This window comes from Gnatocerus cornutus, chromosome 3, assembly GCF_029298725.1.
Source record: "Gnatocerus cornutus isolate USDA-ARS CGAHR chromosome 3, icGnaCorn1.1, whole genome shotgun sequence".
Lineage (NCBI taxonomy): Eukaryota > Metazoa > Arthropoda > Insecta > Coleoptera > Tenebrionidae > Gnatocerus > Gnatocerus cornutus.
Window position 1 is genome coordinate 18,093,958 of NC_142235.1, and position 135,605 is coordinate 18,229,562.

Consider the following 135,605-nt stretch of genomic DNA (forward strand, 5'->3'; position numbering starts at 1 on the left):
TGCCAAGTCATAAATTTGTAGAGTTAAAAAGACAAATTTTGGAGATTCAATTTTTTTGAACTTTTTCCAATAAATAAATGACATATTTCTATTCAACGCGATGCATTGACTTTGTGGAAAGTCAGCCTTTGAAATTTGAAGAACTTCTTCAAAAATTTCGAAAAAGGTTTTTTTTATCTTTCTAATTTCGACCATTTTAGCACTAGTCCAATGAAATTTGGTAAAGCCGCTACCTAAGACCTGCTGAATAACTGTTTCAAATTACAAAAATTTTCAGTAAAAAGTACGAATTTTAGAAATTTTTATTAGAAAGAACCAAAGTATTCGAATATTTTTTATTAAAACGAATAATTTCGACACTCCTCAAGTTCAGCAATAAAATTTGGAGAGATCATCGCTTAGCGCTTACTTATAACTGTGTCAAGTCGTAAATTTGTAGAGTAAAAAAGACAAATTTTCGAATTTTTTTCTCCTTAAATGTACCAAAATTTTTGGATTTTTGAAATTTTTTGAAAATCTGTTGGAATTCGCAGATACATTTTAGAATTCACTGAAACACTAAAATTCTCTTAGGTCTGTGGGACTCCAAAAAGGTTTCTATGATTTTATGAAATTTTTCTTGGTCCTCTAAGATTTTTCCGGTTTTCTGGATTCGATGAGTGTTTCTAGGAATCTCTAGAATTCTTCAAAATTTTTGAGTTTTCTCAAAATTCTTCTCGTTTTTTGTGACATTTCTGTGATTCTATAGAATTTTTCAAGATTTCTTGCGATTTATCGAGCCGTAAGTTTTCTAGAATTCTTTCGATTCCCCAACACGAAACTGGCGGATTCTCTGCGACTTTTCAGGACGTTTCAGAATTCTATAAAATCTTTTAAATGACTTCTAGTCCGTTAAAATACAGAGTTTCCAGTTTATTTATTACTCTAAAACACGAAAGCAACATGCAACATTTAATTAAAAAAATACAAAATTGTTAAATTCTCACGTAAAATAAACTACTGAAACAAATCAAATCCAACAACCGGATCCGAACGAGTTTGCACACAATTTTTCCAGGAACATATCAAGACTCAAAGTAATGTGTGGTAAGCGTTCACTTTCAACGCCATTAAAAAAAATAATTTTTGCACTTTCCTGGAAAATCGCCGTGCGCGAAGTTATTATAAATTTCCCAACGAGAAACTGAGATTTTGTGCTTAATTCGTGACGTAATTTCCCACAACTTTCAGGTAGTTAATAAATGTTCAATTGATACAAATTTCCTACAAGATTTACAACGGGAAATTATTGAAACAAATTATATAATTAAAAAAATGTGTTTTTTACTACAGGAGTGGCACTCATTAATCATTTAAATTAAGTTCAAATAAATAAATATAAAATCTATAAATGTTTCGGGAGCGGTAATTTTAATTAATTATGCCCAAACTAGTTTTCTCAAATAGGGACAAGACAGTTAATTAAATTAATCGTTTAGTTTATTAGGCAAGTTTTTAAAGAGGAAGAACAATGTTGAAATGTTGTTATTTTAAAAATAAAAATAATTGTGTTTTATAAAAAAAATATTTTGATTTGTATCGAGATCGTATGCAACCAAGAATTCTAGAAAATTATTGAAACGGTTTCTGTTTTATAGTTCCTTTAGTTGACCACAGATGTCAGCATATTCGAATGAGTTTTCAAGAATTTTCTAATATTTTACCATGATCTTCCTAGGGAAAGATTTATTTTAATTTTTCAAAAACGTTTTTTTCAATTTTTCTGAATTTTTAAGGTCATCGATGTGGATATGTTGGCAGCACTGCCTTATTACACGATATGTCTAAAACAGGCACTGAAACGTCAAATTTGATTGGCAGGGCTACCAACCCACCCCAAATAAGCAATCCTCCTCAATAACAAATCGATTTATTGACATTATTACGCAACAAGTGTGCAAATATAAACAGTATCAAAATAAATAGTACTAAAATATACACCCGTACATCCAAGCCAAAATTTTATACGCCACAAACGCCAAAAACGTGAGAAGTGCATAGTGCATCGCCATCAATTTGTAGTACTTGATGGTTCCTTCCTTAAGAGTACTCATGGGGTCTTTAAGAAGGTACGTCCTAGCGCCACGGACGTACGTGTAAAAGTACACGTCCCAATTAAAATTTTCCATGCTGAATTCAAACAGCTCTTGGTCGCGTTTCTTGAGTTTACTCCATAAGCCTTGGGTGTTCTTGTTAGTGAAGAGCCATTCTCGACAACTGAAGTACCCGATGACGTCTGCGAATTTGTTGATTTTCTGGTAGCCTTTGACCAATCTGCAAGACAAAGTTTGAATGAAGAAGTACCGATATTGGTGGTACTTACAAAGGCTTCTTCCCTAGACAAATCGCAACGGAGTCCACCAAGTAAGCCGGAATTGTGTGTAGGAAGAAGACTGCAATCAAGTGTTGGAGTTTGTTAGACCGCAACGCGAAGAAGTAGTGCCAGATGATAAGAGGACTGGGTACTTGTCGAGCGTGGTCCTCCGCCAATTTCGTGTATTCATCTGAAATTCAAGCCTTAGAATTGTGTACAAGGTGGTACTGTCCAATGTCACCATACCCCATGTGATTTTCGCCTCCGGACTGCTAACATAATTGTAAATTGGTACTTCTTCCTCGAATCTCACATCCCGCGCGTAGGCTTCGTTCTGTTCTTTATTTTCGTTGATGGTTTTCATTGTGGCGATGTCCCAAGCTGTCGCCAACGCGCAATTGACTACGTAATCTGCGGGTACCATTTCGGCGATGTTTTCTTTTCTTCCGTGGAGACTCCTGAGGAGACCCACTGCGGCTCCGATGAGGACTCCAGTGGCGCCGTAGAGGTTGTCGATCCATCCAGCTACCGGTTCTTTGACTGATGCTATGACTAAAATTTTCGTTCTTTAGAATATGTATAGTTGGGGTGGTACGGTGGTACTGTACCTATAGAGGGACGAATGATGGCAACTGGGAGGCTTTTTCCTTCGGTTTTGATCACATCTTCGGCTATTGCTTTGGTGTAGACGTAGGTGTTCGGGTAGTCACCTAGAAGTCTAAAATTTTGACTTTAGAATGGGGGTGTGGTGGTGTTGATACTTACATTGGTGTTATTTTATCGAGTTTGTCGTCGTCTAAAGAGTCTAAGAGGGACAGGAGTTTGGCGCCGGTTATGGGGGGTGGGTAGAAGGTCTCGCAGATTTCTTTGCGGACGCAGTTTGAGAAGGCTGTCGACATGTAGACCATTGCCTAAAAATTATTTTTTTGTGAAAATTATTGGTACCACTTTTAAATGGAATTCTATAATTGGGTACAGAAAACAGAAGCCAATGAAACAAATCCGCAACTCGATGATTTAAATATTAGCCAATGAACGAACCGTTGCGACCGAATTGGTTGTTTAGGTGCGTTGTTTGTTATAAAAAACTACTTGATAAAGATATTGTCAGCCAATGACTAAATACTTTTTTGGATGATAATCCGATTTCAACCACATTCTCCATTTTGTTATGGACAATGGGCGGATCTTAAAATAATTAATTTTTAAAAATTTGACTTTTACTTAATTTTCTAAAATCTTTCTGGGATCCTTTTGGATTTTTTAGGATCTTCTGAGGTTCTACAACACGCTAGAAATCTCCATTTATTTTAGATTTTTTCGAGTTTCTACGATTTTATGAGTAAGTTTTTTTCAAGTTTTATGAAATTCGCTGAAATCTTCTGAATTTCATCCTGATTTTCTAAGACCCTCTCTAATTTATTTATCAAATTCATTTATTTTCTAAAAGTTAAAACACCAAAAATGTTGAATATTTTTATTGAAGGCTCTCATTTCGATCAATTTATCACTAGACCACTAAAATTTGGTGACCTGTACAATAGCTGTCCCAAATTACAAACATATTGAGTCAAAAATACGAATTTTAGAAATTTTCGTTTTTTGAACAAACCAAAAATTTCGATTTTTTTTTAATTAAAGCGTTTAATTTCGACAGTTTAAGCACCACAGCAGTAAAATTTGGAGAGGTCACCGCTTAGGGCTTACCTAGTTATGCCACATCATGAATTTTTAGATTTAAAAACGCAAATTTTGGAAATTTCCTCTTTGAGAGCGAACCAACAATTTTGAATATTTTGATAAAAATCCTGCAAGTTTGTTAGTTTAGTAGCAGAACGGTGAAATTTGGTGACGTCATTGCTTAACATTTGCTTACTAACTGTGGTAAGTTACACCATTTTCCAATCAAAAATACAATTTTTTGGAAATTTTCTTTTTTGAACACACTAAAAAAAGTCGAATATTTTTTAATTAAGCCTCTAATTTCGATCATTTTAGCACTAGACCAGTGAAATTTGGTAAAGTTACTGCTTAGCTTAAAGACAGTTTTTGTAACTTTTCTTTTTCCACACATACCAAAAATTTTGAAATCTTTTTATTCAAACCTCTAATTTTGTTAAATTTAACACTAGGTCAGTGAAATTTAGTAAAGCCACTGCTTAAAACTTACTCAATAACTGTCCCAGGTTACATAAATTTGGACAGAAAAATACAAATTTTGGAAATTTTACTTTTTTGAAAATACGAGTATACCAAAAATGTCGAATATTTTTTCTCAAAACTTCTAATTGCGGTAGTTTTAACAGTGGAACACTGAAATTTGGTGAAGTTACTACCTATGGCTTACTAACTGCGCCAAATTAACAATGTAGAATAAAAAACTCAAATTTTGGAAATTTTCTTTTTGTGAACACACCAAAAATGTCGGATATTTTTTATTAGGGCTTTTAATTACGTTCATTTTAGCACTAGACCAGTGAGATTTGGTGAAACCACTGCTTCGGACATATTCAATAGTTGCCTCTATTTACAAAAATTTTGAGTAAAAAATATAAATTTTGGAAATTTTTATTTTTTGAACGAACCAAAAATTTCGAATGTTTTTTTATTAAAACGTATAATTTTGACAGTTTTCGCACCACAGCCATAAAATTTGGACTTCTTTATTAGTTGTGTCAGACCTTAAATTTCTAGAGTTTAAAAACCCAATTTTGAAAATTTTCTTTTTTTAAAACGAACCAAAATTTTTAATAAAACCCTCTAAATTTGGTAGTTTTAGTAGCAGAACAGTGCTTTTTTTTAAAACGAACCAAAAATTTTGAATATTTTAATAAAACCCTCTAAATTTGGTAGTTTTAGTAGCAGAACAGTGCTTAACATTGCTTAAGACTTGCTTACTGACTGTGGCAAGTTAAAAAATTTTAGAGTCAAAAATACAAATTTTGGATTTTTTTTCGAACACCCCAAAAATTTTATTTTTAAAAATTTGTGTCTTTCTCTATTTCAATTTGCGATAATTGTTTAAAATTCTACCGATCTCTCGGTGATCCCTTTGGATTTTCCAGAATGTTCTAGGACTCGTTAGAAATCTTTGTTAGAAAATTCTTTAGATTATTTCGAGTTTATAGGATTTTCTTTTGGACTTTTTTTAAATTTGTTTGAGTTTTTTGGGATCTTCTAAAATTCTTCCGGATTCTCCATGACTCTCTAATTATCCAGGATATCATGGTTTTTTTTAGAATCCTCTGGAATTCCCAGTAAAATGGTTAAAACCTTTTGAAACGATTCTCAAAGTATCTTTTCATTGTCATTGTCTAATATTTGCAATTCTTCTTAGACAGCGATTAATGTTTCAACTCGAAATCTCCGCCACTTGTACTTCGAAGCAAATAATTGTAATTGACTCACACTTCCAAGGTAAATAATAAAGAAGTTACGATAGAACCTCAAGTACATCTGTACGTCATTATGTAATTTTAAATTCAGTGTGTGGATTTTTTCATTACCATTTTCTTAACGAGCAACTTTCTGCAGAATCATCCAGGTGTACTTAATTATACAGGGCGAAAGTATGACTTGCTGATCAATAAATCGAACTGCTTTCCGCACATTGTTCCCCAGTGTCCTTGCCCCCTTGTTACAATGAACGAAATTATGATAATTTCCCGTTTTATTACCAATCGCAGCGTAAATTATTATCAATACAAAGGAATTCCTGTCATTTCGTTTATATTATATACCGCGTGTTCCAAAAAAGTGCTGATAACCTCAACAACATCTTACAGTTACCTGTAATCTGTAATATGCAGACCAAGTTTCATTCGACTTTCACTTTTTTACCACTGTATAAATTTCATCTCCGTAAAAATGGCCTTGGATTAGATAATCGGGACGGCTTTTCTCGTTTTTAATTAGGCATACTTTCACTCGCTATAGCAAGTTATTAATGTAAAATTGTGCCAAACAAACGGAGATTGAAAGTATTGTTTGGAACACTACTGTTTGGGCGAGGTTTATCTGATATTTCCGCGATTATTAATTATATGGAAACTTTCGATGGTTCAATGAAGAAAGTGCATGAGGAAACAAACTTTGTGATTTTCCACACGCGCGAGAGAAAATCTAAGAATTTGAATGAGTTTATTAGCTATAAAATTTCTTTGTAGTTTTTGTGTATGAGTTATGTTTAGTGGTTTTAATGTTTTATGGGCAGTTTTAATGTTCGATTATGGATATTAGCTAATTTTCAATAGCAACGAACTTTTAGTTTGATACCATTAATTTTATGGGTGATAAAAGCTCGATTATGACCAATTAAATTCTTGCTAGGAGTCACAACATTGTAAAATTGTTAATTTTCTTGGAAATTGTTGCAATTCAAACGTAATTTTTTTTTTGAATTTTTAAATTTTTTTATCCTTTTCACTGCGCATTTTTTTTGGAAAATAACTTAACCTTATGACTATGATAATATTAAATTTTGAACATGGGCATAACTGCACTTCATTCAATAAAACGAAAATTTACAAAGCCTAATTTTTTGTTCACTATTTCTTGTTCTTAAATTTTGCACTTTGCCACAGTTATTGAACACTTTAGAAATAGTAGTCTGCCCAACACGAAAAAAAAATCTAAAATTTGTCTTTTATGTCCGAATTATTTAATTTGGCACAATTAATAACTATGTCGAGGCCAGTTTGCTTTCAAAATTTCACTGCCACAGAGCCAAAGTTACAAGAATTACAGATATTCATAAAAAAAGTTCGAAAATTTGCTTCACCACCGAATTGAAAAATTCTAAAATTCGTCTTTTATGCCAGAAATATTTCTAATTTGGCACATTCAATAATTATGCCGAGGACAGTTCGCTCCCAAAATTTCATTGCAATATAGCTAAAATTACAAAAATTACAATTTTTTATAAAACAAAGTTGAAAATTTTGCTTCACCTCAAACTGAAAATTTCTAATATTTGTCTTTTATGTCCAAACTATTTATAATTTAGTACACTCAATAATAGTATCCAGAGTAGTTTGCTCCCAAAATTTCATTGTCATAGAGTCAAAATTACCAGAATTACAAATTTTCATAAAAAAAATCGAAAGTTTGCTTCACCCTCATCTGAAAATTTCTAAAATTTGTCTTTTGTGCTCAAAATATTTGTAATTTGGCAGAATCAATAATTATATTAAGAACAGCTTGCCCCCACAATTTCATTCCCATAAAGCTACAATTATAAAAATTACAAATTTTCATAAATAAAAAGTTCAAAATTTTGTGTCACTCTCAAAGTGAATTTTTTTACAATTTGTCTTTTACCTCTAAACGATTTGTTATTTCTCACACTTATTAATAAAATCAAGGGCAATTCGCTCTCAAAATTTCGTTGCCCTACAGCTAAAAGTACAAAAATTGCAAATTTTCGAATAAAAAGTTCGTAATTTTGCTTCAATACCAAACTGAAATTTAAAATTTGTCTTTTGTGCCCAAAATAGTTGTAATTTGGCGCAATTAATAATTATATTAAGGTCAGCTTGCCCCCAAAATTTCATTGCCATAGAGCTAAAATTACAATAATTACAAATTTTCGTAAAAAAAGTTCAAAATTTTTTGTCACCCTGTGAAAATTTCTAAAATTCATCTTTTATGCCCGAAATTTTTGTAATTTGGCACAATTAATAATTATGTCGAGGCCAGTTTGCTTTAAAAATTTCATTGCCATAGAGCCAAAATACAAGAATTACTTGTTTTGATAAAAAAAATCGAGATTTTGATTCACCATCAAACTGAAACTTTCTAAAATTTGTCTTTTATGCCCGAAATATTTGTAATTTAGTACACTGAATAATAGTATCCAGAATAGTTTGCCCCCAAAATTTGATTGCCATAAAGCCAAAATTACAAAAATTACAAATTTTTATAAAAACAGTTCAAAATTTTGCTTCACCCTCAAAATGAAAATTCCTAAAATTCATCTTTTACGTCCGAAATATTTGTAATTTGGCACACTAAATAATTATGTCGAGGACAGTTCGCTCCCAAAACTTCGTTACTATAGAGCCAAAATGACAAAAATTACAAATTTTTGTAAAAAAAAGTTCAAAATTTTACTTCACTCTCAAAGTGAGTTTTATTAAAAGAACCTTCCAATTGGTTCTCTAAGACAGTTTTAAAAATTTTCACTGGAATTTTTGTATTCTCCCGAACTTTGCATACATAATTATGAGATTGCTATTTTAAAAAAGATTGAGACGGAATTAAACTTCCTTTCCAACGAATTACAATTTCAAAAGGTTTTAGACCTTTCGAATGCTCTAAAAGCGGATAAAAAGTCCTACACTTTGGAATTTGTGTGACGAAACCAATTTTTTTCAAAAAATCTGATCAAACTCCGCTCTAAATATAAATCTAATTAGATACAATACATTTTTCTCGTTTCTTATGAAGGAAACGTGTTCACCTCGCTCCCAATGGGCAAACCAGCCGGTTGCAATTTTCTTAGTTATATTCCACTGGAATCGTGGAAAATTCTATCAATATCGTCGCGAAAGTGTTCCAATTCTCACGCCTTCGCGTCGCAAAGAATGAAATAATTTTTGTTGGTTTATCTCGCTGGCTATTTAAAAAAAATTGAAAGAAAAAAACAACAAAATAAAAGAAGAGGAAGCATGTGAACGTCACTGCAAACAAAACAAATTCTTGTTTAAATTTATGGTAATTGTTCGAACATTACAAAGAATCTCAACACTACTCTAACCTTGTGGCTGAAGAAAACTAAATTACGAGATGATAGTCATCAATAAGTCAACAATTTTTTTTCTCGCGGTTATTTATAAAATCAAAAGAGAATTAATTATCTAACTAACGAAAATTTCCATTTGTTTGGAACTTGACTCCAATGAAACTCCGTAACCTTGACACCCAGAAGAACTGTTTTTTTACCTTTAAATTCTTCATCTGCTTGGCAATTTTGAGTAAGTCGCTGACGGCTCTAACGTTGATATTCGCAGCCATGCGAATTTTCTCGTCGAAACGGACCGTGGCGGCACAATGAAGGATGCAATTTGTTTCGCTGATTAATTTTTCAATGTCTTCTTGGCTGAGGCCCAGATTTGGTAGAGAGCAGTCGCCGTTGACCAGGATGACTTTGGTGTGGTAATGAGGGTGCTTGCGTTTTAGAGGTTCCATGCTCTGCAAAGAGATTTTTTAAAAAGGACGTTCTTCTCGTGGAAGTTTTCGCGAGGGTCAGCTACCAGACGGGTCAATGATAACCGGAAATTTTCACATTTATAAACAAGATGGAATGGAAAGTTTTGGATTAGTTTGTTAGTAAACACAATAAAGGGTTCAAAGTCATGGGCAAAAACCATCGGATAAATAAGTATCACAACGGCATCGGAGTTAATTGTGACAGTTTTTTTTTGTAATTAGATTAATTACAACTTGTCCCGTAATTAAACTGTTGGTCAGGTAATTATATACTTACGTCCAGGCTGAGTTTTAAATAATATGGTAAACTTCAATTGGACACGCAAGTGTTATTACTGTTATTAGCGTGCAAAAATTAGTTAAAGTCTTACATTTTTAGTGTTTTCCCAAATAAAATAAAAGGTACGGAATATAATAGCAAAATATGCTAATTTTTGGATTGTGCTTATAAAAAAATAATTCTAAAATTTGTGTTTCTTGTTCTAAAATTTTGTAAATTAGCACAATTTGTAACCGAATTGAAAGTAGTAACGACTCCAAATTTTAGTGTTTTTCCATAAAAATTAGCAAAGTTACGTCATTTAATGAAAAAAAAGTGTAAAGTTTTGGTCAGCCTCTAAATAAAAAAATTCTAAGATTCGTATTTTTTGTTCTAAAATTTCGTAATTTGGCACAGTTAGTAACCAAGCAGAGTATAGTAACGGCTCTAAATTTTAATGTGTTCCCATTTAAAATAAAAAAGTTACGAAATTTAATAAAAAAGTGCAAAATTTTGGTCACCCTCTAAAATAAAGATTTCTAAAATTCATAATTTTTGTTCTTAAATCTTATAATTTGGCAGAGTTTGTAACATCACTAAAAGTTGTAACGCCTCCAAATTTCAGGGTTTTCCCGTTAAGATCAGTAAAGTTACGAAATTTAATGCAAAAGTACATAATTTTGGTCTCCCTGTAAAACGAAAATTTCTAAAATTTGTAATTCTTGTTCAAAAATTTTGTAAATTGGCACAGTTTGTAACCGTATTGAAAGTGGTAACGCCTCCAAATTTTAGTGTTTTTCCATAAAAATTAGCAAAGTTACGTCATTTAATGAAAAAAAAGTGTAAAGTTTTGGTCAGCCTCTAAATAAAAAAATTCTAAGATTCGTATTTTTTGTTCTAAAATTTCGTAATTTGGCACAGTTAGTAACCAAGCAGAGTATAGTAACGGCTCTAAATTTTAATGTGTTCCCATTTAAAATAAAAAAGTTACGAAATTTAATAAAAAAGTGCAAAATTTTGGTCACCCTCTAAAATAAAGATTTCTAAAATTCATAATTTTTGTTCTTAAATCTTATAATTTGGCAGAGTTTGTAACAGCATTAAAAGTAGTAACGCCTCTAAATTTCAGGGTTTTCCCGTTAAGATCAGTAAAGTTACGAAATTTAATACAAAATACATAATTTTGGTCTCCCTTTAAAACGAAAACTTCTAAAATTCGTAATTATTCTAAAATTTTGTAATTCAGCACAGTTTGTAATCGTATTGAAAATAGTAACGCCTTTAAATTTTAGTGTATTCTCATTAAAATTAGCATAGTTATGGCATTTAAAGTAATATTTTAGTCAGCCTCTAAATTAAAAATTTCTAAGATTTGTAATTCTTGTTCAAAAATTTTGTAAATTGGCACAGTTTGTAACCGTTTTGAAAGTGGTAACGCCTCCAAATTTTAGTGTTTTTCCAGAAAAATTAGCAAAGTTACGTCATTTAATGAAAAAAAAGTGTAAAGTTTTGGTCAGCCTCTAAATAAAAAAATTCTAAGATTCGTATTTTTTGTTCTAAAATTTCGTAATTTGGCACAGTTAGTAACTAAGCAGAGTATAGTAATGGCTCTAAATTTTAATGTGTTCCCATTTAAAATAAAAAAGTTACGAAATTTAATAAAAAAGTGCAAAATTTTGGTCACCCTCTAAAATAAAGATTTCTAAAATTCATAATTTTTGTTCTTAAATCTTATAATTTGGCAGAGTTTGTAACATCATTAAAAGTAGTAACGCCTCCAAATTTCAGGGTTTTTCGGTTAAGATCAGTAAAGTTACGAAATTTAATACAAAATACATAATTTTGGTCTCCCTCTAAAACGAAAATTTCTAAAATTTGTAATTATTGTTCTAAAATTTTGGAATTCAGCACAGTTTGTAATCGTATTGAAAATAGTAACGGCTCTAAATTTTACTGTGTTTCCATATAAAATAAAAAAGTTACGAAATTTATTAAAAAAGTGCAAAATTTTGGTCACCCTCTAAGATAAAGATTTCTAAATTTCATAATTTTTGTTCTAAAATTTTATAATTTGGCAGAGTTTGTAACAGTATTAAAAGTAGTAACGCCTCCAAATTCCAGGGTTTTCCCGTTAAGATCAGTAAAGTTACGAAATTTAATGCAAAAGTACATAATTTTGGTCTCCCTCTAAAACGAAAATTTCTAAAATTTGTAATTATTGTTCTAAAATTTTGGAATTCAGCACAGTTTGTAATCGTATTGAAAATAGTAACGGCTCTAAATTTTACTGTGTTTCCATATAAAATAAAAAAGTTACGAAATTTATTAAAAAAGTGCAAAATTTTGGTCACCCTTTAAGATAAAGATTTCTAAATTTCATAATTTTTGTTCTAAAATTTTATAATTTGGCAGAGTTTGTAACAGTGTTAAAAGTAGTAACGCCTCTAAATTTCAGGGTTTTCCCGTTAAGATCAGTAAAGTTACGAAATTTAGTACAAAAGTACATAATTTTGGTCTCCCTTTAAAACGAAAACTTCTAAAATTCGTAATTATTCTAAAATTTTGTAATTCAACACAGTTTGTAATGGTATTGAAAATAGTAACGCCTTTAAATTTCAGTGTATTCTCATTAAAATTAGCATAGTTATGGCATTTAAAGTAATATTTTAGTCAGCCTCTAAATTAAAAATTTCTAAGATTTGTAATTCTTGTTCAAAAATTTTGTAATGTGGCACAGTTAGTAACCAAAGCTGATAAATAGTAACGCCTCTAAATTTCAATGTGTTTTGATTTAAACTAAAAAAGTTAAGCAAAATTTTGGTCACCCTTTAAAATGAAAATTTCTAAAATTGGTAATTATTGTTCTAAAATTTTGTAATTTAGCACAGTTAATAACCGTGTGAAAAATAGTAACGCCTTCAAATTTCAGTGTCTTTCCAATTTAAACTAGCAAAGTTATGAAATTTAAAAAAAAAACTGCAAAATTTTGGTAACTCTAAATTAAATTTTTTTAAAATTCGTATTGCTTGTTCTAAAATTTTGTAATTTGGTACAGTTAGTAACCGTATTCAAAGTAGTAACGCCTTCAAATTTCAGAGTTTTTCTATTCAAACTAGCAAAGTTACGGATTTGAATAATAAAATGCATAGTTTAAATTAAAAAATTCTAAAATTCTTATTTCTTGTTCTAAAATTTTGTAATTTGGCATAGTTATTAACCGAGCTGATATTTGTAATACCTCCAAATTTCAGGGGTTTTGCCATTCAAATTAGCAATCTTCCGGAGTTACCAAAAAGTGCACCAAAAAGTGCAAAGTTTTGAACAGCCCCTAAAATACAAATTTTTAAAATTCTAATTTCTTATTCTAAAATTTTGTAATTTAGCACAGTTAGTTGACGTGCCAAAACAAGTAGTGCCTCAAATTTTCGTTCATTTGTCGTTTAAATTAACAAAGTTACGAAATTTGATAAAAAATCGTTCTAAAAATAAAAATTTATAAAATTCGTATTTTTGTTCTAAAATTTTGTAATTTTCACAGTTAATTAGCTTGCCTTTTACAGACTTTAATTAGATTCACAAACATTGATTTATATTATTTGTGGTCTTTGCAGTTGGAAACTGCACAATAATCATTTTTTATTTGCTAGGTTATTATTATTAAATTTTTATTTCTGCTGATTTGTGCTTTACGTTGTTTTTGCACAGTTCATCCTTTTTAACATCCTACAATCTGTAAAATGATACTTTGTCAAACCCACTTGAATTCGGAAAATTTCCCTTGAAAAAAAGGTTGATCTCTGACGTGCAAAACATTTTTTCCCGTTTTTTTTTCACTTTTCAGACAAAAAATCGTGACGCAAATGGTGATAGTCAAATCTTTTATTTTATTGTTATAGGTACAGTATTGAGCGTAATTACAATTATTTCATTATAAAACCATGTAAAATTAGCTTTGTTGCGCATCATTTTGATTATGGCCACTAATGACGAGACATGTTGAACGTTAATCGCATATTACTAACAAACCATTAGTGAAATCCAAAATTGTTAAGAGATCAAAAAGATTTTTCATGAAATTCTGCACTTACTTATGTACACTTCTTATAATACTATTGCATTTATACGAGAATGAAATTTTTACGCGCAATGCAAAATCTGACCTTGGCGTCAAGTCCGTTATTATTTCTATTAATACAAAGTAAAGACATTACTAAATCATTCAATGATTTCTCCATAATTATACCGACGAGACTCATGGTCTCCACAGTAATGAATACAGACCGTCAAAAAAACTGAGCCGCACAACGAAAATTATCGTTCAAGTGACTTATATTTTACTTAAGTCACTAGTCAAATCTACTTACCGGTCCATCGAAGATTTCCTCAAACCTCGTCTGCACGTCCTTCCCCTTCTTCGGCCGTACCATCACATATATCCTCTTCAAATCAAAACAATCTCTCAGCAACTTTTCCAAGCACATTTTCCCCAGAAAACCCGTCGCCCCCGTTAAGAAAATCGTCGAATTTGAATAAAATCCGGCGATTTCACTCGGCTCCTCGTTGATGATCATATCGGCGGCGGTAATGTCGCCGCCTTCCCGTGTTGGGTTGTCGTACATCGTACGAGCCTGAAACAAGAAGTTGTTCAACATTCTACTGAACGAATTTTTCGAGGAATGGTTTGGTTTTGGGAATGCCCAATCATTTGATTGTATTCTAATTTGTAACGGAAATTTTTGTATTAATTGAACTGGGGTTCAGAGCGGATTTCGTATTAGTTTTTCCGGTTAGTTTTGCATTATTTATTGAGTTGGGTAATAATGGTAAAACAGCACATGTTTGTTGGTAAGAGTGTAAGTTCGAAATGCAGCATTCCGATGCAGTAATCGATCTCGTTTTCTCCTTTCTTTAATAATGTCGCTGTCTTAAATTAAGGTCACGGTGGCGCAAAAGCAAGTCATGTTGAAGAGCCCAAAATATGACCACTTGAATATTGACTATGCAAACGTGAATATTTGAAATTGTCTTGGATTCTATCGTCATTCACCACACAATGTTAAATATGCAATTGATAGTCCTCAAGTTACAAATGCCTTATTGTACTCAGTTATGTAAAACCTCAAATGACGTTAAGAGGTAATTTGCAGACAAAAGAACGTGGATATATGTATTGAATAATTTTGGGCAAAATGACGTAAAACCAATTCGTGATTTAACTTTCTAAAATCGTTTGTTAAATATCCACTTATTTAACTATTATCCAGGAACGTATTTATTGAAGATGACACGTGTTAACTGCCAGAAAATTTGCAACAGTTAATTGCCCATTAAATGTTTTAATTACCTGTAAATAAATAATAAATAGAATTTAATAGTCCATTGTCTTGAAAATAATGACAATAATAGTTGACATAGTAAGCCGAAACCAAAATTTTGTCAAAATTTACATTCAAAAAGAATTGGCTTCAAACTCGAGGGGCTATAAGTTTGTAAATTCTTTTTGAATCGTTTGAAAATAGCCACATTCAGAGTGCGATCTTTTGGCTTTAAGATGAGTTCTTACTCCTTAAAATTTATCTTTTGGCTTAGGAAATACAAAAAAAATTGCAAATTCCTCATTTTTTATTCGAAATTTGCCAATTTTTAACTTGAAAGTTATAATTTCGCAAACTGCATAAGGAATATATTGAAAGTAGCCACATCTAAAAAGTGATCTTTTAGCTTTAAAATGAGCTTTCATCCCTCTAAATTCAGCGTTAGGCTTTAAAAATCTAAAAAAAAAATGAAAATTTATAGTCTGAAATATTTATAGAATAATCTGAAATTAGCCACATTCAGAACGCAATATTTTTGGTTTAGGATGGGTTTTTACTTCCTAAAATTGAACGTTTGGCGTCGGAAATACAAGACAATTGTAAATCTGTCATTTTTTTACCCCAAATTTGTCAATTTTTAACTTGAATGACTAGAATTCCGTAAACTGTATATGAAATATTTTGAAAATAACCACATCTGGAGACTGATCTTTTAGCTTCAAAATGAGCTTTTATCCCTTAAAATTTAATATTTGGCTTCAGAAATACAAAACAATTGCAAATTTCTTATTATTTTTACTCAAAATTCGCCAATTTTTAATTTGACAGACTATAATTTCTTGTACACTTTAGATGGAGTATTTTGAAAATAGCTACACTTAGAAACTGATCTTTTAGCTTTAAGATGAGCCTTCATCCTGTCAAACTGAACGTTTGGCTTTGAAATTGCAAACAAAAATCTGCAAAATCGTCATTTTTTGACTCCAAATTGGACAATTTTTAGGCTATAATTTTGTTAACGATGGTTGGAATAGGTTGAAAATAACCACATCGAGATTGCAATTTTTTAGCTTTAAAATGAGCCTTCATCCCTGAAGATTGAACGTTTGGCTTCGAGAGTGCAAAGAAAAATTTGCAATTAGTCATTATTTTCTCGAAATTTGACATTATTAAATTCGAAAGGCAATAATTTAGATTAGATTTAGTTAGATTTTGAAGTTAAAACAAAACCCTAAAAATTCGTCAGTTTTTCAATCGGAATTTTTCTACATTAAATTCGAGGGACAATAATTTTGTAAACTATAGTTTTAATTGTTTGAAAATTTCTACATTTACAGAGCGATCTCTTTAGCCTTCACCCCTAAAATTGAACGGTTTTCTTCACAAACACAAAAAAAAATGCAAATTTGTAATTTTTTCCCTCGGAATTGGCCATATTTAAATTCTAAAGTTTATAATTTTATAAACAATAGCGAAAATTGTTTGAAAATAGATTTGATCTAATTGAAAAAAAGAGAAAAGTTGAAAAAATAAAAAAAAACGAAGAAAGTAATTGAATAATCTATCAAGAATTCCAAAGATTTAAACAATTGAAAAAAAAAATAAAATTATCATATCCTCATTTTCAAGCTTCAATAACCTTCCACTGAACCGTTAAATCTAACAGTTAATTGATAATTTAATTTCCAAGGCGATATCGTTTAAATTTTCCAGAACATGTATCTTATCTATTGGAAAAATTTTCTAAACTGCAGGCATTTAAATCACTCCCTTGTTTTCTTCGTTTAGTGACCAACAGATCATCGACTTATTAATCCTAAAATATGTTAATTAGAATTAGAACTGCGATTTGTTATTCCAGAAGAGTCAAAACCCTAAAAATTGACCACAACTCGTTTTTTGTTTTAATCTTTTAAAAATTCAAATTCTTCATAGAAATTCCAATTTTCTTACACAAACCTCATAACATTTGCATAACTTCACAACTATAAATAAAAACAATGAGAAAATTAAATTTCCAACTTAATCTTCGATGGCAATTTTGAAAATTCCGTACTAAAACTACTCGAAACTGGAAGAAATCTGTTGAGCACCTACCTTTAATTTTCCTTCTCTTTACAATTCACAAAGCGTGACCACCGCTGCACGTTCACTTTCCGACTTGTGCGTGTTCTCAGGTGTTGATGTTTATTAACTGACACAGCAACTTAACCCAAGAACCACATCAACGCAACTTTACCCCACTTCGCGTAATCAAAATCCTATTCATTAATGGTCGAATTTTCCCAACGATTCTTAGCCTTGACCGCTCATTTTTTCTTAATTTGATGCCATTGTTGTTGGATTCAATTATCGCACTTGAACTTGAAGGCAAACATTTTCGCGAACCAAATCACTGGTGATATTGATGTATATTGTTTTATAGTAGTTTACCTTTTTATGCAATGTGCTATAATTTCAAGGAGCGCCGAACAGGTTTCGTCTATTATTGTTATTGCAACAACACCTGCAGTTGTCATCTTTTGAACATAAAAAATGTGGGCCAGGTACTACTAGTTATAATTTGAACTTAGAAGTGTTTTATTTTGGGAATTTACCTTGCAAATTAGGTACAACACATTCACTTTCGACGGAAAATGACCGAAGGTAATCACAGTACATGAATATTATGACAGATGAAATTTATATGTTATGAACAAGGATTTACAACTTTGATCTTGAACCGAGGTCTGGAGGCAGTTTTTGAATTCGAAATGGTTGGTAACCCTGTGGTGACATTTTGGAGCTGTCAGGGTTCGTAATGTCAAAATTTCAAAGCAAGGCTACCAATAGATGAATTACGGCCAAATTTTTGTCGGTTGTCTTTTTTTATTCAAGAGTTTTTAATTTTGTCGCGGGCGTTGATGGCATTTCCTTTAAATAAAACAGTTGAATTTGGAAGAGGTACTTCCGTTTTGACTATTGACTGGTCGAAATTACAAAATTTTAAATTAATGGTTACGAATTTTTGAAACTTTTATTTTCAAAGCGAACAAAAAAATTTCAATGTCTACTATTAAATTCTATAATTTTCGTAATTTCATTGGTAAAACACTGGTAAAACAACGAAATTTGGAGGAGGTACTACTTCTAATCCGACTATTGACTGTACTAAATTACAAATTTTTAAATTAAGAGATACGACTTTTTGAAGTTGAACCAAAAATCTTGAATATTTTCTAATAAATTCCAATGTATTGGTACACCTATGAAATTTGGAGGAGGTACTACTTCCAGTTCGATTATTGACAGTACGAAATTACAAAATTTTTAATTATGATACACAAATTTTTGATTTTTTTTTTGAGAGCGAATCAAAAATCTCTAATGTTTCCTATTAAAATCCATAACTCTCGTAATTTTATTGGTAAATCTATAAAATATGGAGGAAGTACGACTATTAACTGTAGAAAATTACAAAATTTTAAATAAAGAGACACAAATGTTTGGATTTTTTTTTTTAGGCAAACCAAAAATCATCAATGTTAACTTCCATAACTCTCGGAATTTTATTTGTTAGTTAATGAAATTTGGATTAGGTACTACTTCCGGTCTGATAATTAACTGTACGAAATTACAAAATTTTACATTTAGAGACATCAATTTTTGTATTTTTTTTTTGAGGGCAAACCAAAAATCTTTAATATCTTCTATGAAATACCATAACTTTCGTAATTTTATCAATACAAAAATTAAACTTACAGGAGGTGCTACTTTCTAAACGACTATTAACTGTTCAAAATTACAAAATTTTACATAAGAGACATTAATTTTTATTTTTTTTTGAAGACGAACCAAAAATCTTCAATATCTTCTTATTAATTTCCACAACTTTCGAAATTTTATTGAAAAAACAATTAAATTTAGAGAAGGTACTATTTCTAATCGGACTATTAACTGCACAAAATTACAAAGTTTTAAATTAAGAGACACGAATTTTTTAAATTATTATTTTGAGGACGAATCAAAAATCTCTAATGTCTTCTATTAAAATCCATAACTCTCGTAATTTTATTGGTAAATCTATAAAATTTGGAGGAAGTACTACTTTTAATCCGACTATTAACTGTAGAAAATTACAAAATTTTAAATAAAGAGACACAAATTTTTGGATTTTTTTTTGAGGCAAACCAAAAATCATCAATGTTTTCTATTAACTTCCATAACTCTCGGAATTTTATTTGTTAGTTAATGAAATTTGGAGGAGGTACTACTTCCGGTCTGATTATTAACTGTACGAAATTACAAAATTTTACATTTAGAGACATCAATTTTTGTATTTTTTTTTTGAGGGCAAACCAAAAATCTTTAATATCTTCTATGAAATACCATAACTTTCGTAATTTTATCAATACAAAAATTAAACTTACAGGAGGTGCTACTTTCTAAACGACTATTAACTGTTCAAAATTACAAAATTTTACATTAAGAGACATTAATTTTTATTTTTTTTTTTTGAAGACGATCCAAATATCTTATTAATTTCCACAACTTTTGAAATTTTATTGGAAAAACAATTAAATTTAGAGAAGGTACTATTTCTAATTGGACTATTAACTGCACAAAATTACAAAATTTTAAATTAAAGGACACGAATTTTTTAAATTATTATTTTGAGGACGAACCAAAAATCTCCAACGTCTTCTATTAAAATTCAAAACTCTCGTAATTTTATTGGTAAATCAATCAATCATACTACTTCTAATTCGACTATTATCTGTACGAAATTACAAAATTTTAAAATAAGAGATAAATTTTTTGGGAATTTTTATTTTGAAGACGAACCAAAAATCTCCAATGTCTTCTTTTATATTCCGTAACTTTCGTAATTTTATTGGTAAAACAATGAAATTTGGAAGAGGTATTATTACTTCCTATCCGACTATTAACTGTGCAAAATTACAAAATTTTTATTTAAGTAACACACATTTTTGAGATTTTTATTTTGAGAACAAATCAAAAATTTTCAATGTCTTCTATTAAATTCCATAACTTTCGTAATTTTATTGGAAAAACGATGAAATTTGAACGAGGTACTACATCTAGTTCAGTTATTAACTTTACAAAATTTTAAACTGAGAGACACAAATTTTTGAAATTTTTATTTTGAGGACGAACCAAAAATCTTCAATATCTTCTATGAATTTCCACAACTTGCGTAATTTTATTAGTAAAACAATGAAATTTGGAGGAGGTACGATTTCCGATTTGACTATTAATTGTACGAAATTACAAAATTTTAAATTTAGAGACACATTTTTGAAATTTTTATTTTGGGAGCGAACCAAAAATCTTCAATGTCTTCTATAAAATTCCACAACTTTTGTAATTTTATCGTCAAAACAATGAAATTTGGAGAAGGTAGTACTTCCAATTCGACCATTAACTGTACGAAATTACAAAATTTTTAATTGAGAGACACGAATTTTTGAAATTTTAATTTTTAGAGCGAACCAAAAATCTTCTGTCTTCTATTAAATTCTATAATTTTTCGATTCGACAAATTCTTGAAATTTTTTTTTTGAGGACTAATCAAAAATCTTTAATGTCTTCTATAAAATTCTACAACATTTGTAATTTCACTGGTAAAACACTGATATTTGGAGGAGGTACTACTTTTAATCTGACTATTAATTGTGCAAAATTACAAAATTTTAAATTAAGAGAGATCAATTTTAGAAAATTTATTTTGAGGACGAGGCAAAAATCTTCAATGTCTCCTATTAAATTCCATAACTTTCGTAATTTCATCGGTGAAACAATGAAATTTTTAAGAGGGACTACTTTCAGTCTAACTATTAACTGTAAAAAATTACAAAATTTCAAATAAAGAGACGAATATTTGAATACTTTTTTTGACGAACTAAAAATTTTCAATTTTTTTTATTAAATTTCATAGATAAAGCAATGAAATTTGGAGGAAGTACTTCTTCCGTTTCGACTATTCACTCTAAAAAATTAAAGCACGCTCTTTATTAATTTCAACTTAAAAAATAAATCCTAACACAAACATAACCAACTTATACACCAAAAACCAAAACAACGCCACAACTGAATAATGAAGAACGAACAAAATTTTAATCTTCCTCCTCCCTTTGTCAAACGTATCAGGAGTATCCTTAAGCAAATGAAGTCTGGCACCAAAAGTACTATTATGACCCCATTCGTCCCAATCGATATCCTCCGTGTCGAAAAAGAACACCTTCTTGTCTTTCGCGTTCATTTTCTTCCACAATTCCTCCACGTTCCTATCATCAAAGTTCCATTCTCTGGTGGTAAAATACGAGATCATCTCCAACGACCTGTTTAATCTCTGGTAGTTCTTCACAGCGCTAAAAAAAAAGAAAAGTTACGTAATCAAAGTGGTACTCTCACATACAGAGTGGGTTTTCCTATACAAAAAAGAACAAAATCGACGATGTACGCCAACACGGTGTGTAAAAAGAACACACAAATCTTGTGCCACGTTTTGTTTTCTCTTAACTTGAAGCAGTAGTACCACAAGACTTTCTCAGTAGCGGCGTCCCAACAGTGCGGTTCTATCATCTCCATGAACCCCTCTAAAAAACAATGAGGATCACGTGTGACCTTCTGTTAACATACTCCAAGTCAATTGAGACTTCCTGTGCCCCACGTAGTTGTAGATGATGGTACTATCAGCAGTACCTCTTTGCCACGCAGCGGCTAGGATAACATTCGCGACGTAGTCCGCCGGTACCAAATTCGACTTGGCGTCTAACTTGGCGTGCAGACTTTTAATCACCCCCAATCCCGCCCCCAGGACTATACCAACCACTCCGTAGATGTTGTCGATCCACCCTGGGAACGGTTCCGCGAAGGTGTTCATTACTGCAATTAACAGATTAGAAGAGGTTGATGACACTGGGGAGAGTTACTGATGGCGGGACGAACCACTGCCACTGGTAGGTCCGCAGAGGCGGATCTCACCAGGTCTTCGGAGATGCTCTTGGAGAAGATGTACGTGTTGGGGTAGTTCTTCAGCAAACTAAAAATAGGGGTGGAGAAGAGGTGTTTTCAACGGACGACTTACTGGGGTGATATGGCTTCTAACGTTTCTGGACTTATTGAGTTTACCACTGCAAGAAGATCCTCGCTTTTCATTGCCGGCTCGTAAAAGTCTTCTTTGACGTGCGAGTGGATGCAGTTAGAGTACGCCGTCGACACGAAGACCAAGACCTGGAGAGTTGGAGTGGAAACAAATGGGAATTAATAAAACCTGAATACCTTCAAACGTTCCATCTTCTTCGCCAACTCCAGAACGTCTTTCGTCCCTCTGACATTCTCCGCCGCCTCTTTGAGACTCTGATCGAATTTAACGTTAGCTGCGGCGTGGATCACACATGTCGTCTCCTTGGTTAAAATCCCAACGTCTTGTTCCCCAAGTCCTAGTTGGGGTTGACAACAATCTCCATTGATCAACTTCACTTTTTTCAAAGCACTCGAATTTTCCGCTTTCAAGCGATGAAAACACTTCACACTTCAGATTAAGTAGATTCGATTTTTTGGTAACTTACAGCAAAATTGAAGACTTCTTCAAAGCGCTCGTTTGGAGTTTTTCCCTTTTTGGGGCGGATTAACAGGTAGACTTTTCCGACTTCTGGACATTCTCGTAAGAGCTTTTCAATGAGGATCTTACCGACGAATCCGGAGCCTCCGGTGATGAAGACTGTTTGGTGTTTGAAGAAGTCTATAATTTCGCTGATTTCTGACATTTTGTGCGGGTTTTAGTTCAAAAATGAATCTTTATATGTGGCGTTTTAATAAAGGAACAATAGAAGAAGGGGAATGTCCGTCTACATTGTTAAAAATTATGCGCTTTTTATTTGATTTCCTATTATCATTAACACTCATGTAACCTTGATCGAGGTTGTTGTGTGGTAATGGAAAACATTTTTGTACTGCTGGGTCATGCTGAGTGGCAATAATGACTTTTTTTTCGCGTTTTAAGCGTCTGAAAAAGTAAAAATCTTGTTGGAGGAATTTTTTTAGTCTGTAAAACGTCAGGTATATTTGTTTGCTCATCTAGAATGAGTACGGAAAAGTGTTCGTCTGAATTGTTGCTGATTTACACACGTGAGGCATGATGGCGTTGACCGCGTTTCCTGCAACTAAAAGAATGAAATTAATTAGAAGTACTCTTTCCGTTGCGGCTATTAGCTGCATGAAATTACAAATTTTTATATAGGAAAACACAAATTTTAGGAATTTTGGTTTTGAGGACGAACCAAAAATTTTCAATATTTTCTATTAAATTGCATAATTTTTGTAATTTCATTAATAAAACAATGAGATTTGGAGGACTATTACCTCCACGGAATTACAAAATTTTAAATTGAGAATAGAATTTTTTGTTAATTTTTATTTTTAGAACGGTCCAAAAATCCTCAATGTTTTTATTAATTAAATTTCGTTGTTTCATCGGTAAAAGCAAAGAAATTTGATGTAGGTACTACTTCTAATCTGACTATTAACTGTACGAAATTACGAAATAAAAATTTTTGAAATTTTGGAGGCGAACCAAAAATCTTTAATATTTTCTGTTAAGTTCTATGACTTTCGTAATTTCAATGATAACAGAATTAAACTTAGAGCAGGTACTACTTTCGTTACGATTATTAGCTGTACGAAATTACAAAAATTTAAATCAAGAGAAAGACATTATGGAAATTTTTATTTTGAACACCGACCAAAATTCTTCAAAATTATTTATTCGGTAAATTCGTGCAATTCAGCCGTTGATTCTTGATAAAAATTGATGGTTTTGTAGATTTCGAGCTTTTCTCTGCGAATTCAAACCAGAAAACAACGAAAATCCGCGAGAAATTGTCGTTTTGCATCGAAATATGCGTATTTTTCTAAGAATTTTGATGATTTCGTGCAAATTTCTGCTGTTTTCTTGCATTCAGACGTTAAATCTTGATAAAAAGTGAAGGTTTTGTAAATTTCGAGCCTTTCTTTGGGAATTCAAGCCAGAAAACAACTAAAATCCGCGAGAAATCGTCGTTTTGCATCGAAATATGCAGATTTCTCTAAGGATTTTGATGATTTCATGCAAATTTCTGCTGTTTCCTTGCATTCAGACATTAAATCTTGCTAAAAAGTGTAGGTTTTGTAAATTTCGAGCCTTTCTTTGGGAATTCAAGCCAGAAAACAACTAAAATCCGCGAAAAATCGTCGTTTTGCATCGAAATATGCAGATTTCTCTAAGGATTTTGATGATTTCATGCAAATTTCTGCTGTTTCCTTGCATTCAGACATTAAATCTTGCTAAAAAGTGAAGGTTTTGTAAATTTCGAGCCTTTCTTTGGGAATTCAAGCCAGAAAACAACTAAAATCCGCGAGAAATCGTCGTTTTGCATCGAAATATGCAGATTTCTCTAAGGATTTTGATGATTTCATGCAAATTTCTGCTGTTTCCTTGCATTCAGACATTAAATCTTGCTAAAAAGTGAAGGTTTTGTAAATTTCGAGCCTTTCTTTGGGAATTCAAGCCAGAAAACAACTAAAATCCGCGAAAAATCGTCGTTTTGAATCGAAATATGCAGATTTCTCTAAGGATTTTGATGATTTCATGCAAATTTCTGCTGTTTCCTTGCATTCAGACATTAAATCTTGCTAAAAAGTGAAGGTTTTGTAAATTTCGAGCCTTTCTTTGGGAATTCAAGCCAGAAAACAACTAAAATCCGCGAAAAATCGTCGTTTTGAATCGAAATATGCAGATTTCTCTAAGGATTTTGATGATTTCATGCAAATTTCTGCTGTTTCCTTGCATTCAGACATTAAATCTTGCTAAAAAGTGAAGGTTTTGTAAATTTCGAGCCTTTCTTTGGGAATTCAAGCCAGAAAACAACTAAAATCCGCGAAAAATCGTCGTTTTGCATCGAAATATGCAGATTTCTCTAAGGATTTTGATGATTTCATGCAAATTTCTGCTGTTTCCTTGCATTCAGACATTAAATCTTGCTAAAAAGTGAAGGTTTTGTAAATTTCGAGCCTTTCTTTGTGAATTCAAGCCAGAAAACAACTAAAATCCGCGAAAAATCGTCGTTTTGCATCGAAATATGCAGATTTCTCCAAGGATTTTGATGATTTCATGCAAATTTCTGCTGTTTCCTTGCATTCAGACATTAAATCTTGCTAAAAAGTGAAGGTTTTGTAAATTTCGAGCCTTTCTTTGGGAATTCAAGCCAGAAAACAACTAAAATCCGCGAAAAATCGTCGTTTTGCATCGAAATATGCAGATTTCTCTAAGGATTTTGATGATTTCATGCAAATTTCTGCTGTTTTCTTGCATTCAGACATTAAATCTTGCTAAGAAGTGAAGGTTTTGTAAATTTCGAGCCTTTCTTTGGGAATTCAAGCCAGAAAACCAAGAAAATCCGCGAGAAATCGTCGTTTTGCATCGAAATATGCGTATTTTTCTAAGAATTTTGATGATTTCGTGCAAATTTCTGCTGTTTTCTTGCATTCAGACGTTAAATCTTGATAAAAAGTGAAGGTTTTGTAAATTTCGAGCCTTTCTTTGGGAATTCAAGCCAGGAAACAACGAAAATCCGCGAAAAATCGTCGTTTTGCATCGAAATATGCGTATTTTTCTAAGAATTTTGATGATTTCGTGCAAATTTCTGCTGTTTTCTTGCATTCAGACGTTAAATCTTGATAAAAAGTGAAGGTTTTGTAAATTTCGAGCCTTTCTTTGGGAATTCAAGCCAGGAAACAACGAAAATCCGCGAAAAATCGTCGTTTTGCATCGAAATATGCGTATTTTTCTAAGAATTTTGATGATTTCGTGCATATTTCTGCTGTTTTCTTGCATTCAGCCGTTGAATTTTGATAAAAAGTGAAGGTTTTGTAAATTTCGAGCCTTTCTTTGCGAATTCAAGCCAGAAAACAACTAAAATCCGCAAAAAATCGTCGTTTTGCATCGAAATATGCGGATTTTTCTAAGAATTTTGATGTTTTCGTGCAGATTTCTGCTGTTTTCTTGCAGTTCAGCCGTTGAATCTTGATAAAAAGTGAAGGTTTTGTAAATTTCGAGCCTTTCTTTGCGAATTCAAGCCAGAAAACAACTAAAATCCGAGAGAAATCGTCGTTTTGCATCGAAATATGCGGATTTTTCTAAGAATTTTGATGATTTCGTGCAAATTTCTGCTGTTTTCTTGCATTCAGACGTTAAATCTTGATAAAAAGTGAAGGTTTTGTAAATTTCGAGCCTTTCTTTGGGAATTCAAGCCAGGAAACAACGAAAATCCGCGAAAAATCGTCGTTTTGCATCGAAATATGCGTATTTTTCTAAGAATTTTGATGATTTCGTGCAAATTTCTGCTGTTTTCTTGCATTCAGACGTTAAATCTTGATAAAAAGTGAAGGTTTTGTAAATTTCGAGCCTTTCTTTGGGAATTCAAGCCAGGAAACAACGAAAATCCGCGAAAAATCGTCGTTTTGCATCGAAATATGCGTATTTTTCTAAGAATTTTGATGATTTCGTGCATATTTCTGCTGTTTTCTTGCATTCAGCCGTTGAATTTTGATAAAAAGTGAAGGTTTTGTAAATTTCGAGCCTTTCTTTGCGAATTCAAGCCAGAAAACAACTAAAATCCGCAAAAAATCGTCGTTTTGCATCGAAATATGCGGATTTTTCTAAGAATTTTGATGTTTTCGTGCAGATTTCTGCTGTTTTCTTGCAGTTCAGCCGTTGAATCTTGATAAAAAGTGAAGGTTTTGTAAATTTCGAGCCTTTCTTTGCGAATTCAAGCCAGAAAACAACTAAAATCCGAGAGAAATCGTCGTTTTGCATCGAAATATGCGGATTTTTCTAAGAATTTTGATGATTTCGTGCAGATTTCTGCTGTTTTCTTGCATTCAGCCGTTGAATTTTGATAAAAAGTGAAGGTTTTGTAAATTTCGAGCCTTTCTTTGCGAATTCAAGCCAGAAAACAACTAAAATCCGCGAGAAATCGTCGTTTTGCATCGAAATATGCAGATTTCTCTAAGAATTTTGATGATTTCGTGCAGATTTCTGCTGTTTTCTTGCATTCAGACGTTAAATCTTGATAAAAAGTGATGGTTTTGTAGTTTTCGAGCCTTTCTTTGCGAATTCAAGCCAGATTCGACTATTTAATCGGGAAATCAATGAAATTTAGAGAAGATACTACTTCCGTTTCGACTAATGACTGTACTGTAATTGAAAAATTTCAAAGCAAGAAATATTTTTTTGGCAATCTTAATTTTGAGGACTGGCCAAAAATCTTCAATATTTTCTATTCAATCTCATAACATTCGTAATTTTACCAATAATAGAATGAAATTTGGAGGAGGTACTTCTTCCGTTTCCACTATTAACTGTACAAAATTGCGAAATTTTAAATCAATAAACATAATTTTTTGAAATTTTTGTTTTGAGGACGGAGCACAAATTTTTAATATTTTCTATTCAATCCCATAACTTTTGTGATTTTATCGGTAAATCAATGAAACTTGGAGGAGGTACTACTTTTCATCCCACTATTACCTGTACGCATTTGCAAAATTTTAAAGCAAGGGATAAATTTTTGAGAAATTTTTATTTTGGAGTCGAACCAAAAAGCTTCAAAATTTTCTGTTAAGTTCCATAACTTCCGTAATTTAATCGATAAAACAAAGAAATTTGAAGAACATACTACTTCTAATCCGATTATCGAATGTCCGAATTGGCAAAATTTTTAAATAGCTAACAAAAATTTTTTAAATAGTATCTCACATTCTATGCATTCCAAAAGTCTTTGGATTCGCTAGCGATGATATTAGAATTGGGAAATATGAATAAATGTACATGTAAAGCTTAAAATTTATTCTTTACACCAATTAACGGACATTAAAATAGGAATCCTAAAACAAATCTTAAAAACTTATACAAGAGAAACCAAAACACCGCCAACAAGCCATAATGAAGAACAAACAAAATCTTCAATTTTCTTTCTCCTCTCTTGATGGTTTCTGGAGGATCCTTCAGCAAGTACCGCCGAGCAGCAAAAATACTCTCGTGCCAATAAACATCCCAATTGATATTCTCCATATTGAATGAAAACAACTTCTTGTCTTCTTCGTTCATCTTACTCCAAAGTTTCGTAACGTTACCATCATCAAACTCCCAAGTTCTGGTCGAGAAGTACGTAACTAACTCGAGCTGCTTGTTGATTTTTTGGTAACTGGACCTCGCTCTACGGATAATAAATATGAAAATAAGACAAAATTATCATTGATGAGGAGATACATGGTCGGCCTTCCTACACACCACAAGACGAAATCGACAACGTACGCCACCACTGTATGCATGAAGAACACGCAGATTTTATGCCAAAGAGCGTTCTCTCGTATCTTGAAGCAGTAGTACCACAAAACCTTTTCCGTCGCGGCCATCCAACAATGAGTTTCTACCGTCTTCATGAACTCTCCTGCAACAAAGATCTCAGTCTTGTGGTAGTTTTAATGGTACTACGGTACTCCAAGTCATTGTGGATTTTCTATGACCCACGAAATTGTAGATTATGGTACCAGGAGACGTGGCGGCTCGCCACGCCGCTGCCAAGACACAATTTGAAACACAGTCTACTGGTACCACGAGGGCGCTAGCATCCAGTTTTGCATGGAAACTCCTGATGACACCCAACGCAGCTCCTGCGACTATTCCAACAACCCCGTAGAAGTTGTCAATCCAACCAGGGATGGGTTCTGCGAGGGCACCGGTGACTAAAAAGAATCGTGAGGTTAGGGGATGGGGCGCAGGGTCGTACCGATAGCCGGGCGGACGATTGTTACTGGTAGTGTTTGACTAGCAGCTCTGACGAGGTCTTCACAGATTGATTTGGTGTAGATATATGTGTTGGGCCACTCGCCTAAGAGTCTGGAGGGTGTTAAGACGAGGAAAACGACGAAACGGTACTTACTTTGGGGTAACCGCGTCAAGAATATCTTCATTAAGCACGTCGACTGTTTGAAGGAGCTTCTCCACAGACATGGGGGGCTCGTAAAACTCTTCTTTGATGTAAGAATGAATACAGTTGGAGTACGCTGTGGACACATAAACAAAAACCTACGATATGACGGTGGTACTGTGGACACTCTCACTTTTAGCTTCTTCATTTCCTTCGCCATGGTCAACAGGTCTCTGGTAGCCCGCACATTCAAAGCCGCCTCTTTGAGACTTTGATTGAACTTCACGCTAGAAGCAGCATGAATGACACAAGTCGTCTCTTGGATCAAAATCTTAACATCTTCATCGCTGATTCCCAGGCGCTCTTCTTGGCAGTCTCCATTGATTAAGTGCACTTTTTGTAAACTTTCAACATTTTTGGATTTGAGAGGATCGAAACACTGAGAGGAAACTTAGAAGTTGAGAGACCAAGAGGTGGTACTTACTGGAAAGTTGAAGAGATCTGTGAAACGCTCCTCGGGAGTTTTGTTCTTTTTGGTGCGAATTAACACGTAGATTTTGTTGATCTCTTCGCATTCTCTGAGGAGTTTTTCGATGAGCACTTTACCTAAAAAACCGGAGCCTCCGGTTAGGAAAAGCGTTTGGTTTTGAAAGAAGTTTTTGATGTTGCTGACTTCTGACATGGTTGAGGCTTACTAAGTGCAGGAGGATTGTGGAAAATATATTATTCGAAAAATTTTAATGAGTGCAGAGAAAGGGAAATTGCGGTTATTGTCTAGGTATTATTTGATTTATTCTTTGTAAATATGTGCATTTTTCAATTGTAGTTTATTCGCATGACAACTTCTTTTTGAGTTTTATGCGAATTATACAAAGTACCTTCTCAACTTGGTTCTATTTTAAGTTTGCCTTGTTAAAATTTAGACTGTGCTAACACAGACTAAAATAAATGCAATTTTATTTTTACAAGCTTAGTTAAAACAGAATGTTTTGATTAAGGTACGAATAAATTAATATGTTTTGTGTTTTTTAAGTAGTGCACTATCCTTATTCTGCAGATGAATCGAAAATTTTCAAAACTGTTTATTAATGCTTGTAACTTTAGTAACTTTAACGCCATAGCAATCAAATTTGGTAAGGTTACTTACTAAACAAGGCTTAGTTACTAACTGTGCCAAATTTCAAAAATATCAGGCTAAACTGTTAGATTTTGGAAATTTGTATTTTTTGGTTAAACTGAAAATTTTCAAAAAAATTTTTTAAGTGTTTACTTTGGTAATTTTTGCCCTTTATTAATCAAATTTAGACAGGTTAAATATTTGAAGTTAGTTGTTAACTGCGCCAACTTTTAAAATTGTGAGTAAAACAAGATAAATTTTAGATTTTTTTTTATTTTGCAAATGAACTGAGAATTTTGAAATCTGTTTATTGAAGCTTGTAGCTTTAGTAATTTTAACGCTATAGCAATCAAATTTAGGTAGGTTACTAATTGGGGTTTAGTTATTAACTTTGCCAAATTTCAAAATTATTCGGCCAAATTGACAGATTTTGGAAATTTTTATATTTTGGCTGAACTGGAATTTTCCAAAAAAAAATAAGAGTAACTTTGGTAGATTTAACGCCTCAGCAAGCGATTTTGGGCATATTAGTTATTTTATTAATTGTGTCAACTTGCAAAATTGTAAATAAAACAAGATGAATTTTGTTTTTTTTTTATTTTGCAAAAGAACTGAACATTTTTTAACTGTTTATTAAAGCTTGTAAAACTTTCGTAATTTTAACGCTACAGTAACCAAAATTAGAGAAGTTGTTAATCAGAACTTACTAACTGCACCAAATTTCAAAATTATGAAGCAGAAGCCACAGATTTTCGAAAATTTTATTTTTTGAGTGAGGTGAAAGTTTTTGATTTTTTTTATTAAGGATTATAATTTTGGTAATCTTGACTCCACGACAATTAAGAACTGAAAATTTGGGTTTTTTAAGATCATTTTGAATTTTATTTTGAAAATAAACCAAAAATCTACTGTCACATTCTCTAAATTTTTAATTTTTTTAGATTTCGAAATATGAAAACATACAAAATTATTCTCTGCACCAATTAAACAAAATTAAAATAAAAACCCTAAAAAGAACATTAAAAACTTATACAAAAGAAACCACAACACCGCCATCAAGCCATAATGAAGAACAAACAAAATCTTCACTTTTCGTTCCCCTCTCTCAAGAGTTTCCAGTGGATCCTTCAGCAAATACTGTCGAGCACCAAAAGTACTATCATGCCCATAAGCATCCCAGTCGATATTCTCCATGTCGAAAGAAAACAACTTCTTGTCTTCTTCGCTCATCCCAGTCCAAAGTTTCGTTACATTACCATCATCAAACTCCCAACTTCTGGTCGAAAAGTACGTAACCAACTCGAGCTGCTTGTTGATTTTTTCGTAACTTGACCTCGCTCTACGAACGATAATAATTCTTATAAATAAAAAATATTAGCAATGACAAGGAGGTACATACATGGTCGGTCTTCCAACACACCACAAGACGAAATCGACAACGTACGCCACCACTGTATGCATGAAGAACACGCAGATTTTATGCCAAAGAGCGTTCTCTCGTACCTTGAAGCAATAGTACCACAAAACCTTCTCCGTCGCGGCCGTCCAACAATGAGTTTCTACCATCTCCATGAACTCCCCTGCAACAAAGATCTCAGTCTTATGGTAGTTTTGATACTACTACGGTACTCCAAGTCATTGTGGATTTTCTATGACCCACGAAATTGTAGATTTTGGTACCAGGAGACGTGACAGTTCGCCACGCCGCCGCCAAGACACAATTTGAAACACAGTCTACTGGTACCACAAAGGCACTAGCATCCAGTTTTGCATGAAAACTCCTGATGACACCCAACGCAGCTCCTGCGACTATCCCAACAACCCCGTAGAAGTTGTCAATCCAACCAGGCATGGGTTCTGCGAGGGCACCGGTGACTAAAAAGAATCGTAAGGTCAGGGGATGGGGCGCAGGGTCGTACCGATAGCCGGGCGAACGATGGTTACTGGTAGTGTTTGACTAGCAGCTCTGACGAGGTCTTCACAGATTGATTTGGTGTAGATATAAGTGTTGGGCCACTCGCCTAAGAGTCTGGAGGGTGTTAAGATGAGGAAAACGACGAAACGGTACTTACTTTGGGGTAACCGCGTCAAGAATATCTTCATTAAGCACGTCGACTGTTTGAAGGAGCTTCTCCACAGACATGGGGGGCTCGTAAAACTCTTCTTTGATGTAAGAATGAATACAGTTGGAGTACGCTGTGGACACATAAACAAAAACCTACGATATGACGGTGGTACTGTGGACACTCTCACTTTTAGCTTCTTCATTTCCTTCGCCATGGTCAACAGGTCTCTGGTAGCCCGCACATTCAAAGCCGCCTCTTTGAGACTCTGATTGAACTTCACGCTAGAAGCAGCATGAATGACACAAGTCGTCTCTTGGATCAAAATTTTAACATCTTCATCGCTGATTCCCAGGCGCTCTTTTTGGCAGTCTCCATTGATCAAGTGCACTTTTTGTAAACTCTCGACATTTTTTGATTTGAGACGATCAAAACACTGTGAGGAAACTTAGAAGTTGAGAGACCAAGAGGTGGTACTTACTGGAAAGTTGAAGAGATCTGTGAAACGCTCCTCGGGAGTTTTGGTCTTTTTGGTGCGAATTAACACGTAGATTTTGTTGATCTCTTCGCATTCTCTGAGGAGTTTTTCGATGAGGACTTTACCCAAAAAACCGGAGCCTCCGGTTATAAAAAGCGTTTGGTTTCGGAAGAAGTTTTTGATGTTGCTGATTTCTGACATGGTTGAGGCCGTACTAAGCGTAGGAGGATTGTGGAAAGAAAAATTCCGAAATATTTTAATGAGTGTAGAGAAGGGGAACTTGCAGCTATTGTCTAGGTATTTGATTTATTATTATTTATTCTTTGTGAATATGTCCATTTTTTAATTCTTATTTATTCGCATGAAAACTTTCTTTTGAGTTTTTCTCAAGTCAAAATTCAAAAAGATTCAATAAATGAACTCAAATAACGCCCGCAGATTATTATAATCGGATTTAGTAAGAGTTAATTGCTTAGATTCAAAGAAGTTCAAGTTGAAGGACTGAATATTTATACAAAGCACCTTCTGAACTCGGTTTCTATTTTATGTTTGTCGTTATAAAACTTAGACTGTGTTAACACAGACTAAAAAAAATGTGCAATGTTAACACAGACTAAAAAAAATGTGCAATTTGATTTTTACATTTTCATTCAAATTATGGTAATTTTTTACAAGCTTAGTAAAAACAGGATGTTTTCATTAAGGATCGAATAAATGAATATGTTTTGTGTTCTTTAGGTACTGCTTTACTTCACAAAAACATATTTGAAAATGACTTAATTAATTTATTTCAAACCATTTTTGAAATGTGTATTGTATTTATTCCGCAGATTAGTCGAAAAATTTTAAAGCTTTCATTAAAGCTTGTAACTTTGGTAATTTTAACGCCATAGCAATTAAATTTGGTGAGGTTGCTAACCATGGCTTAGTTACCATCTGTGTCAAATTTCAAAGTGATCGGGCTGAAATGACAGATTTTGGAAATTTTTATTTTTTAGACAAACAGAATTTTTTTTACGGGTGTAACTCTGGTAATTTTAACGCCTCAATAATCAAATTTGAACAAGTTAGTTATTTGGAGTTGCTTATTAACTGTGCCAAATTTCAAAATTATGAGACTAAAAGTGACATATTTTGAAAATTTTATTTTTTGAATAAACCGAAAATTTTCAAAACTGTTTATTAAAGCTTATAACTTTCGTAATTTTAACGCCACAGTAACCAAAATTGGAGAGGTTGCTGATCAAGACTTATTTACTAACTGTGCCAAATTTCAAAGTTATAGAGCAGAAATGACAGATTTGGTATTTTTTTTTTTGGGTGAACAGAATTTTTTTTTATTAAGGGTTGTAACTCTGGTAATTTTGACGCCACAGCATTTAAAGTTGGGGAGGTTACTACTTAAAACTAAGTTACCAACTAAACCAAATTTTAAAATTATAGAGCAGAAGCCACAGATTTTGAAAATTTTAATTTTTTGGGTGAACTGAAAATTCGGGTTTTTTTATTAAGGGTCGTAACTATGGTAATTTTGACGCCACAGTACTTAAATTTAGGGAGGTTACTAGTCAAGTCTTAGTTACCAACTGTACCAAATTCAAAAATTATAGAGCAGAAGCCACAGATTTTGAAAATTTTTATTTTTTGGGTATACGGATAATTTGGATTTTTTTTATTAAGGGTTGTAACTCTGATAATTTTGACGCCTCAATAATCAAATTTGAACAAGTTAGTTATTTGGAGCTGCTTATTAACTGTGCCAAATTTCAAAATTATGAGACTAAAAGTGACATATTTTGAAAATTTTATTTTTTGAATAAACCGAAAATTTTCAAAACTTGTTATTAAAGCTTATAACATTCGTAATTTTAACGCCACAGTAACCAAAATTGGAGAGGTTGCTGATCAAGACTTATTTACTAACTGTGCCAAATTTCAAAGTTATAGAGCAGAAATGACAGATTTGGTAATTTTTTTTTTGGGTGAACAGAATTTTTTTTTTTATTAAGGGTTGTAACTCTGGTAATTTTGACGCCACAGCATTTAAAGTTGGGGAGGTTACTACTTAAAACTAAGTTACCAACTAAACCAAATTTTAAAATTATAGAGCAGAAGCCACAGATTTTGAAAATTTTAATTTTTTGGGTGAACTGAAAATTCGGGTTTTTTTATTAAGGGTCGTAACTATGGTAATTTTGACGCCACAGTACTTAAATTAAGGGAGGTTACTAGTCAAGTCTTAGTTACCAACTGTACCAAATTCAAAAATTATAGAGCAGAAGCCACAGATTTTGAAAATTTTTATTTTTCGGGTAAACGGATAATTTGGATTTTTTTTATTAAGGGTTGTTACTCTGATAATTTTGACGCCACAGCAATTACATTTGGGGGAGTTACTACTCAAGTCTTAGTTACCAACTAAACCAAATTTCGAAATTATACAGGGTCCGGCAACACTTGTGTCCACCCCCAAAATCGTCCTTAATTTTAAAGACAAAATTTTGAAAATTTGCATACGCTCACAGTTGACGAAGCTTTAGAAGCTGACAAAAAAAATTGTTTTTTATCACGGTTTGTTTAGCGTCGCGACGCCCAAGAAGTCTAATTTTTAGCGATTTTTGAGTTTTTGCAGAAATATTCGCGAATTCAAATTTTTTTCGACATAACTGTAACAAAAATATTTGAATTTTTGTTTTAAATCAAATACAAATTGTGTTTAAAATTTGCGAAAAAAACGCTGCTTTATCGAGTTAGTTTTCAAAATTATGACGGCGCAGTGGCAAACTACGTTTACACCAAAATTTCACAAGTCACTTCATTCACTTTTATAAAGGTTAATTTTGATTAACACGGGCATGTTGCACTTTATGGACACCAGAAATCGTTAATTAACATCGACAAAGCGACAATTTCACCAAGTAAGACTTTTGTTACAATCTAAAGCGAGCCAAAGAATAGATGTCATTTGTGACACAAGATGTTGACAGATGGGTGTAAACGTAGTTCCCAATTTTGACGTAATGAAATTGGAAACTAACTTGATAAAACAGCATTTTTTTCTCAAATTTTGAAGACAATTTACATTGAATCTAAAATATCAACTGAGATATTTTAAACATATTTATATTAAAAAAAAATTAAATTAGGGGCTGATATCACAAACTTTCACAATTACCTAAAAATTACATTTTCAAAGCGTCGCGACGCCAAAACTATCAGTGATAAAAAACAAATTTTTGCGTCAGCTTCTAGAGCTTTATTAACTGTGAGCGTATGCAAATTTTAAAAGTTTTATCTTTAAAATTAAAGACGATTTTGGGGGTGGACACAAGTGTTGCCGGACCCTGTATAGCAGAAGCACAAATTTTGAAAATTTTTATTTTTGAATGGATGAACCGAAAGTTTTTAAAAGTTTTTAGTATATCTCTAACTTCTAAAATATTTGACTTGTACGTCAGATTTGGTCCTCTTAGAGATTTTGAGTTGCCCTTTCGACTGGTATAACCACATTCTCCTTACAACTCACCTTGTAAATGCCGTCCGAAATATCTAAATACAATCAATATCTCGTTTATTTTAGAACTGAACATAAACTCATTTCAAGCAGAATTTCACGGTAAATCCAAAACTGTGCTTGAAATCCTACTACGTCGAAAAAGAACGGAATTTAAGGTGACTAACATTACAAGTGGTTGCCAATCTTTGTTTGAAATAAATTATAATAATTCAGTGGAAAACTTAAAATTAATAGAGGTCTGTATGGTAGATAATGAATGCTTTATTGTCAAAAATCCCTTATTTAAAAGTAAAATTCCTAAACCACATAATAGCTCAGTAACAGCCGGAATAATTAGCCCTATTTTCAACATCATCAACACTGGAATTTTTTAATTTTTAACATAGAATTATTAATCCAGTCGCCTTGGCCTCACGTGAGTCGGAACTCGACATTACAACGTCAAATAATCGACACATGTCAGGAAATGACAGATATCCAGACATACGTCCACACGATTCCCCACTTGATTTCAAGTTTTATTTATTCTGACGTGCGAAAATCAACATCCCCATAGCAACCCCTGTCACTCACGTCATCCCCAAAAATGCAAATCGACGAAAAGCGAGAACTCGAAACAAGCAAACCGGCCGACTTTTCCTTCAAAAAATTAAAAATCCTTGAAGGTACGTTCACATCCCTCCATCCCAGTCATTCCCTGTTCTTCCAGCCACAGGGGTGGAACAAGCCCGGGCTTCCCGACTAGGCGGTGTTCCCGAACGCGGCACGCAACACAAGAAGTTCCTAACTCGATCAGTGTGGCTCAACAACAACCGATTAAAATCCCTGAAAAATTTAGATGTTTTCGTCGATTCTATTTTGGAATTCCCGGATCGACTCGGGTGGATCGACTTCTCGTTTAATCAGATTTCGGAAATACATGAAGTGAGTTGGGGTGGGGGTGGGGGTGGTTAGTTTTAATGTTTTAAAGTCGATTTTGAAATTCCCGGACTTGAAGATTGTGTACTTTCATGGGAACTGTGTTGAGCAGTTGGATCAGATTCTGAAGTTGAAGAATTTGAAGATGTTGAAAACTGTGACGTTTCATGGGAATCCCATATCGAATTTGACGTATTATAGAAGCTACATCATTGCGGCTTTGCCGCAGGTTACTTAATTCAGGCTTTTGTTCTTACTTACTTATCATACACTTCTAGATTGACAATTTAGATTTTACTCCAGTTTTGAAAAATGAAAAAATGGCGCCAGCGCCCTACGAATACATAAAAGATGCGAGAGGGAAACCCACCAAAGAGGCGGCGAAAAGTGATGACTAGAAATTATTTTGTTGACAGGATAGACAAAAATCCAAATTTCAAATATAAATATTTTATTTAAAACATATAAAAATATAAACTCTGAGTACAAATATTGAAAAATTTAATCACAAATAGATATTTACATACCAAGTGCGGAAACTGACCAATTTCGCACGAGTATGAATGTAGATGCACGAGGCGGCAGCCGAGTGCAAGAAAGGCACTTTCCGACGAGTTATGTACACTATTTTTCCTACGACCTTTCATCATCAGGAAGACAACATAAGTTTCGACAATAATTCATTTCTTATCTATTTTAAATGCCACTTTCATATGGAGCCGTAGAAAAAATCAGTGTATTAATAATTCCTTTCTAACATCATTAACACATTGACCATATCCGGCCGGTTCTTCGCCAACGAATGCACACACCCCTTCCCTATATTAATCATCTTCGTAAAATACTCCTCACCCCCTGGAGCCCTTGGATCCTTCAACTCCAGAATTTGTCCCTCTCCATAATTCACAACATAATCCCTTAAAAACCGATCCTCCCTCTTCCGTGTCACCGAAAAAGCACTCGCCCCCGTGGCCAATTCAAACAGAACAACCCCAAAACTATAAGTGTCAACTTTCGCTGAAAACTTCTTGTAACGCATGAACTCATCGGGAAGATACGGTCTAGTCCCGTGGATTGTAGTAATCGTGATGTAGTCCTGGGAAGGACCCTCCCGGGCTAACCCGAAATCCCCGATCCTAGGGGAGTCATTGGGGTCTAGAAGAATGTTGGCCGATTTGATGTCGCCGTGGACCAAAGGCTTTCCCCGGATTGTGTGGAGGAATTGGAGGCCGCGGGCTGTTCCTGTGGCGATGTTGAGGCGGGTGGGCCAGGGGAGGACGCGGGAGGGGTCCCGGATGTGCAGGCGGGACTCCAGGGAGCCCCCCGGCATGTACTGGTAGACGAGGCAGGGCTGGGGGCCGCCGACGCTAAACCTGAAAAAAGTTGGTGGCTAATTCGGGAAACCAGAATTCGAATCGGACTATAATGCAAGACAAAATGGCGGATCCAAGATGGCGGAAATACTATAAATTGGGGGATTTGTGTAGGAAAAATTGACTAATTCGAAGAACATAAGCCAGACTTCGAAAAGGAAGATAGTACAAGACAAAATGGCGGACCCAACATGGCGGAAACACTAGAAATTGAGGAATTTGTGTAGGAAAAATTGACTAGTTCGAAGTACATAAGACAGACTTCGAATAAAAAGATAGTCCAAGACAAAATGGCGGACCCAAGATAGCGGAAAATCTCAAAAATGATTTTTTTCTCTATCCACTCACCCATACAAAGGTAAAATGTTGTCATGCCGATACGCATTTAAGCAGTGCAGCTCAGTGTTGGACTGCACAATCTGCTCGCAACTCGACTTAGGAGTGTCTTCCTTCTTCTCAATCCTCTTGATGGCCACCTGCGTGAACTTCCACGTCCCCCTGAAGACAATCCCGAATCCTCCTTTCCCCAAAATATTCGCGTTATCCCAATTATTGGTAGACTTCTGTAACTCCTCATAAGGGATCTGTGGGATCAGCCCTGCAGACTCCATCATAACGGAAGCATCGGAAGCCCCCACAAGCCCCGGGAAGGCCGACCTTGTTTTAACCAAATGATTATGGTCAGTGGTGACATTATCATCACGGGTTTGAACAGTTTCCTGCGGAGCCCCATTTAAAATTTTCACAGTTTGGGGTGGAGTTTGAGGGGGTTGCGCAACATCTTTAATGTACCGATGAAACTTTTCATCAACAAATGGTTTTAGTACTTTCATAGCTTCATACTGCTTCATTTTACAAAGAAGAATGAACAGTTCTAGGACTGTGTGTCCAAAAGTGTTCCATTCGCTCAAAAGGGTGTCTATGGGTGTGCGTCTGGACTTCTCACATTCTAAAAGAATAGCCTAAGAACAACAATTGTAGATTGAGAGTGTTTTGGGGGCTTTACCTGGAGTTTTGGGGCTTCAAACTGCATGTATTTGGAACCCAATTCGTGGAAACAGTTCTTGGAGTCTAAGAGGGTGCAAATGGTGCGTCTTTCGTCGTAGGGCAGATCGCTAATTCGCATTTTTGGACTCTTGAAGATATTTTATGGTTTTCAGTTTTAAAGATTTTTTGAGGTTAGGTTATCTGTCAGTGTTAAAATGTCACGATCATCTGATCAGACATTGGAGGTAAAACAAACTCAAAATCCCTAAATTTAGAGTTAGGGACTTTGAAACTTTGAAGACATTGGAGAATTTTTGTTTTTTTAACCGCCACTCGTAAACTATTTGACCTACCGATTTGAGATTCGGCCAGTTGGTAGATCTCGAGCTGCTCTTTCGATTGATGTACAACTCAAAGGAATTAAATGTCGTTTTTTACCGAAAAAGTGGGTTAAAAATGACTTTCTGAAAACCTAATTCGGTCAATATCTTGTTTATTTCTAAAGAAAACTGAAGTTGGTTATGCTCATTTAACGCAGAATTTCACACAGAATCTAAAACTGTGCGAATTTTTCACGTGCGTCAATAAATAACCAAATTAGTAGCGACTGAAGTGTAGAAGGCAAACATTTTAAAGTTCCGAAATACTTAATGTTGGATTTCTCTGAAACTACGCATTAATTGCAAAAAATCTGGTTTTATATAGCCCAAATTCGAAAATTATTTTTTTTTATTGAGGTACCAACCTCAGTAATACAAAAACACTAGACCGCCACATTTCTCTTTGTTTGGACCAAATACGTAAAAATTAACACAAAAATTGAATCTTTTCTACCATATTTCGAGATTTTCCGTCTTTTCGAATTTTATAAACATTCAAAATTTGAATTACATTGCCACTCCAAGGAAGTAAAATTCCCTAGATCTCTGACAGTCCAATGACGTAACCTCACTTTTTTCAAGTACCGAAATCGAAGTTTTTGGTAAAAATGAATTTGATTCTTCTTGTTTTTAGGTCCCATTAAGATGTTTCCTGTCTTCAGAAACCTGGTGAAGCTTGTTCGGGGCTACCAACCCTCTGCAAACTACCACGTAATGCCCCAGGGACATGCCCCCCTTCAAAATCGAATTCTGGCCCCCTTGGGGGTGAGTGTCACTCCAAACTGCGGCTTCAAAGTGAAGGGAAAAGTGAAACGAAGATGTAAAGACTGTTATATGGTAATGCGGGAGCAACGCCTCTTTGTGCTGTGCCGCACACACCCGCGCCACAAACAGATGTCGATGGTCAAGGACGTGAAGAACACGTGGATTTTAACCCACGCAACACAGAGTAAAGTGCGACCTTGGTGAAGTTAGTTATTTATTTTATTAAACGCGTTCTATGGAGTCCAAACTTAGTCTTTCCTTCACTCTTTTAGTTTTGTTATAAATATTGTATAACATGAAGAATAAGTAAACATAGGAAACCACCCCAAAAACATTGATTATAAAGAAAAACCGATCAACCCTTTCTTCCTTTTTGTTGTCCCGGTGAATCCCATACAGGTGGTCCAACATCGCAAAGTGAAAAATCAAATCCCCAAACGACAAATACACGCAGATTGTAATGTACTGAGGTTGGGTATAAAGCACCGACCACATCAACAACACCGCCGCCACTGAAGTCAATACTAAGAGCACCGTAACGAATTTCAAACAATGCGGACACCGCGCGTACACAGCAAAAGGAGTCAAACTCGCCAGTTGCAAGGCGAACAAGAAGGAAACTCCAATCCGCAGAGGCACGAAGAAACAACACTTCTTAAACACTAGCACGTGGATGCGTTCCTCCACTCTCAAATGCCTGAAATTCGCCCACTTCTTGCGGATGTGCTCCAACGTGCAGAAGTCCATTTGAAATCCGCGCCAAGATGGCCCCCTCGGAGGGTCGGTAAAACAGTCAACTGTCAAAGTTTTTGAAAGTTGCGAAATGGGAAAACCGTGAAAACCATTTCAGTTTGTTGAATACGAAACTGTTTTTACTCCCACCGACAGAATGTGAAGTAGTAATGTCGGGGAATAACACGGACTTTGAATTTGGCGAAGTAAGTAAAAAAAATCGTAAAAGTGAGGTTATGTTGTTTTTTCCCACAGGCATTCTCCTTCGATTTTGAGCTTGAAACGCGGAATAACAAGAAACGTGCAACTGAGCCGCCTCGAAACGACCAAACGAAGCGACAGAGACTGTTCAAAGTCCCGAAAAATGTCGTCAAACGGAAATTTCCAGGACCTGCAGGTATCCTTCCAGATCGCAAGGATTCCAGTTCGATTCTTAGTGAAACGGGCGAAAAAGACCCCGAGGTACGGTCACGTGTCTCTCTTCCCCTTTTTCATTGGGTGGTTTTCAGGCAATTCCCTGCTCCCAGATGTCAGTGAGCGTTTTCCACAGCAGCCCCTGGTTGGACTTGACCCGCGACTACGAGCACCTCCTGGAAAAGTACGACATCAATTGGATAAAACTGAACGCGGCGTTGAATAAACTCCCCAATCACCGAGCGCCGTTCCTGGGGGCTGTCGTCCACAATATTGAATGCTCAGAAGGGAAAAATGCGCTGGTGAAAGTTGTACTGAAGGATGTGAGTGGGGAGATTCATGGGACTGTAACTCCGAGTTTGTATGAGGAATACTCGAGTTGTTTAGTGGCGGGGGCTGCAATAGTTCTGAGGGAGTGTGGTGTTTTGACTACTAGAGAAAATGGGAATCATTATTTGGTGATTATCCCGAGGAATTTGGTGGCTGTTTATCACAAGGGGGCTCAGGGGACTTCTGTGGTGAAAGTGCAAGATTTGGGGAAAGGAGCCGAGGTGGAAAGTACAGAGCATTTGCTATTGGTGCAGGATGCTTTGGAAGGGATTGATCCAGATTCATTTTTAGAAGATTTTTAAGAGTACTTTTAGAGGTATAAAAATACAAACAATTTAGTAATTTTTAATTTATCATTAAAAGAGAAGAGTAATTAATTAGTTAGCTTGATCAATTCCGAAATCCACTCCAAACAAAAGATAAATCGGTTTTTTTCTGAGATGTGAGAACAGAAATGTATGTTTTGCTAGCATATTTACGTGATAACGTATCCCTAATGAGATTATGTATAAATCATATTCCATATTTTGATCTTCTGATGACACGGATGCGTTTTTTGTTTTTTTTTGTAATAATTCCACCCCCTCGTTCCCACAGTTTTCCCTTGGGCGTAAAAATTTTTTTACCTCACTCCTTACGTAATTTACTACAATAACAACTTCAACATTTTTTTTTTAATTTTACATCGAAATGAAAGTTGATAGTTTCGCCAGTACAACGGTATTTCCGTTCAATTTTCAGTTATTAATCAATAATTAAAGTTAATAGTTCATGCAATTTAAATATTCCGCGCTATCAGCGCGCTCTGATTGGTCTCCGCGCAGCTGTCACTTGTCAAACAATTGCCCCATTCCTTCTTTTTGTCGTCTTTTCACCTTTCCTTTCCAAAACTCCTGAATTTTAGGCTATTCAATTTAATAAAAACGTGACAAGTGCACTAAAAATGTCCACTTCCCGGTACAACCGTGACAAGTTTAGTCTTGCCCCAGGGCCCCCATTATTTAACTGCCGGAGCCCCATTGAATCGTACTGTTGCCCCATCTGCCACTTCACAACAGACTTGTCGATGCAGCTGAAGAAACATTCTCAAGAAGTCCACACAATCAAACAACAATTCAAAGAAGTGCAAAGGTACAATTGTCGCCAGTGCAGCTTCCAATCTCATTGTTTCTTATTCTGGTTTTGGAAAAACCAAAAGGAAACCGGAAGTGTTGACTGCAACGACGAATTTAGACAGTTTCTGTACAATTCAACCCGATTTAAACGACACTGGCGCCCAGTGGTTTAAATGTGATAAGTGCGCCTACAAAACCAAATCAAAATCGCATTTGAAACCACACAATCTCCGCAAACACCTCACCGGTGATGACATTCAGTGGTTTCAATGTGACAAGTGCGACTATAAAACGAAATTCAAATCGGATCTCACGATGCACGTCAAACTTAATCATCTCAGCGACGATAAGATTCAATGGTTTGAATGTGGCCAGTGCGCTTTTAAGGCGAAGGTTAAATCGACGCTCAAGACGCACGTGATAAGGAAACATACGAAAGACGACGAAATTGTGTGGTTTCCGTGTGATAAGTGCGATTTTAAGGCGAAATTGAAAAAGGATTTGACGCAGCATCACATTAGGAATCATCGGAGTGAAGATCAAATTCAGTGGTTTAGGTGTGATCAGTGCGGTTTTAAATCAAAGGAAAGGTCGGATTTAAAGAGACACAGGATACGGAAGCATTTGAATGATGACGAGATTCAATGGTTTGAGTGTGATCAGTGCGAGTTTAAGGCGAAGTTGAAGAGGGATTTGGCACAGCATAAAGCGAGGAGACATTTGACTGGGGATGGAGTTCAGTGCTTTGACTGTGATAATTGTCATTTTCGGAATCACATAAAGTTGTGCAAAAAGATTGAATAAAATACAGAAATTCAGTGGTTTGAATGTGATAAGTGCGAGTTATGTACGGTAAAGCTCTACAGTTTGGTCCATCGAGCCGGATTTTAAAAATGCCTGAATAATACAGGTGTAAAAAAAGTACAGGAAACACTTAAATATATATTAAATAGTAAAGCCTTACAAAATCATTTTAATAGAGCTGATAAGGGATCATCGTCGGGCTTCGTATTCTCCAGTTTTTTCACACTGCTCACTTTGGGTATCCTCTTTTCCGTCGCGACTTTAATTTCAGTCTCTGAAAACAAAAATTAGTAGAAACGAGCGTGTTATCTCCACTATAACTCACTTTTTGCGCCGGCGCTACTGAAATCCTTGAAAATATCGTCGTCTTCTTCGTTGTCGTCATCAAAGAGCGACTTCTTGGTCTTCGCCAGCTGAGGGGGTTTTTTGACCGTGAATAAGTCGTCATCGTCGTCGTCATCATCGAAGAGACTTTTGGGCTCCGCTTTCTTGGCGTCGCTTTTCGACGCGAACAAATCGGCGTCTTTCGGGGGGTTCATAGCCGGGGAATCCTCCTCTTTCGGGAGTTTTTCGGCGAACAAATCGGCGTCTTTTGGGGGGTTTATAGCCGGGGAATCCCCGAACTCTTCCTCTTTCTTGGCTGTGAAATTTTTAACTTCCGCCGCAAACAAATCGTCGCTTTTCGGGACCTCTTCGGCGAACAAATCCTCGACTTTCGGAGGATTTATCGTTTGGGAATCCCCGAACAAATCTGATTCTGGTGGACTTCCTGCCGCGAATAAATCGTCAGAGGCCCCAAACAAATCACTTTTTGCCCCCGAAGCAGTGAATATATCTTCCGGGGGCCCAAATAAATCACTTTCTGGCTCAATTCTATTCGTGTGTGTTGGAGCAAACAAATTTTCCTCCGATTTTTCGCGTGGTAACTCTTCCTCTTCATCTTTGAGTTTGAAGTCTGGAATCGTGTTCTTCAATGCAGCCTGACGACCTCTTCTCGTCGAAGGGCGGCGATTCAAAGGAACGCGCGCTCGATCCTAAAAAAAACTCGATAGGCAACTTTGAAAAATTCGAAGTTCGTTACTTTGGTCACGCTGTGAAGAACTTCCACTTTGTCGGTTTCGTCAAACGACGCCGTAGGCGCCGTCGCGACGACAGGAGGTGAAGGGGGGGCATCAGGTACCTCCGTGCGTTTGGGGGGGACGTAACCAGGCCTCAGTGCCCCCACGTTTATATTCAGGTTGTGTTTCAATTTCCCGGGTTTCGGTTTCATTCTGTAAAAATCAATAGTAACGGTTTAATGGTGTGAAGACACTTACGTTTCTGGGGGCAGAGCTGGGGGCTCTTCACTGAAAAGACTCGTTTTACCCCCTGTTACTTCTAAATCATTGCCACCCCCATCATCATCAGAGACGTCCGACTTGGTTTCCCACTCATCATCCGGGGGCGGATTAGGATCAAACAGACTCAAACTAGGGGTAGTCTGAGGGGTTGAACTCTTCGGGGGCGTCCCAACAAACAAATCCGACGCCTCATCGGAGTTCTTCGAGGCGAACAAATCGTCGGGTTCCGGAGGCGGCGAATCAAACAGTGACAGGCGTGGTTGAGGTTTCGGGGGCGGTTCGCTCTTCCTCGGACTCGCACTAGAAGACTTGTTTGTTTCCGGGGGCGGCGGGTCCACATTGATAGAATCGTTATCAGGAATGGGCACTAAATCGTCGAAGAGGTTGCCAGAGGGTTGCGACTCTTTGAAGAGATCTTCTCCGGAGATGTCGTCGAACAGACCCGACGTGAAACTCTTCTTCGTGTTGGACGAGAAGAGATCGTCTTTGAAGAGATCGTCGTCGTCGTCGAATAAACTCACTTTCTGGGGTTTGGGGTCTTCTTTGGTGATGGTGGCGGTGTCGTCGAACAAACTGACTTTCTTAGGTTTGGGGTCTTTGGCGGTGTCGTCAAACAAGCTCGTTTTCGGGGGCGGTTCAGTTTTTTTCTCTTCAGAAAACAAACCATCTTCTTCTTCACTGTCGAACAAATTAATCTTTTGCTTAACTTGGCCTTCATTCTTTTTTTGACCGGAAAACAGATCGTCGTCTCCAAAGAGATCAACTTTCTTGGTCTCTTTTGGTGGCTCGTCGTCTTCATCAGAACTGGGCTGCCTCCTCAACAGCTTCTTATCGAACAAGTTTCCACCCCCAAGAATCGACACTCCCCCGACTGGTTTCTTGACCTGGATTTGGGGAGGTTCTACCGGAAACACCGTTTTTTTCGGTGGAGGAACCTCTTTCTCCTCGTCGCTATCGCCGTCGAACAACCCCCCAGTTTTCCCGGTTCTGGGGGAGGGAATATCGTCGTCGTCAAAGAGACCACCACCCCCGGAGAAGATCCCTTTGGGCTCGTCAAGGGGAGGCGGCTCGTCGAAGAACATATCCCCTTAAAAAAAAGAGAGAGTTACCTACACAACTTTTTCTACGAAACGTACCATAATGGGACTGTGCCGCCGGTTTGACGATGGGCCTGGTGTTCACTTCCGGTTCCTGGTACTCCGTGACGACGTGCCCCAATTTCGCCGCCAACTGCTCCGCGAAATTCGGCTGAGAAATGGGCACAGAATTGTCACTACCACTAGAATTGGGGATGTTGAGTTTCGCCTCGTGTTTTTGCGAAAAGTCGAACTCAGAGCTCGTATCCGAGGTGCCTTTAATCTGGAAAAAGAACCAAACATTCCCCATTTCAGCACACAACTGAGCTCGAACTGCCCAAAATAAATCAAGGCCGCGATTAAGAAAGCGAGAAATGAAATGATAAACGTGTGTTAATAAGAAGCGATGGTTACCTGTGACCGATCTTGGATAATTGGGTGCTCAGACTCCGAGTCGCTTTCACTGAACTTGTCTGAGACTTTCTCGGTTTCGCTGTCGCTAGAGGAGTCTTCCAAGCCGACGTGCCAAGTTTTGTGCCATTCGGAAGACCCGATGACGTAGGGCAGGGGGCGGTGGATGTACAAGTCGCGGGGGCGCAAGACGTAGCTACAAAACAAACGAGTCATGGGGGCCCCAAACAGCGCCGTACATACTTAGGAAGATCAATGTCCTCATCCTCACTGTCGCTCACTGAAACGTCGACTTTCTCAAAGTATTGCTCTAGGACCTGCAGCCCCTTCACCGCCGCTAATCGAACATCCTCAGAGTGATCCTCTGTTTTTTCCTCGACTTTCTTCTCTTCAGTCACTGGTAAGGATTCGTCGTCTTCATACACCCGACTCTCGATGAACTGCGTGTTGCGCAGCCCCTGGAACTCGTTTTGGGCGATATCAAGCTGAAGACTCGTTTGATCGAGACTGTTGGTCAAATTCTGGAGTTTGTTGTCGATGTCGCGGGTCCTCCCCAGGAGGGTCTGAAAAGGTTCGGTACAATAAAGGGGCCCCGGGAAAAGTACGCACCTCTGAAAACGCTTGGAGGGTGTGAAGAAGGGCGACGTCCCCGGCGAGGCTCCAACTGTCCGAACTGTCGATAATCTCGTCGGTGGACCACGGGCGCTCCCAGGGCTTCGACATGGTAATCACAGGCACTTATGTTTATTTTTTGAGGTTAAATGTCAACAAAACGTCAAAACAGGTGATCTGGGGACTTTTGCGTCAGGAGTTGCCGGCACTATCTGAAGAAAATAAACGAAATTTAAACATATTTGAGTCCAAAACCACACATTTGCGTAAAATAACGCGAAATAACAACAGGGTTCGCTTCTGGATTGGTTGTTTTTACACATAACCCCCAATTTATGGAGGGTTGTGGCGGTTGGCAGCACTGCCTGTCACCGCCTTGTTTTTGTTTAAATGTCATCGAACTTTTAGTTATGCATCTCTAGGTCTCATTTCGCCCCCATAAATGTGAATCAAACTTCACCACCTTGCCTTGGCGTGTTTTCTTCATAACCTCAAAATGGCGGATCGGTTGACCCAACTCCAGGACTGCATAAATCAGGTTAGTTTTCGTCCCCCCCGGCTGTCTTCTAATTCCGTTTTTAGCAAGCGGAGCACTTTTGTAACAGCATCGGGATCCTGCAGCAATTTGCCCCTCCGAGCAAATTCCAGAATTTCGATAGAAGCGGCTCCCAGACCCCCCAGCAGCAGAACCAGGAGGACTACGTCCAGTTGTTTACCACACTGATTGCCCGATGCGCCAAAGATATTGATACTTTGATTGAGTCGTTACCTAGTGAGGAGAACTCCACAGAGCTTCAACTGCAAAGTTTGCGGGTGCTGGAGGCGGAGAACCAGGAGGCGGCGGAGCGGTTGGAGGCGATTGTTAGGAAGGGGCAGGAGCTGTTGGAGCAGGTGCAGGCGGCGTTGAGTGATATTGCACAGTCTCAGTTGGATATGCAGCATTTGACTAAACAGCAAACGGCAAACAAGGAGTGACTGGTAAAAGTTAGATTTTGTTACAATAAACCCTCAAATAAGTTAATGAATTTTATTTGTGGTTGTGATGAAAAACAAACACAAATGACCAAGTACTATTTACAGAAACATATATACAAATAAAAAAGATAATTTAAAAGGTAGCAACTAACTCGGTAAAAAGTCTCTTAATTCAACGTTCCTCTACACGTAGCCGCCCCACAAAGACATGGGATCTTCTCATCCTCAATCGGGAACTTATAATCATAAGTGATCTCCTCATTCACTCCTATACTCTGCTTTGAATAAATCACAATCTTCTTCTGTGACTCGATCGTGATGACTTTCGCGTAGCAATTGGGCTGGAACAGAACACATTATCCCTCCACACAGCCCCCTTATCACCACCCAACTTACATTACAACTGTGATTGATAAACCTCGCCAAATTCCCGCACTTCGTGGCGTCGATGATGTTCTCCAGGTCGATCCTAAACAAATACGAGCTCCCAATCCCGGTAGCCTCGTACTTCCGCTCTCGAAGATCAGCCACACTGTGCCTCACCATTTGCCCCACGTACTCGATCACCATCTCGTCGGCGGCGATGGGCTCCATCGCGAACAGCCCCCAATCGTGGATCGCCGACTTGGCGAACTTCAGATGCTTCTTGCGGAACTTGAGCTGGTTGAACTTGAGGAGATCGGAGTCGGTGTCGCCGCCGAACGCTGTGAGGAGGCGGCGCTGGTTCGAGCGCGCCTCGCGGGACAAACCTGAAAAAAACACTTTGGCGGTGCTCTCGAAGGTTTGGGTGCGATTCTTTACCTTGCATTTTGGTGACTGGTACGTTCGGGGAGACGACGGCGTTGCTCTTGGCGTGGTGGTACTTGTACTTGGCCTTCTCATGGGCGGCGATCTTGTAGTACCCTTCCGTTCGCGCGCACCCTGAAGAGTGTAACCTGAGGTCGTCCCGTTTCCGCCTCTTTGGCGGACTCGAGTAGAGATCCGTGACGCAGTGGTCAACCCAATGGGTGTCATTCAACCAGTACCCCATGGAATCGTCCGCCAACATGCATTCATAGCTCTGCTTCATGTACTGGATGTCCTCGTGGTCAATTCCCTTCGTCAAGAACTCGTAGAGGATGCTCATCTGACTCATCACATCCCGTTCTTTATGCTTCACAGAGTGGATGGCGTATGGAACTGCAGGTTTGTGCCGATCGTACGTGTAGCTCATCACATTCTGCAGTTCTTGGAGTTTCTTGTGTTCTTTCCGTTTGCGAGGTCGTGGTGGCTTTTCCTTGGGCTTCTCCTTCTCTTTAGTGGCAGTGTAGCCGTGATCGTGGACCAAATTCTCCTGAGTGGCTTCCGTGCTGATTTCCATCGGCTGCATACAGTAGGAGTGTTCCATCGTCACCTGCGAGCTGGGGCTGCTTCCATCCACCGACGACTCGGAGATGCGAGGTTTCGCCGCCTCCAACACCCCGTTAGCTTCTTCCTTCACTTCTTCTTTCTTTTTCCTCCGTGCTTCCAAGTTCTCATCATCGCTACTGCTCTGAAGAGGTTCCTCCATGGCTTTGGTGGCCTCCACCGGCACTTCTTCAGGAGGTTCGGGGTTCCGAACTTGTCTCAACAACTTCTCCCGCTCGTTCTCGAGCACCTCCAGGGGTTTATCCTCTAAGCTATCCACCACCTCCCCTTCTTCCTCCTCTTCTTCTTTCACAGCTAAACTCTCGATTTTGGGAGTCGGAGGCTTCTTCACCTCTTCTTTCAATTTGCGCTCTTTCTGCTCCTTCTCAATCTGTTCCATCCACTCCGTGTTGCGACGGCGCCGCTCCATGAACTCCAGCTCTCCTTCATCACTATCACTCAGATAGATCTTGGAGTATCTGTTGGGTTTAGGCTCGGCTTTCTTCACCACTTCGACTTCCATGGGCTCCGGAGTCTTCTCCTTCTTAACCTCAGGCTCGAATTCCGATGAGCTTTCGTCCGAACTCGAACTCTCTTCATCTGAGGTCAACGTGGAACTCTCGGAACTACTCGAGGAACTGATGGAGTGTTTCCGGATCCTCCTCAGCGGTCTCGACGTCACTTCCGGATCGGAGTCGTGGACAATCTCATCGTTGTCGCTCAACTTCCGCTCCTCTTCTTCGCCTCGACGCGCTGAGATCTTCTTCCGGCGGAAACTGGGCATTTTTGGTAAGGAAGCCTTCAGACCGAGACCGAAGCCCAGATCGTCCAAGTTCACATTCGAGTAGAGATTCTCCCGGTTTGCCTCCAGCAGCACGTTGATGTTATCCCGACTCGCGATGGGTTTCTCCAACACTTCTTCTTTATTCTTGTTCTCTTTGCTGCTTTCTTCCTCCCACCACGCTTCGAACTTTTTGAAAGCCGTGTTCTCCACCATCTTCTTGTTGAAGTCTTTCTTGAGAATCGCCTTCAGCTCTTGGGTTATTTGTTGAATCACAGCGCTGATTGTGGGGGAGTGCGGATCGTCTTTAGAGTTCTCGGCCCGTTTGGGGGTAATCTGGTAGTTCATGTAACTCTGCATGGGGTGCATGGAAGGATAAGCTGTGTAGGAAGAAGGAGTCAGATACATGGGGTGAGTATAAGGGTACGACTGCCTCCAATCATGTTGACTGTAGGGGTAAGAGTACGGGATGCCTGGGTACCCCGGGTACTGCTGATAGGGGTACTGCGACGGCATGACCAACTTCGACTCTTCAATCTTCTGATCGTTGTCGCTGAGCGGCGAAAGACTCATCCGATCGTCATCTTTATCATTTTTAACACTCCCCCGCCGCTCAAGGGGGCTGTAATTATCGCCGGTGAGCAGCTCATCCTCGCTCGACGAGATGTCGCTGCCAATCTTCGCAATGTCGATCTGTTTGAGAAGCGCCGTCGTCTCCAAAGCCTCTTTTTGGCGAGCCACCACTTCCTGCAACCAAAAGAGGGTGAAAAATGAGACCCGCGCTCCCATAAACGCACCTGTTCCAACGCCAATTTGTGGCACTCCAAGTAGACTTCTTTGGACAAGAAAGGGGAGGGCGGTACCGATAGAGGCGCACTTTCGTCGTTCTTTACTTCGTCGAAATCAGGAGCTGGCGGATTAATCGGCATATCACTAAGCGAAATACTCGATCGGTCTAAAAAACGCAACAAAAAGAAAAAAACTCAAAACGAACACGAAGATATTTACCATCGTCGCTATCGATGGAGGTTGGGATCGGAACGGACTTGGGCATCCGATCAAACGACGATTTCGATTCGTCGTCCGAGTCTCCGCCTAGGAGCAAGAAAGGCGGGGCTTTCTCTCCCGTGCCACGCCCCTTGAGTAGCAACGCTATTCTGGTGTCCAAGTCAAGAGTCTTTCCGTCTTCTTCCTTCTCTTTTTCTTTCTTCTTCGTTGTGGAAGCGACGTTGTTTCTCTTTTTTTCTTTTTCTTTCTCTTTGTTTTCTTTCGGGATGTGTTCCTTCTCTGGCCACTTGGGCGGGATGGGCGTACGATCCCACATATCCGACGGCCACTGCGGTGTCGCCATTGGCCAGACCGTCGGACAATGGTACGTAGGCGTGGCGTACGGGTACTGATGAGCCAATTGAATATTGTGCGTATAATCAAAAGCCAATGGCGTGGTTCCTGCCGAGCCATAACTCGCCGAAAACTCACTGGAGGCGGTGCCGTAGCCCATATCCGAACTACTAGGCGTGGCGTAGTCGTTTCTGTACGCCCTATACCTGTCCCTCTCCCTATCCCGGTCTTTCTTCTTCACTTCTTCTTGTATCAACTCTTTTTCTTTCTCCTCCTTCTTCTTTACCTCCTCCTCGATTTTGAGTTTCTCCGGTTCCACCTTCGGCGCCTCCACCACAGGCGGTGGTTTCTTTTCAACTGTACAATCTTCAAATTTCTTTTTACATTTTTCCCCAAAAGGATCCAGGAAGACTTCGAGGATTTGGCCCATCACACTGGTCTCGTTTAACTTTTCGACGCAGAGTTTGGCACCGGCCACTGATTCAAAGACGGCGCGACCGATACCTAGGTGCTTATTCGTTTGCGGGTGGTAATAGATAAAGAGCTCTTCGACCACACCGTATTTTTGGACCATGTCCCTCAGGAACTGTTTGTCTATGTTGTCGTTCAAGTGGAAAATCGTCACTTCGATCGACGGCGGCTCTCCGACGTAGTTTGAGTCGATTTTGAACCTGAAAAAGTGACAAAATTCAAGTGACCAATCAGGAACAAGCACAGTGACTTAAGTCTCAAGTTGTGCCTACCCAAATGAGTTTAAATCATCATGGAAAAGCCAAATTGAGCTTTGGTGATGACTTTGATTCAATTCTTTGTTTGTTGGTACTCCTTGAAGTCAGCTGCACTTCTTTTTTTACTGGTAGCGCAAACTTCACAGTTATCTTAGTCAAAATTATAAATTAGGAATAAAGTACTGGTAATGAGCTTCTCGGAAAGCCGCTTTGAGCTTTGGTGATGAATTTGATTCATTTTTTTGTTTGTTGGTACTCTGTGAAGTCAGCTCCACTTCTTTTTTTACTGGTAGCGCCAACTTCACGGTTATCTTAGTCAAGATTCTAAATTAGGAAGAAAGTACTCGAAATGAGCTCCTCGACGTAAACAATTACGTTTTCAAACGAGGTTATCTATGACGTCATTTATTTGTAATCATGTACCGAATCGTACCGACCTGTAGTACCGTAAAATTGTATGGAAACTTCTCGAAGGCTTTCTGCAATGATTTTTTAGGTTTTAAGAGGTCCAGTTGAGTACCAAACTGTCTTTTTCTAATTTTGCAAAAGACCCAATTTAAAATGTGAGGTTATGTTTACAAATTTTAGATTTCTTCTTTTAAACGGCGTTCTAACTTGCGTTGTGGCATCTTTCATAACTACAAAGATCAAAATGCAGTAACAAAGTATGCAAACTTGAAGATTGAGGTGTTAATGAGAGAAATTATGAAAGTGAGGTTATGTCAATTTTTAACTAGAAAAATTTAATTTTTGACTTTCAGATTGTACCAAAATGAGGCTAATGCCTAATTAATTACAACAGTTGTCCGAAAATGAGGGTACTGAAACTTGAATTGAGGTTATTGCCAATTTTGCAAAACAAATTTTGGACCCAAAAAAAATCATCTTCAATGAGAAGTTCCCTCAAGTTAAGTCGAGTAACATTGAACACAGTTCGTGGCTGAACTTTTTACGGTCTTTACACGAGTCCTTGAAGACTTCCTATAAAAACTGAGTGTCCTTGATCCCTTGACAAAAGAAAAGGAAATTCATGCTTGGAGCCCCAATTCGGATTCAGAAATTCGTCCATTATGCCCAAAACAGCTTAAGATTCTACTAGTAAATAAGAACAAGCTTGAAACGAGACAAAAATATAAACACAAAAAGTGAGGTTATGTGCAAATTTTATTTATAAAATTTTCAATTGGGGACTATTGTAGTTCAAAATTATTGTCAAGCGGAGCCACTGCCAGTGCTGGCATTTTCAAAATAAACCAAGCGCCAAGATTTCCTCGTTTTTGAGTCTGATTTAAAAAGTGAGGTTATGTCAACTCAGCTTCAGAATTTCCAAAAATTTAGAACAATACTCAAGGTACGTTAATTAAAAGGAGGATATTCAGTCACAAAAAGTAGGTCTTGATCCAGCTCTTACGCTTTTGGGCTTTTAGGAAGTTTTTATTTGGCACATTTCATTCTCACTTTGAGTGTTGAAATAGCTGCCTATGAGAGTTACAGGTGGAAAAATTGATTTAGCTGCACTTTTAGCACACAGGTTGCACCTGTAAAACCTGTCTATCCTGTTTTTTCCCAACAAAAACAAAGTAGAAAAGTGAGGTTATGTTCCCATATAAGGCTTTTTGGGTAATTTGTGACTGTCGTCACGTTTTTGTCGACAAGTCTAGATCTGTCAAAACAGTCAAACCTTGGTACAGGCAAATCCAGAGTTTCCAGCCTGGTCCAGATCCGTGTGAGATGTGACCTAGGATCTCTAGGAACGGGGGGCCTGTACGATGCATCGTTGGGTACAACCCCATCATATCGATACAGTTTCGAAGCCCCCTTGACTAAAAAAGGATCCACCAACAACTTGTAGTTTTTGGGTCCCTTGGTACTATGCCCATGATTGTCGCTCCTCCGCGGTTCCATTGTACCATTCATCCTGAATCAATACAACTTAATCGCACTCTTTCAAGGAGGCTGTACTCACCTTACTTACTAAACCAAAAGATATTAGCAATGGTAAATAATAACAAACAATCACAAATCAGCTTGGATCAAAAATAAAAAATGCGTGCATGGTAAATCGCGGTGGCAATGACAAAAGACCGCGGCCGTTTGTTTTATACAGTTGTCATTCACCAGTTTGGAAATTTCAAGAAAAACACGCGATTTTTGGGAAATTGCACACAACGAAACGCACTCGACTTCTAACCTACCCTCACGTCAAAGTCGCTAGGGAGCAGCACTGCCAACCACGCCGAACTAAAATCACCGGTTACTCGCGCTTTGGAGGTGGATCAAACGCCGGTTTGGGTTGGCAGCACTGTTACGTCACGAATTACTAGTTACGCAAGGTGCTGAATAAAATCCTCAAAAATCAGAATGTGGTTCGATAAATTTCTCCCAAGGTTCCCGAAAGTCAAAGCTGAGGATGCAGAAGAGGATTTGGTTGATCCACAACAGGAATTGAGAGTAAGGATATCGATCTAACCTCAAAAAAAGTGGGCTCAAAGGGGGCTATTTCAGGACAAGTGCAGCGACTCTCCACATTGCAAGGACTTGTATGAGAAGTACCAAACTTGCAACGATCGCGTCAATTCGCGGTCGAAGACCACGGAAACTTGCGTGGAAGAACTCTTTGATTATTTGCACGCTTTGGATCACTGCGTCACCAAAGACTTGTTCAGCAAGTTGAAGTAGGGGGGCCCCCGTAGTAGGTTTTGTTATTTAATGTTAAAATAGTGGAAATCGTCACACATTGTGTCGATTATAGTGGGGGCCCTGGCGCCTCTAACCAATAAATGTCTCTGTTAAATGAGTTCAATTTATTATCAAAACCCCCCAAATTATAAAAGTACGATTCTTAAACTAAAATAGAGAAATTTCCTTCATTCCGTCCAGCGATGAGCGCACATCGGATTTGTACAAACGTAATATAATCTCATTTCTTCCTCGGCTCGGCGGGTCTGAGCTTGAAAAAAAACAGCCTCCCTGTGGTTACATTCAGGGCAATGATGATCCTCAGTCCGTGGAAGAGTAGGGTCTGAGATAACATCCGCCACGATGTGCGTCAACTCACTGAAACAACACTGCAAGGAAAATCGACAAAAAATGAACAACTCACTCAATTTCGTGCATAATTTTGTTGACATAAATGCACTTCGAGTCCGCGTGTTGTTTATAGTCGCAATTCCTGCATGCGTACAACAGCACTTTGTTGTCTTTATCCTCCTTGGGGTACAACATGTTGTTACTGCAAAAAGTGACAGACTTTTGTTAGGTTAGGAAATATTTCGGGGGTTACTCACCATTCCTGGCAAAATCTGATGCCGACAAATCCGGGGCCTTCACTGTGGGAGTCGTAACGAGACATTTTGGGTCACTTTGTTGTTGTTTTAAACTGTGGAAGATCGATTTTTGTTGACAGTTTGACAGATGCACAGTTAGTTTGTTGTACCAACTTGACAATTTGAAAACAATTGTTTTGGGGGAAAACGAGCAACCCTGGCGCGGGTGTTTACAACTGACTCATGCAACAACTTTATAACTTGCGCAATCTGCTGCACACCTGCTGGAAGTTGTGGAGGCATTTTTATGGAGATAGTTGTGGGGGCCGCCCACTGCTCCAACGAGACAAAGCGCGGAGTTTAGAACACAGCGGTTCCCAAACCGTTGCCTAAGTTGCATTTTTTAATTACACTCATCAACACAACTTTTGTCACGCGATTTCTGTAATAAGAGAAAACAACATCCTCTTGTTTCTGTAACCCTCAGTTTTTTTGTGACAATCACAAATACAGACATCCTCGAAATCGCCTTTAATTTTAAAAATAACGGCGGATTCAAAATTTTGAACATCAAATTGATTGATGTTTAAAAATTGTAAATTGTCCTTTGTCTTTATAATCATAATATTTATAAACGGCACAGCAAATGTCAGACATTTACTTTGTATGTCAGTCACAATGACAATAAAGCTTGCTTTACACTGTCATGTGTCAATGTTCGAAATTTTGATTCCGCGATTGTATTTTCAGATTTTATGCAAATTCTGTTAAAAATATAAGCAAAAAATGCTGAATCTTTCATCAAAAATTCTAAAATTGCAAAACATTACATTTCTTAGGCGTCGCGACGCCAAACTAACGGTAATAAGTAACAAATTTTCACGTCAGGTTGTGGTGCTTAATCAACCATAAATGTATGCAAATTTGCAAATTTTTATCTTTACAATTAAAGGCGATTTTTGGTAAAATTATAAAGTTAGTAAATGATTACTTGTTACTGATCCGAAGCCAAGTATACCAGAGCTCATTACTATCGATCCACTCATTAAAAAGTTAAGTTGGCAGCAGCCCCTAGCAATTTTTATCTGTAACAGTTGACAGCAAAAGCATTTGACCTTGACGCAACTGCGGCATGCGTATAGTTTATCCGGTGAGAGATTGGGAGATTTCGACAGTTGACATATAGGTTGATAGCAAATTATGCTACAAAATACACTAAAAACACTAAATTCCTACGCAAAATGGGTTGACAGGGTTGTCAGTAACTAGGGTTATTTTGTTATTTTAAATTTCGCGCGTATGGTACACTTTTTATCGCGTAGATTTAGTGACTTTTCTGTCATTCAATCTCTCACCGTCATTGACTTTAACTAAATAACCTAGATGGTGCAAAGTACCCGCCATGATGTTCCTACTCACCAGCCATATTGGAATAAGTGGATTCAAATTTTTAGGCAACCCGCAATTTTCAAGTGTAATGTTTTACTCTAAGTTTAAATAAACGACTGAAAATAGTCTAAAGAAACATGCAAAATTTGATAAATCATGACTAAAGTTGTATACCAAACGACCAAAATAATAAACAGTAGCTTTAATTAAAAACTAGGTTTTATTTAACCATTTTAAAATTTTTCAAAACTGATCACTCCTACAATTTTTAATTATTTTTATACATTAAAATTATACATTATACATTATAAAAACTACAGACCATTTAGTATTTATACTCATTATCATTGGATTACGATAAAATAGAACTAGTTTATCAAAAATCACTGAGAATTCTACAACAAAGAAAAGACAACAGGCTACCATTGACTTCTTACAAATAAAATTGTTTAAAATTTAAAATTTAAAAATAGAATTTTTTTCAGGCCCCCGCTTTTTGGTGCCGCTGAAGTGTGGAGTAGTTGCGCCGGAGCATCATACCCGACCCCAATTCATTGACAATAACAACAAACGCTCATGCGTTCGGAAATTTTGTCCCCACTTTTGGAGCAATTTTAGGTTGTGTCACTTTCTCTGATGGAAAATGCGCAATTTGATATAAAAATAACGCTACAAATTTTGCATTAATTAAACACGTGATTAACGAAAAACAGGTCATATGGTTAGTCATTGCAACGGTGCCACTTCGCACCTCTCATCAGTGTCAAGGCTGCCAAGAGATGCAAATAGCGTTTCCATGAACCATTTGATCCTTGCGTTTGTTGGTCTTTTCGCCCATGACTGCATTTCGCGCATGGTGCCTTTGGGCCGCCGCCACCGCCTGCTTTCCAGGCCGCTGAACGAGGATGGCAGATGTCCTCGTCGGCGCTTCCGTCATGTTGCCGGTCGTGCATCGCAGCAACCGTCGCTGGCACTTGTTTCTTGGGCGTTTTTGGGGATTTCTGGAGAAAGTGGCAACGCCGCACTCCTTTCACGTACGCTCTTGTCACCGAGCGCAGCCCGTTTGCGCACCACACAAGCTGTGGGCACGCGGCCTCCATCCCCACCCCCGGTCACGGCACGCCAGATAAGTTCTTTCTTCCCTTCGTTTCGGTCACGTCGGCGAGGTCGCGTCCTGCAGAAGTCCAACCGTCGCCGTCGAGGTGCGCCCTGCCCCCGAGGAACCCCCGCGACGCCGCCGCCGCCAAGAGGTCGTGAAATCCACCGTCGCGATCCATCAGAGTCGGCCAGGGAACAATCGAATCACGCGCACTCCCATTGGTCGATACAGCCAAACACGCACGTGATGTGGCTCTTGTAGTGCGAGTGGCGTTTGTTTTTCGTGTGTTGTGCTCCAGTGAGGAGGCTTGGGAGGCACGCGGCGACGGGTAAGTACCGACCTTGAATCGGGGCAGGGGCGGCGGCCCCCGGGGGGCGCCGCCACCGGAGGATGCCGTTCGGGGCATTGTCCGGGCCACCTCGTGACGTTAGCATGTGCGTCGCTCCCATTGGCCAGCGCCCCCCTCTGCCCCGATCGGCCTTTGTTAACAAAACCCAAAACCGCTCACCACCAACCCTTTGAAAAAAACCCCAAAACCTCAATTTCCCAAAATTCTTGGCAAACCCTCGAAAATCCCCGGAACGGACACGTTGTCGCACCGAATGCGACGTTGCCACATCTCCGCCCACCTCGCCCAATCAAGATGCGAATTTTTCCTATCCAGTTGGCTCAGGATCCGGTTTCGATGACGATTTTTTCCGACTTTTCAATGGGATGAAAGCGGTTACGGCGAGTCTGACGTCAACGTGGCGATATTGGGGGCGGCGGACGGGCAATGTGGCAACATCGCGGCGCCGCATGCCACGTGGAGCAGCCAGCTCTGGATGATTTTTAAGGGGCGTATTGGTCTAGGTCAGCCTAGGCTACAGGCGTGCGTCGAGAGCATACCAAAACAAGTGACGGTCTGCGGCGGCGTCTCCCGAACGCCGCCGAACAACACTGGCAACATTGCATCATTTTTTTACAACTGCGAAAATAAATAACCAAAATACCGAAAAAAAACCGTTGTCAAGGCGACGGATTTTTGATATTTGCAACGGTGCGACACCACTGGGCACGGGTCATGTGATCAAAATATTTACTTTTTTTGCGATTAAAAGATCTGTCACAACACACTTCTTTATTTTTTCCATTGAGTTGCTAAAAGAATAAAACTATACGTGATAATTTTGATTCACATCAGTTTTGTGCGATTTACTCTACATGAGTGGAACAAGGATGGAGAAACACTACGTGCAGGAATTTTTCATTAAACTTTAATCAGACAGGTGGTGCAGTAGCTAAATGCTCAGTCACTTTAAAATTCTGACGCCCGTGATTGGTCGAAACTTCAAGGTCATTACCGATGACAGATTCCAACAGTATTGTACAAACGATCGTTTTCAAGAAATCTTAATCGATCTCTAAACATTCCAAAGAAATATTTCTGTAATCTGACAGAAATTTTAGTTAAATTAAAAATAACTAAAAAAATATTAAGTATTCCACCTACTGTCCTACATCGAAAAGGAAGTGGAACTACTGGTAGCTCTAATTTCAGTTCACACACGAATAAATGCGCACTGATACCAACCTGACAACTTCCACTCCGTCAAATTCCTCCCCATATCTCCCCTTCACATTCTTTTATGTTTTTTATGACGTTCCGCTGACATCTCAAAATGTTTCTTTCAGTTTGTCAAAATGAGTTTAAACACGTTGATCGAAGCTGCGAAATTTCTGGAGATGCAAGAACAGAAGGAGCAGCAACAGCGTGCAGCAGAAGCGGGAAATTTAAAAACGCCTTCGCAAAGTCAAAATATCCAAAAAACGACGCATGTTCCGGCCGTTTTGATCACATCGCCAGAGTTGGCCCCCAATTTGTTGACTCTGGCACAGGAAACAGTGAAAAAGCAGCCCCAAGCGGAACAACAACAGGTATTTGAAAATCGCGCTCAAAACTCCCGACGAATCACCGGTGTCGGTTTCAAGGCCGCTCTGTGATTGGTTGGGTACGAAAAAACATGTAATTCAAATTTTGTTTCAGGTGGTGTCGAGTACGGTGTCGCAGCCCCGCCACCGCATCCTCCACAACAGCTTCGACATCATGAACCCCCTAGTTATCGACGAATCGGGCGCCGAAATCAAACGAAAGCAGCCCCCCATGGTCTTCAGAGCGGGGACTCGAGAGGTCCACAATAAACTAGAGAAACATCGTCGCGCGCATCTCAAGGAATGTTTCGACGTGCTAAAAAAGCAACTTCCTCAGACCCAAGATGAGAAAAAGACCTCCAATTTGAGTATTCTCCATTCGGCGCTTCGCTGCATCCAATCACTGAAGCGCAAGGAACGGGAATTGGAGCACGAGATGGAGCGGTTGGCACGAGATAAAATCGCAGCTCAACAAAAGTTGGCAGTACTGAAAAAGGACATTCAGGCACACTATGATAACGTAGATTTTTCGAAGATTTTACCGGATGTGGTTCCGGCTACGCCTGTGGCGCAGTCGGTCACGACGGAAGAGATTAAGGTTGAACCGGTCAGCAGCACCAGCCAGAATGGGGAGAGGATTCAAATCCCACTCCTCCCGAATAAAACGCAAATTTCCATCGCGACCACGCAAGTGGGCGCCATTAAAGAGGTACGCCGCAGCGGCAATAATGTGTCATTTTACGGACTGTGACATTTTTTAGGTGACGCAGCAGCCGGTGCAGACTACGGCGCTGTCGGTGCTTCCTGTTGGGTACTCGGTGCCTCAAGGTCTCGTCCTGCAGAAGCTAATCGTCCCAAAGGGTCTAACCGAACTGACGCCTTTGGTCTCAACTCACTTCATAACTCAGCAACAAATCAACGGAAAAGTGGTTCCATTGGTCAATGCCCAATACGTCGTAAAACCGGTGGTCGTGGTGAGCCGGCCCAGCTAGTGGCCTTGAACGTACTCAAGAAAAGGCCCGAAATATATATTCGTATGATCGAAGGGTGTGACTGTAGGCACGCATGACTATCGTGTGATTTCTTATCATTTACGGTGATTTTTTTTTAATTTATGTTTGATGGTCGATGCATTTTGGCGCTCGGGAGCCCCTTTGACTTCACACATTCCAATAATTTTGTTTTAATGTCGAGATTTGGATTGTTTTTAGAGTCTAGTCATTTTTTTACTTTTATTCTCTATTTTTTAATTAATTTTCGACTAGTCATTCGGGTTGCAAAATTTGTGTGCGACATTTTCGACCTTTTCTTGAAAAGGTTCCACACAGAAGTAGAAATTCGCGAGCGCCAAATGTCATGTACTATCTACAATAAGGGTCCAACCCTGTTCTTAGATCTCTAGCCTTGATGTATTACTTTATTTTATATTATTGTACTGTACATTTAAAAACGTATATGTTCGAGGTTATAGCGCGAATGAGGATATTGTATATAATTAGATTTTAAATTGTACAAAAATAAGGTTTAAGATGAAAGTGTATTCACTCTATTCTATGTTAAGACTAGCGGAGAGGTGTCTCTGCTATAGTACAGTAAACAATAAAGTGTACTGTAGATGCAACAAAGGCAGAAGAGTCCGAAAACGCAAAAAAAATTGATGTAATAAATTACCTATTTAAAACCAAAGAATTTCGCCTGTGTATATCCACCTCCACGCTTACCCAGTGTGTATCCGACGCGCCACTTCTCATTAGCTCAGGCGCAAACCACTCCCACAAAACTGTACTATTAACACACTAATCATTGATTAAAACGGTCTAAACTTAAGTAATTAGTGCGTGTTGGAGTATCACCCCCCAAATCGGTTTAAACACCGCGAAATTCCCATTCAAAATTGTTTTCTTTTAGTGTGGACTCGAACCATTACCGACCGTAAACAAACCCTAACCTCACTTCCCCGCTGACGTTAGTTTTTGTTTCGTGGTGTCCTCGATGGCGTCCCCCATGTTCTCCTCCAGCTCTAAAAAGCACAAGAAGCACAAATCCGAGAAGAGGGAGCGTCTAGGCAGCCCTGCGGACAAGCCCCCCGGTCTGAAACTCATTTTAAAAGTCGGAAACCAAGCGACCCCCGAGCACACCACAGATTTTGGTTACAATTTAAACTCGTCGTACAGTGTCCAAGGGGGCGATGAGCAGATGATCGATCAGAATGACCCATATTTGGCGATTTCCCGGCACCACAAGAAGAGTAAGAAGAAAAAAAAGAAGAAGGATAAGAGTAAGGATCGCGATAGGAAGCACAGGCACCACCATAAAGAGAAGAAGAGGAAGAGAGAAGGGGTGTACTATGACGGTTTGTTTCTGTGTTGTTGTGGTTGTCTTCTTAGGGGGTGTTTTCAGATGAGAACCGAGATTTTTTGGCAGGTAGTCCCAGTCAGCATAGAGAGCCTAGAAGTTGCGTTTTGAGGCAGCGCAAGGAACGCACGCCTTTGCAAAGAATGCTGGATCAGCTCTTAGGGCTGCTGGAGAAGAAGGACCCTCAGCAGTTCTTCGCGTGGCCTGTGACGGATAATATTGCCCCCGGGTACTCCTCCATCATCTCACACCCCATGGATTTTAGCACCATGAGGCAAAAGATCGAGGAGAGCCAATACGACAATTTGCAGGTCATTATAAACGACGTCTGAGCCTTTAACTGTTACAAACGTATATACAGGGTGATTTTTATAAAACGGCAAATTAAATGGCTTTTAATATACTATAAGCTGATGATTTTAGAATTTTTTACAACTTTCTTCTTCAGGATTTCGTCTCCGACTTCAAGCTCGTCTGCACGAACGCGATGAAATACAACCATGTCGACACGATTTACTACAAGGCCAGTAAGAAGCTTTTACATGCGGGCTCCAAGATCATGCAAGCCGACAAACTTGGATGGGTCTTGAACCTCATTCCGGAGCTAACGAGCGAAGATATGGGCTTTGAGATCACTCCAGAGCTCCGCCAGAGTAAAGGAACCCATGAGGACCACGAAGACAGCGACCACGTACCTGAAGGCAAGAAGCGAATGCCCACGTCGAAGTTCGAGGCAATTCAAGACGAACTCACCCCCGAAGAAATACTCTCGAAGTCGCAGATCGCCGCACGCGAGGCCCGAGTCAAACTCAGTGAGTATAATTAGTTAAAACTGTTACTAAAACTCAGCTCGCTTCGCTCGCTTATTGTTCTTAGACTCGGCTTATTTTCCAGTTGCCCGCGGCGGGGGCCCCAACATGGGATTCCTCAAACAGCGCAAAGACGGCACCACCAACATCAACATCTTGGTGGGTGGCGAGGGGGTGATTCCCGGCACCAAAAAGCGCCCAGTTCTCTTAGGGCAGTTGTGTGGGAAGCTCACGGAGGGCACGGGGCAAATCCAAGGGTTCCGTGAAGACCGCCGCAATATTAGTAAGCCGGTGAAACCGCTTTATTATGGGGCTTTCGGGTCGTACGCCCCCAGCTACGACTCCGCGTTCGCGAATCTCAACAAGGAAGAAAGCGACCTGGTGTATCAGACTTATGGCTCTGACACCGCCGTCCAGTACGCGGAAAGTGTCTTGGATTTCGTCAAAGACAGCGACTATGCTAGTCATCTGGTTGATAGTCTTCTGGACTTGTTAACTGGAGGTGATCACACGAAGACTAAGCGGGTGTTGGATGAAAACAAGAAGCTCCGCGAGGAGGAGGAAGCGGTGAAGACTATAATGGAAGTAAAACCAATCGACGCTGTTAAAGTCGACGTGGATGAGCTGAAGACGCTTCAAGACCTCGGGATTGATATTAACTTCCTCGATAACATGGAGGATGAAATTAAACTATCAGAAGAACGCCACGAGTTACAACAGAGACTCGACAGCATGTGCCAATTACTACAAAAGCTTCAACAGAGTCAACACCAGAGGCTTTCGCAACCTCCGCCTGTACATCTTAGTCAGGTAGTACCACCTTCTGAGGAAGAAATGCAAGTTGCGGAGAACATCACCGAGAACCTGGCGGATATTGCCAAAAGGGTGAACCCGGGGGATGTTGCACCCGTTGGAGGAATCCGAAAAGCTTTGGGGGTTGCGGTACCAGACGTGGAGGTTAGCAGCGAAGTTGCTGACCTAGAGAGCGAGTTAAGGCAGTTCTTGGAGAGCGAGCCCGCTCTGACGCAGAGCCCGTTGAGGGATGATAAGACGATCGAGGAGATTTTAATGGAGTGAAAGTACCATATTTTGTATATTAAAGTGTAAGCTAGTTTTAATTTATTGAGGGCCTCGGAAATGGGGGGAAACAATAACAATAAAACACGTTTGAGAGGAAGAGGTTTTTTAAGCTTCTCCTTAAATCCTTTTCCTAGGGACTTTTGTCTTATGGGGCACGACCACTGTGAAATTTGGAAAAAATCGTTTGTGTTTTTTTGCATATTTTGATAGTCTATAACTTTAAAAATAAGATACAAAAATTTCATAGAAATATTTAAATAGATTTTGATTTATATCTATTTGGTGTTTATAAATGTTTCTAGCATCAAGGTGGCTATGAAATGTCAAAAAAAAATGTCGCTTATCACAAATGTGGGTGTTGATTTTTCAACTGACATTTTCAGTTAACCTCAAACATGGAGAAAAGTTAATTTTGAGAAATACACTGTTCTAGTTGTGGTTTAAAACCTGAAAATTAAAAACTTGGACACAAAACTGTAACTGAAACGTCATGGACGTAAATAACATTATAAATAATTTTCAAGATAGTTATATTCACTATGAAACCAAAGCGGCAAAATAGTGCACGGCAAAAATTCCAGAGCCATCCTTGATGCTAGAAACATTTATAAACACCTTGTATAATTATGCCGGAAGTGGCAGTCAACTTGCTTATTTTAAATAGAACATCTTTATTTGATTGCATTTTTGAATTGTATATGCAAATTGAAGATTACTTTCTATATATCGTGCTATACCAAAATTGTATCATTTCTGAAATATTTCGATTTTTCAAAAAAATAAATAAATTTGCATTACAAAAAAAAAATATTTCCATAAACATTTTTGAGAATTTTTTATTTCTATTAGACTACCAATATTGTTAATAAAAGATCCACCAATTGAATTGTCACCATTCCAAAGCTTGCTTAAAAAATTGGAAACAAAACAGTAAAAACATTTCTTTTTTCCGTATTTTTAATAGAGAATATGTGTCCAATATATAAAGTTAACGCAAAATTTTATTGTACGTTTGTATTGTGCTTATTTTCTAATTAACGTGAAATAGATTGATGAGTGATACTTAATAACTTGGGCTCAATTAAATATTTTCATTTGAAAATTTCAACTTTTTTTCATTATTTATGTAAAAATGTACCCTCCAAATTTGAAAACATTTCATGCATTAGTTTTCTTTAAAGAAATTCCCAAAATCACCTTTGTTTAGGGGGTTACAGTGGTTGTGCCCCTTAAGATGGCGGTTAGCGCCGCCCTTTGTTTACAAACAATCGGTTGCCCGGATGTTTTCAACACATTTGAGAGGAAGGGGTTATTTTAACCTCCTAAAATCCTTTTGCTAGGGAGTTTTTGTCTTAAGATGGCGGCTAGTGCCGCCCTTTGTTTACAACCAATCGGTTGCCCGGGCATTTTCAAATGTTTCAAAAGCGGTGGATGAAAATACCTTAAGACCCCCCTGGTTCAGCGACAGATTTAGTGATTTTCTCTTTTCATCCCCCACGCAATGCTCTTTTGGTTGGTTCACCTGCTTCAACTTATTGATTTTCGTGTTTCAAAATGGCAGAGCTGGACGACTGGGAGATCGTGGATCCCGAAGGTAAACTTTAAAATTGTTAATCTTTCGTAATTCCGTGTCTTGTAGAAAGTCCTGTTGCTACCAACCAGAAAAAGTGGAAGCCCCCCATTGTCTACAAATGCATTCCCAGACATCTTAAATTGTATTTGAAATTCAAGAGCCGGAAGTGGCGCAGAAGAAATCACTGCGATATTATGATCCGCAGCAAGTATCTTCTTATTGCCCGGATTTTGTACGCCATTTTCAATATATTGGGTCTCTTCATGATCGTATATTTTTCTATTGGTTCCAAAGAAGACTGAACCTTTTGACTGTGTATCTGTGTTAGTTTCTGTATAAGACTGAAATATATTTGTACTTTTGAGACTTTTGGTTATTTTATGCGGCGGCCTGGGAATTCGGAGTGTGGTGGTACAACTGCCTGTCATTTAACCACAGTACCGCAGTTACCTAGTTTACAGAAACCTGTAATAAGAGACGCGTGTTTCGGAGAACTACCACTAGATGTCGCGCCGATGCAACGGTTGGTGAAAAATCTCTTCCATTATTTACCACTTCGAAAAATCGGAAAGCCATCAGTGACGTCACCCGTGAATCATTCCTCCCCTTTTTGTGCAGGGAATCGTTTAATTCGCGCAATCCCGCGTTAAGATCGCACATTAGTTGCCCAAATGACATTTCTTACCGTTGCCGGTACATTTATCCCAATCGTACCAACCAAATGAAATACTTGCTTAATGTCCTAGAAAAGAATTTATCGACGCGCCGCTTTTCTCAAAACAACCGCTTTTGTTTCGTAACTTAATCGCAGTAGGTGTAGGATGCAGCTAGCGCTACCGATTGTCATTTGTTCGGTTGGCGGCGCGACTTTGATCTCGGGCAATAAAAGCACGGAGACGGTTTTATGTACAGCTAGGTGGTTGCGGTTTATCATTACCGACGCAATAATCAACAGTTTTTTTTTTGTTTTGGTTTTTTTCAAGATGGTCGTCTGACCATAAAGCGCGTTATCTGGGCTCCTTATCGGGACGTCTTCGGCGGGGGAAGGGGCGGCGAACCTGCATCGAAAATATAATTACAAAGTGGGCGGGTTGGGACACGAACCGATTACGCTGTTCGACCGGTATAGAAGGTTGTTATTATGTGGTGGCAACCCTGCGAGCGTGCATACCGCTTCTGCGCTACCGTATGCTTTCTATGGGTTTTGGATTGTGGGCTCCATGGGTACCATCGTGGGAGCGGGCGCCCACGCATCCACCAAAGGTTCTCAGGGTTTCAGATTCCTAGTTTTTGGATTCTTGGATTTGAGGCCCTCAAGTTCTTTCTAAATTTTCTCAGGTTCTTTCCAGATTTTCCTAGTTGTTTTGTATTGTCCTTTCTCCTCAATTCTTTTCATTTTAATATGCTTTAATTCTTCGATTTTTAGATTGTCATCTCTCATTATCCGAGATTCTTGATTCTCAGGCTATTCTTCTAAGATTTTTACGGTATTTTCTTATCCTATCTTTCCTCGTTTTCCCTTTCTTCTCCACATTCTCAGAATTCATATCTTTTTTTTTGTTCGTTTTGATCTTTATTTTGGTGAATTCGTGCCCTTAATAATAAAACAATCATTCGTATAAATTTCCGCGAATTTAGTTTCAGTGGCACTAAAAATGAATTATTTACAGGGTGATCAAAAAAAGGCGCGTTTTTCCCAGCTCTAAAAATAAAAAAAGTCAAAAATTGTATCCTTTGAGGTAAATTTTTGAAATTTGGCGATTTTAACAGGTTTCCCAAGGCCACTAACCTCTAGAAATTTCTCTACTGTTACAGAAAAAATGAAGGAATTACAGTGTGTTCAAAAAAACTGTCAAAGTTTTCAGAGCTGTCGAAATAAAAATTTAAAAAAATTGTACCCTTTAATGTAAATTTTTGAAATTTGATTATTTTAATAGGTCGCCCAGGCCAACCAATTTTCAGGAATCATATTAAAATTGACGAAATTACAGTGTTGAAAAAATTGAGAAATTTTTCAGAGCTCTCGTAATAAAAATTTTCAAAAACTCTACACTTTGATGTTAATTTTGGAAATTTAGTAATTTTAGTAAGTCGGTCAAGGCTAGTGGTTTCCACAAATTTCATTTTAATAACACGAAATATGAAAATTTTACAATGTGTTGAAGAAAAAGTACGAAATTATTTAGACCTTTCAAAAAAAAAACACTCCAAAATTTTATCTTTTGATGTAAATTTTTGAAATTTGGTAGTTCAAATAAGTCGGTCAAAGTTAGAAACTTCCAAAAATTTTATTATTGTAACACCAAAATTGAAGGAATTACAGTGTGTTGAAAAAAACTTAGAAAATTTTCAGAGCACTCAAAATGGAAATTTTCAAAAATTGTACTTTCCGATGTAAATTTTTAAAATCTAGTGGTTTTAATAAGTCACTCAATGTTAGCAAGTTCTAAGAATTTCATTACCGTAACACAAAAAATGAAGAAATTACAGAGTGTTGAAAAAAAAACAGAACATATTCAGACTCCTTAAAATAAAAATTTTCAAAAAATGTACCTTTTGATGCAAATTTTTGAAATTTGATAGTTTTAATAAGTCACTCAATCTTGGCAATTTCCACAAGTTTCATTACTGTAACACAAAAAATGAAGGAATTACAGTGTGTTGAAAAAAAAATGAGAACATTTTCAGTGCTCCCAAAATAAAAATTTCTAAAAGTTGTACCCGTTGATGTAATTTTTTGAAATTTCTTTGTTTCAATAAAGCAGTCAAGACTAGTAACGTCCACAAATTTCATTAATGTAACACAAAAAATGACAAAATTACTGTGTGTTTAAAAAAAAACCAAGTAGGTACATTTTCAGAGCTCTCAAAATAAAAATTTCCAAAAATTGTACTCATTAGAGTAGTTTTTTAAATTTTGCAGTTTTAATAACCCAATCAATACTTGTAACTTCCACTAATTTCATTACTGTAACAAAAGTAAAAAAAAATACAGTGTGTTGGAAAAAATAAGAACATTTTCAGAGCTTTCAAAACCAAAATTTCCAAAAATTGTACCCTTTGATGAACATTTTTGAAATTTGGTGGTTTTAATAAATCGATCAAGACTAGTAACGTCCACAAATTTCATTGCTGTTACTGAAAAAATGAGAAAATCACAGGGTATTAAAAAAAAGCATATTTTCAAGGCTTTCAAATTAAAAATTTTCAAAAATTGTGCTCTTGGATATACATTTTTTAAACCTAGTAGTTTAATAAGCCACATAAAGTTAATAACCTCCATAAATTTTATGACTGTAACACCAAAAATGACAAAATTACAGTGTTGAAAAAAAAATTGAAAAATTTTAAGACCTCACAAAATAAAAATTTCTAAAAACTGTACCTTATGTTATAAATTTTTGAAATTTTGTTGTTTTAATAAATCAGTCAATACTAGCAACTTTCACAAATTTCATTATTGTAACACCAAAAATGACAAAATTGCAGTGTGTTAAAAAAAATAAAAATTTTTGAAAGTTCTCAAAAAACAATCCACAAATTGTACGCTATGTTGTAATTTTTTAAAATTTCATAGTTTTATTAAATTAAATTAAAAAAACAAATTTCATTACTGTAACATAAAAAATAACAAAATTAGAGTGTGCTGAAAAAAAATAAAAATTTTTGAGAGCTTTCAATATAAAAAATGTATAAAAATTGTATTTTATAATTTTTTGATTTTTGAAATTTTTTCTCGTTTTCCCTTACTTCTACACAAGATTCATAGATTCTGCTATTCCCAGAATCCATAACATTTTTTTTACGTTTTTAATAGTTTTTTTGGTAAATTTTGTAACTTTGAAACATTTTATGGTAAATAACTCTTCACATTTTCCTCTCTTTTCGGAAACTTATAACCTCATTTTCTACCCGCTCACGTGCCCAATCCCCTGCCCATCGCCAATTAACCCACCCATACTAATCAATCAGACATACTACACCTCCATTAGCCACAGTTTCTTTTTTCTCCCAACAATTTTCAACACCAAAATGTGTCACATTGTGCTATAAACTCCGGCGGTCACGCAAATAAAATCTCTATTTGCGCCCGTTTAATAACCAATTTTAACGTAGGCGAATGACAATAAAAACCCAATCCAATCACTACCATCCAATTCCGATTTAGACGAATCCATTGGGCAAAATTTTTGATAGGAGTGTCCCATTCGCTAATTAATTTTAGGCGTTTTTTGCGGAACAAATGTGAAGTGTGAAATGAGCAGGTTATGCTCAGTTTGAATCCGTAATTAATGCAACGATAATTGGAGTTGTTTTGGAAAATGGCAGGTAGAAAGAGGCGTGAAAAGTTGTTAAGGTTTTTATGGACGTACCTATAGCCACTCTCATTATAAGAAGATGAAATTCACTTTTTGAGCAAGTTTTACTTACTTAGATTTTTTTTTGGTGTCCCACAAGGCTCCAATCGCGGTCCTCTCCTTACTTCCCGCAGCTATATAAATCGAATTTTTGCGATTCCGGTGATTTATTTCCCCATTTTCCTTCTTTCCATCTCAAGTGATCTCTGTTTACTCTGCACTTGTTCTGATCAATTGAGGTTAACTCGACTGCAGAACAAACAAGAACCGAACATATTGTTAGGTCCTCAACAAAAGATTCGCTTCAGGCATCCATCATCATTCGAATCACTTCGTTAATATTTCATACGTTCCGAGCGCACGTAGGGTATATACAGGGTGTTGCAAAAACTGCCAGGTAATAATGCTAGTATAACTCCTCCCTGGGGAGCCGGATCGCAATTACACCGTGTAATCGTTGTTTAGCGCTATCGTTTTTTGTTCCTCCAAGGAGCGCGAATGTTGCCATATGTGAGGGGGTGCTCCGGTGACCCCTCTTGTTTGTATCTGTGTGCGCCTCGGGGGTGCCATCCGTTCTGTGCGAGGACGTACTTTACACGATCGCTCAACGTCAGCGAACATTCGGTCAACTGGTCCTGAGGGACGATTGGGGTAAATTTAAGGGACGAGTATGGTGATGATGGGGCGCTGACGGGATCCCAACTGTTGGGCTCAGCTGCGGAAAAACCAAACACCCTGTATTGGCGATAGAATCCCTCTTCATCCCTGCGAGATTTGCAGGGACAAAACCATTCCTGGCCGTTCGTCCTTGGCAGGATATTTGAAAGCTCTCAAAATAAAAATTTACAAAATTTGTAGTCCTTGACGTAAATTTTTGATACTTGGTAGGTTTAATAAGTCACTTAAGGTTAGTAACGTCCACAATTTTCAGTATTGTAACACCAAAAATGACGAAATTACAGTGTGTTGAAAAAAATGAAAAATTGTTCAGAGCTTTCATAATAAAAATTTCTAAAAATTGTACCCTTTGATGTAAATTTTTGAAACTCGGTAGGTTTAATAAGTCGCCTAAGGTTACTAATCTCCACAACTTTTATTATTGTAACACTAAAAATGACAAAATTACAGTGTGTTGAAAAAAAAAGTAAAAGTGTTCAGAGCTATAATAATGAAAATTTCTAAAAATTGTACCCTTTGATGTAAATTTTTGAAACTTAGTAGGTTTGATAAGTCACCTCAGGTTGTTAACCTCCACAAATTTTATTATTGTAACGCTAAAAATGATGCAGTTACAGTGTGTTGGAAAAAAATTGAAAGAATTTCAGACATCTCAAAATAAACGTACCTTTTGATGTACATTTTTGAAATTTGGTGGTTTTAATAAGTCACTCAATCTTAGTAATTTCCACAAATTTCATTACTGTAACACAAAAAATGAAGGAATTAAAGTGTGTTGAAAAAAAAGAGAACATTTTCAGACCCCTCAAAATAAAAACTTCCAAAAATGTACCCTTTGATGTAATTTTTTTGAAATTTTGTAATATTATTACATCAGTCAAGACTAGTAACGTTCATAAATTTTATTTCTAAAACACGTAATTGAAGGACGTTCAAAATAATTGAGAAATTTTTAGAGCTCTCAAAATAAATATTTCCAAAAATTGTACCCTTTGATGTAAAATTTTAAAACTTAGTAGTTTTAATAGGTTACTCAAGGTTAATAATTTCCAAAAATTTCATTACTAAAACACCGAAAAATGACGAAATTACAGTGCGTTGAAAAAAATTAGAACATTTTCAGAGCTCTCAAAATACAATTTTCCAAAAATTGTACCGTTTGATTCTTGAAATTCCAATTGAGCCAATTGAGCCAATTCTTGAAATTCCGTAGTTTCAATAAATTAGTCAAGACTAGTAACACCCACAATTTTTATTACTGTAACACGAAGATTGACGAAATTACAGGGTGTTGAAAAAAACGAGAAAATTTTCAAAGCTCTCAAAACAAAAATTTATAAAAATTGTACTCGATGTTGTAAAATTTTTAAATTTTGTAGTTTTAATAGATCAGTTAAGACTAGTAACTTCCACAAATTTCATTGCTGTAACACTAAAAATGACGAAATTGCAGTGTGTTGAGAGAAAAAAATGAAAAAAATTTAAAGCTCTCAAAATAAAAATTTACAAAAATTGTACTCTTTGATGTAAATTTTTGATACTTGGTAGGTTTAATGAGTCACTTAAGGTTAAGTAACCTCGACAATTTTCATTATTGTAACACCAAAAATGACGAAATTACAGTGTGTAGAAAAAAAAAGAAAAATTGTTCAGAGCTCTAATAATGAAAATTTCTAAAAATTGTACCCTTTGATGTAAAGTTTTGAAACTTGGTAGGTTTAATAGGTCACCTAAGGTTAGTAACCTCCACAACTTTTATTATCGTAACACCAAAAATGACAAAATTGCAGTGTGTTGAAAAAAATTGAAAAATTGTTCAGAGCTCTCATAATAAAAATTTCTAAAAATTGTACCTTTTTATGTAAATTTTTGAAACTTTGTGGGTTTAATAAGTCACTTAAGATTAGTAATTTCCACAATTTTCATTATTGTAACACAAAAAAGGACGAAATTGCAGTGTGTTGAAAAAAAATCGAAAAATTTTAAAGCTCTCAAAATACGACCAACTGTTGGGCTCAGCTGTCAAACCAAACACCCTGTATTGCCGATAGGTTCCCCCTTCATCCCTGCGAGATTTCCAGGAACAAAACCATTCCTGCCCGTTCGTTCCAGTGACGCGTGAACATCCCGTCTCTGCCAGGATATCTGCCAGGAACAGGATCACTCGCATGCACACACATGATCCTGTCATACAAAGGGGACGGCGGTGTCGGCGGCGTGTGCGTATTATTGCAAGGGTGGTGCGTGCTCGCTGTAGATAAGAACCCACCCTAAAGAAAATCTCGTTTCTCCGAAAAAAAAAGAAGATCGTCCAATCCTTGGTTATGGCGGGTCGGACAAGAAACACTGTCATCGAGTTCCCTCGGGAGCGGTCGGATGCGATCGGCCGCGACCCTTGTGTTATGCATTTAAATTGGTTCATTAATGATAGCGCGGCCACCTGTGATCTGATGGGCGGCGATTTTTCGCGGAGATGCTTCGTTTTTTTTTACAAGGGATGAAAATCTCGGATTGTGTATAAATCAAATCGGCGTTGGGATGCTATCAGTGGCGGCGATCGGCCGTTAACACAGATGCTATCGCGAGGGGTGGAGGGCGATAGCGAGGGCGGCCGTCTGGGGAGTTGCTGATAAGGACGAACGGATACGAACCGAGTTTTTTTAAATAAGCAAATATTTGCCCCGGGGACAAACTTCCCCGAAATATATAACACGCGAAAATTCCTCCAATCGCGGCCCCCCGCTGCCGTCACGTGCGCCTCTCCGCTAATTAAACGCCGCTGACCGGACCACGTGATCTCAATTAATCACGCCCCCTTTGCAAAAATACATTAGCTTTCGCTTGTTTTTGTCGAGTCGCGGGTAAGTTGATTACGACGGTGATTTGAGGCGGCGAAGATGACGACCGTCTCCAGATTACACATGTACGTACACGTATGTGTATGTGTGTGTTTGAGAGGGGCCGAAGGGGGCGCCTCGGGCCGGTATTGTTGATAGCTATCCCTGGTTGCCGGGGTAACGCAGATTAACGGGCCGTGCGCCCGATGTCTATTTTGTACAGGTCGGGCCATAAGGCGGATTCAATCATTGTACAGTCAGAGGAAGAAGTCGCCGATGAAAGGCGCGCTCACAACCAAACACGCAACCACAAAAACCCCGTGCATCTTTTTTCGAACACACGGTAGGCTCCCCACACCACCCACTTCTTAACCACCGAAATCCAATTAACCATCAACCCCATTAATTTCCCCAAAAAACCGTACAATATTTTATACCGAGTGTTTTACATTTCTTACCCTTCTCAACACGGTGACTTTATTTTGAAGCCCCTGTGAATTAGTCGGGGAAGATGTAAAAAATCCTTCGGTGTGTGATTGTGGTGGATATTCCCCTCGTGTGGTTGTGAACGCGCCACAGCATCTGTGTTTGACGACGCGTCCGCTAGGTGGCCTGCGAGATAGAGCCGTCACGGGGCGGCGGTTTGGGGGGCGAGAGCGGTGGCGCTATGAATATAGATTAGCTGTTTTGCCGCGGCCGTTCGTTCGGCGAGGCGCGAGAGATGCTTGCGCCGCCACCGCCGCCACCAGAAGTCTCCGATGGTCGTTTTTGCTCGACCAAAGGTCTTCCCCCATAATCCGGTACTGACTTTCGCCCGTCATTTCACGGATGCCTGATCGTTTTTGTCGGAGGGGTCGGGAAAGGCCCGAAACGGCATTACCGCATCACAATCGAAGCAAGCCATGATACAGCCCTAAATCCCCAAACACTGGGACAGGTGGGTTAGATCGGTGTGGTTAATCCTGGTGTTGTCGTGAGCTCTGTGCGATCTGTTTTGCTTTTTTCCACAGCTTTTCTTGCTGAATAAGAGATCAACCGGGCGGAAGAATCTGGTTGACACGTGGGACAATGGTGGTGGACCACACGCAGGAGTATGGGTGGTGGGACGCATGGGTTTGAATGGGGGTTGAAAAGAACAGCTCTTTATCTGATGGTTTAATGCGAAAAAAATGGGAATTATATTGCTTGATTTCACCGAAATTATCAATATTTATCAATATATCATTATTTACTGATATTTATCAATTAATGATAATTGAAAATTATTATAAAATATTTTTATCACAATTTATAAAAATTCGCGCTTTTAATAACTGTCAGTCATTAGTATAGCAATCTCCGCAAATTTAGTTTCCAAAGCACTAAAAATTATTAATTTACAAGGAGATCAAAAAAACTGCGAAAACTAAAATTTCTAAAAATTATGATATTTGATGAAAATTTTTGAAATTTGGCACTTTTAATAATTGACTTAAGACATCCACAAATTTCATTTTCCTTACAACAAAAATGAAGGAATTTCAGTGTGTTGAAAAAAATTGAGAAAATTTTCAGAACTCTTAAAATAAACTTTTACAAAAATTTTTATCCTTTGATGTATTTTTTTGTAATTTGGTAGTTTTCATAAGCCGGTCAAGACAAGTGACGTTCACCAATTTCATTATATTTACAACAAAAATGAAGGAATTACAGTGTGTAAAAAAAAGAAAAAATTTTCATAGCTCTCAAAACAAAAATTTCCAAAAATTGTATAATTTGATGAACATTTTTGAAATTTGGTAGCTTTAATAAATCGGTCAACACTAGTAATGTCTTCAAATTTCATTACTGTTACAGCAAAAATAAACAAATTACAGTGTGTTGAAACTTTTCAGAGATCTTAAAATAAAAATTTCCGAAAATTGTTTGCTTTGATCTAAATTTCTGCAAATTCGTATTCTTAATAAGACAGTCATTAGAAGCAATCTTCGCAAATTTAGTTTTCGTAATACCAAAAATCAATAATTTACAAGGTGATCCAAAAATTTGGAGCGTTTTTCAAGGCTCTTAAAAAAAATCCAAAAATTGTATTTTTTGTTGAACAATTTTGAAATTTGGTAGTTTTAATAAATCAATCACGACTAGTAACATCTACAAATTTCATTACTGTTACAAAAAAGAAGAAGAAATTACAGTTTTTTGAAAAAAGTTGACTACATATTTAGAGTTTCCAAAATAAAAATTTCCAAAAATTGTTTGCTTTGATCTTAATTTTTGTAAATTCGTATTCTTAATAAGACAGTTATTAATAGCAGTCTCCGCAAATTTAGTTTTTTTAATACCAAAAATCAATAAAATAAATAAAAAAAAGATGCTTTTTCAGGGTTCTTGAAATAACAATTTTCAAAACTTCTGGTCTTTGATGAAATTTTTCGAAATTTGGTAGTTTTAATAAGTCAGTGAAGGCTAGTAACCTCTAGGAATTTCATTTCAGTAACAGAAATAATCGAGGAATCACAGTGTGTTGAAAAAATTGAGGAAATTTTCAAGCTGTCAAAATAAAATTTTCTAAAAATTGTTCCTTTTGATATACATTTTTGTTAATTTGTGCTCTTAATAAGACAGTCACTAGGAGCAATTTCCACAAATTTAGTATCCATAGCCCCAGAAATCAGTAATTTACAGGGTGATAAAAAACTGGCGTCTTTTTCACGGCTCTTAAAATAAAAATTTCCAAAAATTTTACCTTTTAATGTAATTTTTTTAAACTTGGCAGCTTTAATAAGTCGCTCAGGATTAGTAATCTCCAAAAATTTTGTTTGTGAAAAAACAAAAATAAACAAATTACAGTGTGTTGAAAAAAATGGAGAAAATTTTCAGAGCTCCCAAAATAAAAATTTCCAAAAATTGTACTTTTTGATGTAAATTTCTGAAATTTGGTAGTTTTAATGAGACACTCAAGGTTAGTAACCTCCACAAATTTCATTACTGTAACACGAAAATGAAGAAATTACAATGTGTTGAAACGAAATCAGAAAATTTTCAAAGCTCTCAAAATAAAAATTTCCCAAAAATTGTACCTTTGAGGTAAATTTTTGAAAGTTGTTATTTTTTGTAAGTCAGTCAAAACTCGTAACTTCCGCAAATTTTGTCATAATAACATAAAATATAAAGAAATTACTGGGTGTTGAGAAAACAGATTTTATAGTGCTCCCAGAATAAAATTTAATACCAAAATTATCAATTTATTGATACATTGATAGTTTTGCTATATCAACAAAACAATCATTAACAATTCATCGAAACTAACTTCCGTAAATATTTTCTAAAGCTATCAACACCTTAATTTATGTCTCACTTTCTCACGACACCCACACCTGTCAAATATATTAAACTAAATTGAACGTATCACTTGTAACACTATCCACAGTATAATAATTTCGATTTAATAAAGTTTGATTGGGCGCTCTGAGCCAAGTAGGCTCAAAACCGAAAAATCCGTTAGTGGGAGTTATTGATAAATTAGGATTAATTATTTTGAATCGAAGCGGCAAAACTAAAGAACGATATCAATTTAATTATTTTATTTTATCACGGTTATAAATTAGCGTGGCATTGATTGTCGATATAAATTGCAGCACTTTGGTCGCTATGTATTTTTATTTGGCACTATGTAGTAGTTGTTTGTGGAGCAAGGGGTGAAACGCGTGTTTTCCGCCCGAGACGCGACTTTAATTAAAAATGTGAGCATTTTTTGCACGCTGTGCTCTTCTTTTTCAAGCCAAGGCCGCGACCGTCTAAAAATTAATGGTGTGTTGGCTGGAAAATTAGTAGAGTCATTCTAGACCTATAAATCCAGTAGGCTATGACACGGGCATATGCTCCAATTAAACGGTGCAACGAATTCGAGCCCTCACAGCCAACTATTCTTAAGGTTCACACTCTGTTGAAACTCATTTTACACCTCAAGAATGCAACACATACACGTACACAATTCATTGGTTTTTTTAGTCCGGCCCTGATAGACATCTCGAATCTAGCCATCTATGTATCCGTGGCGACTAGATTTATGCGGTGTTTTTTTTCTCATAAATTGTCGAGAGATGTTATCGACAATTTTTTTTTTTTTGAAGTACGTCGGTGTCTTCTTGGGGGCCACCGAAACGAGAGGCAGGACAGCGTAAGTTAACACCTTTAATATCGTCGACCAATCGCTTGGATGCCAGGTAAATCTAGTGGTTTGTGATGGGGCAGAGCGCACTGCGATCAAAGCGGTTAAAAATCTGCTACTGAAGATAATTGTTGTTGGGGATTTTTTCGCTGGGGAGTTGGGAATGGAAGAAAGGAATTTTGCCTGTTTTTGCAAATTAGATTTCTATAGGTCTTCATTTACGTTTGTAATTAGCATGGAAATAGATAAAGGACTAGGATGGAAAAAAATTAATTGCATTCGTACCAACCATTACTAGTGACTAATTAAAAATTCTAAAAATTATTCGTTTTAATGTAATCTTGTGCTTTTAATAAGACAATCATTAGTAGTAATCTCAGGAAATTTTGTTTGTATAACACCTGAAATCAATAAACTACAGGGTGATCAAAAAAAGGAGCGTATTTTTTACGACTTTTGAACCAAAAAAATCCAAACATTGTTTTTGATATAAATTTATCAAATTTGGTAATTTTTGAACGTTGGTCTACACAAGTAACGTCCATAAATTTCATTACTGATATAGCAAAAATGAAGGAATTACAATGTGATGAAAAAAACTGAGAAAATTTTCAGAGCGGTCAAAATTAAAATTTTCAAAAATTGTTTGCTTCGATCTAAATTTGCTGCAAATTTAGTTTTTGTTGCAACAAAAATCAGAAATTTACAGAGTGATAAAAAAAATGAGCGTATTGTTACGATTTTTGACCAAAAATATTCAAAAAATTGCAGTCTTTGATATAAATTTATCAAGTTTGATGGATTTTAAACGTCTGTCTAGACAAGTAACGTTTATAAATTTAATTGCTGATACAACAAAAATGAAGTAATTACAGTGAGTTGAAAAACACTGACAAAATGTTCAGACCATTTAAAATCAAAATTTTCAATTTTTGACCTACATTTTTGAAAATTCGTGCTCTTAATAAGACAGTCATTAGTAGCAATATCTACAAATTTAGTTTCCGTTACATCAAAAATCAGTAATTTACAGGGTGATCAAAAAAATTTCTTCAAAAACAAACATTTTTATAAATTGTGGTCTTTTGTGTTTTAAAATTTGGTGGTTTTAATCAGTCACTCAAGGTTAGTAACTCTAATAAATTTCATTACTGTAAAACCAAAAATACAGGAATTTAAATAAAAGTTCAAAACATTTTCAAAACTCTCAAAATAAAAATTCCAAAAATTGTAGCCTTTGATAAAAATGTTTGAAATTTGGCACTTTTAATAAGTCGCTCAAGGCTAACAACCTCCACAAGTTAAAAAAAAGTAAAAAAACTACAGAATCAACCTTCTAAATAAAAAAAATTAAATTAAGAAATGTTTAGTGCTCTCAAAATTTAAATTTTTATTTCTTTTTAAAAATGGTTTTACTGAACTTTTGCAAATTTGTGCTCTTAACAGGACAGTTATTAATTTAGTAGCAATCTCTGCAAATTTGGTTTCCATAGCCCTAAAAATCAATATTTTTTACGGGGAGTAAAAAAAATTGGGGTGTTTTTCATCGCTCTTGAAATAAAAATTTCCAAAAATTGCAGCTTTTGATATAAATTTTTGAAATTTGGTAGTTTAAATAAGTCACTCAATCTTAGTAATTTCCACAAATTTCATTACTGTAACACAAAAAATGAAGGAATTAAAGTTTGTTGAACAAAAAGAGAACATTTTCAGACCCGTCAAAATAAAAATTTCCAAAAAATGTACCCTTTGATGTAAATTTTTGAAATTTTGTAGCATTATTACATCAGTCAAGACTTGTAACGTACATAAATTTTATTTCTAAAACACGAAATTGAAGGACTTACGGGATGTTCAAAATAAATATTTCCAAAAATTGTAACTCTTTGATGTAAATTTTTAAAACTTGGTAGTTTTAATAGGTTACTCAAGGTTAATAATTTCCAAAATTTTTATTACTGAAACACCAAAAAATGACGAAATTACAGTGTGTCGAAAAAAAAATAGAAAATTTTCAAAGCTCTTAAAACACAGTTTTCTAAAAATTGTACTCTTTGATGTCAATTTTTGAAATTTCGTAATTTTAATAGATCAGTCAAGACTAGTTACTTCCACAAATTTCATTGCCGTAACACTAAAAATGACGAAATTACAGTGTGATCAGAAAAAAATAATTTTTTTTTAAAGCTCTCAAAATAAAAATTTCCAAAAATTGTGTCCCTAAATTTTTGAAATTTGGTATTTTTTATAAGTTGGTCAAGTTTAATAACCTCCACAAGTTTTGTAATTGCAACACTAAAAATGATAAAAATTACAGAGGGTTAAAAAAAATGAGAAATTTTGTAGACCTTTCAAAATAAAAATGTTCACAAATTGTACCTTTTGATGCAAATTTTGGAAATTTGGTACATTTAATAACTTAGTCAAGACTCGAAACCTCCACAAATTTCGTTACTGTAACACCAAAAATGAAGCAATTACAATGTGTTGAAAAAAGTTGAGAAAATTTTCAGAGCTCTTAAAACGAAAATTTCCAAAAATTGTATCCTTTGTTGTAAATTTGTGAAATTTAATATTCTTTAATATCCAAGCTTAATAACCTCCACAAAGTTTGTTACTGTAGTTCAAAAAATGAAGAAATTACAGTGTGTTGAAAAAAAGGAAAATCTCTAGTTTTTCTGTACATCTCAGTAGACCTTGGAATTTTTTTTTGATTGATTCTTTAAGATTGACGACGATCAAAATGACAGTCCTGAAATGTCAAAAGCTTAAAAATATCAATTTTTTTAGTTGAGTAAAATTCTGAAAATCTGTTGAAACGTTTCTAGCTCTGTTGGTAGTTTTTAGCCCCCCAAAAGTAATTATAAAACAAATTTTGGCAATTTTCCTTGTTTCAGGATCTCCAGCCTTCGTAAAACTTGTATCTTAAATGAATCATCCAATTATTAGAGATAAGAAAAACCTTCATCCATGACATTTTCTCGCGATAAAATGTCGATTTTACCGTCAATAATAAAATCTTTTTTATCTGCAATCGCCGAGAAAGAAGCATGACAATTGCTTCATTTTCTCGGAAGAAATGAAGATTTAACAGCGATGGCGTACTATGTATTATTACCATCGCTAATTACCCGTCATTATTTCTCAAGATAATCTTATCTCTATAAAAACAGAAATTTCTAAACAATGACATAAACACAGTAATCACGTTTTCTTTTTTCTGACGAAATAATCTAATCAAACACGATTTCCTTCACTTTAGCATCGGCGTGGTCGAAAGAAACTTTCCCAAATCGAGCAATTTTCCCGACTTTGTATTTAGACAATAATAAAAGCGTTGGCTACCATTCCCATTCAAGATTTTGCTCGCTTATTTTTGCGAGCAAACAAGGCGGAAAATGAAGATGCTTTAAATTATACCTACCCAGAGCATCGTTATTATCGCAACAATAAAATGCGTCTTTCTGAGGAGTTTTTATGAAGACGACGTGATAATTATCGATTGGGAGCGTGGTTGGCAATTATGGAGGAAAACACTGAAATTATAGCGTTTTGTGGTGTCGTTAATTTTTGGAATTCCAAATTTAATTGAAAGCGCTTTAAGATTCTATTATTTTCACTCCCTTGTGGAAAATGAAAATGATTATCGCCGAACTGGCCAGGGACAAATTGTCTTGGGACGAATTGTGCGGTAGCATATTTCAAACTCGCATTAATTGTCGCGATATCTCAAAAACGAATTAAATAACAATGCGCACTTTACGAGACATTGCATTATTTTGAAATATTGGCTGCACAGCGCTAAAACTAGAGTAGTTACAGATTTTAATAAAAAATTGGCATTACTGCCTCCCAGAATTTGACATTTGTCGATTCATTTTAGAAATTTCGTTAAAGCTCTGATTTTTGAAAATTTGACAATATTTCTTTAGAGTTGGGATAAATAAAAATGAGAATTTTTTGAAGTATCCACACAATTAAAAAAAGCAGCAAATTTTGATTTCACAGTGGTAAAATTTGTGGAGACTACATATCTTGAACAACTTATTTAAAGTATAAAATTTCAAAACTGTACGTTAAAAGGTACAATTTTTGGAAATTTTTATTTCGAGAGTTTTGAAGATTTTTTATTTTTTTTTACCACAATGTAATTCTTTCATTTTTGGTTTTAGAGTAATGAAATTTTTGGAGGTTACTAGTCTTGAACGACTTATTTAAAGTATGAAATTTCAAAACAGTGCGTCAAAAGGTACAATTTTTGTAAATTTTTATTTTGATAGTTTTAAAATTTTTGAAAAAACTTTAAATGACCCTGTTACTTCTTAATTTTTGGCTTTAAAATAATGAAATTTGTGATGATTGGTAGCCTTGACCGACCTATTAAAACTACTAAATTTCAAAAATTTACATCAAAAGGTACAACTTAAAAAAAATATTTTGAGAGTTCTGAAAACGTTTTCATTTTTTTTTTCAACACACTGTAATTCCTTCATTTTTTGTTTTAAAGTAATAAAATTTGTGGAGGTTACTAGTCATGAACGACTTATTTAAAGTGTAAAATTTCAAAACAGTACATACGTCAAAAAATACAATTTTTGGAAATTTTTAATTTAAAAGTTTTCAAAATTTTCTTATTTTTTTTTACCACACTGTAATTCTTTCATTTTTGGTATGAAATTAACAAAATTTTGAGAGATTACTAGTCTTGACTGGGTTATTGTTATTAAAAACACCAAATTTCAAAAATTTACAAGAAAGAGGTCAATTTTTGAAAATTTTTAATTTGCTTCACAAAATTTATCATTTTTTCAACTCTCTGTTTTTTTTTTATTTTTCGTGTTACAATTACAGGATTTGTGGAGTTTACTAGACTTGAGCAACTTATTAAAAGTATTAAATTGCAAAAATTGGAACTGAAGTAAACAATTTAAAAAAAAAAATATTTTAAGAGTTTTAAAATTTCACAATTTTTTTTCAACACACTGCAATTCCTTCAGTTTTGGTTTTAAAGTAATGAAATTTGTAGAGGTTACTAGTCTTGACCGACTTATTTAAAGTATAAAATTTCAAAACAGTACGTCAAAAGGTACAATTTTTGGATTGAGAGTGTTGAAAATGTTCTTATTTTTTGTTCAACACACTGTAGCTCCTTTGTTTTTGGTGTTACACTGATGAATTTTCTGGAAGTTACTAGTCTTAACCGACTTATTAAAACTACAAAATTTCAGAAATTTTCATCAAAAGGTACAATTTTAAAAAAAAATATTTTGAGAGTTCTGAAAACTTTTTCACTTTTTTTCAACACACTGTAATTCCTTCATTTTTTGTTTTAAAGTAATAAAATTTGTGGAGGTTACTACTCTTGAACAACTTATCTAAAGTATAAAATTTCAAATCAGTATGTCAAAAAGTACAATTTTTGGAAATTTTTAATTTGAGTTTTAAAAATGTTTTTATTTTTTGTTCAACACACTGTATTTCTTGAAATTTTGGTTTTAGAGTAATAAAATTTGTGGAGGTTGCTAGCCTTTAGCGACTTATTAAAAGTACCAAATTTCAAAAATTTACAATAACGGGTATAATTTTTTTTTTACTTTTTCACATTTTTTCAATACACTGTAATTTCTTCATTTTTATTGTTATAGTAATAAAATTTGGGGAGATTACTGGCCATGAGTGACTTATTAAAACTACCACATTTCAAAAGTCTGCTAGTAAAATAACATTACAGTCCGTAAAACAGAATAAAATTTCTACTGCTATTTCGATCCGCCGCTGGAGTAATTTAGAATTTCGTTCCTTTTATCAACAAAAAAGAGCGACATTAGTTATTTTAACGCCGTTTCCAGCTCACATTTCTCTTACCACAATTACGCTTTTACGTTCGCCAGTGTTTAAAATATTGTGGTTTTACAGACAGGCTTATAAAATCGCTTTATATACCCCCCAACCCGTTTTTCTTCAAACTAATTCCATTGACAGAAAAATCGTACTTTATCAGACCCGTTCACTCTGTCAAAGCTCTCATCATCGGCAGGCCGAAATTTCCGCCTCCAATGTGAGAATCAGTCATTTGTTTCTGACGTAGTTTCGGGGGCATTATGGCACACACACGAGATCGCAGATAGCTTAGAAACGTGGGCAAGTGTTTCTGACGTGACCAAAGCCTTTCGTTTTTCGATTAACCGGCACGAAAACCAATCTATGTGTGTTTGCATGACAGCTCAGCGAACATCAACCCAAAAACGAAAACTCGAAGAACGAGGAAGAGAGGAAAATCCGGCGCTGCATGCGAATAATAATAACTTTTTAGGGTGGAATGTCAGGCTTCGGCGTTGTGGTGACGTAAAATTCATTACGCGAATACAAGTTTTAAATTGGATAGTTATTAATGTAACGAGGGGGGAAAGTGGTGGCGATTATAGCGTGCTGTGGACTACTGACTGAAGATTTATAACGTGCGGTGTCAAGTTATTATTCTATCGTGAGAGAAGTGACAAGTGACAGATGACAGATGTCGTAAGTAACACCACCGCCGCAGTTTTGACGTAATGACAGTTAAACAGAGATATTAAAATAAAAATTTACATAAATTATATCTTCTGACCTAGTTTTAAAATTTCATACTTAAATAAGTCGTTGAAGACTAGTAACCTCCACAAAACTTTTATTACTGTAAAACCAAAACTGAAAGAATTACAGTGAGTTAAAAAAAGTAAGAACATTTTCCAAACTCTCAAAACAAAAGTTTCCAAAAATTGTACCTTTTTACGTACAGTTTTGAAATTTCATACTTTAAATAAGTCGTTCAATACTAGTATCCTCCACAAATTTCATTACTGTAAAACTAAAAATAAAGAAATTACAGTGTGTTGGAAAAATTGAGAAAATTTTCAAAACCCCCAAAATAAAAAAATTACATCAATTGTACCTGTTGACAAAAATTTTTGAAATTTGGTACTTTAAATAAGTTGCTAAAGGCTACATATCCCTAAAAATTTTATTAATGTAACACCAAACTTGAAGAAATTACTGTGTGTTGAAAAATAATAAGAAATTTTTCAAAGCCCCCAAAATAAAAATTTACAAAAAATGTACCTTTTGACGTACAGTTTTGAAATTTCATACTTTAAATAAGTCGTTCAATACTAGTATCCTTTACAAATTTCATTACTGTAAAACTAAAAATAAAGAAATTACAGTGTGTTGGAAAAGTTGAGAAAATTTTCAAAACCCCCAAAATAAAAAAATTACATCAATTGTACCTGTTGACAAAAATTTTTGAAATTTGGTACTTTAAATAAGTTGCTAAAGGCTACATATCCCTAAAAATTTTATTAATGCAACACCAAACTTGAAGAAATTACTGTGTGTTGAAAAATAATAAGAAATTTTTCAGAGCCCCCAAAATAAAAATTTACAAAAAATGTACCTTTTGACGTACAGTTTTAAAACTTTATACTTTTAATAAGTCGGTTAAGACTAGTAACCTCCACAAATTTCATTACTGTAAAATTAAAAATAAAAGAAATACAATGTGTTGAAAAAATTGTAAAAAAGCTCTCAAAATAAAAAAATTACAAAAATTGTACCTGTTGATGTACATTAGTGAAATTTGGTACTTTTAATAAGTCACTAAAGGCTAGAAACTCCTAAAAATTTCATTACTGTAACACCAAAATTGAAGGAATTACACTGTTGAAAAATAATTAGGCATTTTTCAGAGCCCCTAAAATAAAAATTTCCAAAAATTGTACTATTTGATGTACAGTTTTGAACTCTCATACTATAAATAAGTCAGTCAATACTAGTAACCTCCACAAATTTCATTACTGTAAATCTAAAAATGAAGGAATTACAGAGTGAAACAATTTTCAAAGCCCTCAAAACAAAAACTGTTAAAAATTGTATTTTTACTATTCCTATAAATTTGTGCTTTTAAATTCAATAGATTTTTCAAGTTCCTATGAAAATCGCCCCCCTCACCAACCTTTTATTAGCCTAGTCAGAAACTTAACTAAATCAGTGACAAAACTGTAACAATTCGGCCTCCCTTGAGTTCTTTTCTCTCGATGCCGCCAGCAGGAGGGGTGTCTACTATTGTGCAAATAAATTGGAAACAGCGGTCATGAGTGAGCGCGCTGCAAGGCACCTGATAACAACTCTTGTAAGGGGGTGAAACTCCCCCTATTTTATATAAATAACCATTTACTTGACTAATGTACCCATAAGAATTCCTCTGTGGTTGAGTCTATTGTGTTACGGACGGCTATATGAATCTCAGCGCTTGTGTTATGTTAGGGACATAAACGGTTTTGTTCGAACGAAATTGCTCGATTGATTTGGAGAAAGTGATGAGGAGGAAACAACTAATTTCCAACTGGGAGAGAGGAAATGGTTATATTTGTTCTTACCACCACCAATTTATTTAAACTTCCTCATTGTTCCTTTTTTTATTATTTCTACCGTTGTTGTTATTAAAATTTCCATTTTAGTGCTTCATAAACAATAATGGCTAGGTGAATATGTAAAATCATATTGGTTTGTTTGAGATGGATTGGATTGTCATTAAATTAATACCCTCTTTATTGGCTCGTAAACAATATCTAATGTTCCGATTTGTTTGCTTGAGAGGGAATTACACAATATGGCACTGATAGATAGAAAGGTGCCACTTCAATCAACATAAAGTTGAAGAAATCGTGCCAAAAAAGTGAATTTCAACTCTCCCAAATTCCTATTGCAACATTCACTGCAGTTTTTATAGGAAAAGACAGTTCCTGGCATTCTTGGTCGTAAAAGTCTAATTGCAAAAGAGTGTACTTTGTATTTTTGGTAGCAAAAATTTTACTGCAAAAGACAGTTTTTGGCATTCTTGATCGTAAAAATTTAATTACACAAGACAGTTTTTTGTATTCTTGGTAGCAAAAGACTTACTTCAAAAGACAGTTCTTGGCATTCTTGGTCGTAAAAGTTCAATTACAAAAGACAGTTGTTTGCATTCTTGGTAGCAAAAAATATATTGTAAAAGACAGTTCCTGACATGTTTGGTATCAAAAGACCTACTGCAAAAGACAGTTCCTTGTATTCTTGGTACAAACAGACTTACCACTAAAGACAGCTCTTGAAATTTTTGGTAACAAAAGACCCACTGCAAAAGACTCAAATTACAAAAAAAACAGTTTTTTTGCATTTTTGGTCGTAAAAGTTCAATTACAATACAGTTTTTTGTCTTGTAACTAAAAATATACTGCAAAAGACATTTTCTGGTGTTTCTGGTTGCAAAAAACCTCTTCCAAAAGACAATTTCTGGCATTTTTGGTATTAAAAGCCCTACTGCAAAAACAGTTCCTGACATTCTTGGTAGCAAAAGATAGTTACTGGTATTTATAGTAATAAAGGACCTACAGCAAAAGACAGTTTTGGCTTTCTTGGTTGTACAATTGCAAAAGACAGTTCTGTTCAGTTTTTGTAGCAAAAAATCTACTGCAAAAGTCAGTTCTGGGCATTTTCGTTCAAAAGTTTAATTACAAAAGACAGTTTTTTGCATTCTTAGTAGCATAAGATATATTGGAAAAGATATGTAGTTCCTGACTTTGTGGGTAGTAAAAAACCCATTGCAAAAAAAACAGTTCTGTGTATTCTTGGTAGTAAAAGATTAATTACAAAAGACAGTTCCCTGCATTTCTTGGTCACAAACGCTCAATTACAAAAGACAGTTCTTTGCATTATTGGTAGCAAAAAAATTACTGCAAAAGAGAGTTCCTAGAATTCTTAATAGTAAAATTCCAATTACAAAAGACAGTTCTTTGCATTTTTGGTAGCAAAAAACAGTTCCTAGCATTCTTGATAGCAAAAGACAGTTTTTGTCGTTTTTGGTAGAAAAAAACAATTGCAAAAGACAGTTTCTTGCATTCTTGATTGCAAAAGACCTACTCCAAAAGACAATTCCTGGCATTTTTGGTATTAAAAGACCTACGGTAAAAGACAGTGCCTGGCATTCGTAATAGTAAAATTCTAGTTACAAAAGACAGTTCTATGCGTTCTTAGTGGGAAAAGACAGTTTCTACATTTTTGGTAGCAAAAGACAGTTTTTGGTCTTCTTCGTAGTAAAAGACCAATTACAAAAAACAGTTCTTTGCATTTTTGGTAGTAGCAAAAAATATACCGCAAAAGACAGTTCCAAGGATTCTTAGTAGCAAAAAACCAATTGCAAAAGACAGTTCCTTGCAATTTGGGTAGCAAAAGGCAGTTTCTGGCATTCTTGATTGTACAATTTCAGTTGCAAAAGATAGAACTTTGCATTTTCGTAGCAAAAAGCCTACTGCAAAAGACAGTTCTTGGCAATCTCGATCGTAAAACTTTAAGTTTACTAAAGACAGTTTTTTGCATTCTTGGTACCGTAAGATACAGGGTGTTATGGAAATAAGTACACAAAATTAAACTGGTAAGAGAACTCACCATATGCAACATCTTTTCTTAATAAAAAAAAATCCAAAATGCTTTCGTTTTCGAATTAAAAATCAATGAAAATTTGCTGTGAAAAGCGTTACCCGCCTATGCATTAAGGATACTAACCTTCGTCTATGCGACAAAAACCATTGCTTCATAAAAACGAGTGGTTACATCAGGTTGATACTTTGTCGCTCATTTGTATGTAGGAAAAAAAACAGTAGTAAATTCAAAAAACCCAATTGAACAAATGTGCCGAATTTGTTTTTAAAAATTGCTCAAAATGCCGTCTTTCACTGTTAATGCATGCTTGAATTCTCCGGGCCATTGAAGTTGGTGTTCTCACAATTATCGCTGGGTTTTGGGGAATTGTTCACTTGACACGTTCACTTAAGTTTTCAACTGAATTCATGGGGTTCGCGTACACCAACTCTTTCATATCTTTCATAACTACAAGAAAAAATCGCAGGGATTTAAGTCTGGCAAACGAGGGGGCCACAACACTGGTTCATTTCTACCTAACCACTTGTTTTCAAAGCGCACATTTAGCCATTGGGACACGGGCACTGTACAGACGCTTTGCTCCGACCTTCTCCATAGAGAAGCACCATATCCGTGTATTCCATGTTGGTATAAACCATTCTGTACGCCCTTTTGCACTTTAAGAACGATCTGATAACTTTAACACCTTACAACAAACTGAGCGTTTTTAATTAAATTACAGCTGATCAGTCGTTTTTATGACAAAAAGTTGTGATAAGGTTTAAGTCAAAAAAACCTCCTCGTTGCGGAAATGAAAGTGAATTTGTTTAGAGATATCGAACGGTTGGCCAAATTAAGGGCGGAAAAAGGCGAAAATCAAAATGCGTTTACGGAAAAAATTATCTAGAAAAGTTGTAGATCTTGATGCGTTTTAACCGGTTAAATTTTGTGTATTTTATTTCATAACCTGTTATGATTTGAATAAAATTTTTGTAAATTCCCAAAATGTTTTATTTTATGTTAAACTTAATAGTTCTAAACACCACCCCAAATTAGTTTAGAATGGTCTTTAATTAAGTTTACAAGTTTACAAGTTTACAAACGGACTGATAACGCAGAGTTTTTTTATGCTTTTTTGTTCTTTAATTTTATAACAATGCAATGGTAGGTGGGCGACTCGTCAAAATATAGGGGGAAAAATTTGTTTAAAAACATGCGATTTCAAAAAAAAATTATTAAGAAAAGTTGTTGCAAATGCTTAGTTTTCTTATCAGTTTAATTTTGTGTACTCATTTCCATAACACCCTGTATATTGGAAAAGACAGTTCTTGTCATACTTGGTAGTAAAACACCAATTGCAAAAGACCGTCCTTCATTCTTGATCGTAAAAGTTTAATTACAAAAAACAGTTCTTTGCATCCCTGGTAGCAAAAAATATACTGCAAAAGACAATTCCTGGGATTCTTATTAGTAAAAAACCAATTGCAAAAAACAATTCTTTGTATTCTTGATTGCAAAGGACTTACTGCAAAACACAGTTCTTGGCATTCTTGGTAGTAAAAGATTAATTACAAAAGACATTTCCCTGCATTCTTGGTCACAAACGTTCAATTACAAAAGACAGTTCTTTGCATTATTGGTAGCAAAAAATATACTGCAAAAGACAGTTCCTAGCATTCTTGGTAGCAAAAAACCTACTGCAAAAGACAGTTCCTGGCATTCTCGATCGTGAAACTTTAATTACAAACGACAGTTTTTGGATTCTTGGTAGCAAAAGTCTAACTCAGCAAACAGAAACAATTGCAAATTTCCAATTACAAAAGACAGTTTTTTCGACTATTAGTAGCAAAAAACCTACTGCAAAAGACAGTTCCTGCCATTCCTGTTTGCAAAAGAACCGTACAGCAAAAAACAGTTCTTTGTATTCTTGGTAGCAAAAGATCTACTGCAAAAGACAGTTCCTTCCTGGTAGAAAAAAACTTACCGAAAAAGACAGTTCCTGGCATTTTTGATAGGAAAAAACCTACTGCAAGCGATAGTTTTTAGCATTCTTGGTAGCAAAAGTGTAACTCAGCAAACATAAACAATTGCAAATCGCACACGTGCACATCTACATAACCCCACTTCCTTGACGTATCAGGCAACGTGAATGCATCACCAACGAATTTGACAGTTTTCTTTGATCGCACGTTAGAAAAAAAATCTTTCGCCCCTTTTCTCCGTGGCTTTGAAACGTGATTAGCGTTTGATCAAATCACAGATCCAATAATCGTTGCACGTGTCGGCTGTGTCAACAGTTACGACGCCGTAGCAACGGCAGGAGCGGCATCGGAGACACAACGACAATGGGTAATTGGAGAAACCTGTTAAATATTTAAATAGAGTCGAGTATTTGCGAAACCTTACACTCATGCTTTGTTTTGACAACAAACCAACGACGGGGAGGGGGAAGGAAATTGAGGGTTGTCAGTTGTCAGTGTTAATTTAAATCTTGGCGATTTTTCCCGCCTCGTGTTCCGCAGTTAGGTGGAGTTTGGGAAAAATTCCAATTGCAATGGGTCAAAATCGCAGCTTCGCTCTCACCAATTCCTCATCACGTTGGGGTGGTTTTTAAGAAGGGTGGCTAATCTGTTCGGCTGTCTGTTCCAGACATGTATGCACTTTACAGACGCACACATGGCCGACGTTGATCAAGATACGGTCGTATTGTTCCGGGTAATCTCGAGCACGCACCCTGCATCGTGTACGCATTAGGTCGTTACGCACCCCGAATTATCATATAAATATGTCAAACCGAGAGAACGGAGGACGAAAAGTCGGACGAGATAAGGATTTTCCACAACGAAGCGATGTTAGGTGTGTTTCGACGTTTCGACCCGCATGAGTGAATCTTCCGGGTTTCACGCCTTTTACTTTTTGTCGTAATTATCGATGTTTGCTTTCAACGGCGAGGTGATGCTGGTATTTATAACCCTTATATCGAATTTATCGGATTATGATGAAAATCCGGCGATTGGTGGTGTTCGCACCTGTCAAATTTGATAAGTTAATACGATTTTTATGGTGCGTACTTCTCTCCAGGTGTTTCAATTTTCGTGCTCACTGGTAATTAGGTTGACTGTTCAATTACCGGGCGGTGGAGTGCTTACTCAGACTCCCAGATTCCACCAAAGTGAGAAGAAGCAATTAATAAGTTCCTTATGAAGAACGATCTCCATTAATTTGGTTGGTCTAGGGAAAAAATTGACAGACTTAGAAAATTTGCAAAAATTCTGGTTCGCTCCAGAAATAAAAATTTCTAAAAATTGTCTCTTCTGCTCTATAATTTTCTAATTTGGAGCAATTATTAAGTTGCTTGTGAAGAACGATTTCCATAAATTTGATTAGTCTAAGGAAAAAAATGACAGAGTTAGAAATAAATATTTAAAATTTTCGAAAAGTCTGGTTTGCTCTAAAAAGAAAAATTTCTAAAAATTGTCTCTTCTGCTCTATATTTTTGTAATTTTCTGTAATTAATAAGTCTCTTAAGAAGAACAATCTCCACAAATTTGGTTAGTCTAGGAACAAAATTGACAGAATTAGAAAAAAAAATTCAAAATTTTTGAAATTTTTGATTTGCTCCAAAAAGAAAAAAAAATCTAAAATTTGTTTCTTCTGCTCTGTCATTTTCTAACTTGGTGCAATTAATAGGTCGCTTCAGAAGAACGACTTCCATAAATTTGATTAATCTACGAGCAATATTGAGAGAATTAATTACAAAACAAAATTAAAAAATTTTGAAATTTCTGGTTCGCTCTAAAAATAAAAATTTCTAAAATTTGTTTCTTTTGCTCTATAATTTTGAAGTTCTGTGTAATTAGTAAGTTACTTATAAGGAACGACCTCCATAAATTTGATTGGTGTAGGGGCAAAATTGACAGAATTAGAAAGAAATATTCAAAATTTTCGAAAAGTCTGGTTTGCTCCAATAATAAAAATTTCTAAAAATTGTCTCTTCTGCTCTATATTTTTTTAATTTGGAGCAATTAATAAGTTGCTTATCAAGAACGATCTCCACTAATTTGGTTAGTCTAGGAACAAAATTGACAAAAATCGAAGAAAAAATTCAAAATGCTCGAAATTCTTGGTTTGCTCTAAAAATAACAATCTCTAAAATTTCTCCCTTCACCTCCATAATTTTCTAACTGGGAGCAATTAATAAGTCGCTTAAGAAGATCGACCTCCATAAATATGATTAATTTACGAGCAAAATTGACAAAATTACAGAGCAAAATTCAAAATTTTTGAAGTTTATGATTCGCTTTCTAAATAAAATTTTCTAAAAATTGTCCCTTATGCCTATAATTTTCTAATTTGGTGTAATTAATAGGTTGCTTAAGAAGATCAACCTCCGTAAATTTAGTGAATCTACGAGCAAAATTGACAGAATTAAAGAGCAAAATTCAAAAATTTCGAAATTTCAGGTTTGCTTCAAAAATAAAAATTTCTAAAATTTGTCTCTTCTCCTCTATAATTTTCTAACTCGGTGCAATTAATAGGTCGCTTAAGAAGAACGACCTCCACAAATTTGATTAATTTACGAGCAAAATTGACAAAATTACAGAGCAAAATTCAAAATTTTTGAAGTTTATGATTCGCTTTCTAAATAAAATTTTCTAAAAATTGTCCCTTATGCCTATAATTTTCTAATTTGGTGTAATTAATAGGTTTCTTAAGAAGATCGACCTCCGTAAATTTGGTTAATCTACGAGCAAAATTGACAGAATTAAAGAGCAAAATTCAAAATTTCGAAATTTCAGGATCGCTTCAAAAATAAAAATTTCTAAAATTTGTCTCTTCTGTTCTATAATTTTCTAATTTGGAGCAATTATTAAGTTGTTTATGAAGAACGATCTCCATAAATTTGATTAGTCTAGAGAAAAAAATGACAGAATTAGAAAGAAATATTTAAATTTTTCGAAAAAGTCTGGTTTGCTCCAAAAAGAAAAATTTCTAAAAATTGTCTCTTCTGCTCTATATTTTTGTAATCTTGTGTATTTAATAAGTCTCTTAAGAAGAACAATCTCCACAAATTTGGTTATTCTAGGAACAAAATTGACAGAATTAGAAAAAAAAATTCAAAATTTTTCAAATTTTTGGTTTGCTCCAAAAAGAAAAAAATCTACAATTTGTTTCTTCTGCTCTGACCTTTTCTAACTTGCTGCAATTAATAGGTTGGTTCAGAAGAACGACTTCCATAAATTTGATTAATCTACGAGCAATATTGACAGAATTACAAAACAAAATTTAAAATTTTTGAAATTTCTGGTTTGCCCTAAAAATAAAAATTTCTAAAATTTGTTTCTTTTGCTCTATAATTTTGAAGTTCTGTGTAATTAGTTGTTACTTATGAGAAACAACCTCCATAAATTTTATTGGTGTAGGCGCAAAATTGACAGAATTAGAAAGAAATATTCAAAATTTTCGATATGTCTGGTTTGGTATAAAAAAAATTTCTAAAAAATGTCTCTTTTATGCTATAACTTTTTAATTTGAAGCAATTAATAAGTTGCTTATCAAGAACGATCTCCACAAATTTGGTTAGTCTAGGAAGAAAATTGACAAAAATCGAAGAAAAAAATTCAAAATTTTCGAAATTTTTGGTTTGCTCCAAAAATAACAATTTCTAAAATTTCTCTCTTCTCCTCTATAATTTTCTAACTCGGTGCAATTAATAGGTCGCTTAAGAAGAACGACCTCCACAAATTTGATTAATTTACGAACAAAATTGACAAAATTACAGAGCAAGATTCAAAATTTTTGAAGTTTATGATTCGCTTTCTAAATTGTCCCGTATGTTCTATAATTTTCTAATTTGGTGTAATTAATAGGTTACTTAAGAAGAACGATCTCCGTAAATTTGGTTAATCTACGAGCAAAATTGACAGAATTAAAGAGCAAAATTCAAAAATTTCAAAATTTCAGGTTTGCTTCAAAAATAAAAATTTCTAAAATTTGTCTCTTTTACTCTATAATTTTGAAGTTTTGTGCAATTAGTAAGATACTTATAAAGAGCGATTTTCATAGATTGATTGGTCTAGGGGCAAAATTGGCAAAATTAGAAAGAAATATTCAAAATTTCCGAAAAGTCTGGTTCGCTCCAAAAATAAAAATTTCTAAAAATTGTCTCTTCCGCTCTATTATTTTCTAACTTGGTACAATTAATAGGTTGCTTAAGAAGAACGACCTCCATAAATTTGATTAATTTAAGAGCAAAATTGAAATAATTACAGAGCAAAATTCAAATTTTTCGAAATTTCAGGTACGCTCCAAAAATCAAAATTTCTAAAATTTGTCTCTTTTGCTCTATAATTTTGAAGTTTTGTGCAATTAGTAAGTTACTTATGAAGAACGACCTCCATAAATTTGATTGCTCTAGGAGCAAAATTGACAGAATTAGAAAAAAACTATTCAAAATTTTCAAAATTTCTGGTTCGCTCAAAAAATAATTCAAATAATAAATAAATTAATTCGATTTTTATGGTGACTACTTCTTTTCCGGTGTTTCAATTTTCGTGCTCACTGGTAATTGCTACTTACTCAGACTCCCAGATTCCACTAAAATGAAGAGGACGCAGCGGAATAAATTCCCAAAAAAAATATGGCGGTTTGAAGGCGTGCCACTACAATAATAATTTTAAGGAAGCTAATAATTATAGACTCTAGAAAACGTGTCCAATTGTTTGAGTGTCCTTCTTCAGTTGGCTATCCCAACAGAGAATGATTTACTGTCCGGGTGAACGCCCCTCCGTCCACCACGAAAACGGTCAACACATGTATTTTTAATGACCGCGTATATTTATTAGGTAATTAAAATAATCTGGGGCAGTTAAAGCGTCCGTTAAACGGCCACAATTCTAAATCAACCTTTTATATCATCTGGGCATTAACACCGGGATTTAGGATTTGTCACCGGCGCGTTTTCGACTCCCAAATGGAGACGTTAATAAGTCAATTAAAAAGCATAACGTTGTCGTTATGTTTGTTTCCTTTCTCCTTCTTGAGTTTTTTTCCTTCAGCTTCATTAACGGCGTGATGCTGCAACAGTGAGCTCTTGTTTTATATGGGATTTTATTAATGATGACCGTTGCGCGTTCCATTTATAAAGAAGCGTTATTACTATCCAATTTAAAACGTATTAAGGCGGAATTAAAACGATCGAGATTAAGGAGAATAGATAATAAACGTGCAGAAAAAAAGCGAAGATGCGTTTCCGGCGCGCTCGAAAAATCACCACAGAGGGAACTATTGTTTGGAAACAGAATTAGTAATCCCGCAAATTCATTCCACCCTTGAATCGAATGCCACCCCATGAAGAGGAGGCTTTATCACCGAATGTGGTTGTAAATGTAATGTGATAGTTTTTTTATGTTATCAGTTACCGACGGCTCTTTGTACTTGCAGACATTTATCATTTTTGGGCCGAAGACTGAGAGATGAACACGTGTTTTTTATGGGGTGATGGTACTTGAGATTTATGGGGAAATTTGTTTCAGGTGCCATTTTGTTTTTCACTGTTTTGTATATTTTGTTGCCCAGCCATCAGTCACTTTTAATTACTATTTCTCATTTAGAGCCTTCTCGATACTTTTTTCCTTTGCAAAATCTTATTTTATTTTTTTAGTGAATTCAATTAAACTAATCTCTATCTCTAAAAAAATCAAAACTGCAAATTTGTGTTTTGGTGCTATTAATAAGTTACTTATAAAAAACGATCTCCATAAATTTTATTGGTCTAGAGGCAAAATTGACAGAACTAGAAATAAATATTCAAAATTTTCGAATTTCTGGTTCGCCCAAAAAAATAAAATTTTTAAAACTTGTTTTTTTTGCTCTATAATTTTGCAATTTGATGGAATTAATAAATTACTTAAAAAGAATGATATCCACACATTCGGTTGGTCTAGGAGCAAAATTGTCACTATTAGAAGGCAAAATTCAAAATTTTCAAAATTTCTGGTTCGCTCCAAATATGAAAATTTTTAAACTTTGTCTCATCTGCTCTATAATTTTGTAAATTGGTACAATTCCCAAGTCACTTAAGAAGAACGACCACCATAAATTTCATTGGTCTGGAGGCAAAATTGACAGAATTAGAAAGAAATATTCAAAATTTTCGAAATTACTGGTCCAGTCTTAAAATAAAAATTTCTAAAATTTGTCTCTTTTGCTCTATATTTTTGTAACTTGATACAAACTATTAGTTGCTTAAGAAGAACGAATTTTATAAATTTGATTAATCTACGAGCAAAATTGACATAATTACAGAGCATAATTCAAAATTTTCGAAATTTGTGGTTCGCTCCTAAAATAAAACTTTCTAAAATTCGTCTCTTTTGCTCTATAATTTTGTAGTTTTGTACAATTAGTAAGTTACTTATGAAGAACGATCTCCATAAATTTGATTAATCTACGAGCAAAATTGACATAATTATATAGCAAAATTCAAAATTTTCGAAATTTCTGGTTCGCTCCAAAGATGAAAATTTTTAAAATTTGTCTCATCTGCTCTATAATTTTGTAAATTGGTACAATTAACAAGTCACTTAAGAAGAGCGACCACCATAAATTTCATTGGTCTGGAGGCAAAATTGACAGAATTAGAAAGAAATATTCAAAATTTTCGAAATTACTGGTTCGCTCTTAAAATAAAAATTTCTAAAATTTGTCTCTTTTGCTCTATATTTTTGTAATTTGATACAAACAATTAGTTGCTTAAGAAAAACGAACTTTATAAATTTGATTAATCTACGAGCAAAATTGACATAATTACAGAGCATAATTCAAAATTTTCGAAATTTGTGGTTCGCTCCTAAAATAAAACTTTCTAAAATTTGTCTCTTTTGCTCTATAATTTTGTAGTTTTGTACAATTAATAAGTTACTTATGAAGAACGATCTCCATAAATTTGATTAATCTACGAGCAAAATTGACATAATTATATAGCAAAATTCAAAATTTTCGAAATTTCTGGTTCGCTCCAAAGATGAAAATTTTTAAAATTTGTCTCATCTGCTCTATAATTTTGTAAATTGGTACAACTAACAAGTCACTTAAGAAGAGCGACCACCATAAATTTCATTGGTCTGGAGGCAAAATTGACAGAATTAGAAAGAAATTTTCAAAATTTTCGAAATTACTGGTTCGCTCTTAAAATAAAAATTTCTAAAATTTGTCTCTTTTGCTCTATATTTTTGTAATTTGATACAAACTATTAGTTGCTTAAGAAGAACAAATTTTATAAATTTGATTAATCTACGAGCAAAATTGACATAATTACAGAGCATAATTCAAAATTTTCGAAATTTGTGGTTCGCTTCTAAAATAAAACTTTCTAAAATTTGTCTCTTTTGCTCTATAATTTTGTAGTTTTGTACAATTAGTAAGTTACTTATGAAGAACGATCTCCATAAATTTGATTAATCTACGAGCAAAATTGACATAATTATATAGCAAAATTCAAAATTTTCGAAATTTCTGGTTCGCTCCAAAGATGAAAATTTTTAAAATTTGTCTCATCTGCTCTATAATTTTGTAAATTGGTACAATTAACAAGTCACTTAAGAAGAACGACCACCATAAATTTCATTGGTCTGGAGGCAAAATTGACAGAATTAGAAAGAAATATTCAAAATTTTCGAAATTACTGGTCCAGTCTTAAAATAAAAATTTCTAAAATTTGTCTCTTTTGCTCTATATTTTTGTAATTTAGTACAAACAATTAGTTGCTTAAGAAGAACGAACTTTATAAATTTGATTAATCTACGAGCAAAATTGACATAATTACAGAGCATAATTCAATAATTTCGAAATTTCTGGTTCGCTCCTAAAATAAAACTTTCTAAAATTTGTCTCTTTTGCTCTATAATTCTGTAGTTTTGTACAATTAGTAAGTTACTTATGAAGAACGATCTCCATAAATTTGATTAATCTACGAGCAAAATTGACATAATTATATAGCAAAATACAAAATTTTCGAAATTTCTGGTTTGCTCCAAAGATGAAAATTTTTAAAATTTGTCTCATCTGCTCTATAATTTTGTAAATTGGTACAATTAACAAGTCACTTAAGAAGAACGACCACCATAAATTTCATTGGTCTGGAGGCAAAATTGACAGAATTAGAAAGAAATATTCAAAATTTTCGAAATTACTGGTCCGCTCTTAAAATAAAAATTTCTAAAATTTGTCTCTTTTGGTCTATAATTTTGTAATTTGGTGCAATTAATAAGTTACTTAAGAAGAACGATCTCCACAAATTTAATTGATCTAGGAGCAAAATTGAGAGAATTAGAGGAAAATTTTTGAAATTTTTAGTTTGCTCCAAACATAAAAATTTCTTCCATAATTTTATAATTTGGTAAATTTAGCATGTTATTTAAGTACTTAGGATTTATGGGAAAATTTGTTTCAGGCGCTATTTTCTTTTTCACTGTTTTGCACAGCCACCCGAGTCACTTTTAATTACTATATCTCATTCAGAGCCTTCTCGCACTTTTTTTCTTTTGCAAAATGGCGTCGACCGCATTCCTTACGAAATTGACAAGCTCGTCGTCATGAATTAACAAGTGCCGCCGCGATAGCCCGCAGCCTCCTTCGATATTGTGACATTAGCGGCCGTAACAATGATTTACATCGCGCGGTCCATGGAATGAAATACGCACTGACCTCTGCCCAAAAACAAAAAATCTTGCACCGATGGCTCAATTTTTAATCGAATTCGGCCTTTTGTGACGCGTCCAAATTCAATTCGGCAAGGTGTCTTTGGTCGCAGTAGGCGATTGGCGACGCTCCGTTGTTAACGTAGATTGTCGGATGTTCCACGGCCACCTTGCATGCGGCGATCGTCTGTGTATGACTGTTCGTTTTCTATTGTTCGTGAACATCAAGTGCCCCGTGTTTTCGTGGCGAAGGTGACGAAGCAGAAGAGTACCGAAACGTAATTAATCGTGCTGTTTGGGAGCTTGATGTTTTGACCGTGAAAAATAATGAAAAAGAGCTTTTGTGACGACGATGATGATGAAATCAGAAAGTTTTGGGGGCGAAAATATCGGCCGCCCCGTCGCACGTCGTGTGTGGCTCGCGAAACCGTTCCGCTTCCTCAAAAAAGCAAATATCCAATCTCGCACTGATTTTAATTGAATAATCGTCTACTCGAGATTAGGCGCCAGTTTCACACGATAACTCCAACACAATGGTCGTTTCTAATCGACAAATTAGCCGCGAACTCTTTGTTGTTGAATTTCAGAACGGCGCCAACGCCAAGGCGACACTTTTCTCCCATCTCTTCTCCCATTGTCCGAACGAAATTGATTCCTTCTTGCGCATTTTTTCTCTTCTTCGACCTCTCCTGTCATATTGTTCGTCGATTCAAAAGATGGATTAGATGTGGTCTATACATCGGGAATCGATACGATTCCTTCAAAGAAAGTATATCGCAACGCTGCATAAAAGAACACAATGACTCGCGTGGGAATTTTCTTGCTTCGATTATTACAACAGTTATGTTTTTGCGGTTTTTTACTTATTAGCGTTATTGTTATTAGTGTCGTGCAGCGCGCCATCGCCATCGCGGAAAAATACGCGAAGAGGCACCGATCAACTAATCTAAGACTTACGCTCCAAAAAAACGCAACTTGACATTTTCGAGTCTCACAGGTGCAGCTTTCTTCGTTTCGAAATCCTTAATTTGAATAGATAAGATTCTAGTTTTGAAATATTGTTCTCAATATCGATACTTATCGTCGACGTTTGTGGCCCATTTGTTAGTCAATGTGCTTTCAAAATTGTTATATTTATTATTGATCAATAAACGTCAGAATAAATAGGACCGATAAATCAAGTTTTATCGAAATTTCGGATTGAATAAATTTCGATTTTATAAATCTGTTGATCAAGTCAAGTTGGCGTTGCTTTTTGAGTGGCGAATTAAAAATCAGACATGCGTTTATTGCTCCGTCTTCTTCTATCAAAAACCAAAGCCAACTTGATAATGATATTTTATTATTTTTTCTGATTTTTTGGATTATGGTAGCACTGAATGACCAATCATTTTTTAGTGTGTTCAAATAAACTTATCTTTATCAACAAAATTTTAGAAATTTCTAGTTTGCTCTGAAAATAAAAGTTTCTAAAATTTCGCTCTTGTGGTCTATAAATTTGTAATTTGGTACAATTATTAAGTTACTCAAGAGGAATGACCTCCAAAAACTAGATAAGTCCACAAGCAAAATTAACAGAATTAGAAAAAAAATGCAAAATTTACGAAATTTCTGGATTGCTCTAAAAATTAAAATTTCTAAAGTTTATGCCTTTTGCTCTATAATTTTGTAATTTGGTACAAATAATAAGTTACTTAAGAAGAACGATGTCTACAAATTTGGTTGGTCTAGAAGCAAAATTGACTGAATTAAAGAAAAAAAAATTCAAAATTTTTGAAATTTCTGGTTTGCTCCAAAAACAGAAAATTTTGTTTTTTCTGATCTATATTTTTGTAATTAGGTATAATTAATAAGTTACTTAAGAAGAACGACTTCCACAAATGTGGTTGGTCTAGGAGCAAAATTGACAGAATTAGAAGAAAATATTCCAAAATTTTGAAAATTCTGATTTGCTGTCAAAATATATTTTTTTTAGATTTGTCTCTTCTAGTCAATAATTTTGTAATTTGGTACAATTAATAAGTCATTTAAGAAGAATAATCTCCACAAATTTGGTTGAAATAGGAGCGAGATTGACAGAATTAGAAAAGAAAATTTAAATTTTTTAAAATTTGCAGTTCTCTATAAGAATAAAAATTTCTAATATTTGCCTCATCTGCTCTATAATTTTGGAATTCTGTACAATTAATAAGTTACTTAAGAAAAACGACCTCTACAAATTTGGTTAGTATAAGAGCAAAATTGACAGAATTAGAAGAAAATATTCAAAATTTTCGAAATTTTTGGTTTGCTCCAAAAACAAAAAATTCTAAAATTTGTTTCTTTTGCTCTATAATTTTTGTAGTTGGGTACAGCTAATAAGTTACTTAAGAAAAACGATCTCCACAAATTTAGTTGATCTAGAAGCAAGATTGACAAAATTAGAAAAAAAAAATAAAAAAATTTAAATTTAGGTATAGTTCGCTCCAAGAATCAAAATTTCTAAAATTTGTATTTTCTGCTCTATAATTCTGTAATTGTAAGCAATTAATTAGTTACTTATGATAAAGCATCTCCATAAAATTTATTGGTCTAAGGGCAAAATTGACAAAATTAGAAAAAAACATCAAACTTTTTGAAATTTTTGAAAATTTTTAAAATTTGTCTCATTTGCTCTAAAATTTTGTAATTTGGTACAATTGATAAGACACTTAAGAAGAACGATCTCCACAAATTTGATTGGTTTAGGAGCAAAATTGACAAAATTCGCGAAAAAATTTTCGAAATTTTTGAAATTTGTGGTTCGCTCCTAGGATAAAAATTTCTAAAATCGGCCTTTTTTGCTCTATAATTTTGTAATTTGGGACAACTAATTAGTTGCTTATGAAGAACGATCTCCATAAATTTCATTGGTTTAGGAGTAAAATTGACAAAATAAAAGAAAAAAATTAAAATTTTTCTAAATTTTTGGTTTACTCTAAGAATAAAAATTTCTAAAATTTGTTTTTTTTTGTTCTATAATGTTGTAATTTGGTACAATTAATAATTTTTTTTAAGAAGAATGATCTCCACAAATGTGGTTGGTTTAGGACCAAAACTGATAGAATTATAAAAAAAATCTAAATTTTAAAATTTGTGGATCGCTCCAAAGATAAAAATTTCTAAAATCTGTGTTTTTTGCTCTCTAGATTTGTAATTTAGTACAGTTAATAAGGTACTTAAAAAGAACGACCTCCATAAATTTGATTGATCTAGGGGCAAACTTGACAGAATTAGAAGAAAAAATTCAAAATTCAATTCAATTCAAAGATAAACATGTCTAAGATAGGGAATTGAATATTTTGATTTTAAAAAAAGTTAAGTTGGCCTTGCTTTTTTAGTATCAAATTAAAATTTTTCGTCAAATGAGTTAATAACAGACATACGTCTATTAATGCGACTTCTACTATAAAAAAAAATCAACTTTATAATAAAATTTTTATTAAAAGCCCGGATGGCTTTGACTTTCTTTCGTTTCTTTGAATAGGCAGCTATGAACGTCAATTCATTTCAAAACTCATTAAAATTCATCGAAAGGTCAGGTGTCATTTTCCAACTGTTTTCAAAGTCACAGCCTGCTAATTTCCAGATGCTCGCAAACGGCACCCTGAGTGAAAAACGGGCGTACAATCCCGCATTCCCGAAAACTGAAATATTCAGGGTCGTGTTTCAGTTTCAGGCCGACGCGTGTCGTCATGACTACCAACCGAACCGCGTATCGTCGGTTGCCTGGAAACAGCTGAAACGATAAAATAGTGTGCGAAAGAGGCGACGTCAGGCGTCGTTTCCGTCCCCGGCCTCCCCGATTTTTCCCCAAAAAAATATTAAAAAAAACAATAAAAAAACAATTTTTCCACGTGATTTTCCGCGCCATTTTCGCTTTCCGCGGATATTTTTGACGAGAATGTCGCTCCCTCTTTGTGAAGTTTTGACGTCACGAAAATCAATTTTCGTTGAGAGTTTTCTCGTCCAATCAGACGGCGCGTCTGGAAGAAATCGCTCGAGGAGATGGCCGCACTTTTTATTTCTATTAGACTGCATAAAGAAAATATTCCCAGAGCCCTCTTTACAAGATGGGACGGGGAGAGGGGGGTGGTAATGGCAAGAAAAATATTTCGAGGCGAAACGGGAAGAGAAAAGAGTTCGTTTGCGATGTCATCAAAAATGCAGATTTAAGGGCGAGGGCGCGAGGGGGTTGACAGGGCTCACGCTTTTGAAGAGATAATGTTAAAAGTGAAAAAATAAGTGATTTAGGGGCGGAATTTCGGGAATAATTAAAAAGTTTGAGGTTCGAAGACACTTCTCCTTCTTTTGTGTACCGTTTATAATACCCAGCAGGCCATGATTTTGTTTCATAAGTTGGTGACACTGAAAAACAATTGAAAAGTGACACCTGCAATGACATTTCGTACACGACCTAACCTCTAACTCTAAGTTTTCGGATTTTTCCTCTAAATTCTCTTTAGATTGTCTTTGTTCACTCTAAAACCTCTTTTAGACTGGATCCAGAATATTTAACCTAAGATTAAAAGAGAATCATCATAATATAAAAGAAATTTCTACCGAGCAGGCCGTGATTTTGTTTCGTAAGTTGAGAAACAATTGATGAGTGACATTTAGAATGACACTTGTACACGACATAACCTCTAATGGGTTTAAACGTCAGTTTTCGGATTCTTTTTCTAAATTCTCTTTAGATTGTCTTTGTTTTTCTACCAAGTAGACCATGATTTTGTTTCGTTAGTTGGTAACAATGGGAAACAATTGAAAAGTGACATCAGGAATGACATTTCGTACACGACATAACCTCTAACTCTAAGTTTTCCGATTGTTTCTCAAAATTTCTTTTTTTAAAACTCTTTAGATTTTTTTTTGTTTTCTCTAAAATCTCATTTTAGACTTAATCCAGAATATTTAACCTCAGATTGAAAGAAAAGCGTCATGACATTGAAAACATTTCTGTTTTTACCAAGTAGGCCATGATTTTGTTTCGTAACTTGGTAACACTGAGAAACAATAGAAAGTGACACCTACAATGACATTTTGTACACGACATAACCTCTAATGGGTTTAAACGTCAGTTTTCGGATTTTATTTCTAAATTCTCTTCAAATTGTTCTTGAAAAAGAATCATCATGACATTGAAGACATTTCTGTTTCTACCGAGTAGGCCATGATTTTGTTTCGTACGTTGGTAACACTGAGAAACAATAGAAAAGTGACACCTGGAATGACATTTCGTACACGACATAACCTTGAAGTTGGTGATTTTGACAACAGGATAATCCCGATGATGACTTTCCATTGTCTCCCCGGCCTGCTTGGTCCAGGTTCAAGACACTCCCGATTGTTTCGAGTAGGCCATGGGGTCATCAGTCATCCCGCGATGACTGATGCCTGTCTATTTGTTACACGTCAAGAGTGCCAAGATTGGTTGCGCCCCGCTGCTCAGAAGTCGTCAGGACCTACTGCGATCGCCTCGCCGCGCCCGTCCCCGAAACAAAAGAACGTCGGACTTTTTCCGTGCCCTCGCCGAAAACTTGAATTTTCCCTTCGTTTTTTTTCCCATCAACCCCCGGAATTTTTATTGCCTCCGAGACGAGAGTTAATAACTTCGAGTTCGCCAAGGATCATCATTCATGGGACCACCGACACGCCCACTCCTCTGTTTCAGCGTTCATCTGTTTCACCGAGGCACCTTGATACAGAGATCATAAGCCGGGAGGAGAGGCCGCGATTGGTCGAGGAGCGACGCGGCGATCTTCTTTTGTTCGGTCTGTGGGGTCGGTGGCGATTTTTCCGGTGCCCGGCCGTCTTGATGCGCTGAGATAATGGTCCGAGTCGACGTTCTTCTGTTTTGTACCGGCACCGCCTCTGCTTCTTTATAATAGACGGTTCGATGGCAGACCTGTAATTAGTAGGCTATGAATATTTTCAAAGTTATTAGATTAGGGGTGGGGCGAGTTCTGATTACAAAACACTCTTTCCATCATCGACGAAGGCGTGGGTGGGAAAAAATTTTTGGGGGAAAAATTTTCGCTTTCGCCGGATAATAGCCGGTTGTCAAAGAGGTTGGCATGACTGTGATTATAGTGGTTTCAAGTTGGCACGCGCGCACGCTATGCGATTTCCCGTACAACTGGATCTCCGATTACGTAAACCGGAAGTGGAACGTTGATTTTTACACAGTTTTTGGAGATCGCGTGTTTAAAAAGCTTCTTTACCTGCTGCAACGGCTAAAAAACGCGTCCGACAAAACTATTTACTTTATTTGCCTCGGCAGTGGAACGTTGCTTTTTAAACTACTTTTGAAAATCGTGTGATTCGAAAAAACTACTTTACCTGCCGCAACTGTTTTAAAGATCGCGTCCGACAAAACTACTTTACCTGTCGCAACGGCTAAAGAACGCGTCCGACAAAACTACTTTATCTGCCTCGGCAGTGGAACGTTGATTTTTACACTGTTTTTAAAAATTATGTGATTTGAAAAGACTACTTTACCTGCCGCAACGGTTAAATATCGCGTCCGACAAAACTACTTACCTGTCGCAACGGCTAAAAAACGAGTTCCGACAAAACTACTTTATCTGCCTCGGCAATGGAACATTGATTTTTAGAGTTTTTGAGAACCGCGTAATTCGTAAACTACTTTACCTGCCCCAACGGCTAAAGAACGCGTCCTACAAAACTACTTTATCTGCCTCGGCAGAGAAACGTTGATTTTTACACTGTTTTTATAGATTGTGTGATTCGAAGAAGCTTCTTTACTTGCCGCAACGCAAAGATCGCGTTCCAACTACTTTATCTGCCTCGGCAATGGAACGTTGATTTTTACACTGTTTTTGAAAATTGTGTGATTTGAAAAGACTACTTTACCTGCCGCAACGGTTAAATATCGCGTCCGACAAAACTACTTATCTGCCGCAACGGCTAAAGAACGCGTCCGACAAAACTACTTTATCTGCCTCGGCAGTGAAATGTTGATTTTTACACTGTTTTTGAAGATTGTCTGATTCGAAGAAGCTTCTTTACCTGCCGCAACGCAAAGATCGCGCTCCATAAAACTACTTTATCTGCCTCGGCAATGGAACGTTGATTTTTAGAGTTTTTGAAAACCGCGTAATTCGTAAACTACTTTACCTGCCCCAACGGCTAAAGAACGCGTTCGACAAAACTACTTTATCTGCCTCGGCAGTGAAACGTTGCATTTTACACTGTTTTTTGAAGATTGTGTGATTCGAAAAAACTACTTTACCTGCCTTAACGGTTAAAGATCGCATCCGACAAATTTACTTTACCTGTCGCAACGGCTAAAGAACACGTCCGACAAAACTACTTTATCTGCCTTGGCAGTAAACGTTGATTTTTACAGTTCTTGAAAAGCGCGTGATCCAAAACGACTTTACCAGTCGCAACGGTTAATTAAATACCGCGTCCGACAAAACTACTTTATCTGCCTCGGCAGAAGAACGTTGATTTTTACACAGTTTTTGGAGATTGCGTGATTTAGAAATTAAAAAAGACCTGTAGCAACGGTTAAGGAGCGCGACCGACAAACTACTTTATCTGCCTCGGCTGTTAAAACCCATCCATGGCCTCCTCTGACTCTGTCACCACAGATAAGCTCCGGTAGCCGAAACGATTTAACTCGTCTGTCTTTCTATGAATTTATATGACAACGAACACGTGTTCAACTTTTGGGCTCGTTTTCAATGGGATATTAAGTGTTGAATAGAAGACCTTTCACTATCTTTAGATGGATCAGGTTGACGAGACATCTCGACCGAACGAACTTAACTTTTTGTTTGTTTTTGGAATATTTAAATCCGTTGAGTTTGAAATGAAGCGGAGATTCCAATGCGACACGTAAATTTGTAGCGAGGAAAGGGTCGTAAACCCGATGACAGTCAATAAGCCGGAGCTTAAACCCTTCCCGGGCACTGCACGGACGCTTTACAGTGGAATATCCGTGCGAAAGCTCGGAAATGTGGCCCGGTTGGGAATGAATTGGAGTTTCATATGGTTGGAAGGAATAAGAAGGGGCTGGAAGGAGCGCTCTGAGGAAGATTTTTCTATAAAATCTGCAATTTCTTAGATTCGGGTTTTTAAGAAAAAGAAACAAACGGATTTGACGAGGTTTTGGTGGCGAAGAATCTCAAATAAGTGCTCCCAGAAGAAATCAATTAGATTGAAATTTGGCGTTCTTGCTGGCTGATTAAAAAATCTACAATTTTGTTTTAGTAGTTATTTTTCTGCCTCAGTGGACATTTTTTGATTTATTTCCTCTTTCGTGTAAAATACTTCACCTACCGATTACAAATTTATTATTTACGAAAATTTTGGTTTGCAAAAAAAATCTGAAATTTTTTCCTTTTGATCTGTAATTCTGTAATTAATCACAGACAATGAGTCAACTACAAAGAAACATTTCTGCAAATTGGAATGCTCTGCAGGCAAAAATAACAGAATTAGAAGAAAAATTGTAAAATTTTCAAAATATCCGGTTCGCTTTAAAGACAAATCTTCCAAAATTTGTCTTCTCTGCTCTATAATTTTGATATTTAGTACAATTAATTGGTTACTTAAGTGGAATGATCTCTATAAATTTAGTTAGTCTAGAGGCAAAATTTCCAGAATTACAGGAAAAAATGCAAACTTTTCAAAATTTCTAGTTCGTTCCAAAGACAAAAGTTTCTAAAATTTGTTTCCTTTGTTTTATAATTTTGTAGTTTGGTACAATTAATAAGTTACTTAAGTAGAACGATCTCTATAAATTTGGTTAATCTAGGAGCAAAATTTACAGAATTTAGAAGGAAAATTCTAAAATTTTTGATCATTTCAAAAATAAAAATTTCTAAAGTTTGTCTTTTGTTCTAGAATTTTGTAATTTAGTACAACTAATAAGCTTCCTAAAAAGAAAGACATGCATAAATTTGACTAATATAAGAGCAAAATTGACAAAATTAGAGAACAAAATTCAAAATTTTTGAAATTTTTGGTTCGTTCCAGAAATGAAAATTTCTAAAAAATTATCTCTTCTGCTCTACAATTTTGTAATTTAAAACAAATAAGTTGCTTAAGAAGAACGGTTTCCATAAATTTAATTGGTCTAAGACATTGACAGAATTAGAAAATGAGAGTCAAAATTTTCGATTTTTCAAGTTTGTTACAAATAAAAAAAATCTAAAATTAGTCTTTTTTGCTCCATTATTTGGAATTTTCTACAGTTGATAAGTTACTAAAGAAGAAAAATCTTCATAAATTTGAGAGACAAAACTGACAGAATTAGAAAAAAAATCAAAATTTTCGAGATTTTTGATCGTCCTAATGATAAAAATTTCTAAAATTTGTTTCTTCTGCTTTATAATTTTGTAATTTGGGATAATTAATTAGTTACTTAAAAAGAAAAATCTCTATACATTTTATTAATCTAGGAGAAAAATTGACAAAATTAAAGAAAAAAAATTAAAATTCTCGAAATTTCTGGTTCAATCCAAAAATAAAAATTCCTAAAATTTGTTTTTTCTGCTCTATAATTTTGTAATTTGGTGTAATTAATAAGTTACTTAAGAAGTATGATCTTTATAAATTTGATAAATCTAGCAGAAAAATTGACAGAATAAGAGATAAAAAATTCAAAATTTTTGTAAATTTTTCTGGTTCATTCCAAAAATAAAAATGTCTAAAATTTGTCTTTTTTGCTCTATAATTTTGAAATTTGGTACAATTAATAAGCTACTTAGGAAGAATGATCTCCACAAATTTGATTAATCCAGGAGCAAAATTGGTAGTATTAGAGAGAAAAATTAAAAATTTTCGAAATTTTTGCTTCGCTTTAAAAATAAAAATTTCTAAAATGTCTTTTCTGCTCTACAATTGTGTAATTTGGTATAATTAAGAAGTTACTTAAGAAGAACGATTTCTATAAATTTGATTAAGCTAGCAGAAAAATTGACACAATTAGAGGTAAAAATTTCAAATTTTTGAAACTGGTGCACTCCAAAAATAAAAATGTCTAAAATTTGTCTTTTCTGCTCTATAATTTTGAAATTTGGTACAATTAATAAGTTACTTAAGAAGAACGATTTTTATAAATTCGATTAATCTAGGAGAGGAATTGCTATAATTAGAGGAAAAAATTCAAAATTTTCGAAATTACTGGCTCACTCCAAAAACTAAAATTTCTAAAATTCCTTTTTTTTGCTCTATAATTTTGTTATTTATTACAATTATTCAGACACTTAAGAAGATCAACCTCCACAGATTTGATTAGCTTAGAGGCGAAATTGACAGAATTAGCGAAAAAAATTCTAGTTTGCTCCAAAGAACTCGATTTTCACTCTAAAGCAAGTAACACGAAGCAGTGCTTCTCACCTTTTTTTTAGAGACGATGACCTCGTGTTTAATTGTACCTACCACTACAAAAAAATAATAGTTTCCGCACTAGTGATGTAATAACTAATAACATAGAGTCGACTTTCCCTGCGGTTTTCGCAGCCATCGAAAGAGGCCACAATCGACTTCGCCCCGGAAACTTCCTCAAGACCATCGACCTGCAGAACAAACTAGACAAATTACCTTGTCCCGACCCCGGCTCGCATCCTCGCAGCGAATTTCTCAATTCCCTGACCCTCGACCGGGTGTGGACCTCCTGGAGCGCGATCCTCTCTTCTAGATAAACAGCTATCTATCACGCATCAGACGAAATTATTAATGAGACGACCTTGCCTGGGACTCGCGTGTGGCAGTTTTCCATAAGACATACAGGAAACGACAACAATGGACCGGTGACGTCTTATCGAAATCAAGTAATCCTCTCAATTTCGTCAGCGGGACGCCGGTTAAGCACCCATTGTGTTGGCAGAAGGCCGAAGCGCCCACGCCGAAAAGACACTTCTTCTTCGCTTTGTTTCTCGTCCCATATTTGCATCCCTCGAGTGTCGTGGCGTTTCAATAACCCCATGACTTTGGATTTCGTATGCGTCCCACTAACTCAGGTTTTAACTTAAGCCGGATCTAAAATGAATACTGTAAACCATCCCCGTGACATCAAAACACGGCTCCCCTTTATACTATTTAAGTGAAACTCCAACGCATGTCCCGAATATTTAAGTCTGGGAGATTGTTTTCTTATTGCGTAACGGGTAATGCTGGAAAAAGTGCGTGCGTGTGCGTGTGTTGTGTGAAATTTCGCTTCAATGGTGCTGACGGATATGAGGTTTGCAATGACAGGAGATTAAACAGGAAGCGAGGAATTCTTAGAGGGATTTCACCGGAGTGGGATCCAGATGGATCACAGGTGACGGGGGAAATTGATTTTTTAATGGGAGCACACATTTTCAATCATTTTGTAATTTTCCTACAGTTGCCAACACTGAAAAGGAGAAAAGTACGATTTTCATACAGTCTAGGAGCAAAATTACAACATTTTAGAGCAAAACAGAAGTTTTAGAAATTCTTGTTTTCACACGGCACAAAAATTTCTGCCGTTTTCGATAAAATTGTGTAATTTCGGCAGTTTTCATCTCAAGACTAAAATTTGGACATTTTTTTACTTTTGACTTTTTAATCAATTACAAAATTTTACACCAAAATACCTAAATTTTTGAAATTTGTATTGTCTAAAGAACCAAAATTTCTGCCATTTTCTACAACATTCTGTAAGTTTGTCAGTTTTCATCTCCAGTCAGTCAAATTTGGAAGTGTTAGCATTTTTGACCTGTTTATCAATTCTGCGAAATTAGACAAAATTAGAGCAAGAAACAGAGTTTTTAGAAATGTTTAATTTTTAGTCGACCAAAAAATTCCTGGCATTTTACATAAAATTTTCTAACTTTGACAGTTTTGATATTCAGACTATAAAATTTAGAGGCCTTATTACTTTCAATTCGATCATTAGTTGGAACAAATTACAAATTTTTAGAGCAAGAAATACAATTTAGAATTTTTTTTTATCTTTAGACGACCAAAAATTTTCTGAATTTTGCATAAAATTTGTAATTTTGGCAATCTTTGAGCAGTAAAATTTAAGAGTTTTACCACTTTTGGTTTATTTATCTATCGAAACAAATTAGAAAGTATTAGAACAAGAAATGCGATTTTTAGAAATTGTTTATTTTCAAGCGACTCATTTTACATAAAGTTTTGTAATTTCTGCCGTTTTCGATAAAATTATGACACTTCGGCAGTTTTCATCTCAAGATTAAAATTTGGACATTTTTTTACTTTTGACTTGTTGATCAACTGGGCCAAATTACAAAATTTTGGAGCAAAACACCTAAATTGTTTTAAATTTTTATTGTCTAATAAAGAACCAAAATTTCTGCGATTTTCTATACCATTCTGTAACTATGTCAGTTTTCATCTCCAGTCAGTGAAATTTGGAAGTGTTAGTTTTTTTGACCTGTTTGTCAACTCTGCTAAATTAGAAAAAATTAGAGCAAGAAACAGAGTTTTTAGAAATTTTTATTTTTAGTCGACCAAAAAATTTCTGGCATTTTACATAAAATTTTCTAACTTTGACAGTTTTGATTTTCAGACTATAAAATTTAGAGGCTTTATTACTTTCAATTTGATCATTAGTTGGAACAAATTACAAATTTTTAGAGCAAGAAATACAATTTAGAATTTTTTTTTATCTTTAGACGAACAAAAATTTTCTGAATTTTACATAAAATTTGTAATTTTGGCAATCTTTAAGCAGTAAAATTTAAGGGTTTTACTACTTTTGGTTTGTTTATCTATCGAAACAAATTACAAAGTATTAGAACAGGAAATGCGATTTTTAGAAATTGTTTATTTTCAAGCGACTCATTTTACATAGTTTTGAAATTTCTGCCGTTTTCGATAAAATTATGTAACTTCGGCAGTTTTCATCTCAAGACTGTAAAATTTGGACATTTTTTTACTTTTGACTTGTTGATCAACTGGGCCAAATTACAAAATTTTGGAGCAAAACACCTAAATTTTTTTAAATTTTTATTGTTTAATAAAGAACCAAAGTTTCTGCCATTTTCTATAACATTCTGTAACTATGTCAGTTTTCATCTCCAGTCAGTGAAATTTGGAAGTGTTAGCATTTTTGACCTGTTTATCAATTCTGCTAAATTAGAAAAAATTAGAGCAAGAAACAGAGTTTTTAGAAATTTTTATCTTTAGTCGACCAAAAAATTTCTGGCATTTTACATAAAATTTTCTAACTTTGACAGTTTTGATATTCAGACTATAAAATTTAGAGGCTTTATTACTTTCAATTTGATCATTAGTTGGAACAAATTACAAATTTTTAGAGCAAGAAATACAATTTAGAATTTTTTTTTATCTTTAGACGACCAAAAATTTTCTGAATTTTGCATAAAATTTGTAATTTTGGCAATCTTTGAGCAGTAAAATTTAAGGGTTTTACTACTTTTGGTTTGTTTATCTATCGAAACAAATTACAAAATTTTAGAACAGGAAATGCGATTTTTAGAAATTGTTTATTTTCAGGCGACTCATTTTACATAGTTTTGTAATTTCTGCCGTTTTCGATAAAATTATGACACTTCGGCAGTTTTCATCTCAAGACTAAAATTTGGACATTTTTTTACTTTTGACTTGATCAACTGAGCCAAATTACAAAATTTGGAGCAAAACACCTAAATTTTTTTAAATTTTTATTGTCTAATAAAGAACCAAAATTTCTGCCATTTTCTATAACATTCTGTAACTATGTCAGTTTTCATCTCCAGTCAGTGAAATTTGGAAGTGTTAGTTTTTTTTGACCTGTTTGCTAAATTAGAAAAAATTAGAGCAAGAAATAGAGTTTGTAAATTTTTTTATTTTTAGTCGACCAAAAAATTTCTGGCATTTTACATAAAGTTTTGTAATTTTGGCAGTTTTGATATTCAGACTATAAAATTTAGAGACTTTATTACTTTCAATCTGATCATTAGTTGGAACAAATTACAAATTTTTAGAGCAAGAAATACAATTTAGATTTTTTTTTTATTTTTAGACGACCAAAAATTTTCTGAATTTCGCATAAAATTTGTAATTTTGGCAATCTTTGAGCTGTAAAATTTAAGAGTTTTACTACTTTTGGTTTGTTTATCTACCGAAACAAATTACAAAATTTTAGAACAGGAAATGCGATTTTTAGAAATTGTTTATTTCAGGCGACTCATTTTACATAAAGTTTTGTAACTTTGGCAATTTTAATTTCCAGGCAGTAAAATTTAGAGGCTTTATTACTTTTAATTTGATTATTTGCTGAGCCAAATTACAAAACTTCAGATCAAGAAATAGAATTTTTAGAATTTCTTTATTTTCGAACGACCAAAAATGCCCGTTTCTAAACAATGCTGTAACTTAGGCAGTTTTGATCTTCAGATAGTAAAATTTGGAGGCTTTACTACTTTTCTTTTGTTTATCAATTGGGCTAAATAACAAAATTTTAGATAAAAAAATAAAAATTTTAGAAATTTTAAAAATTTTAGAAATTTTTATTTTCGAACGAACCAAAAATTTTAGACCATTTTTACATTCTTCAAAATGCGACGTTACTAAAAACAGAAACCTGCGATTTCAAAAAATAAAAATGAGTTTTAGAGACTTTATAGACCACAAATTAAAATGAACTAACAATAGAATAAGAAAAGTGCGATAACTTCGACTTTAATTAATTTTCCATAACTTCATTTAAACAGACACTTACTTATGTCACGCCTAATCTACCCATTCCAGTCATTTTTAAATGAAATTTCCACGACGAATGGACATATATATCCTTTAATTATTTCTGATCATCGATTATTTATATCCCCGCGATCTAATTACACCTGTTACCTCCACGAAATGAAATCGATTTACCGCCAGATAATTCTCCCATTTTCGTAGGTGCGAATTGATTCCCTATGAGAATTAGAATACTTTTAAACCCATTTCGGCCCCCACAAGCGCCGATCCGAAAAGACGCAAATTTTACGACGCTTTGTCTTCCTTCACACCCGCATTCTTCAGCGCAACCTCAGCATTTTTACATTCCTCATCAACATTCCGCCGGTGACAATAACTTTCAGAATTTCTCAATTAGCAAAAACGAGCACTCAAAAATTGAAAAAATATTGGAACACCGGCAGCTGCGCTGATGATGATGACGATGATGATGAAGAAGCACGTCGCTCTTCCGAGGTGATTAATGGTGGAATAGTGAAGCAGCATCGAGTTTTTTTCGTTGTGAGGACGTCCATGTTTTAATTGCAAATGGCGTTTCGTGGTACTTAAAGAGATTTCGAAAGCTTCTTCAAGGATGGCTTTAATCGTTTTGACGTTTGTAATCCTCTGGACCGTTAAGCTCTCGGTGATACTTTAAGCCCTTTTTCGGTGTATGACTTTCATCGTCTGAGTGGGTGGCTTTTTTGGTTTTTTCTTTGAATTTAGGGACACCTGTTAGGGTGAGGTATTATGGGATTACTAAAGATTATTGTTTACACGTTGGACAACATTCATTAGGAATTTGAGAGCTCCGGGATAAAACAATTGGATTGAGATCGGGCGTTCTTGCTGGGCCAAAAAAGCTAAAAAAGAAAATATGGGCAAAATGGAAAGAATAAGAAAAAAAAATTTGCTCAAGGAAAATTTTTTATTTGCAAGACGCATTTTTAACACTTATTTAGACAAATTTTCGGAGATTCTTCTTCTTAGACGTCTTATTAAACAGTTGGTACAGACCAAGTTTCAAAAATTTAGAGAAAAAGAAACAAATGCAAAAATTTTAATTTAATTCTTTAATTCTTTTAATTTTGCGTCTAGAGCAAATTTGGAGAGATTGTTTCTCTTAAATAACTCAATTTTTGTGCCAAATTACAAAATTATGGAGCAGAAGAGACAAATTTTAGAAAATTTCGGTTTTAGCGAACCAAAAATTTACCAAATTTGGCTTCTTCTAATTTTGTCAATTTTGGTCCTAAAGCAAATGTCAAATTGGTCGATATATTTTTTAATAACACACTATTTGTACGAAATTACAAAAATTTAGATCAAAAAAAGATAAATTTAGAGATTTTTTTTAGTGAAGCAAATTTTTGCATTTTGACCTCTAATTCAGTCAATTTTGAATCGAGAGCAACTAAATTTGTGGGCGTTTTGCCTCTTTAGTAACTAATTATTTGTGCCAAATTTCGAAATTATAGAGCTACAGAGACAAATTTTTTAATTTTTTTATTTTATGGCAAAACAGATATTGCCAAAATTAGACATTTTTTCTTCCAATTTTGTCAATTTTCTTTCGAGAGCAAACAAATTTGTCGAGGTTATTATTCCTAAATAACAAACTATTTGTACGAAATTACAAAAATATAGATCAAAAAAGACAATTTTTAGAATTTTTTATCTTTGGAGTGAAACAAAAATTTCGAAAAATTTTGCATTTTTTCTTTTAATTCTGTCAATTTTGGCTTGAGAGCAACCAAATTTGTAGATGTTTTGCCTCGTAACTAACTTATTATTTGTGGCAAAATTAAAAATAAAAGTGCAAAAAAGACAAATTTTAGAAATTTTTAACTTTATGGGAAATATGATATTTCAAAAATTTGACATTTGTCCTCTCATGTTGTCAAATTTTGTCCTAAAGCAATCAAATTTGTGGACGTTGTTTTTTATAAATAACTTATTATTTGTACAAAATTTCAAAGTTATAGCGTAAAAGAAACAAATTTTATAATTTTTTATCTCTATAGAGAACCAGAAATAAAAAAAATTCTCTGATTCTGTCAATTTTGCCATTTGATTGTTCAAATTTGTGAGTTGTTTTTTTCCGGAGTCAATTATTAACTGTACTAAATTACACAATTATTGCGCAAAAGGAACAGATTTTAGAATTTTTTATCGTCAAAGCAAACCAATAATTTCGAAAATTTGGCATTTTTTCTTTTATTTCTATCAATTGCACTTTCGTAGTATTAAATTTCTGGAAGATTTTTATCCTGAGCAACTAATTTTCTGTGCCAAATTTCAAAATTATAGACAAAAAAGAACAAATTTTATAATGGTTTTAGAACGATCTAGAGATTTCGAAAATTTTGCATTTTCTTCTATAGTTTTGTCAATTTTGAACTTCGAGCAATCAATTTTGTGGAAATTCTTCTTCTCACATCACTTATTAACTGTACTAAATTATAAAATTATAGCTGTAAGGGAACAAATTTTAGAATGATTTGTCTTTCAAAAGATGCAAAAAATTCAAAAATTTTGAATTTTTTTTCAAAATTTGTCAATTTTGAGCCTCGAGGAATCAAATTTGTAGAAATTCTTCTTCCTAGGTTACTTATTAACTATACTAAATTACACATTTATAGCGCAGAAGAAACAGATTCTAGAAATTTTTATCGTTAGAGCGAACCAATAATTTCGAAAATTTTGCATTTCTACTATAATTTCTATCAATTTTTTGCCTTTATAGTATTTACATTTGTGGAGGCTTTTCCTCTTAGCTAACTAGTTATCTGTGCCAAATTTCAAAATTATAAACGAAAACAGACAAATTTTAGAAATTTTTAGTTTTAGAGCGATCTAGAAGTTTAAAAAATTTTGCATTTTCTTCTATAGTTTTGTCAATTTTAAACTTCGAGCAATCAATTTTGTGGAGATTCTTTTTCTCACGTCACTTATTAACTGTACTCAATTATAAAATTATATCGGTCACGGGACAAATTTTAGAAAGAATTTTCTTTCGAAAGATGCAAAAAATTCAAAAATTTTGCTTTTTTTCTAAATTTGTTAATTTAGGCCCTCAATGAATCAAATTTGTAGAAATTCTTGTTCCTAGGTCACTTAATTACTATTCTGAGTTGCACAATTATTGCACAGAAGGAACAGATTCTAGAAATTTTTATCGTTAGAGCGAACCAATAATTTCGAAAATTTTGCATTTTTTTTTATTCTATTAATTTTGCTTTTATAGTAATTCAATTTGTGGAGGATTTTTCTCTTAAGTGGTTATCTGTGCCCAATTTCAAAATTATAGAAGAAAAAGGACAAATTTTAGAAATTTTTGATTTTAGAGCGAATCAGAAGTTTCGAAAATTTTGCATTTTCTCCTATAATTTTGTCAATTTTGGCCTTAGAAGACTTAATTTTGTAAAGGTTTTTTGTTCTTCGTAACTTATCGACTGTAGTAAATTACAAAATTATAGAGCAGACGGGATAAATTTCGAAAAATTTTGAATGTTTTTCTCTAATTCTCCCAAATTTTAGTCTGGAGATGAAAACTGCCAAAATTCCGCAATTTAATTTAAAACGCCACAAATTTTTGGTTCGTCCGAGACAAATTTTCCCTCTAAAAACCACTTTACCCCGATCAACAAAAAACCGTTTCTTTCCATTATCAACCACTTTCGTTTCCTCCATCTCCAAATCGAATCTCCTTCCCTCCCCATTTCCCTCCAGAGCAGAAAAACTCAATCAAAAAACAATTTCAACTTTACAGTATTGACATTATTGGCGTGCAAACGTGAAGAGAGACCGCCGCCTCCACCTCCGCCCCCAGTGCGACAAAGACAGCCCCACTTTCAGATGATACAGTCGCCGAAACTTCGTTACGATCTCATTCCCGTCAAAATAAAATTATCGAATTAGATTTGAGGGGACAGGACCGGACTAATTGTAATAGACCGCGTGCCATCTGCGTGTGTTTCTATTTCTCCCTCTTCAGGAATCCGTCCCCTGTTAATTGATGTTTTTCGTTTTTGGGGGCGGCTGCTCGCTCCGCCAGGTCATCATATCACCGCGCGACAGACTCACTGAATTGTGAAATTACATCGCTGGAGGGTGGCAGCCCGGTGGCGGTGGCGGCGGAGGCACCGAAATTATTCATGGAAACGTTGCATTTTTATTTAAAAGCGGACACCCGCGGGGCGGCAACTAGCTCTTATTTAGTGGCGGGACTGATTGTCATTCGAAAACTGGCGGATGTCAAAAATTTACTACGTTTTCATGACATACTTATTGTATAATAAACACAGCATTCTAGGTAACAATATCTGATTAATTTTTATGGGGGAAATTTCATTTTTTGTAAATATGTCATTGTTTGTTCGAGATGAGTCGTAAAATTGAAAAAAACAAATTGTTGTTTAACTGTTAAAGTGAGCGGAAAAAACACCATCAAATTAAAATATTCATTTTTGAAAAATATTCGAAAGGCGAATCGCCCGGGACACATTTTCCGGGTACAAATAATTATCATTAGATTTTATTACGTGAACAAATTCTAATTTAATTTATTTTCCATTATAGCTCTTGATGAAATTTTCAACTTCATTTAAACTGACGTTCATGACATGCTGCTACTAGGTAAATTAATTTTACAGCGATTATACTTTTTATCCGACATCTCTATACTTTAATTGTCTTTGATTAGTCATTATTTATTTGCATAAGTTCCGATTGTATTTGCTCAGTCATTATTTATTCGTTTTAGAACGAATTCATTACGTCCGCAGATCATAATATTGGAAATTTTTGAATCGGCGAGCGTAGCGAGCCTTACAAATTTCACTGGACTTAATATTCAGTGTCTAAAAATTATTTGCTGCAATTAATTCCCTGTCAATTACCACTAGTAGTAAATAATGCACTTTTTATTGTCCCAGTAAAAAACTCTTTTTTGGAATATTTTATATAAAATGAATTTTTGGTGGTTTAAAAATAAAAAAATTCTAAAAATTTTATTTCTTTCTTTAAAATTTTGTAATTTGGTCCAATTGATAAACAAATCTTAAGTAATAAACTCTATAAATTTTGATGTCTACAGACGAAAAATGCCAAAGTGACAAAATTTTATAAAAACCTTTATGACATTTTTTGGTGGCTTAAAAATAAAAAATTTCTAAAAATGTTATTTCTTGATCTAAAACTTTGTAATTTGGCTCAGTTGATTAGCAAATCGAAAGTAACAAAGTCTCCAAATTTTGATGTGTGAAGATCAAAACTGTCAAAGTTACAAAATTTTATAAAAAAGTCAGAAAGTTTTTGGTCGCCTGAAAATAAAAAATTTCTAACAATGTTACTTTTTGCTTTAAAATTTTCTAATTTGGCCCAGTTGATAAACAAATCTAAAGAAATAAACTTTATAAAGTTTTGCTGTCCAAAGATCAAAACTGCTAAAGTTACATTTTTTTTATAAAAAAAGTCAGACATTTTTTGGTGGCTTAAAAATAAAAAATTTCTAAAAATGTAATTTTTTTATCTAAAATTTTGTAATTTGACTCAGTTGATTAGCAAATCGAAAGTAACAAAGTCTCCAAATTTTGCTGTCTAGAGATCAAAACTGCCAAAGTTACAATTTTTTTTAAAATAAGCCACAAATTTCTTGATGGCTTACAAATAAAAAATTTCTAAAAATTTTATTTTTGGATGTAAAATTTTGTAATTTAGCTCAATTGATAAACAAATCAAAGGTAATAAAATCTATAAATTTTGATGTGTGAAGATCAAAACTGTCAAAGTTACAAAATTTTTTAAGTCAGAAATTTTTTGGTCGCCTGAAAATAAAAAATCTCTAACAATGTTACTTTTTGCTTTAAAATTTTCTAATTTGGCCCAGTTGATAAACAAATCTAAAGTAATAAACTCTCCAAGTTTTGCTGTCTAAAGATCAAAACTGCTAAAGTTACAAATTTTTTATAAAAAAAGAGTCCAAATTTTTTTGGTGGCTTGAAAATAAAAAAAAATAAAAACTGTTATTTTTTGCTCTAAAATTTTGTAATTTGGCCCAGCTGATAAGAAAATAAAAAATAATAAAGTCCCTAAATTTTGCTGTCTGAAGATCGAAACTGCCAAAGTTACAAAATTTTTTTGGTGGTTTGAAAATAAAAATTTTCTAAAAATGTTATTTTTTGCTCTAAAATTGTGTAATTTCGTCCAGTTAATAAAAAGATCTAAAGTAATAAAGTCTCTAAATTTTGATATATGAAGTTCAAAACTGCCAAAGTTACAAAATTTTATAAAAAATATGAATTTTTTTGGTGGTTTAAAAATAAAAAAATTCTAAAAATGTTATTTTTGCTCTAAAATTATTTAATTGGGCCCAGTTGATAAACTAATCGAAAGTAGTTAAACCTCTAAATTTTACTGTCTGGAGATCAAGAGTGCCAAAGTTACAGAATTTTAATGAAAAAAGTCAAAAAAATTTCTGAAAATAAACATTTCTAAAAATTTTGCCCTAATTTTTTTAATTTAGCCCAATTGATAAACAAGCTAAAAGTAAAAAAACTGCTCAAATTTTACTGTCCCGACATTTAAGCTGACAAAGTTACATAATTTTATCAAAAATGTCAGAAATTTTTGGATCGTCTAAAAAAAAATTCTACGAAATGTTATCTTTTGCTCTAAAATTTTCTAATTTAGTCCAATTAATAAACAACTCAAAAGTAGTAAACCTTCCTAATTTTATTGCCTGAAGATTAAAACTGCCAAAGTTAGAAAATTTAAAAAAAACAAACAAAAAGCATTTTAAAAATTTTAAACCGGCGAGCGCAGCGAGCCTTACAAATTCCACTGAACTTAATATTCACTTTCTACAAATTAATTCCCGCAGCCTACTAAGAGATAAGCGAGCAAAATATTACAACCTGTTTAGTTAATTCCCTGTCAACTACTTGTAGTAGTAAATAATGTCGTTTTTAATGACGCAGTAGATAAAAAAACTGACGCCAAAACTAGTTACGACATACGTTTCAATTTATTTTCGTTCCCTTGTTTGGTTTGGAATATTTTGACCCCACTTTACCTTTCGATTTTACATTTTTCTACCTTCCCCCAATAATAAAACGAAAAACAAATCAATCTATCAACATCTCGATGGGGGGCGCGAACGGTTTAGTTTCAAGCCGACAAAAGCCATGTTATTTCATATTTAATGCGCCACAGGTAAAAAGACCTCGAAAAGGGCGCTAACAGATAGAGGGTGGTCAAAATACCGGCACACCAATTTCTCCTCAAAAACGGCGGAAATTGCTCGGGCAGGTGACCAATTTCGTCAATTTCGTGCAATTTATAATTGAAAAAAAAAAATTGAAAATGACACCTGTCAATGCGCACGGAATAATTTTCGTTGTTTTCCCCGACGCCTACTCTTCGCTTTTTTTGTGGATTCCATTTTCTTACGCCTATCAAGCGATCTATGTGTATAAGCGAGCGATTGATTGAACAAGTGAAGGCACACCATGACAGCCCAAAATCTCGAGCGTCTAATTTCACGGCACGTTGTAAAAAATAACGACGCATAGATTAGCTGTCGATCTTAGTAGCATGGGATCATTCTCAAGTCTATTCTTTTACTACTTTTTTTTCTTCGGAAAGTTATCGTCTCTTGTGTGTTCGCCTTTTACTACTGCTACGAACAAATCGGAATTTAAATTAAAAACACATTCGCTATTTTTTCTGGAAATGACGTTGATTGTGGTCAATGACGTTGAGATGTGGAGTGTGGGATTCCGAATTTTATTCGAATTCGATTATTGGACGGTTCATAAAAAATGCGAGGTCCATAAAAATGTGAGGTCCACCTATTTCAAGGGCCACATTGTTACTCGATTTATTAATTTTTGACGAAATTTAAACGATTCTAAAGTAGAATTGCTCCCTGATTCTGAATCTAAAGCCCGTTTTGCTCCATCAGGTCCGGACTCGGAGATATTTAAAAAATTCGTTTTTTGGTACACCGCGTTCACTTTTCTTTTTTCTCAATTTTGCCTCATAACTTGCAAACTCATGAAAGTCTGTAATACATCATTGAAAAGGTAATTAAATGACCTTTCCAACGAACTGCAGTAGTCATCGAGAGAGTTAGTTTTCGGTAAGACATTTGAGAAAAACTGATGAAAATTTTGAAAAACAAACAATTTTAAAAAAAACTTTTTGATAGTTTTCGCTAGGAACTTTTAAATTTGTACTTTGATTTTTTATTGTGATATGTCGTTTTAAAGGTTGAGATCTCTGCTTTCTAACGCGATGATAAACACGTTATTATCTCTTGTCATTTAGAAGTTACACGACAAAAAAAGTGGAGCAAAAAAATCACGTGTTGCTATTTTTCAAAGATTTTGTAAAAATTTTGATTTGAATGCCCACGAAATTTTGCTTTTTCGATAAATCTCGCGTTTCTAAATAATTTCACTACTTAGAATCGAAGATTATAGACAAAAATTTAGCAGCAACTGTTAAAAAGTTGTTGATAGAGTTTTTTATAATATAAAAATTTGAAGACTTTTTCTTATTAATTTAATTTAATTTCGCATCAGATGAAAGTTTCGAAAATTGATATCTTCATCGGTTACTGCCACCAAATTGTCCGAAAAAAAATCAAATAACAAATGCAAAAAATGTATTTTCAGTGACATCCATCTAACCATTTTTGTGTTAACTTTCCAACAGATCGAGTATTTGTGCTGAATAGTTACCCTTTGAGTTTCCCAGAAAATTCTGAACGATCCCTTTCAAAGATTTCCACACTTTAATTTTTCTGGTCCTTAAGCAAACAAAAAACTTCATACTTAAAAAGTTTTTAAAAATTTGGTATTCTAGGCTGTGTTAGCATTAAAGTCACCTTAAAACTTAAATATGTGCCTTGAAATTACTATTTCATCATCTATCATACTATCATATTTTGTAAGCAATGGCATTGATTTAAATTGACAAAAAATAAAAAAAAAATCTCAATATTTCCTGTCCAAATATAAAAATGTTTACAAATTTTGTTTCTTCTTCTAAAATTTTGTAATTTAGCTGAATTGATAAACAAATCAAAAGGAGTACAGCCTTTAAATTTTACCGTCTATAGATTAAAACTGCAAAAGTTACAGAATTTTAGCAGAAAACGGCAACAATTTTTGAGTTGCCCGAAAATAAAATTAAAAAAATCTTATTTCTGGTTGTAAAATTTTGTAAGTTGGCACTAGTAATAGGCACCTCAAAAGTAGTAAAACCTCTAAATTTAACTATCTAGAGATTAAAACTACCAAAGTTACAGTGTTTTAATATAAAATGGCCGAAATTTTTTGGTTGTCTGAAAATAAAAATTTCTAAAAATTTAGTTTCTTGTTCCAAAATTTCGAAATTTTGCCCAGTTTTTTAATAAATAAAATGTTGTTAAACTTCCAAATTTGACAGTATGGAAATTAAAATTGCCAAAGCTACAAAATTTTATAGAAAACGGCAGAAATTCTAGGACGTTCAAAAATAAAAATGTCTAAAAACTTTGTTTTTTGTTCTAAAAAATTGTAATTTAGCCCATTTGATAAACAAGTCAATAGTAGTAAAGACTTCAAATTTCACCCCTTAGAGATTAACATTGCGAAAGATACATAATTTTATAGAAAACGACAAAAGTTTTTGGATTGTCTAAAAATAGAAGTATCTAAAAATTCTGTTTTTTTTTTCCTATAAAATTTTGTAATTTAGACCAGTTGATAAACAAGTCAAAAGTAGTAGCTTTCAAACTTTACTGTCTAGAGATTAAAATTGAAAAAGTTACAGAATTTTATAGAAAACGAGAATGAAAATTGTGGACTGTAGTGTAATAATTTTTATCAGTTTTTCAAACATACCATGGAAAGTATTATCTCTAGCGATAAGTTTTATGGGTCGTTGGAAAGCTTATTAAAATGCCTTTCCAAAACACTAGCGAGCATTTATAACTTTTTCAAGAAAAACTGAAGAAAATAACTTTTTGCAGTAGCACTTAAAAATTCATTTTTCAAGAATATTTCTGAATCCGGACCTGATGAAGCGAAACGAACTTTAAATTCAGAATCAGAAAACCATTTCACTTTGGAAATAATTTTTTCTTGAAATTTTTGTAATAAGGCGAAAAAAATGAAACTAAAATGAAATAACTAGATTAGTTATTCAATTAATTAAAGTAATTAGATGAATACAAAAACTGATAAAAATATGACAGAACTAGCGCAACTTGCGAGTTTTTTTCCCCTCAAAGATTGCGTTTTAATGAATATAAATGTGTTAATTGCCTTTGTAGATCGCGATAATTGTAATAACAAAGTGAACATAGCCCAAGATAAATTATTTAGCTAATGTAGATTACACATCAGAGGTGCAAACAAAAGGAAACAAGAGCTCTGAAAAGAATTAATTACTGAAACAACAATATAATCAGCGGCATAATTATAGCCTGAAAAACTGTAATCAATAATTAATTACGTAATAAATTATTATCCAAATGAATTATCACGCAATCCTAGTAATGAACACGTCACAATGCACGAAACAAAAAAGGCAATCGAACAAAAATTTAGCTACAAACACACAAAGAAAAAACGAAGAAAGAAAAAGAACGTCGGCGTAATTGAGGCCGTGGCGTGTTTTGTGGCCCCTTGAAAACTTTTCGGGACGTCAAGCTGCGGGGGCCCTGTTTCGGCGAACGTCCTGGCCTGGGGGGGCGCCATTACCCCGACGGGGGGTCTTTCACAAACGTACACTCCACCACGCCCCGTCTAGTGCTGTTTATCCATCATCGAAAGGTGTCCCTCGGTCCGACTTTTTTCCAAAATCCCCCCGCCAAACGGAAGTGTAGTACAAAGTGCAAATAATTGAATGTCAATACCGGAAAACTCAAACACGCGGCCCACTTAGATGGGCAAACACGATCACGACTTGGAAAAACTCGCCCTGGAAAGTGATTATTTTCGTTCGATTGTTGACTTCTCTCGTTAGAAATCTTGTTATATACAGTGTGTTGAAGATGTAGTGCCATTAATAGGGCGCCGTGCTGAGAGCGACGGGGGTTACCCTTCCATGACCAACTGTTACTTCTTGCTCCCTCGAGGACCTAAACACGATTTTTCACACTGTAAACATATCAAGCGGAAAATTTACATGTGCCGGTGCGATAAAACTTGATTACGATTGCGGTGTTTTCGATTTCCCATGATTTATTTTAATGATTGTTGATTTCGTGTAGGTGCAAAAATCTGAGTACTTTCGAGAAAAAATACGAGGCTGCGGTAACAATGTTTCTATTGTTGGACGTTTTACTGTAGGAGCTGAAATGGAAACGTTTTGAGAAACACCCACGCGAGAAGATTAATTTTCTGTTTGTTTTTTTCTGGTTTGCTGACTTGGATAAAGAACCCAACAAGACCAATTTTATGTCGTTTTACCAACCTCTAAGACCTAGAAATTCATTAATTCTAAATTACAACAACAGAAAAGATTGTCATTTCTGAAAAATTTTGAGTCTTAATTAATTAGCTCCAATTAAATGAATTAGACCAAGGCTACTAGACATAAGAATTAAACCTTATAGGACCAAATACTAGTTAGATAACAGAGTCAGAGGTACCAACTTACCCTAAAAGCAGTAGTACCACCTCAACTACAATAATTTAAAATACATAGAATCAATATTTGATATCAAAATTATTATACTTAAACGGATACAAATTGGTTTTGCGTCATTTCAATTTACACCAATAACTAAATTAAACCAATTTCATGTAGTTTTACCAATTAGAATTTGGTGAGGCGACACTTTTTAAAGTAAAGACTAATCTTAATTAGCCCCAATTAAATTAACTAGGCCAAGACTATAAGACTATAAGACTATTAGATATAAGAATTAAAACTTATGGAACCGAATACTAATAAGATAACTCTAAATTGAGTTAGAATTGACAGTCCCAATAATGCCAACTTACTCAAAATGCAGTAGTACCACCTCAACTACAATAATAATTTAAAATCGAATCAATATTTGACGTCGAAATTTACATTAATAATTAAATTAGACTAATTTTATGTAGTTTTACCAACCTCTGAGAACTAGAAACTCATTAATTATGCTAAATTACAAAAACAAAACAGATTCTCAAAGCGAAAAAAGAACCCACACCAAAATAGCGGAGCAAAGTCCGTGAAAAAAGTGAGGTCCATCCATATCCAAGGGCCACCTTATTTTTTTCTGGAAGTTTTAGAGTCTCATCACGTGAGGCGACACTTTTTAAAGTAAAGTCTAGTATTAACTTAAATAATTAGCATCAAATTAATTAATTAGACCAAGGCTACTAGCTTTAAGAATTAAACCTTATGGAATCGAATACTAACTAGATAACTCTAAATTGAGTTAGAATTAACAATCTCAATGTTACCAACTTACCCAAAATGCAGTAGTACCACCTCAACTGCAATAATAATTTAAAATCGAATCATCATCTGACGTCGAAATTTACATTAATAATTAAATTAGATCAATTCTATGTAGTTTTATCAACCTCTGAGAACTAGAAACTCATAAATTATGCTAAATTACAAAAACAGAACAGATTTTCAAAGCGAAAAAAAAATCCCACACCAAAATAGCAGAGCGAGGACCGCGAAAAAAATGAGGTCCAGCCATATCCAAAAGCCACCTTATTTTTTTTTTAACTTTTATAGCCTTATTATTAGAATTTGGTGAGGCGACACTTTTTAAAGAAAAGACTAATCTTAATTAGCCCCAATTAAATTAACTAGGCCAAGGCTACTAGATTAAACCTTATAGAACCGAATACTAATTAGATAACTCTAAATTGAGTTAGAATTGACAGTCCCAATAATACCAACTTACTCAAAATGCCACCTCAACTACAATAATAATTTAAAATCGAATCAATAATTAAATTAGACCAATTTTATGTAGTTTTACCAACCGCTGAGAACTAGAAACTCATTAATTGTGCTAAATTACAAGAACAAAACAGATTCTCAAAGCGAAAAATGAACCTCACACCAAAATAGTGGAGCAAAGTCCGTGAAAAAAGTGAGGTCCATCCATATCCAAGGGCCACCTTATTTGTTTCTGAAAGTTTTAGAGTCTCATCATGTAAGGCGACACTTTTTAAAGTAAAGACTAGTATTAACTTAATTAATTAGCATCAAATTAATTAATTAGACCAAGGCTATAAGCTATAAGCTATAAGAATTAAACCTTATGGAACCGAATAACTAACTAGATAACTCTAAATTGAGTTAGAATTAACAGTATCAATGTTACCAACTTACCTAAAATGCAGTAGTACCACCTCAACTACAATAATAATTTAAAATCGAATCAATATCTGACGTCGAAATTTACATTAATAATTAAATTAGATCAATTTTATGTAGTTTTTGCAACCTCTGAGAACTAGAAACTCATTAATTATGCTAAATTACAAGAACAGAACAGATTTTCAAAGCGAAAAAGAAATCCCACACCAAAATAGCAGAGCGAGGTCCGCGAAAAAAATGAGGTCCAGCCATATCCAAGAGCCACCTTATTTTTTTTTAACTTTTATAGCCTTATTATTAGAATTTGGTGAGGCGACACTTTTTAAAGTAAAGACTAATCTTAATTAGCCCCAATTAAATTAACTAGGCCAAGGCTACTAGTTTAAACCTTATAGAACCGAATACTAATTAGATAACTCTAAATTGAGTTAGAATTGACAGTCCCAATAATACCAACTTACTCAAAATGCCACCTCAACTACAATAATAATTTAAAATCGAATCAATAATTAAATTAGACCAATTTACTGTAGTTTTACCCACCTCTGAGAACTAGAAACTCATTAATTATGTTAAATTACAAAAACAGAACAGATTCTCAAAGCGAAAAAAAAAACACACCAAAATAGCGGAGCGAGGTTCATGAAAAAAGTGAGGTCCATTCATATGCAAGGGCCACCTTTTTTTTCTAGAAGTTTTAGAGTCTCATCATGTAATGCGACACTTTTTAAAATAAAGACTAATATTAACTTAATTAATTAGCACCAAATTAATTAATTAGGCCAAGGCTACTAGATACATATAAGAATTAAACCTTATGGGACCGAATACTAATTAGATAACTCTAAATTAAGTTAGAATTAACAGTCCCAATGGTATTAACTTACCCAAAATGCAGTAGTACCACCTAAACTACAATAATTTAAAATCGAATCAATATCTGACATCGAAATTATTATACTTACGGGTCGATTTCAAGTCACTGCGTTAACGCAAATTTGCAACCGTTGCCAAGGTATGAGCAATGTGATTGGCGTTGCTATGTTGCAAATGGGATTTGCAGTAACGCAAGTCCCACTTGAAATCGACCCCTTAGACGCGAACAAATTGGTTTCGCGTTATTTCAATTTACACCAATAATTAAATTAGACGCCTAGCAGCACAAAGAATTATAGCCCCACTGTTTGATGTAAGATAAATTAATGGTAGTACCTTACTAATTAAACGTTGGTACTATTTTAATGAGCAATTATAACGAGTTTGCGCTTGGATTCTCTTACTATTATAGATTGCCCAATTTTGGTACCATTTTCCGGGTAATAATATTTCAAGTTTCGGTGCGTTAATGAATATTGTCTATTTAAATTTAGACACTCTCGTTATCGCGATCAAAATAAAATTTTTATTTTTTTTAGGTACCACCCCAACCTATCAGTTATGGTAATTAAATTAATGATTCCTCCGACGATGGGAAAAATCATTATGTTCACGTTTAACATATAAATAACGAACGAAATATTTCATAAAAAACGAAATTAATGGTCTCTCCTCGTTCCGAGACACAAAAAAGCGCCGCCAGCCATAAAACTACCTGTAATCGAAAAGAAAAGCAAAATCACCATTCTAATTACCATACTAATTAACTCAACCCCATAAACTCCCATCAAGTGTAGGAAAACATTTTGACTACCGCATCATCTTGACGTTAGAATGTGATAGTTCAAGTTTAGGTGGTGCCGGCGTTAGTCACAGTCTAATTAGTTTTGCGGTTGGATCTTCATTTTTCAACTGTCCGGGGATTGTATGATGTATTACCCTTAGCGGTGGAGTTTTTGCTCGCCGAAAACCCATCGGACGTTTTAATGACACATGACAAATTCGTAATGAGCGGTTGCGTGCCGCAATGTTAGCGGTACCAACGGTAACGAGCGGGTAATTGGTTGGACGCGCCGAAAAATCAGAGTAGGCGACCGCTACTCGAGTTATTGTGCTCATTTGGCGCAGAATTTCACGGAGAATCGAAAACTGACCGAACTTTCGTTGTACGGCAGCTAATTACTGAATTACAAGCGATTGAAGTTTAGGGTAATGAATTTTAACATTTTTGACATTTTTTGCACCAGATTTCCGGATCTGCATATTTGGAATTTTTGTTTTTTTGACCGCAATTCGTAAAGTATTTAACCTAATAATCTTAAATTTGGCTAGTTGATAGATCTTGAGCTGCTCTTTCGAGTGATGTATAACTCAGAAGTACTAAACGTCGTTCTCACATCGAAAAAGTTCGTTTAAAATGACTCCGAAAAAGACCTTCTGAAAACTTAACTCGATCAATATCTCGTTTATTTGGGAAGCAAACTTAAATTATTAATGCTCATTTAACGCAGAATTTCACGCAAAATCCAAAACTGTGCAAATTTTTCAAGTAGGTCAACAAATAACCGAATTAGAAACGATTAAAGTTTCGGATTGTCACCAAAGAGCAATTTTGAAGCTTTGAAATATTTACTGCTCAAAATTTTCAAAACTATGTGTTTTAGAAAGATGCGGTTTTTGCCATCGTTTTTCTCATGCTTATTTGGCTTAGAATTCGCCCTCAAAAATCGAAAATTCGATAGTTAATTTTTCTGGGAGAAAAATCCGACACAAACGATAAAAATTTTTAAATTTTTGTTTTTTTTTTACCGCCACTCGTAAAGTACTATTTGACCTACCAATCTGAGATTTAGCCAGTTGATAGATCAAAAGCTGCTCTTTCGATTGATATATGATTAAAAAATACTAAACGTGGTTTTCACACCGAAAAATTTCGTTAATAATGGCTCCAAAAAAGATCTTTTGAAAACCTAACTCAGTCAATATCTTGCTTATTTGTGAAGCAAACTTAAATTATTAATGCTCATTTAACGCAGAACTTCACGCAAAATCCAAAACTGTGCAAACTTTTTAAGTAGGTCAACAAGTAACCAAATTAAAAACGATTGAAGTTTAGGGTAATGAATTTTAAGTCTCCTGAATTCCGGAACTGCGAATTTTGAATTTTTGTTTTTTTGACCACCATTCGTAAACAGTTTGACCTACTGATCTGACATTTAACCAGTTGATAGACATAGAGCTGCTCTTTCGATTGATGTATAACTTAAAAGTATTAGAATTCGTTTTCACATCGCAAAAGCCGTTAAAAAAAATTTCGAAAAACTTTTTGAAAATCTAATTCAGTCAATATCTGGTTTGTTTTTGGAGCAAATTTGCGTTGTGCGGGCCCATTGTATGCAAAATTTCACGCTGAATTTAAAACTGGCCTTATTTTGTTTGTACTTCAACAAATAACTGAGTTAAAGACGTAAATTTCGGGTAGCCGCCAGAAAACCAAAATTTTGAAGCTTCAGTGTCTAATTCTAATTCTGTCGATATCTCGTTTTTTTTTTAATTTTTATTTGGGCTCATTTAATGTAGAATTTCACGCAGAATGCAAAACTGTGCGAATTTTTCACGTCCGTCAACAAATAATCGAATCAGAAGCGATTGAAGTTTCGGATGTCGCCAAGAGGCAAAAATTTTATGCTCCGGAATATTTACTACTCGAAACTTCGACAGATAGAAAAATACGGTTTTTGCCATCGATTTTCTCGTGCTTTTTTTGTTTAGAAACCGCTGTCAGAAATCCAAAACTCGATAGTCAATTTTTCTCGGAAAAAAATCTGACTCAAACAATAAAATTTTTTGAATTTTTGGTTTTTTGACCGCTACTCGTATACTATTTAACCTACCGATCTGAAATTTTGCCATTCTATAAATTTCAAGCTGCTCTTTCGATTTATGTAGAACTCAAAATTATTAAATGTCGTTTTCACACCAAAAAAGTTTGTTAGAAATGACTTCGAAGAAACCCTTTTAAAAACCTAAATCGGCCAATATCTTGTTTATTTGTGAAGCAAACTGAAGTTATGGATGCTTTTTTAACGCAGAATTTCACGCAAAAACCAAAACTGGAAGAATTTTCCAGGTACGTCACCAAAAAACGGAATTAAAGTAAGAAGTTTTGGATTGTCGCCAAAGACCAAAAATCTGAAGTTTCGAAATATTTACTGCTCAAAATCTCCGGAACTGTGACAGATAAAAAGATGCGGCTTTTGCCATCGTCGGGCTTTTTTTGCTTAGAATACGCTCTCAAAAATCTAAAATTCGATAGTCAATTTTTCTGGGAAAAAACCGACTCAAACGATAATTTTTTTTGAATTTTTGGTTTTTTGATTGCCCCTCGTATACTATTTGACTTACCGATCTAAGATTTAGCCATTTGATAGATCTTGAGCTGCTCTTTCGATTGATGTACAACTCAAAAATATTAATTTCGTTTTCATACCGAAAAATTTTATTTAAATTTACTCCGAAAAAGACCTCTAGAAACATAATTAGATCAATATCTCGTTTATTTGAGAAGCAAGCTTAAGTTATTGATGCTCATTTAACGCAGAATTTCAGGCAGAATCCAAAACTGTGCGAATTTTTTAAGTACGTCAACAAATAACCTAATTAGAAGCGATTGAAGTATCGGGCAAAAATTTTGAAGCTCTGGAGTATTCAGTATTTTTTTTTATTATTTTGGTATGACTTCATCCATCCGCAGCTAACTTCTCCACAAATCGTTCCAAAACAAAGCAACTTCCAGTGGCGTACGTGCATCCAAGGCTCTTTAGATCGTCAGTTATGCCAACGTTTCCATTACCATATCCCTATTTCACGCATATTCCCAACTGCAGATTACAACCGATCCAATTTTTATTGACTGCATCGAAACGACTGAAATTGAAGCAAATACGTCATTACGTGCCACACAAAGCATTGCTACTCCCCGGTACAACGCCACACCGAGCAGCATTTTTTAATCAATTCTATTTTCAGTTCCCCTCGACGAAATTCGGTTAACGCCAACGAAAACATAATCACGTCTTGAAATTGATGTTTTGATTTGGCAATTTGCTTTCGAATTGACGACCGGAAATACCGAACCGACATTTTCGCGCGGCGGAAAAATTCACGTGTGTGTGTGAATTTTGAGGGTGTTTTGACGTGTCAACACCCCTGAAGTGTGTGTGGAGATGTGTGTTTTGGCAGGGCTACAAATTAGCGGCAATTTTTCAGAGATAATTAGGTACAAAGTTGACGATGCGTTCAGAGTTACGTCACATCAAAAAAGCCGGCTTATTTCCGCTGACTTATGGCGGGGGAGGGGGTGGGCGATTCCTCCCTTAGGGAACGGACACAAAAGCGCGATAGAGAAATGTTCGTCTTTACTTTATTTTACTAGATTTTACCAAATTTGCAAATTAGTGGAAAGGCCTAATAATTCCACATTTGAAGTCAGTTTAATGTACAAAATTTTTCTTATTTTCTTCAGTTTTTCTTAGAATCTTGCAAAGTCATAGAATTCCTTGATAGTGTTTTGTATTTTCAACGACCTATTAAATTTGTGGCTAGGATTACTACTTCCCATAAAATTTTGAAAAACTGATAACAATTAGGAGAATATTTTCCTTTTCTATAAAATTCTGTAGCTTTGGCAATTTTAACCTCCAGAGAGTCAAATTTGGAAGTTTAATAGCATTTATTTTAACAATTATTAGGCTAAATTGCGAAATTTTGGAAAATTTTCATTTTCAAACAACCAAAAAATTTCTGCCATTTTCTAAAAGACTAACTTTAGCAGTTTGAATCTGTGACCAGTAAAATTTGGAGACTCTCCTACTTTTGATTTGTTTATCAAATGGGCCAAATTATTATTTAAAAAAAAACAAAATTTTTTAAACATTTTTATTTTCAAACGTCCCAGAAATTTCTGCCGTTTTCTATAAAATTCTGTAGCTTTGACAATTTTAATTTTCAGACAGTCAAATTTGGAAGTTTTACGACATTTCCTTTATTTAACATTTGGGCTAAATTTCGAAATTTTGGAACATGAAACATAATTTTTAGAATTTTTTTTTTCAGACAACCAAAAAAAATTCTGTCAATTTCTATAAGACTTTTTAACTTCGGTAGTTTTAATCTATAGACAGTAAAATTTGGAGGCTCTACCACTTTTAATTTGTTTATTAATTGGGCTAAATTACAAATTTTTAAAACAAAAAACAAAATTTTTAGACATTTTTATTTTAGAACGTCCCAGAAATATCTGCTGTTTTCTATAAAATTCTGTAGCTTTGGCAATTTTAATCTCCAGACTGTCAAATTTGGAAGTTTTACAGCATTTCCTTTATTTAACAATTGTGCAAAATTTCAAAATTTTGGAACAAGAAACATAATTTTTAAAAATCTTTTTTTCAGACAACCAAAAAAAATCTGGCATTTTTTATAAGACTTTGGTAGTTTTAATCTCTAAGCAGTAAAATTTGGAGGTTTTACTACTTTTGACGTGCTTACTAACTGTGCCAAATTACAAACTTTTAGAACCAAAAATACGATTTTGAAAATTTTTTCTTTTCGAACAACTCAAAAAAATTTTATAAAATTCAGTAACTTTCGAAGTTTTAATCTCTAGACGGTAAAATTTAAAGAATGTACTGCTTGTGATTTGTTTATCAACTGGGCCAAATTACAAAATTTTAGAATAAGAAACAAAATTTTTAAATATTTTTTTTTCGGGCACAAATCATTGAGAAGTGTTTCAAAAAATTTCAAACTTTTTTATTTTTGATTTATTTTATAAAAAATCAATGCCATTACTTACAAAATGATAATTTCAAGGCACATAATATTATATTGAAAAGTGACTTTAATGCTAACACAGCCCAGAATAACACATTTTAGAAAACTTCTTAAAGTTAAAAAGTTCTTAATTTGCTAAAGGACCGGAACAATTAGAGTGGAAATCTTTGATTTTTCAGAATTTTCTGGGAAACCCAATGGGTAACTATTACTCGCCAATCTTTTAAAAGTTAGCACAAAAATGGGAATATGAATGTCAGTGAAAATATATTTTTTGCATCTTTATTTGAACTTTTTTCCGGACAGTCTGATGGCAGTAACCAATGAAGATATTATCAGTTTTACAAAACTTTCATCTGGGGCGAAGAAATTATCTAAATTAATAAGAAAAACTCCTCAATTTTATTTTAAATCGTAAAAACTCAACAGTTGCTGCAGAGTTTTTATCCATAATCTTCCATTATTACCAGTGAAATCATCATGAGATATATTGAAAAAGTACATTTTCGTGGGCATCCAAATCAAAATTTTTACAAAATCAACGAGAGTTAACAACACGTGAGTTTTTTTCTAAAAAACGCTCCAGATTCTTTGTCATGTAACTTCTAAATGGCTAGAGATAATATCGAGTTTAACACCGTGTTAGAAAGCAAAGATCTCAATCTTCATAACGATGTGTCACAATAAAAAATCAAAGTACCAGTTTAGAAGTTCTTAGAAAAAACTATCAAAAAGATGTTAAAAATAGTTCGTTTTTCGAAATTTTTGTCAGTTTTTCTCAAATATCTTGGCGAAAACTAACTTCTCGACTTCTACAGTTCGTTGGAAAGCTCATTTAATTACCTTTTCAATGATGTATTAAAGAAATTCATGAGTTTGCAAGTTGTTAAGCAAAACTAAAAAAAAAAAGTGAACGCGGTGTACCAAAAAACTATTTTTTTAAATATCTCTGAGTCCTGACCTGATGGAGCAAAACAGGCTTCAGAATCAGGAAGCAGTTATGATTTAGAGTCGTACAAATTTTGTCAAAAATTAATAAATTAAATAATTTGTGGCCCTCGGAAATTGGTGGACCTCACTTTTTTTATGGCCCTCGCTTTTCGGTTAATAGATAGCCCACAAACAATCGAGAAAATCAAATCGAATTGCAAATTGTTTGACAAAACTGAAAAAAAACAAAAGTAAACGTAATTAGACTAATTCGACCAAAATTTAAACTAATTGGGAGTAAATTTAATTAATGTAGGAAAACCTCAGTTATGTCAAGTCATCCTCGAGACTAGTTAATCTGATTAATCCAATTACTACTTCGTCTAAATTAAGTCTTAATTAGTCCAACCATAATTGTGACAAATTTATCAATCGAATGAGAGTCTAATTCCATTCAATTAATCAATTATTCGTTTAGCAAGCCAACTTTGATAAAAACTGCGGTGTTTGACTAATTAACAATTTTTACTAG

At 35.0% G+C, this 135,605-nt stretch overlaps 14 protein-coding genes, 1 long non-coding RNA gene and 1 pseudogene across 17 annotated transcripts; 8 read left to right on the forward strand and 8 right to left on the reverse strand.

The window, feature by feature from the left end:
- Positions 1-1,893: 1,893 nt before the first annotated feature.
- LOC148177716 (fatty acyl-CoA reductase wat-like) lies at positions 1,894-17,524 on the reverse strand. The gene is made up of 8 exons (XM_088033016.1): positions 17,234-17,524; positions 14,186-14,449; positions 9,296-9,544; positions 3,119-3,264; positions 2,962-3,071; positions 2,600-2,905; positions 2,363-2,543; positions 1,894-2,313 (listed from the first exon to the last, which is right to left on the reverse strand). Exons 2-8 carry the CDS (start codon positions 14,438-14,440, stop codon positions 1,968-1,970), a joined length of 1,593 nt encoding a protein of 530 aa, XP_087889142.1. The 5' UTR covers positions 14,441-14,449; positions 17,234-17,524; the 3' UTR covers positions 1,894-1,967.
- A 3,637-nt stretch (positions 17,525-21,161) lies between these two features.
- Positions 21,162-22,908, reverse strand: LOC148177717 (fatty acyl-CoA reductase wat-like). Its single transcript, XM_088033020.1, has 7 exons — positions 22,711-22,908; positions 22,421-22,666; positions 22,227-22,372; positions 22,072-22,181; positions 21,779-22,024; positions 21,555-21,735; positions 21,162-21,507 (listed from the first exon to the last, which is right to left on the reverse strand). The coding sequence occupies exons 1-7, from the start codon at positions 22,906-22,908 to the stop codon at positions 21,162-21,164; spliced, it is 1,473 nt and encodes a 490-aa protein (XP_087889146.1).
- Positions 22,909-28,049: 5,141 nt separating this feature from the next.
- LOC148177718 (fatty acyl-CoA reductase wat-like) lies at positions 28,050-29,791 on the reverse strand. Its single transcript, XM_088033395.1, has 7 exons — positions 29,594-29,791; positions 29,303-29,548; positions 29,122-29,267; positions 28,969-29,078; positions 28,679-28,924; positions 28,449-28,629; positions 28,050-28,395 (listed from the first exon to the last, which is right to left on the reverse strand). The coding sequence occupies exons 1-7, from the start codon at positions 29,789-29,791 to the stop codon at positions 28,050-28,052; spliced, it is 1,473 nt and encodes a 490-aa protein (XP_087889521.1).
- A 1,413-nt stretch (positions 29,792-31,204) lies between these two features.
- On the reverse strand, positions 31,205-32,977 carry LOC148177719 (putative fatty acyl-CoA reductase CG5065). The gene is made up of 7 exons (XM_088033021.1): positions 32,771-32,977; positions 32,480-32,725; positions 32,299-32,444; positions 32,146-32,255; positions 31,856-32,101; positions 31,626-31,806; positions 31,205-31,565 (listed from the first exon to the last, which is right to left on the reverse strand). The coding sequence occupies exons 1-7, from the start codon at positions 32,966-32,968 to the stop codon at positions 31,220-31,222; spliced, it is 1,473 nt and encodes a 490-aa protein (XP_087889147.1). The 5' UTR covers positions 32,969-32,977; the 3' UTR covers positions 31,205-31,219.
- A 3,893-nt stretch (positions 32,978-36,870) lies between these two features.
- On the forward strand, positions 36,871-37,600 carry LOC148177720 (leucine-rich repeat-containing protein 51-like). Its single transcript, XM_088033027.1, has 4 exons — positions 36,871-36,949; positions 36,994-37,208; positions 37,255-37,431; positions 37,481-37,600. Exons 1-4 carry the CDS (start codon positions 36,871-36,873, stop codon positions 37,598-37,600), a joined length of 591 nt encoding a protein of 196 aa, XP_087889153.1.
- A 36-nt stretch (positions 37,601-37,636) lies between these two features.
- LOC148177721 (serine/threonine-protein kinase pelle-like) lies at positions 37,637-39,797 on the reverse strand. Its single transcript, XM_088033022.1, has 3 exons — positions 39,582-39,797; positions 38,924-39,537; positions 37,637-38,575 (listed from the first exon to the last, which is right to left on the reverse strand). The coding sequence occupies exons 1-3, from the start codon at positions 39,699-39,701 to the stop codon at positions 37,942-37,944; spliced, it is 1,368 nt and encodes a 455-aa protein (XP_087889148.1). The 5' UTR covers positions 39,702-39,797; the 3' UTR covers positions 37,637-37,941.
- A 1,763-nt stretch (positions 39,798-41,560) lies between these two features.
- LOC148177722 (homologous recombination OB-fold protein-like) lies at positions 41,561-42,560 on the forward strand. The gene is made up of 3 exons (XM_088033025.1): positions 41,561-41,645; positions 41,695-41,901; positions 41,949-42,560. Exons 1-3 carry the CDS (start codon positions 41,610-41,612, stop codon positions 42,483-42,485), a joined length of 780 nt encoding a protein of 259 aa, XP_087889151.1. The 5' UTR covers positions 41,561-41,609; the 3' UTR covers positions 42,486-42,560.
- Positions 42,561-42,911: 351 nt separating this feature from the next.
- On the forward strand, positions 42,912-44,116 carry LOC148177723 (uncharacterized; annotated as a pseudogene).
- A 113-nt stretch (positions 44,117-44,229) lies between these two features.
- LOC148177724 (uncharacterized) lies at positions 44,230-47,737 on the reverse strand. Its single transcript, XM_088033015.1, has 8 exons — positions 47,539-47,737; positions 47,173-47,492; positions 46,933-47,125; positions 46,579-46,801; positions 45,419-46,529; positions 45,184-45,373; positions 44,428-45,136; positions 44,230-44,376 (listed from the first exon to the last, which is right to left on the reverse strand). The coding sequence occupies exons 1-8, from the start codon at positions 47,650-47,652 to the stop codon at positions 44,267-44,269; spliced, it is 2,970 nt and encodes a 989-aa protein (XP_087889141.1). The 5' UTR covers positions 47,653-47,737; the 3' UTR covers positions 44,230-44,266.
- Positions 47,738-47,868: 131 nt separating this feature from the next.
- Positions 47,869-48,558, forward strand: MED21 (mediator complex subunit 21). Its single transcript, XM_088033033.1, has 2 exons — positions 47,869-48,079; positions 48,124-48,558. The coding sequence occupies exons 1-2, from the start codon at positions 48,038-48,040 to the stop codon at positions 48,514-48,516; spliced, it is 435 nt and encodes a 144-aa protein (XP_087889159.1). The 5' UTR covers positions 47,869-48,037; the 3' UTR covers positions 48,517-48,558.
- On the reverse strand, positions 48,555-54,810 carry Set1 (SET domain containing 1). The gene is made up of 7 exons (XM_088033028.1): positions 54,719-54,810; positions 54,434-54,670; positions 51,692-52,695; positions 51,481-51,638; positions 49,318-51,430; positions 48,913-49,265; positions 48,555-48,857 (listed from the first exon to the last, which is right to left on the reverse strand). The coding sequence occupies exons 2-7, from the start codon at positions 54,667-54,669 to the stop codon at positions 48,684-48,686; spliced, it is 4,038 nt and encodes a 1,345-aa protein (XP_087889154.1). The 5' UTR covers position 54,670; positions 54,719-54,810; the 3' UTR covers positions 48,555-48,683.
- A 214-nt stretch (positions 54,811-55,024) lies between these two features.
- On the forward strand, positions 55,025-55,546 carry UQCR-11 (Ubiquinol-cytochrome c reductase 11 kDa subunit). Its single transcript, XM_088033035.1, has 2 exons — positions 55,025-55,203; positions 55,258-55,546. Exons 1-2 carry the CDS (start codon positions 55,114-55,116, stop codon positions 55,429-55,431), a joined length of 264 nt encoding a protein of 87 aa, XP_087889161.1. The 5' UTR covers positions 55,025-55,113; the 3' UTR covers positions 55,432-55,546.
- Polr2I (RNA polymerase II subunit RpII15) lies at positions 55,542-56,379 on the reverse strand. The gene is made up of 3 exons (XM_088033034.1): positions 56,040-56,379; positions 55,856-55,984; positions 55,542-55,809 (listed from the first exon to the last, which is right to left on the reverse strand). Exons 1-3 carry the CDS (start codon positions 56,102-56,104, stop codon positions 55,620-55,622), a joined length of 384 nt encoding a protein of 127 aa, XP_087889160.1. The 5' UTR covers positions 56,105-56,379; the 3' UTR covers positions 55,542-55,619.
- Positions 56,380-58,747: 2,368 nt separating this feature from the next.
- On the forward strand, positions 58,748-62,042 carry LOC148177729 (uncharacterized). The gene is made up of 4 exons (XM_088032784.1): positions 58,748-58,834; positions 60,181-60,423; positions 60,533-61,126; positions 61,179-62,042. The coding sequence occupies exons 2-4, from the start codon at positions 60,190-60,192 to the stop codon at positions 61,407-61,409; spliced, it is 1,059 nt and encodes a 352-aa protein (XP_087888910.1). The 5' UTR covers positions 58,748-58,834; positions 60,181-60,189; the 3' UTR covers positions 61,410-62,042.
- Positions 62,043-62,152: 110 nt separating this feature from the next.
- On the forward strand, positions 62,153-64,758 carry Brd7-9 (Bromodomain containing 7/9). 3 transcript variants are annotated; one of them, XM_088033032.1, is made up of 4 exons: positions 62,153-62,770; positions 62,842-63,083; positions 63,221-63,584; positions 63,649-64,758. In XM_088033032.1, exons 1-4 carry the CDS (start codon positions 62,410-62,412, stop codon positions 64,656-64,658), a joined length of 1,977 nt encoding a protein of 658 aa, XP_087889158.1. In that variant the 5' UTR covers positions 62,153-62,409; the 3' UTR covers positions 64,659-64,758. The 3 variants fall into 3 exon arrangements, with proteins under 3 accessions (XP_087889158.1, XP_087889155.1, XP_087889157.1); XM_088033029.1 differs by having other exon boundaries at positions 62,154-62,770; positions 62,818-63,083; XM_088033031.1 differs by having other exon boundaries at positions 62,156-62,770; positions 62,818-63,083; positions 63,667-64,758.
- Positions 64,759-65,865: 1,107 nt separating this feature from the next.
- LOC148177731 (uncharacterized) lies at positions 65,866-66,598 on the forward strand. Its single transcript, XR_015769820.1, has 2 exons — positions 65,866-66,255; positions 66,301-66,598. It is a non-coding gene; the product is annotated as an uncharacterized LOC148177731 (long non-coding RNA).
- The last annotated feature ends 69,007 nt before the right edge of the window (positions 66,599-135,605 follow it).

Coding starts and splice junctions, on each gene's coding strand:
- LOC148177716 (XM_088033016.1), bottom strand. CDS start 14,440: ATGTACGACAACCCAACACGGGAAGGCGGCGACATTACCGCCGCCGAT. Junction 3,265..9,295: donor AGCAGATGAAGAATTTAAAG/GTAAAAAAACAG, acceptor AATAATTTTTAG/GCAATGGTCTACATGTCGAC. Junction 2,544..2,599: donor GGAGGCGAAAATCACATGGG/GTATGGTGACAT, acceptor CTTGAATTTCAG/ATGAATACACGAAATTGGCG.
- LOC148177717 (XM_088033020.1), bottom strand. CDS start 22,908: ATGTCAGAAATCAGCGAAATTATAGACTTCTTCAAACACCAAACAGTC. Junction 22,182..22,226: donor TTAGAAGCCATATCACCCCA/GTAAGTCGTCCG, acceptor CCCTATTTTTAG/TTTGCTGAAGAACTACCCCA. Junction 21,508..21,554: donor TGTATAGGAAAACCCACTCT/GTATGTGAGAGT, acceptor CTTTTTTTTTAG/CGCTGTGAAGAACTACCAGA.
- LOC148177718 (XM_088033395.1), bottom strand. CDS start 29,791: ATGTCAGAAGTCAGCAACATCAAAAACTTCTTTCAAAACCAAACGCTT. Junction 28,925..28,968: donor AATCGTCCGCCCGGCTATCG/GTACGACCCTGC, acceptor GATTCTTTTTAG/TCACCGGTGCCCTCGCAGAA. Junction 28,630..28,678: donor AAAATCCACAATGACTTGGA/GTACCGTAGTAC, acceptor TCTTTGTTGCAG/GAGAGTTCATGAAGACGGTA.
- LOC148177719 (XM_088033021.1), bottom strand. CDS start 32,968: ATGTCAGAAATCAGCAACATCAAAAACTTCTTCCGAAACCAAACGCTT. Junction 32,726..32,770: donor CAGATCTCTTCAACTTTCCA/GTAAGTACCACC, acceptor GTTTCCTCACAG/TGTTTTGATCGTCTCAAATC. Junction 32,445..32,479: donor AGGAAATGAAGAAGCTAAAA/GTGAGAGTGTCC, acceptor GTCATATCGTAG/GTTTTTGTTTATGTGTCCAC.
- LOC148177720 (XM_088033027.1), top strand. CDS start 36,871: ATGCAAATCGACGAAAAGCGAGAACTCGAAACAAGCAAACCGGCCGAC. Junction 37,209..37,254: donor AGATTTCGGAAATACATGAA/GTGAGTTGGGGT, acceptor AATGTTTTAAAG/TCGATTTTGAAATTCCCGGA. Junction 37,432..37,480: donor TCATTGCGGCTTTGCCGCAG/GTTACTTAATTC, acceptor ATACACTTCTAG/ATTGACAATTTAGATTTTAC.
- LOC148177721 (XM_088033022.1), bottom strand. CDS start 39,701: ATGCGAATTAGCGATCTGCCCTACGACGAAAGACGCACCATTTGCACC. Junction 39,538..39,581: donor TTGAAGCCCCAAAACTCCAG/GTAAAGCCCCCA, acceptor TGTTGTTCTTAG/GCTATTCTTTTAGAATGTGA. Junction 38,576..38,923: donor AACATTTTACCTTTGTATGG/GTGAGTGGATAG, acceptor AACTTTTTTCAG/GTTTAGCGTCGGCGGCCCCC.
- LOC148177722 (XM_088033025.1), top strand. CDS start 41,610: ATGTCGGGGAATAACACGGACTTTGAATTTGGCGAA. Junction 41,646..41,694: donor CGGACTTTGAATTTGGCGAA/GTAAGTAAAAAA, acceptor TTTTTCCCACAG/GCATTCTCCTTCGATTTTGA. Junction 41,902..41,948: donor CGGGCGAAAAAGACCCCGAG/GTACGGTCACGT, acceptor GGTGGTTTTCAG/GCAATTCCCTGCTCCCAGAT.
- LOC148177724 (XM_088033015.1), bottom strand. CDS start 47,652: ATGTCGAAGCCCTGGGAGCGCCCGTGGTCCACCGACGAGATTATCGAC. Junction 46,530..46,578: donor GGCGGCACAGTCCCATTATG/GTACGTTTCGTA, acceptor CTTTTTTTTAAG/GGGATATGTTCTTCGACGAG. Junction 45,137..45,183: donor TTCTTCACAGCGTGACCAAA/GTAACGAACTTC, acceptor AGTTTTTTTTAG/GATCGAGCGCGCGTTCCTTT.
- MED21 (XM_088033033.1), top strand. CDS start 48,038: ATGGCGGATCGGTTGACCCAACTCCAGGACTGCATAAATCAG. Junction 48,080..48,123: donor TCCAGGACTGCATAAATCAG/GTTAGTTTTCGT, acceptor TTCCGTTTTTAG/CAAGCGGAGCACTTTTGTAA.
- Set1 (XM_088033028.1), bottom strand. CDS start 54,669: ATGAATGGTACAATGGAACCGCGGAGGAGCGACAATCATGGGCATAGT. Junction 51,431..51,480: donor ACAAATTGGCGTTGGAACAG/GTGCGTTTATGG, acceptor TTTTGGTTGCAG/GAAGTGGTGGCTCGCCAAAA. Junction 49,266..49,317: donor ACCAGTCACCAAAATGCAAG/GTAAAGAATCGC, acceptor TGTTTTTTTCAG/GTTTGTCCCGCGAGGCGCGC.
- UQCR-11 (XM_088033035.1), top strand. CDS start 55,114: ATGTGGTTCGATAAATTTCTCCCAAGGTTCCCGAAAGTCAAAGCTGAG. Junction 55,204..55,257: donor ATCCACAACAGGAATTGAGA/GTAAGGATATCG, acceptor GGGCTATTTCAG/GACAAGTGCAGCGACTCTCC.
- Polr2I (XM_088033034.1), bottom strand. CDS start 56,104: ATGTCTCGTTACGACTCCCACAGTGAAGGCCCCGGATTTGTCGGCATC. Junction 55,985..56,039: donor ATCAGATTTTGCCAGGAATG/GTGAGTAACCCC, acceptor CACTTTTTGCAG/TAACAACATGTTGTACCCCA. Junction 55,810..55,855: donor AAAATTATGCACGAAATTGA/GTGAGTTGTTCA, acceptor GTGTTGTTTCAG/TGAGTTGACGCACATCGTGG.
- LOC148177729 (XM_088032784.1), top strand. CDS start 60,190: ATGAGTTTAAACACGTTGATCGAAGCTGCGAAATTTCTGGAGATGCAA. Junction 60,424..60,532: donor CCCAAGCGGAACAACAACAG/GTATTTGAAAAT, acceptor ATTTTGTTTCAG/GTGGTGTCGAGTACGGTGTC. Junction 61,127..61,178: donor AAGTGGGCGCCATTAAAGAG/GTACGCCGCAGC, acceptor GACATTTTTTAG/GTGACGCAGCAGCCGGTGCA.
- Brd7-9 (XM_088033029.1), top strand. CDS start 62,410: ATGGCGTCCCCCATGTTCTCCTCCAGCTCTAAAAAGCACAAGAAGCAC. Junction 62,771..62,817: donor AGAAGGGGTGTACTATGACG/GTTTGTTTCTGT, acceptor GGGTGTTTTCAG/ATGAGAACCGAGATTTTTTG. Junction 63,585..63,648: donor CGAGGCCCGAGTCAAACTCA/GTGAGTATAATT, acceptor TATTGTTCTTAG/ACTCGGCTTATTTTCCAGTT.